The following is a 144,179-nucleotide window of genomic DNA, read 5'->3' as shown; positions in this document are numbered from 1 at the left end:
CTATCATTCCTATTTAACTTTCTTATTTTGCTATCTTATTTCATTAGAGACCCACAATCATGAGAATGCAGAGGGTTAAAGAATAAATTCCAAATAAATCCCTTGTAAGAAAACATCTGTACTTAGTTTAATGATCTTTTTTTTGATAATCCACAAAGACTAATTAAAAAAAACACAGTAATTCTTTTGAAGTTCACCATTTTCATTATGATGTTGAAACTTCTTCCTGCAGCAAACCTTTGTCTAATCTATCCTGAACACACTTATTTATTTTTCCAAATAGAAAAGGAAATTCAGACAGTTGAATGTTAGTGCTGCTTGTTAATTTCACAACATTAATATTGTCAGTAATTTATCAAACTAGAGGTATTTGGCGTACCAGTTAGAGTTAATGACTCAACAGCTCAAATATGTCCCTAAAGCAATGATCTAATATACAGGTTCTTTTATGTCCTAAGTTATTGGAGTCCGGTGCTTAATGACTTGGTTTTACCATCATCACGTTATAACTGTGAACATCTGCATTGGGATCTTTATTTAATAAAGTCTTAGCAGAGAAGTGAATGCAACGGCAGTGAGGCCCAACTTCTCTCTTACAGTAGGTACCTGACACTCAGCTTATGGACAAGATGTGTTAGCTGGGAAGGCAGCAATGTTTACCCCAAACTCCTCCTATGAAAAGGTAGTTGCAGCGCTGGAGTCCCATTCGCAAATAACTACCTTAGGGCACTTAAAGTGCTAGAAATATTGCCATATTAGTAGAGTTTTTGTGCATCAATAAATAATCCTACTATAAAAGGCTGCATTTAGATACTCAGAATGGCTTTTCCTATGGGCACTGTCCTTTTCCCTCTTCTTGTGAAGAATGCCTCCACCCTGTCTCCTCTCTGCCCTCATTGCCTCATCAGTTTTTGGAGGATGATGAAAAAGGAAAAAGTGCTGTGTCTGCAGACCACAACAATGGCTTCCTAAACATCTTTCTGCCCCTCAGGCATGCAGCACTCCTCCTCCACCTTCTCCTTGCTCAATAATTAGCAACTGGGTCCACCCCACACTGGAATTTCACACATCATCTTGGCAAATAAGGCATGTGTAAACATAGGAGTGCAAAACCCTAACCACTACTGAAGAAGGATGAGTGCATGAGGCGACAGAAGAGACATAATTAAGAAGATATGGAAAATGGGAATGGGAAATTCAGAAGGAAGATGCTGGAAAATGGTAGAAGTGTTGAATATGGATTGGTGGAAGAAGGCTAAGTGGATAAAACAAAGAGATGCTAACGAGGTAGAGACAGGACCACTTAATGGAGAGAAGAGAAATGGAAATACTGCTACAGAGTGAAAAAATGGCAAAAGAAGTCACCATAGTAAGAAGAGGAAAGAATGGAAGAAGGCAGAAGGAAGTACAGAAGGAAAAAAAAAAAAGAAAACTTGGAAAATATGAAATAAGCATCAAGTTTATTAAAAATAAAATTATTAGATCAAATGGAAATGGATGTGGAAAAGATGACACAAAAACTTGGAACTTGGAGTTCATACACTGCAAACAAATAATTTTGTAAATATTTTAACAATTGGAAATTGAAATGCACTTTTCAGAGCACTGGTTTTAGGTTTCATGCATGTTACGTAAGAATGTGTGTGAGAGAGAAAGCAAAATACTAAATATTCTAAGGATGAATAATATAAATAATTAAAAGCCATGGATTTACAATCATAACGTTATTCCTTAATTTCCCATCCCCCCCTTTTTTTTTTTAATATGAACTTGAATATAGACATCCATTAAGCTAAGCAGGAAAATGAAGATGAATTTGCTTTAGTCTACCTGGAATGTCTCCCAATGCTGGTTGGTTCTACAGTGAGTAGGATTTAATTCTGACATTTTGTAGAGTTTCCATAAATAAACAGTTCAGATTCACAAAAGTCTAAACACCCCAAACTGCTACTGGTGTCAGCAAGAACAGTCTCTATTAAGCTGCTCTCCAAATTTCATCCCTTTATCTTGTACGAAAAGAACTTCCTCTACCGTTAAAAACAATCTCCAAACAAATACTACCTCTTTTTTTCCCTGAGTTATAATGACTGAATTACCTTGTGTTATTGACATAAACATTTCAAAAGACATGAAGAATCATTATGATGTCTCCAGTGACAGTTATTAATGATACAGAATAAGCTATACTGTTCTTAATTTCTTTAGTCTCAGTAGGGAAGAAAAAAAGTTGTTTATCTGTTGTTTTTCTGGCAGTTGTTACTACTTAAGCTTCTTAAAGTACAACCAAAAGAATATAATAGTAACTCCAGACATCACCAACTTAGCTTTAGCATTGGATCTCAAGACAGGTTACTGATTTTAACCAGTACTTATGCTGTAATCAGCAGTGGAAATAATTTGAAACTGCTCTGCCTACACAAGCAGAGCTGATTCCCACTGAGGTCAAGGGAAAGGTTCCCACTGACTTCAACAGGCTTTGGATTAAGTTGTGAATAAGGAACTGTGCGGGGTAAATACTGGTGACAGAATCTGGGGGTCTGCCAGATAAACTCAGAAAGAGAAACAGGGAGTTTCAGAATGCTTAATTCCTGGAAGAGATGAGACTTTCTATACTTTGTTTTTTAGCTCTAATTATTTCCCATCCAAAAAAAGGTCAGGAGGAAAGAAACGGGATAAAAGACTAAATTTTTATTTTCCTCTCCAATCTTCCACAGTATGAGAGTACATACATGAGAAAACAACTGGTTTTAAATAGTCTGAACTAACAGTGGCAACAACCAAAATACTGGAGGGTATGGTTTAGGAAAACAGTCAACGGTGTTAGAACCCATGGATGACTCTTCCAAACAAGGTTTGGGGTTAAATGTCAGATTGTACATTGGAGAATTCCATTCCCCGTCAGCATCTATTTTGTGCTTGTTTGGAAACAGTCTGAGGATTAATACTGGGATATCCTTTTTCACAAAATATGTAACAGTACTTCCTTTTTATCGAATTTGGCAATACTGAGAGCCAAGAAATATCCCTTTTACTGAATGCTCTTTTTATTGAGATTATAGCAAAACATCCCTCTAGAAGTTGATTTTGTGTGGATACACACATATATTTTGTGTGGACTAGCAAAAATTCCAATTTATATTTAGTGATATTCCTTTTGATTTCCCATTGGTTTCTATGTTTCTAAATTAGTGAAGCATTAAATGCCTACAAGTTAAATGTTAATGCCTTCTGAATTACACCAGATCTAAAAATTATTTCAAAGTGGGGAATGGGAAATAATTTATATACAAAACCAGAATTTAATATATTGATATATTTTCATGGTATAGGCTGAACAGGTATTAAAATTGTTGTTATTAGTCACTGCAAGTGGTTAAACATTGTATTCTTCAGATCATCTATGGATTAATCACTGTTTTTGTTTTCAGTCACTTTTTGCTCAAGCAGATATAATATGTATTAAATTTATTGTGGCACACTAGTGTTTGTAAGAGATAACAAATAGATAATTTTTACCAGAAACCTAAGTTTGAACAAAGACTGGTTTAGGGAAGCAAGTTCATAAAGCCTGTGAGCTTGCAGTACAGGGGAAAGAATTCATCATTTTCTGAACCAGAAAGCACATTCATCGTTCCCAGAGTCAGCAGTGCAGATACGTGCAATTTACATATTAATGTCCAAGCTGCTGAAAAAATGTCACCCTTAAGGCTTCTTTTTTTTTTTTTTTTTTTTTTTTTTTGAGGGAATCACATAAAAGCAGCTGCAAAACACAACTAAAAAAATCGCTTGACTGTAACCCATTTGCCATACTCCGAAGCCCAAAATTAGCAGGGAGATAATACAGTGATGCACTAAGGTTGCCTTAACATGGCATGCCTAAAAAAGTCATCTTGACAATTAGATTGTTAAAACGTGAGGTCTAATTCAGTGCCATTTTAGTTAATGATGCAAAAGTTGTGGCAGGTAAGTTGAATGCAGTATTTTATAGTCTACTTTTGTTAGTTGATGAAACAGGTACAAAAATGAGCCTCGATGATGCAGGTCCCCTGACTTGAGTCTCTTTTAGCATGGAACAGGTTTTGGCTTTATAAGCACCATAGATCCAAATGCCTGAGGTTTTGGGTTTATTTTCCTTCGAGGTAACAGTTCCTTGGCAACTCACCATGCCTTTTCTGAACACTTTGCATAAGAAACAGCAGGACATCTGAGTACTTAGTACAATAGACTTCCCCTTCAGAGAAAATGTCATGTGTCACAATCAAGATATAGTAATGTATATCTTTTATACACACACATACATATGTTGACTAATTACTAGTTAATTTGTTGTCTGGCTGGGGGCTGAAAGAAAATGAGAATTCACAGAAGCACACTGAAAAAGAAGTGCTGTATTCAGAAAATAACATGGAAAACCATTCAGCTTGCTAATATGCACATCGCTCAAGTAAAATATTATCTTAATAAAGGAGCTAAGAACCCACTTGTGTCCCTCTAGATGTAAAAAAAATCTAGTTTATTATTTTAGCTCTAGTTTATGCTAGAATTACTCATTTAAATTACTGATGTAATAAAAACAACTCCTGCATAGCTCAGTGAGTAAAATCACAACAATAACAGTTAAGGTCTGGAATCTAAATGAGGGTAACACTGTCTAAACACTGTCTAAAGATCGATGTTCTTTCATCTAATGCTTTATCCATGTATTTCTGCTTAAACAATGGCAAATGCAGCCATTAGTCATTCCTCTCACAGCCATGATGCTCAAAATTTTCAAAATTGCCTTCTACTTGATGGATGCTGAACTGGCTCCCCACGGCGTTGACATCTTGACAATAGAAAGTAGGTGCCTGGGAAAATTTTTGTACCTATAGTATGGTCTTCCCTCCAACCCACATACTGTCCACCTCTTTACAAAAGCCCCTTCCTCTCTTGATCCTCAGTGTGACGTGGAGACCCCTGTCCCATAGCCTTCATCACATCCCAACTAACCTCAGCACTGTTCCCCATGGTGCTCAGGGCAATGTGAGGATACCTTGTTGAGCCTCATGAAGTTCCTCTTTGCCCAGGCTTGAGAATTTGGTATAGATGAACTTCATGAGGTTCGACATGAGCAGATGCAGAGTCTGGGAATGAACAACCTCATGCACCAGTACAGGCTGGGGGTTGACCTGCTGGAGAGCAGCTCTGCAGAGAGAGACCTGGGAGTCCTGGTTGGTAATAAACTAACCATGAGCCAGCAATGTGCCCTCGTGGCCAAGAAGGCCAATGGCATCCTGGGATGCATCAAGATGGGTGTGGCCAGCAGGTTAAGGGAGGTTCTCCTGCCCCTCTAATCTGCCCTGGTGAGGCCTCATCTGCAGTCCTGTGTCCAGTTCTGGGCTCCCCAGCTCAAGAGGGACAGAGAACTTTTGGAGAGAATCCAGCGTAGGGCCCCCAAGGTAATCAGGGGACTGGAAAGCTGCTAGACCTGGAGCTGTTTAGCATGGAGAAGAGAAGACTGAGGGTGGATCTTATCAACACTTATGAATATCCAAACAATGGATATCAAGAGAATGGGGTAACACTTTTTTCTGTAGTGTCCAGTGATAGGACTATGGGTAATAGGCACAAGCTGGAATACAGGAAATTCCACTTGAAGCTTCTCTCCTCTGAGGGTGAGGGAGCCCTGGCACAGGCTACCCAGGGAGAGTGTGGAGTCTCCTTCTCTGGAGGCTTACAAAACCCATATGGACACCTTCCTGTATGACCTGATCTAAGTGGACCTGCTTTAGCAGGGAGTTGGACTAGATGATCTCTAGAGCTCCCTTCCACCCCTTCCCATTCTGCTATTCTGTGATACCAGCCTTGAATCCTTTTCCCAGTCTGCTTTCCTCCCCATTTTGTTCATAAAGCAAATAATGTCCTGTACTGTCTTATTTTTTCAAACTACAGCCTTTTACCTACATACTTTTCCCTCCACATTCCCTCCACCCCAGCCTGCCCTCACTGCATCCTCAGACTCTGGAAGCAGACCTGTTAAATGAAAGGCAAGTTGGCATAAGGCAGAGGAAAGAAATGTAACTGGCAGAATTTAACTAATCTGTGGGCTGTTCTTAGAGAAGACTGAATTAATTAAGACTGAATTCAGCAGAAGTGGGAAAGATGTCTGAGCCATTATGGAAACATCCATGTGCTTAAATCTTTGAGAATACCTCTCTGGCTATTCTAAACAGAAACAGAAGAAAAACAAATAAGCTAAAAGCAAGAGAAAATGAAATTATTTTTAAAATTATCATTAAATGATAATTTTTCTCACAATGCTAATAGGTACTCGGTCTGTAGAAGCAATGTGGATTTAATATAACTGACAAGTGAAACACAGAATGGGATTCATTGGGCAGATGAAAACAAAGCTATCTAGAAGATAGCTGTAGAGTCTAATAGAGGTATATATGTTACCTCATTCAGTAGTGGAAAGAGATGTAGAAGAGCCATTTCATGTCTTTTTCACACCTATAATTCCATGCGAAAACTTGCTGATGACCACAGAAATGAAGACTGTGGATGCCTAACAAACTTGACTGATGTCAAATGAGGTGGATTCCATATGTCCTTCTCAAATCCGTCATGTTCTCCTTATCTCACCAACCCTTTATAATCATTTGGTCGACTATCATATCTTGTAACTTACAGCCTATTAATTATGATATTTCATAGGAGACATTGCCTGGGACGTGGCTGGAGACACACTCTTGGAAGGTGTTCAACAGTGAAGGACTTATGGCTTTCAGGGATTTCAGCTATGGATGACCCATGCCAGGGCAGAGACATCCCAGAGGGACTGTGATGTAATAGTGACACACGCTGAGGACAATGAGTAGAAAGTGAAGAGCAGTGTAAGAGAAAGGTAAGCAAAAAGTGTTAGAAAGTAACCATTTTCCACCAGCTCCAGTATATACAGTGCCTTGTTGGCACTAGGGAGAGTCTCAGTGTAACAGTTGATAAAAATAAGGGAAGCTGAGACCAGGAAGAGCAGACGAGAGACCTGTTTATCTGAAGCTGAGCCTCGGAAATGGGGAGGAAAGATGTTTCCCTTGGTGTTTGTTTGATTGTTTTTGTTTTCTTTTTCTGAAAAAATGATAGAAGTTTATGCTAACTAGCATTGAATAAAATAAATTTGTCACTGTTTCGGCTGCAACTATTTTTGAGACCCCTTCTGGTATTTATAAACCATTGCAAATAATTTCTCCCCACTTACCCTGGCTCTGCCTGTATTATCACCATTTCATAGCAGGCTGCAGCTACCTCTCACATGCAAGAATGCTCCTCATTTCAAAAGAAGTCTAACCATTTTTGAAAGAGTTTCAGGTACAGTTATGACCTTAACTGATACTATTAAACAGAAATTCCAGGTGAGGCTAACTCATTGCTGAGTTTGTTGACTCTGAAAATGTCATTGATAAACAAGTTGAGTTTCATACACTGAGACAACACTCCTCCTGCAAACTGATGCTATTTTCATGAAAAGCCAGTTACATTTATATATCCATGTATATAAACCACCAAAACCTCCAAATTCCAAGAAGTAATATCATATATATTGTCTGTTTCTCAAAATAATGTGAAGCACTTTTGACTGGCATAGCACTTGAAATATCAAATGATGAGACATGAAGTGAATCATTAAATTCAGTACCAAAGAATTTGATATATAACTTTTGACATATCCCATCATAAGCTTTAAGATAGTGAACTGCAATTTCCCAGTGCAAACACTTATTTTAAAGGCTTAATCTAACCAGAATGACTGTAACCCAACAATTCACAAGTTTTATGTGTACACACTTATTATAACTTACACACAACAATACTTAAGAAAAACTTACATACAATGTTACATATCTACAATGGGAGGCTGAGGTAACTCTAACAGTTTGTTCTTAGAGTCACAGAGTTCCTTTTAGTCCAGAAGAAACTATTCTAGAATGATTTCCCATTTTACATGTCAGGTTAGATGATAGTCAAAAGATTGCCAGCACTTCTTCAGAAGATCCTTTCAGTAGCCAAGGGCAGTTTATGCTGTGTACATAGAAATAAAGTGACTAGACTTTCCTCAAATGACCATCAAATGAGTGAAGGAAAATCTTTTTGTAGTGGTTGCTATGACCATTTATAATATTTGTTAGTTTGCCATCCACTTCTACTCTTTCCTTCACAGAATTACTGAAAAAGAGAATAGACCACAACTTAATTAAATTACATCAAGCAAAGGATGGAAACAGACCCCACACTATTGCTATATTTCCATTCTCTCCTAAGAATGATACTGGCATCTAAACAAAGAAAATCTGAAGAGAAGAAGGAATCTGGCTCTCATTTTTGGAAAGTGTAACAACAAGCCAACAATATGTTTATGGAGACAATCAATAACATACCCATCTCTGCAATGGCTTTGGCAGTCATCCTTTGGTCTCGATTTCCCATTACACAGTGTCAAAACTCAAGGTACAAATACTCTCTCCACCTGGTCCAATCTCACTTCCCCTCTGCGCTCCCAAAGCTTATTGCTTATAGTGAATGAAGTCTCAGACTTCAGGAAGGTTATTCCTTAAAAGAGGTAATGTATAGTCCTGTCTGGGCTATTCTGACTGTTCTGACCCACACTGCTCCTAGGAACCTGAATGGTTTCCTGAGCTGTCCTCTATAATGTCCACTTGTTTCAGCTTTAACACATCATCAGCTCATTAGATGCTAAGTGAGATTCCATCCCATCCTGCATGGGATTCCATCTGCCTCCTTGGGTAGCATCTGTGGCTGCAATGCCATCAGGGGCGGTGACAGGGCTTAACTCTTCACCTCATCTCTCCTTCTGATATGGAATCTGCGTTTCTCCTTCAGCTAGAACTCATTGCTTCATCATTCTCTCTACCAAGTGCATCCGTAGCACGTTGGTTGTAGGTTTTTAGCTGCATGTGGTAACTCTACCACATTTACTCAGAGCTGTAGAAGGCCTTTAAGATTTTGGCTGTTCTTTGATGGGATCTCAAGACAGGCCAAAGTTTTGTGGTGGATCTGCCTGTTCTTCCTCCTATAAGTGAGTGTTCTGAACATCCCAACAAGACCTTCTACCTATACTGGCATATTCAGATCACAAACTGGAACCAGGTGATTTGAAAGAGAGTGTTTATATCTGCTAGATAACTCAGACAAAAATCAAAGCATTTGAAAACATATTTTTTCTGTTGCCTGCTCTTGTCTTTGAATGTCCAGACCTAGTCTGGCAATTTTCATCAGCTCTCTGCACAAGACCGAGCACCCCACTGTTCCCCTTGAGTGTCTATGAAAACTGATTTCTCTTTATTATTTGCCCAGTCTCTGCTTTCCTCATAGTGAACCCAGTATCTCATTTGCATCTCACTCTTGTATTGTCAGCTTCTCCCTTGCTAAACTTGCTTGCTTTTAGCAGTGGTGCTATCTTCTCTTTCTTCCCCAGGGTTTTTTGGGCCAAGACAGTCATGACATGACAAGAAGGTAAGTTGCTTTCGTTTCTGCCTTCAGAATTACTGCTTCCAGCCGCAGTCTTCTCAAGAAAACACAGAAGTAAGCACTCTTGGGAAATCAGGACACCTTTCTATATGCACACATCTGTATGATCCAACAGTTTAGCATGATTTTTTTCGAAAGAGATCTGAAAACGTTAATGCGTTGCTGTCCAAAGGACTTCTCAGAGGTAATGAGATGACAGCCATGTGCAAGTAATCTTCCTCCATATGGTTTGAAGAGATTAGAGATATGGCTTTTGAAGAAAACTCTATATTATCCTTCCTTCTAGGCTAAACTTTTAGTCTTTTAATTTTCTTGGCTGTTGCTTTGAGCTACTTTATTGACAGAAGAGCTTCTAAAACCTTTGGATGTAGCAGCTTCCTTCTAAATTACTTTTTATTTTGTCAGAATGACAAATAAATTAGGACATGGCAACAGAAAATTTTATCCAACAGTGCCCTGGCACTGCAGGAAATTATGCTCCTATTTGCTCTGTTGCAAGATAAGATGCTGCCATCTATTTGGATGCTCACTGTGTGGTCCTGTGAGCAGGACCCAAAGTTCACAACACATCCCTTGCTTTGGTAGGAGACACAGAATACATCTGAGTGCCGTATTGACATGCCTTTCTATCTTATCATTAGCAGATGCATCAGCAAGAAATCTCCCACCAACATTTCTTTAACTGGAAAAAAATTAACAATGTATCTGAGAAATACCTCTCATTTTCATTATGCAAAGCAGGAGTTTATGAATTGTCAGGGATCCAGCTGAAGGACAAGCAAGGCTAACATGCAAACTCTTTGGAGATCACAAATGCATATTTGTGTTAACAAATGCATATTTGCATTTGATATTGCAAAAATCCTTGTTACTTAGATCATAGCTGTTGTTATCTGTGCCAGCTTGATTAAGCTTTCATGACTAGTTATACTAGCATGTGCTAAAGACACATCCTTACTTTGTTGAGAGTAATGAAATGACTGGAATATTGCAAGGACAAGGTATGGAGGCTTGTTTTTGTGGCCTTTTAGAGGACTACGATCTTCTAACACACAAATAGTTCTCTTGCAAGAAAGGTAATTAACACTGAAGTTAACAGATGCTGGGAGAATATGCCAGAATAAATGTGATTTTTTTTTTCTTGTTACAAACTGAATGTTAAACTTGTGAGAGTAAGTCAGGGTGAGAAACACTGACAGCAGGACTTGGCATTTATATCTGACATAGAACAGGAATCAATTAAGCTAAGATTTACATTTGTGAGCAGGGTAGCAAATGGTTGGTTGTCTGGCTCCATCACAGTCCACAGCTAGAAAAGGCCACCTTTCCAAAAATCTGTTGGGTTGGTGTTTTTACTCCTCTGTTCATAAACTTAAAAAAAAAAAAAAAAAAAAATTGCCAACACATCAGTGTTCAGAATTAGAACTTCAGTTTTTCATTCTCCCCTAAAATGGCCCTAGGTGATGGGCCATTTTTAATTTACAGTCATTAGAGAGCCATATGCAAAAATCTGTGAAATGCATTTCATCGCTCAAATAACAACTTCTTAAAGGTAACAGAATTTAATTTTTTGATAAATGCTATGTCAAATATAACTTTTGTCCTGTAAATAGCTACCATTCTCCTGTTCATGTTTGAATGTTCCCTTGACTTTTTTCTTCTAACCACTTCAAGTCAGTACTTCTGACATCTCTGCTCCTTTCTCCACTGTACATGAGAATTTCAAAGCTGAGGCTTTCTAATCTGAAAAAAAAAATACATATAATTTAGTAATTTGTGAAGTGCACTTTAAGATATGGGAAAGGAATGTAACCATTATCATTGCAGAAATAACCACAATTTTGACAGTAGAAGGAAAGAGGCGGGGAGAGCACGTGCAACATACCTTTTCATTAATTCACCTTGACTCATGCTGTCCTTCCTTTTGCTGAAACTCCTGTTAAGAATTGGAATTTTCTTTGTAGGTGGCTGTAGTGCACACTAGTTGGCTATACTACTTTAGACCTCATTTGTTTAATGAACCTGCTTGTCATTTTGCAAGTGATTTGCAGTTTTTTCCACTATTGAGAATGCCTGGTGAAGTCTATTTCCTATGGGTATGTACTACTTAGCTTCCATTAGAAAACTACTTTATAGAAGACAATACAATGCTTTAATTATTTTGCTGATTTCATTGCACTCCACTGGATGCACAGGCACCCCTGTGCAGAGCTTGTCTTGCATTTGCTTCTTTGCTTTGTTGTAAAAGACTTTTTTTGGGGGCTAGATGCAACTATCAATGTATTCCTGTTCATTAGTTTGACAGTTTCCAATTAAAAATGCTACACAGTATCATTAATTAAGATTGGATTAAAAAAACATTGACACATCAAACATAAGGATAATTCCAGACATAAAGAACACTTCCTAAAAGTGTACAGGTGTTCTTTGTACAGAGAGATTGTTGCACTTTATGGTCAGATTCAACTAGAACAATCATATCCAAGCACTGACCTGTTAATACTGAAATAATTTACATCCATCTGGAGGGAAGATAAAATTATGCTAATAAATAAGCATATTAGTGCTTCCAAAAGGCATTGTATTGATGTAACTCTCTAGTTCTGCCAAAACAGAAATCACACACATTCATCCCTAAGGTGTCACTGAAAGGTATTACCAAATACTATCTAAATATCCAATATTGACTACTAAATCAGATAGAGAATTACTGGGTTTGATGTAGCAACTGTTCAATAAAAAACAGAGCTAGGAAAACAGAAAAATACCGTTCCTGCAGATATTAAAGTCTGAGAAACTTTATATAAAGTGAAGACACTGATAGAGAAAATTTTACTATTGTCTGTCATTAACAAGACTGTAATTGTTATGGCCCTCAGCACCAAGTCTTTATTAAACAGATTCAAATAGGCAGTCCCACAGTAGGAAGAGACTTAAGAAGCTGCATGGAGTAAATTTTAAGGAAGGACTTATTTTTTCATATCTAATCCACTATTTCCAGTTATTGTTTACAGTTCTTTAATGTCAGAGCACTGCCATTAATGGAACCATCTGTGTTTACTGCTTTTTACAGGTCCCTTGAAAACTGATATCTTATTTGTCTTCTCTACAACTAATAATACTAATAGACTTGTTATAAAGAACAGGCTGCAGACCAGACCAAGTCAGTGAAATTAAACTTGAGTTCCAAGGACAGCAGATAAAGGCTGAGGAACTAAGAAAGTCAGGCTGCACTGGAACGCAAAGCACGAGACTACGTACCCTTTACAGGAGGTGAGCAAAGTACAGCTGAGAGGCTCAATGCCTAAGAACAATGTAGGAAATTCCTTCATTTTTTTTTGTGGTATGTCATCCATATTCCTCACTTCTTGAGGTAACACTGAAACTATAATTACAGTTCATCTTTCCTTACTGAAAAAAAAAAGTCTTTTGCACTAGAATCAACTACTTCCTACATTCAGATACTACTTGCAGACTGGATACAGCTTTAGCAAAGTTTCCAAATCAAGCTTAACTGCTGATGGGGAACATACTTCCTGGACCTGAAGATTAGAAATGTAGTTTTGGAAAGTTTGTCTCCTTTGGATAAAGTGAGCTTTGATGGATAACCTTGTCTACCTGTATATAGAGATGCAAACTAGAAGTCCATGCAAAAAACATATGTCAGCTTGTCATGGGGGTATGCTGCAAGAATTTTGCTACAGCAGCTCCCCTGTCTTCAGTGAACTTGAGTATAATTTCATCTACACCGTGTTTGAAAATTGCATAGCTGCAGAGTATATGATAAGGAAATTACCTTTATTATAATGACTCCTTTGGTGCAAGTTCTGCATTTGTATCAAAAAATGAAAAGTCATAAATAATCTTCTTCCCCCAAGACACTGTTCTTTTAAAAGCATGTTATCTGAAGTGTAGGCAATTCATGTGAAAAATTTGAAAGCACCTGTGAAAAGGGTACAGTTTTTTGAGTTTGGAAAATTAGCAATTGGACTAATTGAGTCCCTTCCAATTGAAATAGTCTGTTCTATTTCTGTGAAAGGGATACATATATCTGAAGCGTAGCCGATGCCAAATACCTCTCTACATCTGATTTGTTAGTAGGATTTTTGTATGTACCCTTTGAAAGGCAGAAATCATTTGTATAAATTGAATTGGATTTGGTATGGCTTCAAAAGTGTTTCAGTGCATATCAGTTTCAAAATGGAACAATCACTGTATAGCGGTGAAAAAGGTCTTCAAAGGCATTTTGATCTGAGGAAAAAAACAAACCCCAGAACAGAGCATGACAGTGGCTAAAGTTTCTACATTAGTAGAAAAGGCAGATTTAATGCATTAGAAGTCATATTCCTAAAGTAACCACCTGTCCAGTAAAAAGCATCACCAAATAGCTTATTTTGACAAAGAAGGGGCTAATTGAGGATACTGTCTCTTCACCGTTCAGAGGAGCCTGTTTAACAATTTAATTTCATGATTTAGGCATAACCTGAATACTTAAACAGTCTAATGTACAGAGACTAGTATTTTAATAAACCACTTGTTGCAACCATCCACACTAATGATGTCAGTGAAGCTTCCTGTCTCAGGCTTCGGCTGCCATACCAGCTCTCCTAACCTCCTGCCAACAGGGGCAACCGGCAATACTGAAATCCAAGCTGCCACAATTTTGCTGTTCTCAATATTTCTGAGAATTTTGATATGGTTACTTTTGCTGCAGTAACACTCTGCACTTGAAGCTGAATAGCCTTCCAAAATATGTCCTTGCTCTGCGCATGGAAACAAAGAGCTCCCTTTTGGCTTTATCAGTTGGTCTAAATATTCAGGATTTCAACAGCATGGGGAGTGGGAAAAGGATATTTACACTACCCAACTTTAAGCACTTCATGTACTTCCTTCCCCCTCCTTGTCTCCAGTGTCTGCCAGGTTTACATTTGCCACAGCTACAGCACTTCTCTCTTCTGGGAACAAAACACCAGAAACGGCGTATTGCCTCTAGCTTTCTGATAAGCAGCAAGGAAATAGAATTTAAATTCACATGACAAGTACTCAACTAATCATTTTTCATAAATGATAGCGCTATTATATGAGATATTAAACAGGGAAAATGTGTTTGCATCTACCAACAGAGCTATTAATCTACTTCAAGTCACTTTTCTACAGAGAAATACTTTAAGGATCACGTTCTCATTTTCTTTCTTGATCTTTTTGCCACAGAGACCCCTACACAAAATTATGATTTAAGAACATCAACAGTTCTGGTGAAACAATAACTGAAGAGAGATGTTGGAAAATACCATTTGGTGTTCAACTATGCTGCAAAGAATTTATCTAGAGAAAATTATCAGTGTCATCAAAACTATCACCGAGATGAGGAATATTAATATCAAACCAGGAGGCTACCTTAGAAATGCATAATTGGATTAGTAACAATCGGGCAGTTGGACCAGTAATTTGAAGACACCAGAGTTTATAAATGTATTGCTTTCTTCAAATTCCCTGCACTTACAATTATAGTTTTCATAGACCCCATATACCTGAAGCCTCCTCACTTTGTTCTGAGAACTGAAGGGGTTATACAGAAGCTGCTGCCTGGAACAGCTCTCTACATGGGCAGAAATTTAAAATTAAATAGAAATTTAAACTGAACTGGCATCTGTCTGATACTTGGAAAATAGATAAGTTTTAAATAACATGTATCAGTGGAATGCAAAGGTTTTGCATCTCTGTGGGAATTTTAGAATCATATCCCATTCTAAAGTTTTATTCTATATTGCATCATATTGTCATACACAGAACTATTAACCCACTTGGATATAAGAAGAGCTGGAAATAGGAATAGTGACAAAAATAAAATTTTAATTCTTGATTGGTGAAAACGTGCAGTAAATTCCACAGAGCCCCACATCACTACTTCAGCAGAATTCACACCATGTCCTTGCAGCTTATCCTTTTCCTGCCCATGCAGCAAGTTTAATACAGTCCTACTATGTCACATGTTACTTTGTATTTCACTAGAGCTACTTCACCCCAGTGAAGTCTTTAGTCATGAAAGAGAGAAACTAGATGACAATTAAAGCTCTTATTTGGTGTGTTTGAAAATAACTGTTATAGGACTTGTGGTCAATTTCAAATTAGGTTTCTGTGCATCTGTCAAGAAGTTGAATGTTAAAAAGATGTGATTTTAATATTGACATTCTGGAAATACTGACGTTGAAAAGATATATTCAGAAATTTCTTACTTGATTTGGAATATACGATTATTCCTCACTTATTTGTTTGCATCCTGTTTGTCTTGTTTTCCTTGTGGTAACTTCCACAGTGTATGTAAGCTTTAATTTATAACACTTTGTTAAGTTGTTCTCAGTCTAGAAGTTGTGATCATCAGACTGAAACAGCTAAAACTCAAACACTGGCTGAATTGGAGTATAAAATTGGAAGTATGAGCACTAGTGAAAATAAGGATTGGTTTAGACTTTCTACAATGACCACACTCGTTGAATTCCAGCCATGATTTATTTTCTTTTTCCAGCATTTGGATAACTTGTGTGCTGCATGGAACCAGCTGTGGGTCTCCTCTGTAGAATTTACTCACATATCCCCCCCTCAAATTACTTGGACAGAATACTTTTGTTTCCCAGTTTGTTTCCCCGTCATCACTGTCGTCATTTAAATCTGAATTATTCCATTAGCACACTTCAGGATCAAAGGTCCTGCATTTATACAAAATACATATTAGAACATAAATGTTTCCTCAACTTTGGCAGAACTACAGGGAAAAAGAACATAAAAACACTGGAAGAGGGGATTAAAACAGAGAAAGCAGATTAGATCATTCACTAATCTGCCATAGCACTGGATACCAGCTCCAGCCAGACATGTAAAACGGGTGCAGCTGCTGCCCTATTACATCCAGAAGTCTGGTTAGACACAGATGGAATGGTCTGAGGAAGTGCGTGACAGCCTTTGCCCCAACCACTGCTTCTCTCCTGTCTGCACCAATATCCCCACAGCAAGTACACCAGGAGGAAACCTAAAGAACACAGCTCTGAAGAAAAGAATTTGTGCTGAAAGTATGGTTTGCAGTAGCACATTCTCCCTGTGCCTTTCAGGATTGTTGTTTACTTTTATTGCCATCTCAGCAGAAAAGCTGAGAGACTAGTTGGGGAAGTCAGAACCCCTTCAAGGCTTATGTTCCTTTTGGCTGACTGAGTAACAGCCACAGCAGTGATCCCTCTCTTCTGGAGATGCATTAGTTTAATCTTTCTTACACCGATAGCAAGTTCCTTTTGGAACATAGTAAAATATATTAAAACTTCAACATTAATATATTTTATGATCAATAAATTGTATCAGGTGAAGTAAGAAGCAACAGACTATTGAACCTTCTAGGAGTATGGTTCCCCTCAATAGCAACTTTTCTTAAAACTTACAAGTTTTGTTGAGCTTGTATTATAAAAAATAGAACATATGCTCAATAGATGAAAGGCCACCAGTTGAATGAAACTCATAAGAATTTACTAGTAAAATAAAATTAAAAAATGAAAAAATAGACTCTAAACATTGTAACAGAAATCCATCACTGAATCAAAGTAAAGGTTAGATATTAAATTATTTTTTTCTTTGGTGCTAGTTTCATGTTAGGGAACGTTCATAAAGTGAGTAATTGAAGTTAAATACAAAAATGCACAGCTCTCCCTTTAGAAGTTTAGATCCATTAGGAAGGCAGGAAAGTCAATGCTCTGTCTGATCCTCTTCTCTGCAGTTTTGCCAAGGAAGCAGCTCACAATAACTGTTGACTCCAAATAGGCAAGAGTAGGAAGTCTAATTAGTCTGCAAAGAGATGGTTATTCCTTTGTAGTCCAATTGACACTGGACACACTTCAACACATAAATACACTCCTACTTCTAAAAGAAGGCGGGTGCTTACATCCTGTTTCTTTCATAAAGCATCATACTGTGGTCAGAAGTGCTGCTCTTGGATACCCATCAGGGCAGCTTCCAAAACAAAATACATACTTGAATCTTATTTTGTTTCCAAAATGGCATTTCTATTTGAAAGAAATAGCTAGAACTAAAGGAAAACAACCAGTACACCTGTTGAATAGATAAATTCCCCATCTAGAAAACTGGCAGCATTTATGCAGGGTAATGACAGCTGCAGTTATGCAAAGCTCAGGGATGCAGCCTGTTTTGGACTCTCCCTCCTTGGTTCACTGAGTTTGTGCCCTAAGGTTTTGTTATCCAGGAATCCTCCAAAAGACAAAGCGAAACTTGATCTAAAAAAGAGTGTGCACTGCAAAATACCGACTCTTGCCCTTTTCCCGCTAAACTAGTCTTGGTTGGCTGGACTGTCCTTTGGCAAATCTAATCAACTTTCACATCCAAAACCGTAATTTAGAGAAAATAAAGAAAGATGTAGCCTGTTAAATAATACACTCAAAATTATAATGGACCCTCCTTCAAACCTGAAAATCCAGTTTTGCCAGTGTGGAATAAAGCTATGTAAAAAAATTACGAAGTGATGTAATTTTCTTCCAGTTTAAAAACTGTCTTATATAAGGTGCTCAAGAAAAATACTGAAAGGAGAAAGAGAGAAAAAAAATAACCTTTATGAAGTCTGTTAACTTTCAGAAGCTGTCAAGATACAGAAATAAGTGAATCTCTCTCTCCAGAGCTAGGCTGTTTTGAACAAGAATGTGAATCTAGAACAGAAAGTGCTAAGTTGTGGAAACATGTAGCCCAGAAAAAAAACCCATAATGAAATTCTGTATCATGCCAATTATGTCATGGCATGGGCAGAAAATTGTACTCTCTAGGAGTGCCCGGATGGGACTATGCCATCTGTTAATTACAACTTCCATTCCCAAGCAGTCTCAGAAGTAGCAAATACTCTCCAGGCAGGAAGAAACATATCTGAACAAACGTGACACAGAAAAATCTTAATAATATACACATAGTTCTTTTTATACCATGTATTCTACAGATACCATATCCTAGTATTGCAAAGCAAATGGACAAAATAATTGACAGCCATTGGTGACATTGACTCTGTATAAACATATTTTAAAAAACTTTAGGAACACAGTTTAGTAGTTAAAATCTTTAAAAAACCTCAGACTATTAATTCCTAAAGCTCTGACTTAACTCTTATTTTTCCATCTTAATTATCTTTGCTTCTACTTAGAGTAATCTGGATGTATGTTCTCCAGCATCCTCAAATTATCCCTCTCCCTCTGCCAATCTGGAGTGGTTTTGCCTGGGCCAGGTGTTTGGTAATGGGGTCCAGATTACAGGGGTGGCTTCTTTAAACAATGATCTGCCAGACGCTTCCCCTGTAGCTGACAAGGTTAATGCCAACAAATTCTGAGATGGATCCCGCAGCTGACCCAGGCCTGGCCTGGGTCAAGTAACACCTCCTGGGGAAGAAGTTGCTGTGCAGTTGCTAAACTGCAGCAGCAACAGGGAGTGAGAATGTGAAAATACTTTCATAGACACCAAGATCAGTGGAGAAGAGAGGGGAGGAGGGTGCTTAGGCTCTGAGAGAAAGACTCTCCTGTGACCTGTGGTGAAGACCATGGTGAGGTAGCTGTGCCCCTGCAGTCCATGGAGGCCACTGGGGAGCAGAGATCCACTCACAGCCTGTGGAGGATCCCATACCGGAGTGGGTGGATGCCTGACAGAGGCTGTGACTTTGTGGGAAGCTCACTTTGGAGCAAATTCTTGGCATGAACTGGGAGCCCATGGGGAGACAGAAGCCCACACCAGAGCAGGTTTGCTGTCAAGACTTGTGATCCTGTGAGGGACTCAGGCTGGAGCAGTTGGTACCTGAAGGACTGTTCTCCTGGTGGATGACCCTCGTTGGGGCAGGGTGTGAGAAGCTGCCCCCATGGGAGGCTCCATGCAGGAGCAGTTGTGAGGAGCTGCAGTCCATGGGAAGGATTCATGTTGGAGAAGTTTGTTAAGGACTGTCTCCTGTGGGAGAGACCTCACACTGTAGCAGTGGGAAGTGTGATGAGGTCTCCCCTTGAGAAGAAGCTGCAGCAAAGTCCATGTGTAATGAACTGACCACTATCTCCATCCTCCATCCCCTGCACCACTGGAGGGGAAGGAAGGGGAGTCCTGGAGGAGAGATTGGTAAAAGGAGGTGTTTTAAGATTCAGTTTTATTTCTCATCTCCCTTTTCTGATGGTTCATTAGAAAATCAAATAATTTATCCCCAAGTTGAGTTTGTTTTGCCTGTGATACTAACTGCTGAGCGATCTCCCTGTCCTTATCTCAACTCGCAAACCTCTCGTTATATTACTCTCTCCCCTGTCGACTTTAGGAGGGGGAGTGATATTATGACTTGCTGGGAACCTGGCACCCAGCTAGGGCTAAACCACCACACATCCTCACTTCTCTCAATCACATATCACCAAAGAATATCTGTTTGTTCTCCAAGTACCCACCATTCCTGTGGCAAATACATGAATTCATGGTAATCATGCTTGCAGCAATGTATAAAAGAGTGCATGTGTGTATGCTCCATCTCAAGAGAACAAAGCAAGCCATTCACCAGCAACTCTGATTTTTACATCATAATGTTAATTTAAAAAAGCTACTGACATGTCTAAAGTACCTGCCTTTACTGTTGCCACACTGCAGGGGTGGGATTGAGTTTCTTTTAAGCTGTTTATATGATTTGTTCATGACTCATGGCAACTCCAGGAACCAACAAGTTGGCTGCATGCATGAAACAGTAATTGAAAGCAGTCAGAGAGAGGTAAGTAGGAAAAAAAAAAAAAGAGTAATTTTTCTCGCACATAAATATTAATACTGCATAATCTGTCTTGAGAATTGCACATACTTACTGAAAGTTCTGATTTTTGTCTCAGGAAAGTGCTAATTTCATCATCTTAGTGAAAGATCTCTATGGATCTAAATTCCTCCTCCCATAAGCATGAACCTTGACATCTAGACAGTAAATTAGATATGACAGAATGAGATGCTACTGAGCTGGAGACCAATGATCATATGCTGAATTTCATAGCTTTCTTTTCATGTAGAATCTTATCAGTTAATTTTCTTCTCTCCCTGTTTTGACAACACTAATCAAAAGCTATAGGGCCGGGGAAGGGAAGCACTGATAAAATCTTCATTCACATTGAACAGCTGAGAGCTTGCAATAGGTTCCAGGACTTGGTGTGACTATGAAGCTTGTCGGCTTGTTTGTGAATGGTATAGCTCAAGTTATGAACCTCCATTTGGTGGCAAGCATAGCATTTAAAGAAATATCAGATAAAAATGGATGTGCTATGCTATCTTTTAAAGCCATGCTTTCCAATTTGTATGAACTCTTCCCAAACTTTTTAAGTACAATAGTAGTTAGTTGAGTACTTCACCTTAGGAAAAATTCTGGATTAAAAAAAAAACCAATCTGCAAATCTTTCTCATTATGGACAATTGAAACAATCTGTGATGTAATCGACTAGCAAAAATACTTGAAGGACGAGAAGATTTTGCTGGGGAAGTTTCCTCCCCCACTTCTAGCCTCTCTTATTATTTTGAGACTTCAAATGCAGAAAATATCTGGTTTCAATTATAACTTGCCAGAAACAAATACTAATTACATTAAAAACTGTAATTTCTTTTACACTTCAGAATGAATCACACATTTATCTTATTACGATGCCCACTTAGAATAAAAATGGAAACTTACAGTACTGAAAAAAATAATTAACATAAATGGCTCCTCAAATGCCCACTGCAATAAAAATGCAGACATCTCAATTTTCAACATTTGTTTTTTTTAGAATCTGGGTTCATTTTCCTTTATTCCATCCACTTCTGTGGAAATTTTTGTGTGAGATGTGCTTTCCAAATGAAGTCCTTTTACTGGGCACTGCCCAGAGCATAGCTAGGATAAATATGAATGTCCACCATTTTCCATTATTTTATATTTTGCATGTTTATTATAATTTACATTGCATCTTCATCAGCAGTATTTGCTATGGTCATTTTAGTGATGAAATGTATCTTAAAAATTGTATGTAAGAGGTAAGTTACCTGTAACTAGTTACCTCAAAAAGATGTATTACCTACAGACACAGCAGTGTTAGCTACTGAATTTCTATTTTCAGCCATCTGCATCAACTCCTTTACAATGGCACCTTTCCAGCACCACCTGCACCAACATCAGAACCCTCTGTGGTTCTCCCTCTTCCCATATCACCTAGTTACACTCTACTGAGATGATCTCTGCACCAAAACTGCCCATTGTTTGTAGACACAGACAAGAACACAATCTGAATTAACTTTTATGTACAGAAAAAGACAAAGCCAACACACGATTCACCTAGCCTCAGCTATATGAATAGGCTTAAGAATGAGGAGAGCCAATGGCTTCAAGTAAAACTCTCATGCCCATCTTCAGAAAAAACTTATGGTAAATCCTCAATGTAACCTACTCCTCAAAAGGGTGTAAAACATCAGGTTTGTACACTAGAAACTGCCTCACTCTTCCTCTCCTGACCAGACAGCTAGCTAGTGAAAAAGAGTTGACAGGAGACAGTGTAGCCCTTGGTCAAAAGGCAGGTAAATATAAAAAATATAAAGACAAGATTCAGTTCCAGTAAGGATCCTGCCTTTCAATAAAAGAAGAAGCCATCACCAAGTGCTTCAAACCCTATGAAAGAATATTCAGAAACATGCAGCTACGACCAGCATTTGTACCTCACCTTCTGTATTCCATGCTTGAAGCATTTAATCCATTGACTGGCTCCCAGGAAAGTAAAGAGGACTCTTAATCTGGAATGGTCCTGATCAGGTCTGATTTCACTGAGAAATCTGAACCACTGAAGACGATATCTGTGATATTCTTCACTTCAACTAAAAATGTATTAATGTTTTTAAGGTTTAAGACTGGCACATGATACATTACTTTTTCATGACAGGAAATAATTTAAATTCCCTTTGCCCTAGGGTTAGTATGAGCCTGATTCTGTTGGCAAAACTAACAAAGTAATATGGGAGTCTTATGGGAGGAGACCTAGAAGAGAAACAAAAGAACAAGTTTTCACCAGCAAGTTTGTTAATGACACTGTGGTGCTACGGTCAACATGCTGGAAGGAAGTGATGCCATCCAGAGGGACCTTGACAGGCTTGAGAGGTGGGTCTCTGCAAACTTCATGAAGCTCAACAAGGCCAAGTGCAAGGTGCTGTAGATGGGTCGGGGCAATCCCAGGCACAAATACAGGCTGAGTGATGAGTGGATTGAGAGGACTTGGGGGTGTTGGCAGATGAAAAACTGCATATGACCAAACAATGTACACTTGCAGCCCAGAAAGAAAACTGTGTTCTCGGCTGCACCAAAAGGAACATGACCAACAGGTCAAGGGAGGTGATTCTCCCACTCTGTTCTTGCGAGACCCCACCTGGAGTCCTGCATCCAGCTCTTGGGCCACAACATAAGGACAGGGATTCATTGAGGCAAGTTCAAATAAGGGCCATGAGAACATGATCAGAGGGCTGGGCCCTCTGAGAGAGCTGGGGTTGTTCAGTCTGAAAAGAAGGCTCTGGAGAGACCTTAGGACAGCCTTCTAGGACCTAAAGAGGCCTACAAGAAAGCTGGGGAGGGACTTCTTAGAAGGGTACGTAGTGATAGGACAAGAGGAAACAGTTTTAACTGAAAGAGGGTAGATTTAGATATTAGGAAGTTCTTCCCTGTGAGGTTGCTGAGGCACTGGAAGAGGCTGCCCAGAAAGATCATGGATGCTCCACCCCTAAAGTGTTCAAGACCAGGTTAGATGGGGCTTGGAGCAACCAAGCCCAGAGGACCATGGCAGAACTAGAAGATCTTTAAGGTCCTCTCAAGCCCAAACTGTTCTATGATTCTGAATGTAGTGAAGAAAAATCTGTTTCATAACTTTGAGTGTGTGTGAGAATAGCAGCTGTCAAACAATGCAGATAAATGGCTCATAATTTTTTTTTCTCTGTGTAGAGAGATCAGTTAATAATAAAGTAAATCAGTTTTGGGCTCTCCAGCTCAAGAGGGACAAGGAACTTCTAGAGAGAGTCCAGTGCAGGGACACTAAGATAATCAGGGGACTGAGACATCTTTCTTATGAGGAAAGACTGCGGGAGCTGGAACTCTCCTCAGCCTGGAGGAGACTGAGGGGGGACCTCATTAAAACTTAGAAGTATTTAAAAGGTGTATGTCAAGAGGATGAGGCAGCACTTTTTTTCTGTTGTCTCAAGTGATAGGACAAGGGGTATTGAACAAAAGATGGAACATAAAATGTTCCACTTAAACATAAAGAAAAACTTTCCTGTGAGGGTGAGGGAGCCCTGGCAGAGGCTGTCCAGGCAGGGTGTGGAGTCTCCTTCTCTGGAGGTTTTCAAAACCTGCCTGGACACATTCCTGCATGACCTGATCTAGGTGGACCTACTTTAGCTGGGAGTTGGACTAGATGATCTCTAAAGGTCCCTTCCAACCCCTACCATTCTGTGATTTTGTGGTTCTGTAAGATGACATTAGGTCAAAGATACCAGTTATAGTACACAGAGGATGAACAATTTGGATTGCATTCCACAAAAAGGTTGTCAAGCAGTACCTTCACAGTGAGAATTTATATTAGCATTTGTATCTGTACCTCCATGGAGGTACAGATATGAAGTTTGCAAGAAGTTGGCTGTGTGGGATTTGTAAGACTGAGGGTAAGAGAACACAGCATATACAACAGATTTATTGATTTTTGGAGTGAAAGGAGGTCTCCAAGAGACAAAAAGTATCAAGCAGCTATCCTTATCAAAACCATAACTTCACTGCACAGGTGTTAATCATGGTTTCCCTCAAAGGATGATTTCTCATTGCAGGATAAATTTTCTTCAGTAAGTGCGACACAGTAGACATTAATGCATGTTCTCTGGTATACTCCTGGGAGGTCCACAGAGTTGTATAACAATAGCTTTGTGCTACTAATGCATCCAAATCCCACAATAAATAATTTAGTGAGTCTTCAAATGTCATCAAATTGTCAAGTGGTTGACAGTCTTCTACTATAAACAAAGCCACTTAGTTCTTGTTTGTTCACTCCTTTCAGAGACCACAGCAGACATGGCAGCTACTGTGCTTGGTGACTTGAAGAAAACAAGCCTCTTCTGCAGTCTCTTGTCAAAGTTCCTGGATACAAATATCTAGGATATATAATATACAGGAACATAATGTAAATATTTTGAACTTAGCCACCTTATGAGTGCCAGACAGAATGACCTTTGTTTTGAGTGATGATGGAGGAACCTACCAAGATATAGACTAGTTAAACGTATTAAACCTTGCAAAGTATTTTGGTTGTTTGCTTGTACAGAGCACAGATGTTTGTGGTGACATGTGTGTCTATAGTGACGGGACGGACTGATCACAGCAGTCAAAAGAGGCAAGATGATCTCTGAAAAGATGAACTCTGACAGAGAAAGAAGTTGTGGGATTAGGATTGAGACTTCAGTAGACAGCAATCTTGATAAGTACTTCCATTGCCAGAAACAGAAGAAATGGAGGTGCTACACATGTAGTAGCACGGTGTTTAGCATACTTTAGTGTGCTTAGGTTCAAAGATCTTGGTGATTTGACCAAATAGATGTGGACCTGTAAACCTTACACATACATGTAGAAAGATTTACAAATGGATTACTTCACAGAAAGCTGCCTGAACAGTACCAACAGATATTACCTAGTTACTACAAAAAGTGTCTGTAGAAATAAACTTTCACATTTTATGATGTCTTTATCTCACTTGAGCCTCAGCGGGGACAACTGCTAGGTACTCTGAAGAGTCTGTGGGAGAAATATATCATCTAAAGTTGTGTAGTAAGGGAAAGAAAGCTCCAACAGTGTTCACAATGCTCCCTTTGAAAGAGATATGAATGTTCTGATTCAGGCAGGTGGCTGAGAGTGTACAAGAATAGAAGATTTCATGATCACCTGCAGTATACACATCAGGACCTGTACTGTGGGGCTTTGTGCCTGTTCCTGCAGGTGTTGCTGAGAATAAAAATTTCCCAGCTAGTAGAAGCTGTGTTTAGATATATCTGTACCATAAAATATACTGATAGAGCTTTCAAAGGAGTACTGTCCTTTTCTGCATGTCTAGTGCAACTAGATTCAGTAAGATTTTTGTTGTTTTGTATAAAGCACAAATAAAAACTCATAATTTCCCAGCAGAAAACATAAATGGAAAAAAGGCAAGTCTTGTGTCTCAAAATCTGTCAATATAAAGACTATGAGATTAAAATGCCTACACTGGAGAACTAGCAGCATTCCACACTTGGATCCATTAAAGCCATTGCCATTATTCTAGCTATATTTTACTGAACAACAAGCAAAGCATTCTAACTGAACACTGCAAACACTTATGTATATGAGTACTCTTATTGCCTCAATAGGACCATTCACATGGGTGAAGTTCTTCAGGCAAGTAAGTGTAGAATAAAGGCCAGATGTGTAAAGCTTCTATTATCAAAGGAGTGCTGAGCTGAAGTGCAGTGGTCATGAGTACCTGCATGCCTATTTTATAAATACAGATTTAATATCTACACTGAATAAAGTATTTTTCCCAAGACTGTGCTGATACACTTGATTACCTTCAGCACAAAAGAAGTATTTACATTTTTTTTACAACAGCTTACAGGGATTTCAGTATGAGTTTGCTCCTGCAAAGATATGCCACATGAGAGATATGGCCTCTACTTTGAGCAGCGCCATATCTTGACAATATGCTCTGCATCTAAATCTTTGATAAGCTTTTAATATTGCAAGTTTAAAAAGTGTCTGCATTCAGAAACACACAGACTGTGGATATTCTTCCATAGCCACAAGCAAACATTGAATTCATACAATGCAAAAAAAATCTTTGTTCTGTCCCACATTCATTATTATTCACAAAATGCTTACAGTGCATCATAACAAACATTGGACCTAATAAAGACACTGGGAAAAATCAGGTTATTACAATGTCTCAGGTCCTGCAATACCCTTTTTTTTTTTTTTACAGTAACATTTCCAGGTATTTGGGGAAATGGACCATTACTCAAGATTAAGCAGAAGACAAAAACCAGTAGCTGACAAAAGCTGACTGAAATGTTAATTTTAGAACCGCTTAAATCTTGCCATCCAATCCATAAATTTACCAAGATGTCTTAAAATTAATGAATGTTTTGTCTCTAGTGCCTGAAGAAAGCCATTTCACTAAACCATCTTTTTTCAGTAGATAAGACTTTCATCATTTCAGCATGTCTTTGCATCTCTTACCAGTAAAATTTTTCATCAACAATGATCAGAATCAAACCCAGTATTGTGAGAGTGTACCTATTCTCTGTGCTGCAATGATCTCATCTCATGCATTCTAAATTCACCAAATTAGCCCACTGAAATAGGTGAAGCTGACCAGAATTACTTCAGCTTCCAGCATACCAATTTTATTTAAAAATACTCTCATTAAAACCCAAGTGAGTGACTTTGCGTTTTGTGCTTTCAGTTTCACTCGATTTTAGTCATTCAAAGTCACAGACTCTTTTCCAGTTCTCTGAAGTACTTGCAATACCTCCCAGCTTCACCTCATCCACGAACTACACGGGACTTAGGTGGTGACCTCCACTTAAGACTCACTGACAGATGAAACACAATCTGTCCCTAAGCTGATTTCTCTCTGTTTCCATCCCTGAAAATAATTTAGAATTTACTGCTGTCTTTTTTTTCCCAGTAGTTTTAATCCATCTTTCAATTCTCATGTTAATCTATTTCCACATAAGTATTTTTAGAGCTTTATGTCAAGCATTAACTCATTTTAAGTAAATGTAACTCATTGCATTATTAGTGTCCCAAACTACCTGGGGTGAGAGGCAGAGCAAAAGAGCTAGGAAAAAACCTACTATATGCTGTCACATCCATATGTGAACTGTTAAGTCTTTTGTTCATAATCTGAAGTAAACTTTTGCTTAATCTTGTGGTTAAACTAACTGTTCTAAGTTGACCACAACTTTTTTTTTTTTTTTTAAATGCATTTGCTTTATTTGCTGTTCTTGTGCTCTAAAATACTAACTAAACTTACAGATCCATTAGAAGTTCTTATTACTGGATTTATACTTATTTCAGTACTGTAGAATTGAGCTTTTGTTGGTCCTCTGATAAATCCAACATTTGAAATTTGCATCAGGTATTACTACTCTATATAAATTGTGGCCCATGAATTACAACTACAATGACTCTGTATATCAGATCTCCTCATTTCTGCCCATTGCTCCCTAAACTACTTCCATTACATATTAATGCGTTCTCTGCCTCTCCTAAAAACTCTCTTTATTTTGTTAACTTGTTACCATGATCAAGCCTTATCTTGTCATTACCTGTTAGGATTACGAAAATACTTATTATATTAAGAAGCCCATTCAACTGATTCATTGAGGCAAGAAAAAGTTGGCAATTTGACTAACTGCAGCTCTCCAAACTCCTAGAGATTAGTTCGTTGAGCTCTAAGTAAAGCTATTTTCTACATATTCTTCTTTAAATATTGTTGTCATACTGCTACCAAAGAGCCTCTGAAGCACAGGAGGGAAGTACAATTGCTACAGTTTTCTCCATAGCACATAGCAGGTAAAAGCAGGACCTGATAATCTTCTCAAATTACCCAAGAATGTCTAAGCCTGTGAGTGATCATTCATACCTAGCATTGTATTCAATCACAGTAACCTTCCCTCTAGGTATGGGAACAGGACAAAATACATACAGTGAAAAACAGGAGGCAGATGAAAACATGAAGAAAAGCACAGAATTGGGATATAGCATTTTAAAAACAAACATATTTCTCTAAAAAACAAACATATTTCTCTAATATTAATGTAATGAGTACAAAGGTTCTAAGGATGAGAAGGCCTGCTCTTCTCCACTTGCAGAATGCTGACTTGTATTATACTTTTCTTCCCTTTTAGAGCTAGACTTAATCTCTGCTATCATATCCTAAACTAGGTCAACCTTCTCCTGTACTGTAACTCACATTTTTCCCAGTTTGAGGTAAAAAAAGAGTGTTTTCTTTTGTCATTCTAGCATTCCTTCCCACCTCTCCCATCTTCCTGTACTTTCTTGCCTTAAGTCCAAGATTCTTTCTCATTTCTTACAAGATTCTAAAGGTATCAAACAACAGCTCTAAACTCATTCCAATCACTGCCCAGTTCCTATTCCATATGGGATTGTAAGCGTGTCTTCTATTCGCAATCATTTCTGTGCCTCCTCCCGTCCTGTGGAGAGTACAATTTTTTTTCTTCCCTGGCATAAGTCTCCACTCTCTTTCAAGTTTGCTTTCAATACTCTTATTTTTACAAAGTTCCTCTTCCAAGATCTTTTAGGGCATTATATTTAGAGTGATCTCTATGATCAGACTGTTCCAATATTCTAGCAAGCCAAACAGAGCTCTGCTGGCAACACAGCATTCTTTTCTTGTTGATCGTGAAATATGTAATGCAAATTCATGTTTCCTCAGTTCTCTTGTTACTACAGCTGTGCACTGAAAGGTGGCGATGCAGTAAGAATAAAGGATTGCTCGTTTTCCGAAGAAACTTGGATAACATTCCAAAATTTAAAAATAAGTATTCTTGAAGTGATTGTGAAGAATGGTTGCTGTCAGTATCAGGATGCACCGGTGGTTTAGAAACTTGGCATCAATCTTCAGGTTTTCCTAATCCAGATATCCAAGCTCAGGCTCTCATTCAATAAACATTTTAAAAGAAAGCCATAATTATACTTTATAAGCAAGGATGCTTTCCAATATCAATTCGAACATTACCACAAACTTTCCAAAAACAGGAATTATCTTTGATCTTTCATAAATCTAGCTTCCTCTAAATTTGTGTTCTCGTTCTTTTTGCAACAGGTTCTTATTTTACCGTTGACATGAAAAGGAGAAAATTAACGATCACTCATTTAGAATACAACACAATTAAAAGCTAACTTTTGCCACTAATCTAGTACGTTTAAAGTTCTGAATTAAGAACAACATTTGTCTGCAGTATCTATGTATTTTTACCTGGCATTTTCCCAATACTTGTAAACAAGGTACTAACTATGTTTTTCAGGCATTCCTACAGCTCACGATTGATTTTACTTGTGCTACGTTATAAATGCACAGTCACATGTCTGCACACACACTACCCCCAGCTCCTAATTCTACTTCAGACAGCAAGTTTTTCTGTTTTTAATTTATTGCAGGTAAGTATTACTTAGCATCAAATACTACATTCTGAAATACGGTCATACTTAAGTCTGTGCCAAGGACATCATTAAAAATTCCACCTGAAATGACTGCAACAAGTTGAAAAGAATACCTACAGTATTAGGAAATCCAGTTAGTGCAGATTTGAAAAAATCCCTATCATTTCATAAACAAAGACCTGTTGCTCAGGACACTTTTCAAAGACTTTTCTAGGTATCCTGTAGTATGCCACTTTTCTTGTAGAGAGGTGAAATTATAAGTAACTGCAAAAAACATGAATACCAAAAACCTTTAAAGTAAAAAACATTGAACAAATTTACTAAAATTCTAGCTTGCATAAGTAGCAAAGCTGAACATGGAACATTTGACAGAAGATGCTTCCTTCTCCTTTCTTAAGCAAGATTGAGAACCCACATACCAAAGGAGAAGGGCCAATAAGCACGTAGGTGGCAATCACACTGAAGAAGAGAGCTGTCGACTGTAGCACGCAGCAAAACCATCACTTTCCTTTTTTTAACACTGAATTCACCACGACTTGGGAATTGGTTTCAGAGGAGGTATGGGCTGATACTTTATCATTCAGGGTGACTGTAAAATCAACACTTAAAGCTCACACGATATTGAACAATGGGGTCATAAATTTCAGTGCCTACCAGAAATTCCCCTTTGGAATAACTACAGGCTACCTATCTACCTCCTGACATTTTCAAATATGTACACCTTTTGAACTGTTCTGCAATATTGGTTTGTACTTTTAGGCTATTTGCCACACTTAAAGCTGTCCCATAAGTTATTCTTGATGGAATGGAAACATCTTTCTATAATTTCCTTTAGGCATCAGTTTGGATGATAAACACTCAGAGTCTTTTGCATCAAATGTCAACAGCTTAAAGATGTGACTTTGAACATTGTTTGATGGGCTGTTACAAAACTTTTCCATTAAAAATAAAATATTGGAGCAAATTAATTTTACGCAAAATACAACTCAACATGCAAATTCAGGTACTGTGGTTTGAAGTTCACTATTGGGATATGTTTAGTTTTACAGAATTTATGAGAGTTTTATATGATAAATCTTTTAAACATTGATTTATGTTCAGAAAGAATGTCCTGAGAGCTTCTCTGAGAAATTCCTAAACCTCTATTAGCACTTTCATCTCCATTGCCCTCAGAGACACTTATTTTAATCTCTTTCTAGGCAGCAGGTTGAACATTTGTAAACGGTCACTCAAAAAAAAAAAAAAAGCTTTTCCGTTGCTTATCGACAATTTCATTGCAATCTTCTTACTTATGTACTTCCACTTCATATCAGTCACCAAAAAAATAATATCAATGTTAACTAAAAGCCTCAAATGAATACAATATCATATCACAGCTTATTTTTCCATGTAATACAAAAGGCTTGAAGTTATTTTAATTACTTTTTAAATAGAAACAGAAAAACTGGCTTTCCTCCAAGTGCTGGGCACTGAAGCTGGCATTAATAGTACGATCCCCAAATGAAAGCAACTTCTCATGTTTTTATAACAATGGAATATATATATATTTCTATACAGATCAATATCCTGTACCCTTCTTTCAGCTGAAAAGCAGCTTCTCCAATCACAGCATTAACACCAAAAGAATATACATGGAATAATTTACAGTAATTTGGTTTGATACTAAAATGAGGGTTCTATCTTGCATGAAGCACTGTACAAAACACATGCTATTAAATCTCAATTAAAATCCTTAAGCCTACATTTACAAGTTCCATACTCCACTTCTCGAACCTGCTGTCAAAGACTCTACACTCTTCAGAAGATATAACCAGTTAAATTTCGATGCATGTTTAAGTTTGATTTTCTTTTCCTCATCTTTTGCTTTGAATATCAGACTTGTTTTAGTCATTGTAAACCAGTGCAGCTATAAAGAATATGTGGATTTGATCTGGCAGCTTGGAAAGACAGACAGATCAAATAACATGTTATCAAAATTATTGCATAAATCAGACATGCTTTATGGTGTACTCAATTATTATGTCATACCAAGTTAAAAAGACTACTTATTCTTTCTTTTAACAATCAAGAGCTCTGTAATTGCAATGGCAGACCTTATAAAGACTCCAAATTCAGTTTCCAAGATATTTTAATTAAATCCCAAGTCCAAAAAGTCTCCACAACAAAGCAGACAGGAAGAACATTAGCTGGAAATACAAAGCTCTATGATACTAATACCAGAGATGAACCTATACAGCTTTAATGGCTGAAAACCAGGTCTTTTTTTTCAGCCTCTTAAAAAGATGGGAACAGCTATGAAATAAATCTTCTTAAAAGTTCATGTTTAGAATCTCTGCCTCCAGTTTCGGGATCACCTCTGACTCATATTAGTACTTTCTCTTAGTTAGCCATACATACACAAAATCTTAAGTGTTCACACAAAAGGAACAAGAATCAATAAGCAAGAATACATGTAGCAGTGTGTACAGTTGTGGGGGATTGGGTTAGAACACCATCAAAATGACTCTCTCTGGAGTATCAAGAGATGTTTTCTTCCAGCATGTTTTAAAATGAAATACAAATGTCCTCAGCTGTCCCTCAACTTTGGCTTCTGTCTCAGATAATACCCAAATAATTTATGCATATAAAAAAGTCCTTCCCATTGTGGATCTGTCATTTTTCTCATATGCTCTCATTTCAGTAGGAAAGTGTTAATCTTAGTTATCATTGTAAAGCTATTATTAAATAACTGTTTGATAATAAAATCAGAGCAAGAATTTTAACATAACATTCTTATGCTCAAGTTTTTTTACAGATTCAGTATTTTCCCATTCCAACAATCTAAATATTGCAAGACGAATTCTAACTCTTGAGCAGTGTTGGCAGTTCTTTCTTCAGTATTTTGCTTACATCAAGCCACTGCATTCATATGTTTCTAGCATCACTGTTTGTAAAATGAAAACAGATTCCTACCGTACCATTAGTTGCTGATCTGACACTGAAACAGTGATTTCATTGCCATGGGTGATGGGATTGAGAACTTCTGTATAACTCTACTCCCCCTAACAGGTACAGTAATAAGCTGTTAGTTCTTTAGGCAAAGATGTGAATCTGTTGAAAAAGGCTTCATTCTCTGCCCGTAATCAGTAACTTGAGGGCTTTCTGTAGATTCTGCACAGCAGTGCTCACATCTTCATATTGCAAAGCACTGCCAGCATATTTGCAATATTTTTGAGCTCTGGCAAAGTCCTCTGGAGTCAAATGGACTTCCCCTGCAAAAACATAAGCATTACAAAGTTACTATAAAGGAAATCTGACTGAGGCTTCCTTTCACACTATTTCTGTGTTTGTGGGAATACTATGAAAACCAGGCTAATATTCGTGGTAATGCTACAAAAACCAAGTTCAATCTGTTTGCTTTTCTTTCCATTCTTACAATGCTTAACTTCTTTGCTGCTGGCATTTGAGAAATATAAGAGAACCTTTCTAAACACCAGTATTTGTTTGACCCAGTGCCTTTCAAAAGTAAGTCAATACCTTTGAGAAAGGTCTGCTCTTCATCTAAGGAGTAAAGGAGAGCTTTTTAATGACAGTAAGTTAGCTGTAATCACATTACAGCCTGCAAGAAACCAGGACGGTGGTTTTTTTGTGTTTACAGTACAATTACTTTGCTTTCTTCTTTAGGAATAAGAAATAGATAGAAACTGTTCCTTTACAACTGGAGTAACTTTTAAAAATGTAGAAACATTTCTCACTGGCATGTTTTTGCAGATTTTATATTTCTGTTTTATCCAAGTAATGTTTATATTTCCAATTTTATGTAAGATTACTGAAAACAAGAGTGATCCCATTAAATGTGCTCATTTTTCTAATTCTGGAGAACAGTACTAAATATATTTTCATACTAGAATGTAAACCAATTTATTAATAAGAATATTTGCTTGACATAGGTTAGAACACTGGGAATTCTATCATGCTCAAACAAATGCACTCAGTCTTCTAGAAAGCATAGCAGGGACTTATGCCCTAGCTGGCATAAGATTTAAACATGTGAAGAGCATCACTGATCACAGAATCATAGAATGGTAGGGTACATAATCATAGAATGATGTGTACATAAAATAAAGCGGTTATGTTACTGTCCTTCTTTACATGCACAAATTCACTGGGATTTTTAAGGCTAATCTCATGACCCTATGATAAACTACAGGTTATAGTTTATCCAATAACCTATTGATAAACTATAAAACTTGTCATGCTTTTTCACAACATCTTGTAAAAGACTGATTTTTATGGACACAAGTAAATAATTATATGCAATAACAGAAATAAGTTTCTCACACAGTGTTTTAAAAGCAAGAACAGATTTCATGGACTAGGATTTTTTTTAAAAAAAGTAAAATGCACCATAGATTTTATACAAAAATTGGTTAAATAAAGATTTAATTCTCTAAGTACAACTTTCTAACTAAGCAAAGACATGAATATACTGAAATCCATTTTTATAGCAAAATTTCAGTTAGCTGTATCTCTTCAAGTTAAAGCCATTGTTGGGATTATTGTGAGAATGTTTACTAAAGAATCACAGGTCTTATCAGAAAAACATTTATTATATTTGCTTTTGCTTTACCCAGTCTTATTATTTAAGAACAGCTTTTGAACAAATAAAATGGAATACCTGGGAAAACTAAAAACTAGACTGGACTCTTTGGTTTTCAAAATAACTATCTCAATAAAAAAGCAGATGAGCGAGTAAGCGCTTTTAAGATTAATTTCATCAAATTTTAAAATATACTCTAGAAGTCTACTTATTTTCTCTTCAATAAATAAATATAACCTCAAAATAACTGTTGAATATTGAGGCAACTTGGTGGACTCATTATCACTGCAATGTATATTAGTTTACTGTTGAATAATTGAAACCATATTATCTTCAAATACATACCTATGCAAGTAAATACATGTAAGGGACTGCATAAATGTAGACTCACAGGTTATTTTGTAACTTAAAGTCATAGGCTAAAAGCAGCTGGGGTCAATCTGTGACCACATTACTGAACATCTTTAAGAAATTAAAAAGACCAAGTTCCCCTCAAAGTGGCTTTATGCTATGATGCCAAAAGAAACTACAAAATAATTCTTTAAAAATTGGCCAAGGCATCAGTCCAGTATTCAACTAATTTATTGGAAGGAAGCCTAAATTCACCATTCTAATCTTATTTTTACAGTATGAACTCTATTAATGTTTTGCTGGCATAAAGCCTTATTTATTATGAAATCTACTTCAGATGCTATTATGACATAACTTGAAGGGGAAAAAGTTAACAATTTCAAATTTATAAACTAAAGTTTACACAGTAAGGGTGTTGATTGTTTGATGTGCTCTGTGGCCTCAGCTCCTACTGAAGTCAGCACCTCACAAAAGGCATATGGCATAGAAATAAAACAGCTCTGTGTTCTTAAGTTTTCAAAATAATGTGAAACTTAACTATAATGCCTGTACTTACAGTAATGGTATAACCACTGAAGTTTGTAACTGACTTCAATTTACACATTCTAAGGATTAAGTAGCTTTGCAGAAAATGACTTGGGAATCCTGGTGAACAACAATTTGGCCCATGAGCTGATAATCTGCCCTTATGGCAAGAAGCACTAATGGCAACCTGGGCTACATTAGGAGGACTGCTGCCAACAGATGGAAGGAGATGATCCTTCGCCTTCTGTCAGTACTCCAGCCACATATGGAGTTCTGTGGCCAATTTTGGGTTCCTCAGTACAAGACACAGACTGATATCCTGGAGAAAATACAGTAAAGGGCCACAAAGCTGATGAAGGGAATGGAGCATCTCTCATATGAGGAGAGACGGAGAGAGCTGGGGCTCTTCAGTTTGGGGAGGAGAAGTCTCAGGGGGATCTCATTAGTGTGTATAAATACCTGAGGATGTGAACCTTTGCTCTTTGCAGTGGTGCCCAGTCATAGCACCAGAGCTGGTGGGCACAAACTGAAGCACAGGAGTTCCCTCTGAACATCAGGAAACACTTTTTACTGTGAGGGTGATCAAGTACTAACATGAGTTGCTCAAAGAGGTTGTGGACTCTCCATCCTTCAGTACTAAAAATTAAACCATGGGGAGAATGTGGGGGGTGGGGAAGACACAAAAGACACAGTCCTGAGCAACCTGTTTTATAGGACCCTTGCTTGAGAAGAGTTGGACCAGATGACCTCCTGAGGTCCCTTCCACTCTCAACCATCCTGTGATTCTGAGCTCTAAAAAGACCCAACAACATTAAGGTAGGAAAAATATATTGTATTCATCCTAAAACAAACCTGCTTCTATGTTAATCTGAAATTATTAGCATAGTGGTTATATTTATTACTAAAACATACCAGACATGTAGAATCTACCATAAAAAATATTTTTTTTTAATTTTGAGAGGAACACAAAATGAAAACCAAAAGGTGATTTGACTAGACACGCTGAAAGTCATCTCAGAGAAAAAATACCCCAAGTTTTAGAATGAAAATAACATGTATTGTACACGATGTATCTGCTTCTCTCTGATACTGTTTTCTATCCATCAGATGTTTTTCCTTTTTATCAAGTTCCCAAAATGCAAGGCAGCTGATTTAAGAACATTTTCAAAACCCACGTGGACAAGTTCTTGTGTGATCTACACTAGGTGGTCCTGCTCTGGCAGGGGTGTTGGACTAGGTGATCTTTCAAGGTCCTTTCTAACCCTTAAGATTCTGTGATTTTAATAATGAAATTTGGTGTATAAAAAGCAGTGATGGCAAAGGTAACTGAAATGACTTTTGAAAGATGATATTTTTTCCTGTTACAGCACGTCAAGGTATTTGAAATATAAATCCTCAATGATTTCTTCTTAATATAATGAAAATGTGTGAAGCGTCAAATTGTTATTTCTACCTTGTGTGTAGAAAATTGAACATTATCATACATACAACTAGAATGGACAAATGGTTTCTCTATATTATGCCACCTGTGGAAGGAAGTACATAGTAATGAAAGACTTTTTAAAAACTGACTGTAGCATAGCCATGAATGCATTTAGTGTTAGCAAAATCTGGAGGTAATAAATTTTTAAAGCAAACTACACCATGGGAGTACACGCACATATTCTACAAAGTTGCTGTGCAGATCTACATTCTGTTGTCAAAGACATTAACCAAGGCTTAATTGCATAGCTTTTACACTTTAAAAAACCAATGGTAAACTCTGAAACCTGTTCCCACAGGACAGGCCAATTATTGAAAGATTCACGCTGACTAAAATCAAAGGAACCCTATTACGTTAATTTTCTTTTGATAAAATATTCCACTCCACCAAAAGTTTCTCTCCCATCATAGCATTAATCAAATTGCTTCTCCCATGTTATGGTAAGGAAAGAAAATGTATGGCTTATTTTAAAAGCATACATTTGACCTTGCTACCAGAACGAGTCTTGCAGGAATATGTGGAATATCCTGTTTGGCTTATGCCTATACTAGTGCATTCAGCAGTGCCAGGGAACATGTCTAAGCACTCAAAGTTGACCGTCTACACTGTCAAACTTCTGGAACGGACTACAGTATGGTTTTGGCCCCATGTGAACTAGCACTTTCACAAACAATTCCTGGGCATCACTTGCGGTCAGAGCAGGCTAGAAACCATGCAATACTGGCAGCCTTCACAAACTACCTTGTTTAGAAGGTTTAAAAGTTTAATAGTATGGATATGAGTGGTTCCGTGCCAGCTGTTCTCAGCGTCAAATATTTACAGGAATGTTTAATTTATAGTATAAACACAGACATGATGTCTAAATTGTGGAGAAAGTGTACTTTGCACTGTACTAGCTCTGTGGACCTACTGGAGGGCAACACTGATCCCTTGCTTTGCATCCAAAGGAAACTTTGGTTTCATAGGAATGGAGCATGCCAAAGTCTAACCTCAGTAGGCAGCCAGGATCTAGCCTTAATAGGTATCTCAACTCAGGAACTACGGAAGGTTCCTGGGACCCACAGTTCAGCATGATTGTTTTAAGATATGGATATTTCTAAATCTACTTACAGGTCAGTGAACAAGGGCACAGTGGAACAGAATAGTGTTTGTATAAAAGTGACTCCTCAGCAGCTTGAGAAGAATGATACCTTCTGTTACACTTACATATAGCTGAAGGAAGGATGCTTTGGGCAATGACTAAGAATGCATGATGGACAAGGACAACCTTCTCACTGTGCTCAAGCAAGTTCTATGCAGTAACAAAACTGGTACTGTATCTCTGCTCATTGACAGAGCTCATATCCTTTACGCTCTCTCAAACTCCTGAATAACTGATAGAATATTTTCTAGTCAAGGACTTGCATGGGCTTTAGAACCTCTTTGGGTGCACTTTTGCAAAGCTCCCACATAACAGTATAATACTTCAAGCTGTTACAAGACTCAGTCTTGTAGTGACACTAGAGATCTGCAGAGAAGGAATGCAGGCAATGTAAATACCCACTGCATCACACAATCAGAGAATGGTAGGGGTTGCAAGGGACCTCTATAAAGAACATCTAGTCCAACCCACCTGCTAAAAAGCAGGTCCATCTGGATCAGGTCACACAGGAAAATGTCCAGGTGGGTTTTGAAAACCTCCAGGAGACTCCATGACATCCCTGGGCAGCCTGTGCCAGGGTTCCCTCACTCTCACAGGAATCAAGTTTTTCCTTAAGCGGATTTTTTTGTGTTCCAGCTTTTGTCCATTACCCCTAGTCCTATCACTGGACAGTAGAGGAAAAAAAGTGTAGCCCCATCCTCTTAACATACACCTTTCAAATTCTTCTAAGTATTAATGAAGTTCCCCGTCAGTATCCTCTTCTCCAGGCTGAACAGCCCCAGATCCAACAGCCTTTCCTCATAAGAAAGATGTTTCAGTCCCCTGATCATCTTGGTGGCCCTGCACTGGACTCTCTCCAGAAGTTCCCTGTCTCTCTTGAGCTGAGGAGCCCATAACTGGACACAGGATGAGGCCTCACCAGGGAAGAGTAGAGGACGAGGGGTCATGTTCCTATGTGACCTGATCTAGGTGAATCTGCTTCTGCAGGGGGGTTGGACTAGATGATCTCTAAAGGTCCCTTCCAACCCCTACCATTCTATGATTCTATGAACCTGCTGGACACACTCTCCTTGATGCATCCTAGAATGCCATTGGACTTCTGGGTCACGAGGGCATATTGCTTAGTTTACTATCAATTCGGACTCCCAGGTCTCTCTCTGCAGAGCTGCTCTCCAGTGGGTCAACATCTAGCTTGTACTGGTGCATGGTTGTTCCTCCCCAGGTGCAGGATTCTGCACCTGCCCTTGTTGAATCTCATGAGGTTCCTCTCTGCCCAGCTCTCAAGCTGGTCGAGATCTTGCTGAATGGCAGCACAGCCTTCTGGGGAATCAGCCAGTCCTCCCAGTTGGGTGCCTTCAGTGAACTTGCTTCATCCAATTAGCTGATGAAGATGTTGAACGAGACTGGCCCCAGAACTGATCCCCGTGGAACTCCACTGGCCACAGGCCTCCAACTCGATTCTGTGCCGTTGATCACCACCCTCTGGGCTCTGTCATTCAGTCAGTTTTTGATCCACCTCACCGTCTACTCATCAACCCCATCCTGTTTGAGCTTTCTGATGAGGATGTAACGGAAGACAGCGTCAAAAACCTTGCTGAAGTCAAGGTAGATGACATCTGCTGCTCTCCCCTCATCCAGTCAACCACTTATACTCTCACAGAAGGCTATCAGGTTGGTCAAGCAGGATTTCCCCTTGGTGAATCTATGCTGAATCAGGTTACACTGAGTTAGACTCATCACTGCGCTTAACAAGTCCAATCCTACCATTCTATGACAGTAGTTACTAAGAGTTCTCACAAATATTGGATATCTTATTTCACTCAGTTCATTTTTATGTATATTTATGTATTATTTGATCAGGCTATCATAGGTAAGTAGCTAGAGTAAGAAATCCACTGATACTATCCAGATATTGAATAATGGAACTTAACAAAGAATTGAAGTTTTAATCAAGATTATGACATTTTTGACAACTATAATTAAACTCTCAAACCAAGAAACAACAACCCTACAACAGTCCTCAAAACTCAAACACTTTCACCAAGTTTAAATGTTTCAGCTACAGGTTTGTGGTATTGTTTTCAATATAAGAAGTTGATTGCCACATAAGACATTACAGTAATATGCCAGACAAGCAATAGGATGTGCCTTTTGTTCTTTGAGAGAATATTAATGGTTAATGTGGGTCTATCAAAACACAAATTTTGTTAATTTTTAAGACATCTACAAAAATGGCTTCCTAATATATTAATATGGACATATCCTTAAGCATTCTTATGACAGTGGACTATTGTCAAGCTGAACACTGAATTCCTATTACAGCATTCCACTGAATCAAAATGCTATTTAGGTAAAGCTGGTATTTAACATAGACACTCTCTGCAACAACATAACAGACTAAAATATCTAACTAAATATTTGTAAGTTGTAATATAAAATAATATACCTATCTAAACTCAGTAGTTGTAACAGGCAACATTTAACTGTATCTACTACTGGCACTTAAAACAGGTCAGCTTTCCCTAGTGAGGATAAACTGTAGGGAAGAATGTGAATAGATTTCATACCAGGAATTCTGGACCTCCTCCTCAGTCCACATCCCTGTTATATTCCCAACAAAAATCTGGTTATTGCAAACAGATGCGACTTACTTTTTATTATCTCTATACCACTGACAGAAAAAAAATTCTAGAGAACTGTTAATAATTTCTCCAAATGGAACCACTGGAATGTCATGATTATTTACTGAGGTGAATAAATAGCTTAAATACTGATCCTGAGAAGACATTTTAAGTAATAGGATTGTGTATTGATAACCAAAAATACAATTTGGCAAGGCCATCAAGAATATAGTCTTTGCTAAGTATATCAGAATATCACCTGAGAAGCAACAACATAAATAATGAAAAGTCTAACACAATGCTGGCTCATTGGTCAGATAGACAACACTCATCACACACTGTAACAAAGCTTGTAGAAACTATTAAACTCTTCACAGCACAATGTTTAGATTATGTCCATTCTTTTAAAAATTTCTGAATTAATAGCATTCAGATACCAGTGACATTTTTTCTCAAGCTTCTTCCTTCAGTGTAGGGGAGACAGACAGGACAGGACATGTTCATTTACAGACAATATAAATGCATCACCTTACCTGCAGACTGAGCACTGCAAAGGGAAGGATCAACTAGAGGAATATTCTGAGGAGCAGGCTGAATGGTGTTACTTGTCACTCCTGGAAATCAATGCAAAGAATTTGACTTGGGATATTTTTATTTATAGACTTTCAAAGTAAGCAGATAAAAAACCAGAACAGATAAACCTAATGACTCAATGATTTTTAAATTAAGCAACTGATAGCTTTCCAATTCAGAAAGTCTGTAATAAATAACTCTGAAACCCTCATTTTGGATTATGAATGTCTTATAAAATAATATAGAAGAATTTACAGGCTGTCACTCATTTTATCAATATAGTATTTCACAGAAATTTAATTTCAAGTTTTAAAAAGGTAAGAAAATATTAGTCCAAAAGACACTGGTTATGAGTACTGTGGAAAGTCTGCTAAAGAAGAGTAGGAGTAAACTTTCATATTTTATGTTTAAATTCTGCCTTTTAATACCAGAGAGAGTCTCCATCACTGTACTTTTAAAGCCATAGCTTGCCATTTCACACTTGCAAACCCTCTGCTTCCTAATTCCTTCAAAAAGAATTGGTGAGAATAAAAAAGCTAGGTAGTTTTAAAAGGGAATTGGTGATGGTAGAGGAAGAAATAGCACTTTACTCTGTGAGGCATTCTTGTAACTGCATTCACATTTTAGACACACTTATTTGCACTGATCCAAAATTATATTTCTGCAGTATGTCCAGAACATACTTGACTAACACAGTTGTTTCTACATCTGCCATGTAGGAAGACAGTAAAATCCCTTTTCTAAAATATCTGTTATTTCACGGAATAAATGATGGGGTTAAAACTATGTAATGCAAAGAATCATTGTATTCTGATATGGTACATATTCCATAATTTTTAGATCTGGTAAAAATACAGAACTAAACATTTACCTAGGTTGAATGTAAAAAAAACCCACTCTCCTCCTCCCAGGCCCAAAAAAACCCCACCTATCTGAAGGATTTCCCTTTGATAAAGCTGAAAAAAAGAGCATCCTGAACTTTTCACAGGGTGAAGCATTTTTAAAATAAGAAAGTAAAAGAAAAGGAGGGGCTGTGTGACAAAAACAATTCTTAAGTGCTATAATATAAAAATGTATCTGAGAAAACAAATAATCATCAGGATTTAAATAAGGAGCTTTTACTTTTTTAGTTCTATTAAATATCATTAAAAGGTAATACGCAAGGTGGAAATACTGTTTCAAAAATGATTTAATGCAATTTTTATTGGCTTTTTCCCCCTCACTACAGTGACTGAGAAGAACTTTAGATTTTTAAGAACTTCGTGTTGTTCCAAAAATGACACAGAACAAGAAAGAGGATGTAAGAGCCAATATGTTTAGCAATAAGGACAAAATTTCCAATAATAATATTGTTTGAGGTCAATCACACAAAGGTACTTGCGTGGGAAAAGGAGCATAAACAAAAAAGAATTATGAATGGTACATCACGCAGGATTGTTGTAGTGTTTTCGTAACAAGTTCAACATTATGTTGGATACATTCCCACATAAAGAACAGTAGTCTATATGCACAGGGAAAGCTGAAGATGAGGTATATACATCTATCCAGTGAACGACTGAAAAAGTGCTTTAAAGTATTGATATTGCAATGTATGATTCTAGAGAAGAGAAAAAAAACATTCTGTTTGCAGGAACACACACTTTGCAACTCCACATTTCTCTTCCGGCACAGTGCTCCAAAATACGTTTATGTATTTTAAAAAACATAAAACCACAAAAAATATTTCCAGTTGCATTTTTACAATGATAATTTATGAAATTGCTTCTGTAACGGAATACCTACGGCAGTTTACTTTATATGTAATGGAGAGAGGCCTAGAATTTGCCTCAGCAAAGGCATGAATTTTTGAGGGGTGATTTGGACATACCTGTGTTATGAGGTACTTCAGCTGGAGTGTTGGCTGGTGCATGGGCACCTGGTGGTATATGTATGCCAGCGTAATTAGTAGTTGGTACGTTGTTAGCTTCATATGTAGATGATGATGATGTTGGTTGAGTTGTTCCACCGTGGACAGAAGATGACCCTGTCTCTTCCCTTTCAACATCTGCTAACAGACACAAAATAGGAATAACTGCAATTCTTCTGTACAAACACTTGAAAACTAAGTCTTTCTTTTAAAATCTCCTTTCAAATTTTTTTGGTAACAAAACTGTCACCACACTGTGACAAAATATTTATCAACTCAAATCATCTATAGTTGATTTGACAGTGTAAAATAGTAACATACCATAGGATAAAGATCTAGAAACTCAGACACTTTCAAAGATTTCTTCAGTTTAAATTGAAGGATAATCTCATTACTGGTCTGAATATAAGCAACCAGTCTCATTAATAGAATCCCTTATGCCTCCATGTCCTGCACCCACAGAAATTGAACAGGATATTGCAAAATATATAGTAGTCTGTATTTTAATGTATACATGTACCAGAATATGGAAAACTGTGTGCCTTACAAATAGAAAGACAATGTCAAACTTCACAATCCGTACCAATGAAACAAACCAGAAATAAATAACAAAGGGCAACTCTGGGAAAGTAGTATCAAACAAGTAAATGAAATGTAGCTTAACTGTGTCATCACTATCTAGAAGAGTTAAGAGTATATATAATACACTCTAAGAATAAGGAGGTTCAATATATTCCATAGTATGTACAAAGATCATAGATCTTATTTTTCAATCTAATCACATTCTTAAGGTTCTGGTCTAGACTATTCAATGTTGTTTTGAAGGATAATGGTCCAATTTTATTATGTTAATGACCCAGTTAATTTAGAATGTTTGATTTCTGCTCCTTAATTTATTTCAGTTCAACTTAAAAAAGCTGATTTTCTTTTACAGTGTATGTGTTCATCTGTACTAATAAAGACAGGTGGAACAAGTCCAGTTTTGGGAAAGGCTTAGTTAAGAACAAGCTCTTGGTAACAGGCAAACATATATGGAAGCTCAAAACTTGTATGTGTCTAGAGGTGACAAAAGAGATATTCTTTATCAAGTCCATGTTATTGCTACAAATATCAGAATTTTTTCCCATGTAAGGCCCTCTTGCACCTAGAAAAAGTTCAGGTACTACCTTTATTAAAAATGACTAAACACCTTCTAACTCACTATACTACTTATTACAACAAAAGACAATAACGTGGAGTAAAATCAACAGTATTGTCATTAGAATATTTTTACTGGGAAAAAGACCCCTTTGTATTATAATGGAAAGTCTTAGCAGTTTACTTTCTTTCAGAAAATTCAAGTACTAATAAAAAAATTCACTTTTTAAAATTTACTTTTTAATCAGGTCCATGTTATCGAAAGATCAAGCTCAATTGTTTGATTTGCTCATTATGCAATTGGCAAATGGTAAACTGTAATTAAGTATCTTTGTTTAAATTCACTTCTCAGGTGTTTAAAATGCCTTCATGTCATCAAAGCACTGTAACTACTCTTTCTGCAAAGTAAATATTTGAAATATTCTTTATCAAAGACTGAAGTATTAGAACCATTTTGAGATATGTGCTTGCAGTATTTGTGAAGAGTTTTAACAGCAGTGCAAAATAAAAGGACTTCAGGCTGCTGGAAAAGAACATTTAAATCAACAAACTGTTCTTAAGTTCAGTGGTTAGAACATCCGTTAACTTCATTGAAAAACAAATCTTTGCCAGAGAATGAACGTTAGAAAAATTTATTTCTCATAAAGCAGCAATAACCTAGAATTTCAAGTTCCTTGCAATTTGCTTAAGGATGCTGAAATACTCGGCTTTCAAACAGTGTCACAATTGTTTCACGTTGAGTTTTGGTTCCAGTTGAGTTCCTTGTCTTGGAACCTCATCAGCTTTTGTGCTTGGATGCCAGCATAATGAATCCATATGGTCCTCAGATTTTCCTCAGAGCTACAGTAAACCCACTTTTAAATATATTATTTATTTATTGAAGACAAGACTTTGTGGAGTTAGGCCAATACCCTTGGCCCCATAACCAACTGTCAAAAGACACTTTCATATTAAAAAAAAAAAAAAGGATTCTCAAGGCTTAATGGCATTCCCTTGTTTAGTGTAAGGAAGCCCCCATTATGACTTAAATTTAGTGCTCTAGACTACTGAAGTTAAAACCAGCCAAATTTTATTAAGAAGTTTAGACTACTCCAATTCTCTGGACTCCTATTTTTAAGGAGTCCAGTATTTTACCATGGCCACACCATCACCATTTAGGAAATTTTTATATTTGAAATTACATTTTAGATTTTTTTTTTCCATAAGTATAAAATCTTGTTGGATGACCTAGGGCTACCGCTAAGTGACCTTTATATGTACTCTAGGACTTGTATTCCAACTGCATTAATAAATCAAGCATGTCATTTTAAGGTTTCCATGGTGGCATCCTGACAAAAGCATCCATAAATACAACATCAGAACTGTATAAAGCATGCCTATGTTACTGTAAAAACATCTCCAAGAGTTACAGTATGGTTTTCAAGAATCACAAAGAAAATAACGCTTTGGGGAAAAAGGGTAATTTTTCAAGCTACAGAGCCCTAGTTTCACTCTGTTTAAACAGACTTTTTCCACTTGCAAGGGTAGGAAGAAAATGAGCAAGCAGAAAGGAATGGGGAAGGTCCAGTCATATTTTCAAACAATGCTGCTTTTCTTATAATGCACAAAGCAAGAATTGACACTCTTTTTTACCTGATTCTAATAAAAATTCTTTTGCACAAAATTTTTGTCTTGGTTGTGTAAAGCAGTATGGACACCTAGAGTACAGACTTAATTTACAGAAACAAATGTCAAAAAGTACTTTTAATTTCACTGCTCAGAAAACAGCAGTGTGAGAAGTTCTCTTGCTACATGAAATACAATCAAGAAATAAAAAGATATTGACAAATTATAGATATGGTAGGATCCCTATCAGATTTTGTCTCACTCAGCATTTGTGTGCTTTTTACATTGCCTGAGGGCATAACTTGGTAGTGAAAGCAACAGTCTTCACCAGTTCACAGGACCACCCACAATGAACAGCAAGGATCTAAATGAAGCCTGAATTCCACTTTCTCTCCTACACTAGTTTCTTTTGCAGCCTTCAGTACATCAGTTATCTTTGCCTCCCCATTAATAAAATGAAGAGAAGAGACTATTTGCTGCTACTGAGGAACAGTTATTGTTTCTACACAAGCTGCATAACCAGATTTTTAGCAGAAGCTCTCCTTTGCTTGAAATTCTATTTTTGCAATTATTTAGAACTCATCCTTCATTTCACACCATCAGGCGAGCTTTGTAAACATTACTACACTATGAGCCAGATCCATAAAGAGCACTCATTTAAAGTGAGAAGTATTTAACTGGGCTATTCATTACATTACTAGAACAAAAGATTTTTTTCCCATGTTAACTTCTCCATTAAATTATCAACTAGTGTAATTTGACTTACAAAGATGTAGTGATATTTGCAGCTGTAGTTGCACCATAAGTCTCTCTCTCTATAGCTGCGCCAGCAGTTACAAAAACTGCTGTGGAAAAGACTATGTTGGTGAAGAAATTAGTTTAGTAATGCTTCAAATATAGCTGTGCCTAGACTGGTCAGTATTTCAGTGGATAAGATGGCCATTACAGTGTTTAATTCTGTAGGGCATCTTTAGGTAAGGAAAACACAGTATCAAGAATAAATCAATAACTTGGAAATGAAATTGCACCAAACTCATTATTTGTTCACAAACACTTGAATTTACTTACGTTGTAGTGTTTCTAGATTATTAACAGTATTTTATCCCAGAAACTGCAATGAAATTGTAATTGGCATCCAGGCTTTTAGACACTTTTGTTTACTTTTAACAAAATAAATGCTAACAATCAACGGGGATATAGATGTTTGGAACACATTCTCATTTAAAAATGGTACTGATGTATTTGATAAATTTTTCATTTTTCTTTCTAAATGTAATAGTGGCCAGGACATAAAAATGAGAAGAGACACTGTGGAGAGACTTTTCAGACTTTTTTTGCTAAATCTGAACCTTAGCAGCACTCTTATCTGTTCCTGTCCCCTTTCCACCCTGTGGTTTTCCTCTCTATATACAACTGAATGATTTCTTTCAGGAATCATAAAAAGGCTGAAGGATCTTTTACAGGTTACTTGGTCCAATTTCTCACTCACAGTAGTGCTAAAACAGATCATGCCATTCTGGGTACAGAATCGCTGAGGTTGGAAGGGACCTCTAGAGATTATTTAGTCCAATCCCCCATTCAAGCATCATCAGCTACAGCCAGTTGTCCAGGAGTGCATCCAGTCAGGTTTTGAATATTTCCAGGGATGGAGATTCTATGTCCTTTATTGGGCTCTCTCAATATCTGACCACATGCACAATGAAAATAATTTTCCTAATAATTAATTCACACTCTCCTCATTACAAACTATGTCTAATGCCTGTTGTCCTATCACTATGTACATCCATGAAGAGGGTGGTTTAGATCTCTACACTTTCCTGTTAGGTATAGTTTAAGATAGCAATAAGAACACTCCTTAGGAATCCTTAACTTCACCTACTATGTCACATTCTTCAGTTTACATTTGGAAGACAACAGAGAAAACTCATACTTCAAGCAATGTACTACTTTCTAACAAAGCTGATCTTGGAAGGAGTTAAGACTGCACATCTTGTATTTCTTTCTACTTTGCTCACTGCTTTATAAAGGTAGTGAGCTAATGCTACTTGTTCCCTTTTTATCTTCTCCTGGCCATTTGTTGTCTGCTAAAGAATCAGCCAGTGACTGACTGCCAACTGGAACAGGATGCTATACTTCACTGGAAGGACCACCATTTTAATCTTTCTATACAAGCCTATTCATAATATATTTGAATTTAAAATCCACTGAAAACCCAGGTACAGATACCAACCACAAATTAATGAAAACAAACTAACGTTCGTGTCCATGTATATATATCTCTGTGTGTGCACACGTGTAAATATATGAATCATACATGTTACTATATATGTTCAAAAACTTTATGTAGCCACATCTATTAGACAGCTCTACAACTTACATACAACTCACACTCTACTGCTTAGATTTATCTCTTTTGCATTGTAGATTTGTTTACTGACTCTTTTTATTAGAAAAATTTGTAATACTAAAGATTAAGTTAAGAGATAAATTGAGCATCTACTTAAGTGGTGCTCAATATTTATTCAAGCCACAAAGTCTCATATGCTGCCTCAGAGGAAAATTTCAAATCATTTAATATTCTTGGTTGATTCATTGGATACGTGAAGCTTCTGCGCTGACTGGGGAGGAAAATGAAGAGACATCTTATTATTGAAACTGATCGCTATAAAAAGTAATTAGTGAAATGCAAGAAAGAATTAAACATTCATAAAGCTTGAAGTATACAAAAACTGCAATCAATCGAAAAGGTGACAATGCCTTCTCGGAAAAAGCTATATTCAAATAACTTCTACTACAGAGGAAAGAAAAAAAAAAAGTCAATCAAATAATAAGGTTCAATCAAAATAACAGTTGGAGAAGCAGAAAAAGTTGCCCATGGTGAACGGAACATTAAACAGAGAAGCTGCATTTCTTGTGGGGTACTCCTTGGAGAACTGTGTATACCACCACCAAGAGTAGTGGTATACACACTGTGTATACTCTACCAAGAGTAGAGGGCTGAGCCCTCTACTCTTTTAAAAAGAAAGAAGGAAACACATACCAAAGCTCTCTCCTTCCATTCCAATAGGCCCAGGCTGAGGAGTCTCTCCATTCTTCAAGCAGTTATGAATGTATGCTGCCTTCCACCTGGCATACTTTCTGTGCTGGGCATTCTGGGGAAGGGAAAGGGCCAGTCATGTTAACCACTCCCTTCTGCAAATTAACATGTTCAAAATGGAAATATAAGCAGGTTTTCTACCTTGAGAAGAGATTACAAAACTGCTTTCTCTGCTATCCTCTGATACTCTTTTAAAGATACACATGTGAAATGAATTGGTGAATAAAAAAAGCATAAAATGATAGCTTTAACAGGAGCTCAGCATGAAAAGGAAAATGAGATCTTCAATTAGTGCAGCATATCAGGAAAAGGAAATAAATTATAACATGACCATCTAGTGTGAAAGAGAGTATCGTGTAGTAACTATTATATGGGAAAAAATAAAGAAAATGTCCTACACCCAAAACCTTAGATATCTAATAACTTCAGATTTAAACATCCAAAACTTGTAATGCTACTCCTTCTGATCAATAATATAAAAATATTTTTAAATACATGATTTAAAATTCTTAAAATGTATTTAAAAGCATGAATACAAAAAAGCTGCTGTAGTTGCAGATTAATGTGTGCTCAGGGGAATGTTCTAGGACATCAGTAATACAGAAACTACCTTCAGAGGAAGAGGCTATATGAATATCATCTTTAAAAGAACTGTTAATGACAAGTTGAATAATTCAGTTATTAGAAAGAGTAATACTTTAAAAAAATAATTACTATATTGACAGTCAATGTAACTGCCAACTGTCATCTGAAATGGAAGTGAGAATCTCCTTCTCGCCTTTGTATTTCCATTCCCATGGTTAACAGTTTCAAATTGATAAAATGTGGCAGTAACTACAGTATTTAAAGAAAATTAACATGATTTCTTAGAATTTTCAGTTTCTGGGATAAAGGAATGGAGAAAAAGTGTTTCACCTGGGTTTTTATAAATACTTCTTTTCAGAAAACATCAGTGAAATAAATGTTTGAATCCCAACTTATTTTGAGATTTTCCATTTCATTTTTTTAAATAACCTTTACTGTTCTTAACTACTTTAGTATGTCAAAACACAAAATGTAGATTTGCCACTTTGTATCTCCTGGGACTGCAACAAGTCTTTAATCCATGAAGAATTCTCAATTGTTACAGGAAATCTTAAACTGATTATGCAAATCAACTACTTTTGAGAAAGTTGCAAAAGGAATAAGGTAATACATTTAAACCAACAAAGCTGAGAAATCACAGAATCACAGAATCTCAAGGGCTGACAGGGATTTTGAAAGATCATCCAGTCCAATCCCCCCGCCAGAGCTGAACCACCTAGAGTAGGTCACACAGGAACTCATCCAGGTGGGTTTTGAATGTCTCCAGAGAAGGAGACTGAATGACCCATCCAGGCCACTTGTTCCACTGCTCTGTTAACCTCACAGTGAAGAAAGTCTTCCTTGTATTACTTTGGAACCTCTTATGTTCCAGCTTGTACCCATTGCCCTTTGTCCTACCACTGGCCATCACTGAGAACAGCCTGGCTCCATCCTCCTGACACCCACCCTTTACATATTTCTAAACATTAATGTGGTCATCCCTCAGTCTCCTCTTCTCCAAGCTAAAGATCCCCAGTTCCCTCAGCCTTTCATCATGAGAGATGCTCCACTTCCTTCATCATCTTGGTGGCTCTGGATTGAACTCTCTCCAGTAGCTCCCTCTCCTTCTTGAACTGAGGGGCCCAGAACTGAACACAATATTCCAGATGCAGTCTCATGAGGGCAGAGTAGAGGAGAGCGAGAACCTCTCTCGACCTACTGCCCACACCCCTTCTAACACACCCCAGGATGCCATTGGTCTTCTTGGCCACGATGGTACATTGCTGTCTCATGCTCATCCTGCTGTCCACCAGGACCCCCAGATCCCTTTCCCCTACACTACTCTCTAACCGTTCATTCCCTAGCCTGTACTGGTACATGGGGTTATTCTTTCCCGGATGCAAGACTCTACACTTGCCTGTGTTGAATTTCATTAGATTTCTCTCTGCCCAACTCTCCAGCCTGTCCAGGTCTTGTTGAATGGCAGCACAGCCTTCTGATGTCAGCCACTGTCCCCAGTTTAGTATCTCATTTGTAATACTTGCAAATATCAAATTACTAGCTTGATGCTGCATAAATGTGAGAGTCTTGAATGAACATATATTTGAGATGACATATAACTTATCTCCATAGGGAAAAAATAATAGAAACATGGAATGGTAGGGGTTGGAAGGGACCTTTAGAGATCATCTAGTCCATCTAGGTAGACAGAATAATCTCTCTTTAAAGTCCTGACTGACATTATATCCAATGTTTTTGAGAATTAATAACATGAAATTCAAATGTACTTCACAAAGTCTATTGTACTGTCATCTAGAACAGTAACAGCATAATGGGTATCTTCAGCAAGCTCCCTTGCTTACACTTAATATGTTGTTATCCACTGGGATGTTCACACAGCTCAGGAGAAAGATATGCTCTCCATTTTCACAAATAAAATGTCCTTCAAAAAATGCTTAATCTGATGACAGATTTATTAACATGCATTCATTACAACTTAGAAAGGAAAAGTACAATTGAAAAACATGGGTTTCTGTTGAATGCTTTCATTTAATAATCATTCCTAGCCAGGTTGTGTTACTGATTAAATTACTACATCAATACACTAGAAGACACAAAATGCACAAATATCCATCCAGATTTAGCAGCCCTGATATCCTCCCCCTCAGAATCACAGAAAATTGTTTAGGTTGGAAAAAACTTTAAAGGTCTTGAGTCCAACCATTAACCTACATCTGCCACTAAACCATGTCTCTAAGCACCACATCCACACATCTTTTAAATACTTTAAGGGATGATGTCCCTCCCTGGGCAGCCTGTTCCAGTGTTTAACAACCCTTTCTGAGAAAAAAACATCCTAACACCTAATCTAAACCTCTCCTGGCACAACCTGAGGTTGTTTCCTCTTATTCTGTCACTTGTAGCTTAGGAGAAGAGGCCAAGACTACAATCTCCTTTCAGGCATTGTAAAGGGTGATAAGATTTGCCCAGTCTCCCCCAGGCTAAACAACTCCAGTTCCCTAAGCTGCTCCTCTTCAGACTTGTTCTCCAGACCCTTCATCAGCTTTGTTGCCAGTCTCTGGACACACTCCAGCACCTCAATGGCCTTCTTGTACTCAAAGGTGTGGCCTCACCAGCACTGAGTATAGGGGGACAATCTCTTCCCTGATTCTGCTGGTCACACTATTTCTGATATGAGCCAAGATGCCATTGGTCTTCTTGGCCACCTGGGCACACTGCTGGCTCATGTTCAGTCAGTTGTCGATTAACACCTCCCAGCTCCTTTTCCACTGGGCAGCTTTCCACCCACTCATCTCCATGCTTTTAATGCTGCATGTGGTTGTTGGGGTCCAAGTGCAGGACCTGGCACTTGGCCTTGTTAAACCTTATACAACCTCCTCCTTCTAGCACTTCTTGTAGCTGGGCTTCTCTTTTGCTACCTGGAGTTAGCCAGGACTGCTGATAAATGATGCAAAGTGGCTTGGTAAGAACTTCCACTAGCTCCCTCAGTATCCCAGGGTAGATCCCATCCATCCCCATGGGACGTCTAAGTGGTGTCGCAGGTCACTAACTATTTCCCCTTGGACTATGGTGGCTTCATTCTGCTCATCATCCCTGTCATCTAGTTCTGAGGGCTGTGTACCTGGAGAACAAGTGGTCTTACCGTTAAAGACGGAGGCAAAGAAGGCATTAAGTACTCAGTCTTCTTCTCATCCTATTTGATTATGTTTTTCCCCGCATTCAAGAAGAGATGGAGAATCTCCTTAGCTCTCCTTTCGTTGTTGATGTATTTATTTAAATATTTTTTTTATTCTTTTATGGCTGTAGCTAGATTAAGTTCTGTTTGAGTTTTAGCCTGTCTAATTTTCTTCCCATATGACACTTACCTCTTCTGAGAGCTCCCCAAATACTGTTAGAACATCTATCAGAAGACTTGCAGTATAAAAGGACTTTATCATGTTTCTATAAAAAAGAAAACATTTCACTCACTTGGTAATCACATTTTAGAAGCCGGCATTTTAGATCACACTGACTTATTTCAAGCTAATCATTACTAATTTATTTTCTTTCATCTAATGTTACAGAAATTACTTCACAGTGTTCAAATATAGTAATATATTGGCTAGTCCCCTGACTGCTATGCAGACAGTTTTTAGTATATTTTCAAGATGGTCACGTGTTCTGCACTTAGTTTCTAGTTTGAAATGCCCAACACAGGACTTCCTATATTATCTTACAAAAAAACATCAGCATGCTGTAGTAATTGCTGTAAATCAAACCACATAATGTATCATCACAACAATTTTAATATTACTAGATAGAAGAAACTACAACATGTGTGATGACAAACTGTGATTTCAGAAGGCTTGCCTGTAGGTAGGTGAGCAATATCTTAAAAAATGCAGAAAGACATCAGTTACTGCTGGTATGTTAGAAACATACAAGTATTAACAAATTGAGTTTTCTGAAAATAAATGCATGCATTAAAGTCTGGTTCTTGTTTCAAGTCAAATTAAAGATAATTTGGATATTCAAATTTCCTGGCCAGTATCTTGATCCAGATAACAAACCCGAAGATTTTCACCTACTTATGAAACTGTCCAGCTCTGTCTTCATTGTCTGCATACAAAAACATTTTCAAAGCATAATTCTCCACATGAGCAGAACCAACAATTTCCTGAGTAATTGCTTCGTTATCACCAAATTGCTTTTTCATCTGAAAAAAGTTGAATAAAATACATTAATTACCTTATTAGACTCTAGAAATTATACAATCTAATTCAGACACAAGAAGCTGCTGGTTTAAACAAAGTACAAGGCAAAAATGAAGCAATATACACTTTAATTATTTTTACAAACTCTGGTTTCTAACAGAACAAACGCTAAAAGCAATATGCTAAAGAGAAAGCACATTATTTTGGAGGGAGAAATATTACGAATAAGGTGCTCTGAATACTATCTTCCATCTCAACACACTTAAAAACACATACAACTACAATATTGTAAGGGAATGGCTACAGATATTTTCCCCTTACTAGCTGAAAGACTAAGCACTCAGAAGCCTCTGTCAGAATTCAACACCGTTCAATTGATGAATTAACACATACTTTACAAAGACACTATAGGTCAGAGTGATCGTGTATCTTCCTATAAGGTTATTTCATTGCAGTTCATTACACCTTTCAAAGTGGTGAGCCCCACCTTGACCGGTTTAGTGACCTATGGATTTACTGGAATTTTCAGTGTAAGCACTATACTGCAATTCAAAGGCTTCTTTTCAAAGAGTACAAGAATCCTCAGCTTTCCTAATAAAAACCAGTAAAGCAAATAACCCTCTAACAGTTACAACAGGTGGATTTACAGCTTCTGAATAGGCTTACTGTTCACATGTAAGGAAATCTGAAGTTATCCTTAGAGAACAAAAACAGGAACACTGCATGATACTAACTTGCAGCCTTTATTTTGCCACAAGACTTAAAAACATTCCCTCAGTGGCAGTTATTTTTTTCACTGTGCATGTAGAGACAATTTAATCATGCTGCATTTCCTTACTTTTTAGATTGCTGACAATACATAGAATGTTGTTGCAAATTTACTCTATTTCAGTAGAGAAATATCAACTTTCTAAACAGAACTTCAAATTTGAAGACTTTCAAACACATACTCTGTGTAGCTTTCAAAAAGTGTACAAAGTGTAATTGTTTTGCTTGTAAGTGTACCACTAAGTTGCACGATGTATAACTGAAATGAAACACTGAAGCTAGAGGAAGAAAATTATTTGTTTCTATTTCACTAGCCTTTACATATCCCTTACACTCAGAAAATAGTTTCTTACTATACTTGTTCAGATGTTCAATGGAGATGATTTCAAATGCACAAATGACCGAGTTACATGTGCTTCTAAAAATATCAAAGTTAACCAAGTTGTTTACTTTTGAAATTAGCCTTCACATAATCTGTGATTCAGTACAGCAGTGCTGATGTTTTAAATGATGATTCATAATTTGTAACTAAATCAAGAAAATCTGGTTTAATTTTACTAAAACCATATAATTAAACAGCTACCTATTGGAAAAGTAAAAACACCACAATCATATGTAAAAATATTTGATAGAAATGTGTCTTTTGAATATAAAAAAATTGGTGTACTTAATTCACATAGTTGGAATATTACTTGCAAAGAACATATCTAGTAAATTCCAGATACACAGATTTATTCTTTGCTACAATAAAGCTTAGGATTGTTTGTAAGCTTCTACCTTAACCTGAAAAATAATCAATTGTAGCAACACACAGAAAGCTGTGAGAAACATTTTGCACACACCTGTGGCACACCTTTGTGTCCTGTGCTGGTTAAGGAAAGACTAAAAATGGCTACTATTATGTTACTGCAGAGGTCCAACTTGCCTTTATGGCCAAGCTTCCGAGCACCAGAATGCTGTATTAAATCTGCTTAGAAATGCTCTCAACTATCCTTCCACTACTCAGCTACAAAGAAAAAAGTTTGGTATCTGAGCACCAGCTGCCATATATACAATATTATCAGCAACTCAAAGACAAAACCATAGGCTTTTTTGCTTTTCTAGCCTTTCCAAATTTGAAACAAAAGGGGTAACTGAACTGGGCAGATTAGATGATGCAGTCTCACAAGGTATTGAACAAATTTTAACGATCTGTAGGAAATGAAGAGCAAAATCTTTCAGAGTTTTAATCTCACCTCTCCTGCCACCTCTCTTCCCTTTTGAATATGAAGACTAGATTCATTAAAAATGTCAAAATTTGATGAACACATCAAGAAGTGACTGTACACAGGATTTTCCATTGCTAGAAATCAGGCATAAAATACAGCAAGAAGCTCAAGGTATTAAAAAAAGACAAATCATTCATGTTTCACTTTTTTTTCTGAAGAATTTAAGGCTGTTGCAATCGTTTCACACAAACTATGCATTGCTATGGCTAGATTTTGGATGGAATCATTAATATTGAACACAAAAACTCATTTTTTCAACATTATCTTCTGCTTATGAATGAGCACTTAAACCTTAAAATCCACATATTACTTCTTTCTAGACTATTGAAAAAATAGAGCATATGAACAGAAACAGCTCTAGAACTTAAACTCACCATCTGTATAATGACTTTACTCTTCTTTATTTAACTTTATTTGTGTTTGCTTTTTAATATTACACGTCCACTCAAAAGAGCACAGCATTGCTATCTCTTATCCACAGAGATAAGATTGTGTTTACAAAAATTGATAGTGTAAGATCCACAATCTCTAAAAGAGGATACAATCAAAAATATATTTGTCTTTTAAAGATTCTTTTAAAAAAATTCCCTGGGCACAACAGCTTAGATGAAAAATTTCAAAAGCACTGAAGGACTAGGTTAGCCAGTCCTATAGCAGTTAAAAAACCTGTCACAGATTTCAAGGAATCAAAGACAAACGAATAAGAAAAGTCTTCTAGAATTCCTGTATTCATTTCATAATGAATTATGATTTCTCATGAGAGCATCTATTAAGTACTTTAATTCTTGTGGTCTAAATAAAACCTTGAATGAAATGTCTGCTGTATAAAATTTCAGCTATGTTTGTTCATGTCTGCATAAACAAATATAAACACACATACAATTTATCTCCTTTCTATTCAGTCAATTTAGTACATACCACTTAAATTTATACAATATGCCTGCACACAGAATAGTTGCATCAATGACTGATCACAGTGTAAAAGACAGTATTTGCAGAAGTTTAAAGAAAACTTAGAAGTTACATTATGAATCATTTTAGAGGAGATAATAAATTCTACTTACAGCTTCCAGTTGATCCATAAGTTTGGATAAAAATTTACGGCATTCTGGGGTTTTACTATCAATCTTCATCCCTGTTTGCATTGCATACAGACGACCTTTAAAGGAGAAAACACAAAAAACTGGAAGTGATTATCTACAGCAAAATCCATAAGCAAACAAAGCAATGCCATCCCCAGCACATCTGAAAGACCAACTTCTATTACGATTTAACAATGCAATACTAGCAAGCAATGAACGCAAAAACTAGGTATGTTCAGTCTTCCAGAGATACTAGGAGATAAGTGTTCTAAGACTTATGCATTATTTTTGTCATTGAATATTCACGCTGATTTCAAATTGATGCTTGTATCACTATTATGCAGTAGTAATTGCTTTTGTAAATGATCACCATCTTCATTTGCAACTCTCTCAAATGGGACTTCAAGTTTCTTTCTATCCCTAATTGTACATAAATAACTTTCATGTGACTTAAAACAACTGAGTTAGGCATCTATAATCTCCGTGTATATGCATACATAGCTTCAAAAGACACAAGATCGAAATTTGATCTGTAAATCAAACAAGATAGACTTTATTATTCCCTGCAAGTTGCCAGTTTGAAATATGATCTTGAAAATGAACTATTAATATACTCCGATTAAAAATGAGCTTTAAACTACCAAAAAACTAGGAATTTTAGATATGCACACAGCAGAACTTTACAAGCTTCAGGATATTATTTATCAATTATTAGGAAAATTTACTAGAATTACAATACAGAGGGACAACGGACAGAAACATTCAGTAACAAAATGCAGAACACTTTCCACAAAAAAGCTGTTCCACAAACTCTCTAAAACTCTCTCTCACCTAAAGGGAGTTCTATGAAACACTCTGAAAAGCAGAGCTTAAGAACTTAAAACCTGTAACTTCAATAAATACTACTATAAGCTAGTTATTAAGGCATAGCCCAGTATCCTTCTTCCTGCAGGACACAGAATTCTGTGATTCTTACTTGCTTCATAGCTTTGCCATCTCCTCATACACTACAGATAGCCTTTTCCTTTCAAGTTACCTCAGTAAACAGCAATAAAACAGTTCTTTTCAGACACATTCTTCTGCTGCAGAAGAAAGCATTATATACTCAAAAACTTCTCTCCCTTTTCCATCTATTATCAGTTTGTCTAAAAATATTAGATCTTTTTCTACAAAAACTACCTAGCTTCTGCTAGGATTTTAAATTCTGCTAGGATTTTCTGGATTTTAAAAGCAGTATTTTACATTACATTTACAACTGATTATTCAAACCAGACTAAGTGTACATTCCTTATTTTGGACTGCAAATCTGAAAAATTTTTGAATGTTGAGTTGCCCAAAAATTTAAAGGGCAACCAAAATAATGAAGTATTTGTGCCCTCCAATATCTCTCCTTCTACTACATTCAGCATTTATAAAACAACCTAGGACCTTTGTGTTCAAGTTTTCAGTAATTAACAACCAAATAAAAGTCTCCTGAGCAAAATTTCAGGAATGAATAAAGGCTGTGAACAACTACAACAATTGACCATGAGAAACAGAAGACAGCAATTTAAACAATTGCTATGTAGGTTCTATACTATGTAGGTTTCATCAACAACACTACTGTTAAGCTAATTACTTGTATATACTCTTTAGCCCATCTTATTTATATTCTGGATGCTGACATATTAATATTAGAAATTATAAAATCCACACATGTAAATTACATTTCAAAGAAATCTAAATACGGAAAGATAGAGATGTGTATCTAAAGCCCTCAAATGAATTTAAGTCTGCTGCCATTTAAAATACCATAGTCATATGATGAAGAGTTAATGTTTACAGTCTTCAATTACTGTTTTTTAAGTACATATTTGATTTTAAGTTTCATAGAATGGCAGGATTGGAAGGGATCTTTAGAGATCACCTAGTCCAACCCCCTTGAAGAAGCAGGTCAACCTAAATTAGGTCACACAGGAACACGTCCAGGCGGGTCTTGAAGACCTCCAAGTAGGGAGACTCCACAACATTTTTCATGGTACGATTTAATAATGTAGAACTTAGGAATTAACATAATAGATACTAGACCTACCCGCAATCTAGAGCAGTTATTTCTGATGCAAATATGAGGTATTTTCAGAAGAAAGTAAACTAATTTTATACTGATATAAACTAGAGTGACAAATTCAGAATAGCCTCCATCATCGCTGGATATAATTTTATCTTACTTGCTTAAGTATGTAGCTTCCTATCTCTTCCATAATTCATTTACACAAAAGAACTCTGTTTCCATATAAACATAAATCTTGTAAATACCTTGTAACGATTGAATTGATCCTCAAGACAAAAGATCTGCTTGTTACACTTCCCTTACATATATGTGGCTTTTTTTCACATTCATTGCAAATATATTCAGTTAAATAGTGAACGTCAGATAATTTTTTTTCCTCAATAATATCCAAAGGGGTGAATTTACAGGACTGTGCCCCCCATATGCTTTGTAGGTAGCCCTAAAAAGCCAGCTCTTTCCCCTCTTAAGATATCAGAGACTGTGAAAAACTCAGACTCCTTCAGGCTCTCCAATGAACAAATGCAGGATAGTCTTGAACATACAGCAAACACAGGTCAAAGAACAATAGTTAAAGATAAGAAACATGTTTTTCCTGTCTGTATATAAATTTACACTGTGAATGACACCACATAATGTTCCGTATATGTCCGTATATAAATTTACACTGCGAGTGACATCAAGCAACATTCCATAGCAACCTCACTTTCCTGCTAACACAAAAGACTGGGGCTAAAGTGCCCAAGAGCTCTCAGGTCATTGAAAATCAAATGACTATTAATGTGACTTGAGCTAAGATTAAATATGCTCCACCTGTCATAGCAATTACACACCTACCACACAACTTAACTACACACAGTTGCCACATCTAGCCATCAAATTCCAATTTCTATCAACACCTATATAAATTGGAAAGATTTCCTGCACGATCTTAGTACCCGGTAAAAGGGCAAAGCACTCTTAAGTTACCCTAACAATAATGTATATGGCAATCTTTAAGAACTTTCAAAGTTCAGAACTTTTGCAGAATCACTTCTTCACATACAGCAGTATGTTCAAATGAGCACTGCATAACAAAATCTGTCCAGAGACTGGCCTCCAATGAGGCAAATGCTGATGTATGAGCAAAAGCTTTTCCTTGTTTCTCAAGTAAGCGGTGATCAAGAAAGAGCACAATGTTTGTGAAAACTACTGTTGACAGAGCATCACTACCTTGTAGCATTCAGCAGGGAGTCTTGACCCAAATACCATTGATAAAACAACCTGATTGTAATGAAGTATGAGGCAACTTGCAGGTCAGAAAATGCTAACTGTACCCTACCAGTCAAAATCTGGAAAATTGGTTTCAATTGATGAACTGAAGATACAGAAGGAAAGTATACTCTCTACAGTTTCATACTCTTCTTTAACAGAGAAAATGTTGTAAAGTATGTTTAGGCACACTTACTGCTTTAATCTTTACTAAGATTATCACACAAATATTACTTATTAAGGATAAAAGATAGCAGCTGAAAGATGTGTTTTGATCTAGTGAAAGAAAGTTACTATGTTGTTTTCATTCCTAACGTGCAGTGAATGGGCAAATTCACTTCATTACTGATTTTTCAGCAGCACTGAACAAAATATAATTTTCCTGTTAATATCATCAGTGCAATTTTAAACTGGCAATTAATGGTCAAAAGACTGCCCTCCATGTTTATGTTGACAGGTAGCAGACAACTCATAAGCAAGAGGCAAAAAGTTTACCACCTCCAACAGCTCTGCTGAGAATGGCAAATAACATGAGTTTAGTTCTCCCCATCAGATCTGAAAGAAAATAGAGTAATTATTTACATTTCTTTAAATACAGCTGTCCTGGTTTCTATAATACTGTAAAACAGTGGAATGTATTATTACTGTGCTTGCTAAGTCACAAAAATTTTGCTTTAATGCAAGTGGTTCAATCTCTAATAACTAGAAGTTAATCTCCTGAATGGTATGGACACCATAGAAAGAAATCCTCTTACTGTTCTCTATTACCAATTGGATTATTTCACCTTTTAAAAATACTGCACTTGAGATGCCATTTTACACCAACGTTATTTCAGAGTTCTCTCTTCTCTACTTCTCTTCACACATTAAAAAATGTTTAAAGTGTACATCTCTAAAGACCAGAGTAATATACTGTAAAACTAAACCAATAAACTTATGTAAGCCATTTGCTTGGTAAATTTTGATAAAAAATTTCTTCTGAGAAAATTCAAGTTGCTGAAAATTCAGATACAAAAAGACAACTAAAGACATACATCATAGCTGCAAAAGTTCAAGTTTTAAAGCCTAAAGGAAGTATTTTAATAATGTAGACAATATTGGAAATAACTAATCTATAGTTCTCATAGCTCTTCACTTATTTGTAATGAAGATGTGGATCACATGGAAACAAATAAATGATTCAAAAAAATATTAATAGTTAATTTTAAGCTTGTTTTATGCAATTAGCTTTGTAGTAGATACGATCTGTATTTTTTGCTCCCTTTACTAAATCAAGAATCAACATAGATTTTTTTGTCGCCATAAAGTAAAGCAGTAAGGAGGTAAAGGAGACTACATAGAGCTAATGTCTAAATATTAATAAGTAGAGCTAAAGTCACTTGTAATCTCTTATGCACAAAGACAGAAATATTTTGCCAATTATTAACTACAAGAAAGTTTGCTCTCAGCTTGCAGACAGAACATTTATCTTCAGATTCATAAGGGCTTGGCAAGTAATCATTCTCAGAAAAATGCTTTGCCAAGACTACAAAATTTATGTCTTGATTTGTAGCCCTTAATCTTTGTTCAGCAAATACTAAGTGTGGGTATGCTGGATGGAATTATACAGTGAGCTTTACAGAAACTTCTCTGCTTTTATTTATGTCACGTAATACGACGTTATTTTTCCTTTGCTAATACACAGCACAATTTCAGAGCAAGTATTTTGTCTTTAGTACGTGCCAGGCATTCATTCCTAATACACAGTAAGTTATTCCAGATTTATGTTTGGATAAAAAGTAAAACTCCCCTCACTCCCATTTTAAACTAACTTTATGCCAAGTAAAAATACTGGAGAACAAAAGTTCCAGACAGTAAGCATGCACAATAGGTTGATTCTGTCTTCTAAATTCTGTCCTACTATTCATCTTCCTTTTTCCTGGTGTAACAGGACCAAAAGTTACAGTTCTTTTTGCCTATGCATATTTAATTCTTTAATAATGAAAAAAAAAGTATTAGAAACTGCAATATTTTTTGACACATTTGATAGTAACAAATTGACACTCAATAGTAACAAAACACATTGCCATAAACCGTAGCCATATTTTGCTTCCGATTTAGATATGAAAATTTTTTCAGGCTGCAATTTATTACTCATTCATATTCTACACTTTCCTCTTTCCCTTGTCAAGCCTCTGACAGAAAAATGTTAAGTGGTTGGTACAGGAAGACAACAGCTGGAATACAAACGTGGGAAACAGGGACACAAAATCTATAAACTGGATAATATTCAAACTACTGCAAACATGTTTTCAAAGAGAACATATCTGAAAAAAAAATCAAAATGTATTATTCTTGTTTTCATGAACATTAATGTATCATATTTCATTCCTGTAATCTCTGCATGCAGATCATAAAGTATTTCTATATGGCTAAGTCCAAGTTCTCAAATTCAAAGACTTAAAGATAGATTTAATAGCACTGACAAACTTCCAAAGGCCTTATACCTCCTATTCATTATATGATGCTGAAGGATGCTGGGAAGATACGAGGTAACTATTAGGCCAGCAGCATCAATTCAAAATTTGAAACATTCCAAAGAAATATTTTAAATTAATTTGTTTCATCTTCAAGTAAAATTAGTTTAAGAAGAAATGCAAGAAAAAAGAAATCTGATGTCAACCTAGGGGAAAGTAGATTACATAACAAATTTAATTAAGAAACTCAAAACCAACAAAAAAGGATAGTACGATGACTCCCTCTTGCCCTCAATACAATATATTTCAAGGTTACGTTACATGCTAGACAAATTTTGTCAAGTCAAAACTACTTGAAGTTAATGTTTCTTACTTAAAATTACTGCAAGTTAACAGTGAATTCTAACATCATTTACTGTACTTGAAGAATAGCAGCTTGTAAACAAACTAAATGTTTGCAACTACAAACAACTTATTGGTGTAATTATGGAGGTTACAAGACAAAGCAACTAACCTAATGAATATCTATTATGAATCTACATTGCCATTCTTCAGTGTGGTTTAAAGACCAATTTTTGTCTCGTAGAATTTGAGTAAGAGATCTGTATGTAGAATTCGTAAGTTTCTAAGCTTCTGCACAATATTTAAATTATCAGTAGTTTTCAAAGATTGTCCATAATCTGATGTAGCAAAGCAAATATTTCTCATGAGAAGAGGAAAAACTACTTTAACTCTAGGATTTATAGTAAATGAGATCTCAAGAAGACAGAAGGAAGAAAAGGCCTGGATATACCTGGAATACCCTGGATTAGTTATAGTCAAGTCACGTGGATAAAACAGCTTAGAGTGATTAGAGCACAAATCTGAAGCACTCCTGTGGAACACCCTCCAGTTTAGCTTAAATTGGATGAAACCTCTTTCACGCTCTCAAATTACTCTGTGAGGTGAGTCAAAGCACCTTAGATGGTTGTGACCACGAGATGAATTTCCAAAGCTCAATCCTGACCTTAACTGCTAATGGCAGCCAGGGCTCCACTAGAAGCAGCACTGCCAGAAGGCTGAAGGAGGTAAATCATTACCTTGTACTCAGCACTGGGACACTGTTGGAGTACTGGATCCAGTTCTGGGTTCTCAGTATGAGAGACATGAGAAGGGCCATGAAACTGATAAAGGGCCAGGAACACTTGCCATACCAGTAGAGGAAGAGAGTTGGGACTGGTTAGCCTTGTAAAGAAAGGCTCAAAGGGTCTTAAGTGTGCATAAATACATGATGCAAGGAGAAGAGCAGTGGGGAGTGAAGACAAAGCCAGACCCTTCTCAGTGGTGCTCAGTGACGGGTTAAGAGGCAATGGGAAATTAAATGGGATTTCTCATATTTCTTTTGATTTCCCATACAAAAAAATATACTAGCAATTATGCTTTAAACATGGGATTAGACTGACATCCAAGCTTCCCTTCAACCTCAGTGATTCTGTGATTCTGCAAATCAGAATGCTGATATTCATGCATCCCTTCTTTAGAAGCAGAAGCAAGCCTTAGGCAGGAAAAGTCAGTTCTTAATTCTACTTCCAGAAGGTCCAAGTTGAATAAAGATCCACCAAAAACTGTGAATTATACAGTGGAAAAATCATAAAATCATAGAATGGTAAGGGTTGGAAGGGACCTTTAGAGATCATCTAGTCCACCATACCCTGCAGAAGCAGGTCCACCTACATCAGGTCACACAGAAATGGGTCTAGGCGGGTCTTGAAGACCTACAAAGAAGGAGACTCCACAACCTGTTCCAGTGCTCCCTCACCCTCACAGTGAAATAGTTTTTTCTTCTGTTTAAATGGAAATTTTTGTGTTCCAGCTTCATTCCATTACCCCTTGTCTTGTTTCTAGATACCATAGAAAAAAGGGATGCCTCAAACTCCTGACATCCACCATTTAGATATTTGTAAATATTAATGAGATGTTAGTTAAGGTATGTTAGTATCTTTATATCATACTGTTAAATTTCATAGAGTTTTATAGAAACCAGATATCTCTGAAATAAAGTTTCAGTCTCTGAAGTATGCTTGTTCTACTTTACATTCTCATTCCTATCTCTGTCAGAGCAGATTATTTTAAAATATTACCTATGTAATCAAACCAAATGCCAAAAATACTACACAATAATTAATATCATCATTAATTCTTGTTCTACCCACAGTTTCCTTTGAAGACTGTGGGGTTCATGTATTTACCTTGGTTATTCCAATCATTTCTGGATTACTGTCTCCATAGACAAAACAGTTTTAAAATCACAGTTTTCTCACTTTGAAATGAATCGGTGTAAACAAGCTAAGACTGAAGAGAGAAAAAACCCAGAAAGCGTGGAGAAAAAAAAATTAAACTGAGAAATATTTTTAGTTTGTACTCATAGCACAACCCAAACAGAGTACACTAAGAAGTGGATATCTACTTCTTAAATATTTCACCATTTCAATTAGCTTCCCCTGAGTAAAGAACAGATATTTAAAAGACGCACAGAAGACATCCTGAGGGACGTGGTTTAGTGATGGGTTTGGCAGTGTAAGGTTAGTGGTTGGACTTGATGATCCTTAAAGGTTTTTCTCTACCAAAATGATTCTATGATTTTATTCTTCAGTATATAACCTCTAATAATAGGCTTTAAATAATTAGTACCACACAAAACAATTTTCTGCCTTATGAGAATATGGAAAAATATACTTTTATAAATGGATTATATAAAACTAGTAATAAAAGAAGAATATTTAAACTGGGAAACTCAGGAATTTGATCTTGTTTCATAAGGAATGTTATATGAACACTATTTTATACGTTTCACTTCTACAATGTCTCAGTTAAATGAAGTCCATAAGTACATGTAGAACCTCTGTAGTGAAACACAGCAAGCACCAGCTACTTTTATTTCCATTAATACCTCTGAATTGCAAACATCTTCTACATTAGACATTCAAAATGCATTAAGATAGAATAAAAAGACAGGTCAAAAAATTAAAACATTTGTCTAATATTAGTCTTCAGCTTTTATCAGTATAAAATTAATAGTATTCCAGTTGTAAAATTACACACGGATTGTATTTCAAAAGTTCTGAGTCAGGCCATGAACTTCATTTTTTTGCCTTTTCTTTTTAAAATAATAAGAGTCTTAATGATTCGTATGCAGTAAGAAGCTTTTTCACATGTCTGTCTGAACTTGAAAGTAAAAAGCCAGTCACATTTAGCAGATATGTATTTCCATTAAAAGCTGAAATACTTTTGATCCAAGAGGTTGCCAACTAGTTGTGGGGAAAAACAATTGCCTCTCTTGCTTTTCTCTCCCGCTTGATCCCATAAGAATAGAAACATTAACAAAACAATAAGATCCTTCAGAAGGATTTTTCTGGTGTTTTTCTATCTCAAAAATCTGAAAATTGTATTAGACCTATTCGTACTTTTTTAAACGGATCAAGTCTACTGATCTCATATGAATTTTTCTCATGTTTAGCAGACTCTACGGCAAAAACCATCACAGCCCTGCTTTTCAGAAGTTACTGGAATCACATTCTGTCACGCTGCTTTCACTGGATATCCAAACATCATTGTGTGACAGGATGTTATATATCATGAAACATCAATGCTTTTCTGGCAATTCATTGGCATTCTCTCATTGAATTATAACATCAATGGCCAGTAAGTACAGAAGTATAAAATTAACTGCCAACAGTCTTTTAAAAGAGCTTAACATTACTGAAATAATGAAACAACAGCTACTTAAGGAAAATTTTGCTTTTAACACTAAATCAGAAGTTTTCAGTAGACAGAACTACATCTCAAACCTTGCATTTTTTAAAAAAACACACTTCTGAGTCAAAACACCTATGGCACAATTTATTTAGTTATTACATAGGCCAGAGATTTTTCTTTAATCAAAGCCTGCCTCCTTGTGTTTGCAGAATAACAGTTCAAAGTACTCAAGAGAGTCAAGTTTTTAAAACTTGTGGAAGTTTTTAACCTAAGTTGTTTTTTGTCTTAAGTACCAATCACTTAATTTCCTTTTGCTAGGCAATCAATGTAGCATCTTTTGCTGCTATTCCTTCATACCTATTGAATCAGCTGACCTTTACTGAACCTGAAATAGCTACATGCTTAATGACAATGATTAACAAAATAGTTTGAAATGCGGGAAAGAGTATCCCATGGAGAGGTAAGCTTCTTAAAAGAACATAGTAAACTACCCCAGAGCCGAATACTTACATTAACCATGAAGTGTCTAATCTCCTTAAAAGGGAATTTTGAGAGCTCGTGTCCTGTACAACTTGAAAAAAAAAAAAACCCTAACAACTTGGTTTGTTTCTAGTATCTACATCTTAAGTAGAATAAATTTCACAATCAAGTAAATTCATACCTTTTTACTGCTTTAATTAATTATGTCCATCTCCTAACGGTGGCCAGGAGTAAAAATAGCAACAATTTACACACAACATAGCAAGCTACTCATCATATACTGCTCTGAATCTGAATACCTAAATATTAAGTTAAGCATAAAGGCTTTTTAAGGAATACACAGGACTATCAGAAATAAAACCATTTTTGAACTTTTGCAGTGTTTCAAGCAAATACTACAACAAAAAGTATCTGAGATCTGTTATGGTACACAAAAGCATCAATGCTGTTCGTCAATGTTCTACTTTTCACGTGGAAAATGATGTGACAGCTGGAAGCCACAAATCATCTCTGCTGTAGCTACCCGTACTGTGTAAAGCCGAGATTAATGTTCATCAAATTACGGTTTCTTTAAATCAACATATGCCAGCAATATCAAAAAAGAAAGAGTCCTGTCTTTGCCCCAAGCCACTGTCTTCTTGTCTTTGTTTCTGTGGGAGCACAGATGTTTAAGCAGTAGTGAATTGGCCTGCCAGAAAAATAGCGTATTGTTGGTTTTAATCAAACAATTATATCAATGTCACTTCTGAAGCACATCAGGCTTGGGAATAAGATGCCAGAAAAGGCACTATTTTCTTTAGATGGCAGTGATGGTTGATGCTAGTTTAATGCTTCAAATGAACTACACTTAAGAAGCACGAGAAAAAAAAACATAAAATGGTGGTGTATGCAAACAAAATGTGTAACTGTCATTCAAATTCCTGGCTTTGAGTGCACTTCTCTAGCACCAGTGGATGCTGAGAGAAAAAAAACCAAATCACACTGACATGAGCAATAACTCACTCCTTATTCCTGACAATTTCATTGCTCAGCTATAAAAAGTAATATTTTAGGTTGCAAACACACCTTACCAGAGTTCACTTGCTTCTGATACTCCAGTTAGTTTTTGTCACAGCTCTTATTATTAGAAACATACAAGTGGAACTGAACTGAAATGCATATAAATCAAAATCTAGCAAATGTATGGTCATACTGAAAACTACTGGAAAAATTAACATTAGGACCAAAGCTTTTTTTCTAGAGATTAACCACTTCTGACAACATTCGAAAGCTATAAACACCTCACTCTTCTTCAGACTAATGGATCCATCACATGATCAAAATCCAGATGCTCCCCGTCACGCAGTGACAGAACACACACCTCAGTCTCATCACATCACCTGTGCCTTTCAGCACAGGGTCCTCTTGGCTGTTTGCTGCTCCACATCACCCACATGGTCCCACAACACCCAGACAGGGGAGCATCAGGCCAGAGAACACATATGTGTGCTCCAGTACATGTTAAGCTTTCCTCACATTACTCCTTTTATACAACACATTACATAAAACACAGAGAGCTCCTCTAATACACATTTTAAAGCCTCAACAGATTTTTTTTTTTTTAGTGAAGCATCTAATGAAAAGGGTATAAAAAAAATCTGTGTTGCTTTCAAAACATTATCTAAAAAGTATCCTGATTTTTTTGTATCCCCAGATATACTTTAAAAAAACCCTACCTTTTATTATTCATAGCATCTAGAAGTATATATTTTTTTTACAGTAGCAATTCTAATAATTAATACTTTGGGAGTCCTTATAACTGTTCAAAACCCCAACATTAAAAAATAATGCTTTGCAATGACATTTTTGCTTCAAAGTTAGAATGAAAACAGCAACAATATCCTATGAAATGGGAATTATGCATTTTAGTCAATCCAGATAAACTCATTTATCATGTGAGGAAGTGTTATCAGAGGAAAACTGGTGAAAAAATTTTTATTATCCTCAATATATTTAAAAGAACAGAAGATTCAAGCAAAAAGATTTTGAAAAAGAAGCAACAGTACTTTTAACTTAGGGTAATAATGTAAGGAGAAAGAGATCTCTAGAATATAGTCTTCACTATCCTCACTTAATTAATCAGATGTGCTGAATGATTCAAACACAAAAATAGGGCACACAACTTTTTAGGCCACTTAAGGCAGAGGCTGCAAAGGCCTTTACAGGAAATGCAAATTATTTCACACAAGTGTGGATTTTTTTTCTTGTACACTAGAACTTACATTAAGTTTTAGAATGGAAAAGACACTAAAAAAATAGAGATCAGCCACCAAAACATTTCTGGTTTAAAATAAAAACAGAATTTTTTTTGTTACCTACACTAAATGCTACTGTTTTTATCATATAGTTAGACAAGGTTTTACATTTGATTAAAAAAAAAAAACAAACAAACAAAACAAAGAAGAAAAACAAAAAAAAAACGAGTGCAATTCAACCTAGCTGTTGCTTCCTGCCACACAAAAAAAATGATTTGTCCTTTGTTTTTCAGTAAAAAGGAGACAGTACTATTGAGAACATCCAGTGTTCTAATATTGGGCTATTTCACTTCTCCGGTGGCATTTCTCCGTGTTAGCACAGTATTCCTGCATAACATACAAATCATAGAATCACAGAATGGTAGGGGTTGGAAGGGACCTTTAGAGATACTGATTTTTTTCAGAGCTTTCTGAAGCCTGAATTTTCTGAGTTCATCCTTCTAAATGTAAGACTGTCTTACAAATTAAACATCCAGTTCTACCTCTATTTTTTAACTCTTTTCTGAGGACAAGCTCTTGTCCAGCAACCCCCCCAAAATGACCTCCTCACATCTCAATAAAGAAACACAACATAAACATACATTTCTGCTGACCTGCTAGCATTTCTTACTTAACTACAGAAAGCCTTTTAGAAAGGCTGACAAATTACCTTGATGACCATTGGCTTAGAAATCACAAGTTAGCATTTTACATATTAACGTGAAAGATTTACGGTAAGATTTTTGCAGCACTTAAGGAAACAAACAAACAAGAGCCACCCAGTCTCACACTTAGAAAACCCCGAAGAAGTGACAATGTTTGATGGAAAACAAAATGAACACTCCCCAAAGGATTAAAAATTCTCAAACCCAAATTACGTATACAACTACAGGGCATAGAGGAGGTCTTTTTAGCATGACAAAAGCTCTGAAAAGACTCTCAAATGTTATGGTTTTGCGGTACCTATTAGGGTTATCCCGATACAGACAGAAGGCTTGATTCTACACACGTGCGCACACGTATGCATTTAGTATTTAGACTGCTGGCATATCCACTACGACTGCAAAGAGGCTTAACTCTGCAAACACACAGCACGTGAAAGATGGACTGCTACTCGGAGCTCCAACGGCAGCTGTAACAAGGGAGGCCGTGAACATCCCGTACCACCCCAATAGGTGGGGCTTCCCCACCGCTCTCACTTCTCTGTACACCCGACGAGCACTCCGCGCAACGCAACAAGCCAGGCGGCCGGAAGGAGGCGGGGAGAGATGAGCTGCGATTGGCGGCTGGGGGTCGGTGCGGCCCCAGCCGTGGGGAACGGGGGCAGGACAGGACAGGACAGGGGAGGGCAGGGCAGGATGAGATGGGCCGGGCCGGGCCCGGGAACCGGCGGGGCGGAGAGGCGCTGAGGCCGCCTCACTCACAGTAGTACGCCACCACCGGCTCGCGCTTGTCTAGCTCCTGCGCAGTTCGCAGATGGTGCTGGATGCTCTTGAACTGCGGCGGCAGCGGGGGAAGCGCCGCGGCCGCCATCGCGCGGGTAGCGACGGGCAGCAGTAACAACAGCTGACGGACGGACGGATGACCACAGCGCTGAGTCCCGGGGCTGGCGCCGGCCGCTTCCGCTTCCGGCACGGGGCGCCTGCGCGGTGAGGGGGCTGCCGCCCGTGGCGGTGCTCCTGGGAAGAGCGCCCCCTGCTGATTGGGAGGAGGCGGGCGGCGGGGCGAGATCCGTGGGCCTTGCCCGGCCGGTCCTCGCGCCTGTATCAGGAGCCGCTGCTGTCCGGCCGGAGAGGTCCTCGGGGCGGTCTGGACCCTGCGCTCCAGGACAGAACAACTGCAGCCTCCACAGCCCTTCTCTGTCCCGTCCTTTGGCACATCTGCCCAAAAAGCCACGTGGACCTTCCCTGGGGAAGTCCAACCCCCCATCTAGTCCAACTCCCGTGTAGAAGCAGGTCCACCTAGATCAAGTCACACAGGAATGTGTCCAGGCGGGTTTTGAAAACCTCCAGAGAAGGAGACTCCACACCCTGCCTGGGCAGCTCATGCCAGGGCTCCCTCACCCTCACAGCGAAGTTTTCCCTTGTCTTTAAGTGGAACTTGTGTTCCAGCTTATGTCCATTATCCCTAATCCTGTCAGTGGACACCACAGAAAAAACTGTTGCCCCATCCTCCTGACATACACTGTTTAGGTACTTTGGATGAGAGCCTCTTTCAGTCTTCAGGCTGAACAGTCCCAGATCCCACAGATTTTCCTTGTAAGGAAGATGCTCCAGTCATCTTGGTGGCCCTGTGCTGGACTCTCTCCAGAAGGTCCCCATCCCTCTTGAGTTGGGGAGCCCAGAGCTGGACACAGGACTCCAGATGAAGCCTCACCAGGGCAGAGTAGAGGAGGAGGAGAACCACCCTTGATGTCCTGGCCATTGGCCTTAGTGGCCACGAGGACACATTGCTGGCTCATGGTTAGTTTGCTGTCCACCAGAACTCCCAGGTCTCTCTGTACAGAGCTCATCTGTAGCAACTCAACTGCCGACCTGTACTGGTGCATGGAGTTGCGCCTCCTGAGATATGGGATTCTGCACTTGTCGTTGCCGAACCTCATGAAATTCCTCTCTGCCCAGCTCTCAAGCTGGTCAGGGTCTTGCTAAAAAACCCATCTCAGACTGAAAAGGCCTCCTCCATGTCTTATCAGAGGTCTAGGAGGCCCTCAAGCACTGAACTACAGTACCATTCCTGGGCTTCTTCTCTTTGTCCTCTTGCTGCTCACTGCGGAAGCCTTGTGCTGCCATAGCCTGGCTAATAGTGTTTCACCAGACTGGCCTGCTTCTCTGCAGCTGTCAGCAGGTCCAATAGCCCTGGAAAGAATATCTCATAGGATCACCACTTTCCAGATAGCTGCTTCTTGGAGGAACCTCTAGGGATTTATCTTTTTGCTGAGTGGATAAGAACAGCAAAATAAATGGGAAACATTGAAGAAAAATGGTTTCAAATGGATCACAAATTGCAATAGAAATTACTCTGGTGTCTGTCATCTTCTCATTTTAACAGCATAGTTAAATGATTTTTAAATGGCCCTGTTGCTGAACTTTCTCCTGGTCTCAAAATGTCTGTGTGCAAGGCAAGAGAATGTCAGTGCTTCAGGGCATAAAGAAAGATGGTGTTGCAAGGAGGCATGGGTGGGGAAGGTGGCTACATTTTCTCATTGCTGTTGTGGGAGAGTTGGGAGAGTGCTGAAAAGAATACAGAAGGGAAATGGGAAATGGTAGCTGAATAGAAGAAAAGAAGACAAGAAAGGAACAGAAGGAATGGTTGGATGGCTGGTATGTTGTGGTGTATTAGAAGTTGGCTGGCCCACAGCAACCATACCTTTGATGTAAAAGCAATTGTGTTACTGCATGTATTTAGTTTGTTTCAGTGAAGATGTTGAAGAGACAATGTTCTGAAGATGTTGAATTACGACTCTGTTAAGGGACAACTAAAATGGGCACAGTGTCCAGCTAGAGACAAAACCGACTGCAAATACATGAGCTGGGGATTGCTTTGAATGCTATCTGTGATAATGAGGCAGCTAGGGTATGGGGGAAAACAATGAAAAAGTCAAAGAAGCACTTATGTCACCCTGATGTAAGCAAATAAAATACTTCCTACTGTGTTCTGGGAAACAGAACTTCATGTTCAATGTGTAAAGAAGTAGAACTGAATCAAAGAATCCCAAGTGTATTATATAATTCTTTTCATAATGGCAAAAAAAAAGCCTTCAGGATCATCTCAAATGTTTGGTAAGCATTTGATCTAAAATCAGTGCACAGAAATGTATGCAGGCATGTTATAAATCTCAGAGGGTAGAAGAAAGCTGATAGATAGCAATGTAAATGACTATAAAACTGGTATAAGTTTGTAAGACTAGGACAAAGAAAAGTTTAGAGGCACTTGAGAATACAGTGAGTGCCAGGAAAACAAATGGCAAATATAGAAAAGAGAAGTGTTGACAACCATGGGGAAATGTTTTTTTTTTTTTTTTACATGGACGTAATATCTGCATCAGTACGTTCCAAAAACTAATGACAGAATCAGTCACAGAAAAACATACTGCCTTTTATAGGCAATAATGTACATTTTGTTTTTAAATGAAAAACTGAAGGTATTTGACAATTTTAATTTTACAGGAAATGCAGGAAAAAAAATCTGCACTGTGTCTCATTTTAATGAAAACATTTTAATATGTTCCACATTTTGACCACCAAGGGGAAGGACATGGTCAAAGGTAATCCAGCTCCTAGAGCCTCCCCAGGGGTCCTTGGGCAGTCTTATGACAGTCCTGAATCTGCAAGGCTCTTGATGGAAACAGAGAACCCCCTTGAGGAGACAAGGGTTTTGGCACTCTATTCACCTTTGTAAAGTATTTTGAAATATACAAAAGAAGAACACTAAGCATTGAAAATATTAAGCACCAGTGAAAAAACTGACAAGGATGTAATTAAGCTGTTTTTACAAATGTTTGATTGTGATTTGAATACAGTTGGTCACAATCGTACCTGGCACATGAGAGTAAATTCTTCTTTTTAGTAGTAATATGTATCTATTGCATTCCATTTCTAAATATTTTTTTTTAACTTGAGATTACAAGTTTAAACTGCAAATAATAATTCCAGATGGATATTGATGCATACAACAAAAAATAAATATGTGTTGACCAAAGCACATAGTATATTATGCAAACAAGAAGTTAGCACAGTGATTCTTATCACAGAATCTCAGGGTCTGGAAGGGACCTTGAAAGATCACAGCCCTGCCAGAGCCGAACCACCTAGAGTAGGTCACACAGGAACTCATCCAGGTGGGTTTTGAATGTCCTCAGAGAAGCAGACTCCACAACCCATCTGGGGAGCCCATTCCAGTGTTCTATCAACCTCAGAGTGAATAAATTCCTCCTTATATATCTTTGGAACCTCTTATGTTCCAGCTTGTACCCATTGCCCTTTGTCCTATCATTGGACATCACTGAGAACAGCCTGACTTCATCCTCCTGACACCCACTCTTTACGTATTTGTAAATATTAATGAGGTCACCCCTCAGTCTCCTCTTCTCCAAGCTAAAGATCCCCAGCTCCCTCAGCCTTTCACCATGAGAGATGCTCCACTTCCTTCATCATCTTGGTGGCTCTGGATTGAACTCTCTCCAGTAGCTCCCTGTCCTTCTTGAACTGAGAGGCCCAGAACTGGACACAATATTCCAGATGCAGTCTCACAAAGGCAGAGTAGAGGAGAGCGAGAATTTAATTAGATTTCTCTCTGCCCAACTCTCCAGCCTGTCCAAGTCTTGTTGAATGGCAGCACAGCCTTCTGATGTCAGCCATTGTCCCCAGTTTAGTATCCCATTTCTAATACTTGCAGATATCAAATTACTAGTTTCATGCTGCATAAATATGAGAGTCTTGAATGAACATATATTTAAGATGACATATAACTTATCTCCATAGGGAAAAAATAATAGAATCATAGAATGGTAGGGGTTGGAAGGGACCTTTAGAGATCATCTAGTCCAACCCTCCTGAAGAAGCAGGTCAACCTAGATCAGGTCGCATAGGAACATGTCCAGGCGGGTCTTGAAGACCTCCAAGGAAGGAGATTCCACAACCCCTCTGGGCAGCCTGTGCCAGGGCTCCCTCACCTGAACAGTGAAATAGTTTGTTCTTATATTTAAATTGAACTTTTTGTGTTCCAACTTCATCCTATTACCCCTTGTCCTGTTGCTAGGTACCATAGAAAAAGGGGATGCCCCAACCTCTTGACACCCACCCTTTAGATATTTGTAAATATTAATAAGATCCCTCCTCAGTCTTCTCTTTTCTAGACTTTTCAGCCCCAGTTCCCCCAGTTTTATCATAACTTATAGCAGTATCCTAATGTGTGTTGTCTTTGCCAGATTGGATATAGGCACTTATGTCAGCAGATCAGAAGTAGTGGCAGCATCCTGAACTTAAGAGGTACTGAGGAGGCGAGGGACCATGTTTTCTCCACTGGCTGGGGACAGCATTTTCTCCAAATAAATCTAATCAAATCTAGCATAGGATGTTAGCAGTTTGGAATCAGTAACATTGATGAAAAGTCTCCATTATATTCCAGTACATATTTGATCTGGTATAGAATGTCTTCTCAGTTACCCCTTCTTTCACAGGTAATGTTCAAATTCCATTTTAATAATTAAAGCCTTTCCTACTTTTTACTCCCTATTGCCACAGGACTGTATAGAACACTTGTTTATGCTAAGGATCATATTTAGAAATATTTAGAGTTCTTTCCAGAGTGCCTGCATGAATTAGGCTAATAGAGGTTGCCTCAGGTTCCTCAGTGTAATTAACACTTTTTGTTCATATGGAAACTCTGCATAGCAAATTACATGTATGTGATACATTTAATAACTGCCTACAGCTTAATAAAATTTGAATGATCATTACCTACAAACTGAAACCGTAATGAAGTATTCTTTGTATACAGTTGGTTGATTACTTCATATGACAGAAGACCCTCTCATCATCACTAGTGCTTTCAGTGTGACAAATCTGGAGTCTAGTACTGAGATTATTTGGGTTTGGGATTTTTTTTTTTTTTTTTTGTTTACAAATGCAATATGTAATTTCACAGAATCCCAGAATGGTAGGGTTGGAAAGGACCTCTAAAGATCATCTAGTCCAACCCCCCCGCTAAAGCAGATTCACCTTAATCAGGTCACTCAGGACCATGTCCAGGTGGGTTTTGAAAACCTCCAGAGAAGGAGCCTCCACATCTTGCCTGGGCAGGCTGTGCCAGGGCTCCCTCGCCCTCATAGGAAAAAAAGTTTTCCGTTAATTTTAAATGAAACTTTTTATGTTCCAGATTTTGTCCATGACCCCTTGTCCTATCACTGGACACTACCGAAAAAAGTGTTGCCCCATCCTCTTGACATACACTTTTTAAGTATTTGTAAGTGTTAATGAGATCTCCTCTCAGTCTTCTCCAGACAGAACAGTCCCAGATCCTGCAGCCTTTCCTCATATGAAAGATGCTCCAGTTCCTTGATCATCTTGGTGGCCCTGCGCTGGACTCTCTCCAGAAGTTCCCTGTCCCTCTTGAGCTGAGGAGCCCGGAACTGGACACAGGACTCCAGATGAGGCCTCACCAGGGCAGAGTAGAGGGGGAGCAGAACCTCCCTCGACCTGCTGGAAACATTCTTCTTGATGCATCTCAGAGTACCATTGGCCTTCTTGGACATGAGGGATGGCTCATGGTTAGTTTGTTATCAACCAAGTTTCCCAAGTCTCTACAGAGCTATTCTCCAGCAGATAATCCTCAGCCTGTACTGGTGCATGGGGTTGTTCCTTGACTGAGGTGCAGAACTCTGCACTTGCCCTTGTTGAACCTCATGAGGTTCCTCTGCCAAACTCTCAAGCCGGTCGAGATCCCGCTGAATGGCAGCACAGCCTTCTGGGGAATCAGCCAGTCCTCCCAGTTTGGTGTCATCAGCCAACTTGCTGAGGGTACACTCTGTCCCCTCATCCAGGTCGGTGATGAAGATGTTCAACAAGACTGGCCCTTGAACCGATCCCTGTGGAACTCCACTGGCCACAGGCCTCCAACTCTATTCTGTGCAATGGATCTCCACCCTCTGGGCTCTGTCATTCAGCCAGCTCTTGATCCACCTCACTGTCCACTCATCCAAACCACACTGCTTGAGTTTTCTGATGAGGATGTTACGGGAGACAGTGTCAAAAGCCTTGCTGAAGTCAAGGTAAATGACATCTGCTGCTCTCCCCTCATCTAGCCAGCCAGTTAGGCACTCATAGAAGGCTATCAGGTTAGTCAAACAGGATTTCCCCTTGGTGAAGCCATGTTGACTCCCCCTGATAACCATCTTCTCCTTCATATGTTTAGTGATGACACTCGGGATGAGTTGTTCATCACCTTTCCAGGGATGGAGGTGAGGCTGACCAGCCTGTAGTTTCCTGAGTTGTCCTTCCTGCCCTTTTTGAAGACTGGAGTGACATTGGCCTTTCTCCAGTCCTCAGGCACCTCGCCTGTCCTCCATGATTGTTCAAAAATGATGGAGAGAGGCTTAGCAATCACATCAGCCAGCTCCCTCAGCACTCTAGGATGCATCCCATCAGGACCCACGGACTTATGAGCCTTAAGCTTGGCCAACAAGTCTTTAACCTCTTCCTCTTCCACCCAGGGCAAGTCCTCTGCTGTCCTGGCCATCCTGTTACCCTTGCTGGACTGGACTTCCCGAGGGCTGGCCTTGGCTATAAAGACTGAAGCAAAGAAGGCATTCAGTAGTTCAGCCTTCTCTACATCCTCAGACACCAGGGCACCCTCAGTGTTTAGAAGCATGTTTAGTATTCTCCCTCGTCTTTCTTCTGCTACTGACGTACTTGAAAAATGCCTTATTACTGTCCTTAACATCCCTGGCTAACTACAATTCTAGAAGGCCTCTAGCCTTCCTAGTTGCACCTCTGCATGCCCTGGCAATGTTCCTATACTCTTCCCAAGAAGTCAGCCCCTGTTTCCACCTCTCATAGATGGCTGCTTTCTGCCTGGGTTGACCCAGCAGATCCTTGCTCATCTATGGAGCATTAATCTTTTAAATGGTGAATGTATTGAAATTTATCATCTTGTTCTTGATCAGCATATTAAAAAAATAATCACACATCCAGTTGTGATCCACTTTCATTTAAATGTCCTGGAATGAATCAAGAAACCTAAATCATGCAGTTCCATTTATGTAATGAGGTCTGCTTTTGTGGGTAAGGGTTACAAGGCTTTTATCACCCAGCCTTGTTTGGGGCCGCTTAATTAACAGTTGATGATAAAACATTTTGTAGAACTTTTTCCCAGAGTTTTCCAAATATTCCTGAAAGAACCAAAATACAGTCATTGGATCTTATTTTTCTATGCTTTTATGCTGATGTTTTTTCACATAAATTACACTTCATTCAAGAAGCAAAGGCGTTCTTCAGTGTTACAGGCTTCAAACTTTGTCCAAGGATGCTGATGGATTCCTTTTGACTTTGTTGATTCCAGGATCACTGTTAAGTAGTGACGAGTCTGAGTCTCTTGTTTCACTGAGATTCAGAACAAAAATTGTTCAATTTCATAGCCATAGAAAATTATAAAAGAGAAGGAAGAAATCTTCCTTCCCTCCCCCCACCTAAAAATTGAGAGCATTTGAAAAACAAATGGAAAACAGCTAAGTGTTATGATTGGTGTTTTCATCTATTTTATTCAGGAAACTACCTCCTCCTCTTTCCAGTCCAGAAATCCATTTTGGCTTTCTTTCCATTACCTCACTTAGCACAAGGAACAAAAACACTTCTAGGTTTAAGATATCTGTTAGTCCATAAGAATAAACTGCCACACACAAAAACATCTGATGCCTGTATAAAATTCAAGACCTAACCTATCCAAATACACTTGTTGCATGGACTAATTTTAGTGTACAGACTTCTTTTCTGCTATTATTCTAGCAACTTTAGTCAGAGCAATAAGAAATTAGGTATGACACACAAAGCAAAAAATTCTGTGGACCTAATTCTGCAGTCTCACACAAGCAAAACTCTCTCTGATATCACGGCATGACTGGATCTAGCAAAAGACTTTTAACTGAGATTTTCTTTTGACACTTTTAAGCCTCTCATGCAAAGCTAAGTCATAAAGCCCTTTACCCCTTCAAACTGTGATCATACAAAATTGGTAAAGATCCTCTGCATTCTAAGCCAAAATACAATGTGGTTAAGGCATTCCAGTCAGCATAGAAAATACTGTGCTAGTCTTTCACTTTTTAAAGGAAATTCACAGCTAGCAGACCACAGACTGCTGCAGAATAAACTGATATCAATTGAGTATGTTGTCACCACAGCCTTACCAGGAGTCTCTGCCCCTGGGCAGTCTGAGAGGCAGGTTGTGACAGTTGCACTGCTTGAGAAAATGTACTCAAATATTATCTGCCATTATTGCTTAATCCTCAAGTGATAAGAGCCTTTAAGAAATTTGGAATAGTGTTTCCTGGAAGGTCAATAACCTTATTAGCTCCAATTGTATGTGTTCAGAGAAGCTGTGGATAAAAATACCTTTATAAATAATGTCCTCCTTACACATGGACACTCCTCTGGAGACAAAACTATGGTATGTGGTAGGTCATGAAAACATGTAACTCTTATAAGTCTTATTGTCTTTGGTCTTGACATGGAAAAAAAGATTATTCATATAATGTGGTAGTTTTTAGATGAGGAGTAAGTGTCAGGAGTCTACTTTGCAGCAGTAATCATGAGTGTGGTTCTCTTCTGCAACACTGCATAGAGGACAGGAAGGGGTGTTTTGTTTGTTTTGTTACAACTTTAAATCAATGTTATAAAAACCACAGGTGGACAGGGTGGTAGATGACTAGGAGTCATTGACACCACTGAGTTTTAAAGAAACCCTTTCTGCACGACACCTCAAAAATTTCAGCAACACACAAGATCACTGTAATCACAGTAAACATGTCCATTGCAATAAGAAAAATTGTCTTTTCAAAGTACTCTGGCACCATGCATTGGGTAATGTTAAACGTTTTTTCAGTGCACCCACATCACACATGTAAATTGTGTTTACTTTGAAATCAAAGCTAAATCTGAAGCCAAAAATCCCCACAGTTTCAAGTATAAGCCTTAAGAAAACAGAGAAGACATAAAACCAGTGTCGTATAGAACAATTTTTGAAGGTTATCTTCCTGAATGATGCTTTTACACACAGCATAAAGGTGAAAAAAAGCTCCAGGTACTGATACGATCACCAGCTGTCATGCCCAGAATTCCCAAAATGTTGCAGAAGCACCGTTGTCAGATCATTTACAACTGCATTGGAGAAGCTAAAACGTGTACATATTGAAGCATTTTTCAAGTCTGTTTTAATATATGTCAAACATCTAAACACTTAGATTACAATTCAGTTAAAAATTACCGTTATGTTTGATTTTTAAAAGTTCAGTTCTGAAATGTGAGGGTTGTTGCTATGAAGGATGGAGAGCACAACACTATACTTAGTCACAGATGAATGTTTATTAAGGACATAATTAATGAAAAATTTAAGTAATAATTACCTCATCAGTAACTTCTTCTTATATGGAACAGTTATGTTTAATTTTTGCAGTTTATTTTCTTAACATTGAATTTCTTCAATTAAAAAAACCCCAAAAGCCTGAGGAGCTATGGGCCTGAACTGGTTGTAACAGAAAAGACTAATCCTTCTTCTCTGAGTGTCAGATGAAATGCAAGGCCTCATTTCTATAAACAGAAAAGCCCAAATGCCAGGGAAAAACATGTGAACAGAGAAAAAGAGTGTGGAATTGGCCATTTATCATAGAATCATAGAATCATGGAATGGTAGGGGTTGGAAGGGACCTTTAGAGATCAGACCATCAATTGCTATTGTTGGCCTGAGTTGCAAATCACAGGATTATTCAACATGAAAATAAAAATGATGAGCATTATTGTTGGAGGCTTACTTGCTCTTTTTCATTTCAAAATGAAACATTTAAATTAAAAATATTTATTTTGTTATGAAAGGCAAGTTTGTCCGTGAAGGCTGCAGGAGCTTTCTAACAAAATAATACCTTAGAACACTTTATTGTTCCTACTAATTTTATATAAAAATTCATTTGTCCAGCACTTTGAAGTTAATTTGTTACACTGCCTTTATCTGTGTTCTGCTGTTGCAGAGAGCACTAGATGGGGCAAAAGGCTTCAACAGACAGTCCATTTATTTTGCTGTTGTATCGATTTTTGTCATGTCAGATGATGTCAAAACAAGGACCGCCGTCCTATCAGCAAACCTAATGACGTTTATTCTTGCATATTAAATTTCACCTTCCCCAGAGGGGCATTTCTAGCACGCAGGCAGATGTCTCGCGGTACGTGGGTACCATGTCCTCTCCGGGGACATATGTGAGACCGTATGCTCGGGGTATGGGGGACGCGGCGCGACTCTCCCGCGGTTCGGAGACGGACCCCTCGCTCCCGGTTCCGGCCTCGGTTCTTCCCTTGCGTATTGACACAACCCTCCGAGAAGCCCTGCGTGTACCTGGGGAACGTGCCTGCGGGCAGGGAGCGAGCGCAAGGACCGCCAGGCCCTAAGCCGCGGCCAGCACCCTCAGCAGCCGCTCTGCTGGCGCGTGCCCCCCTGCTCCTGCCCCGCTGCCATACATTGGCTCTTCAGCCCCGCAGCACCCACCGTCACCCCATCCCGGCCCCAATATCGGGCCATTCCGGCGCCGCCTCCCTCCCGCCCCGGCCTCGGTTGCGGTCCCGCCCTCGCTCTAGGTTCCGGCCGGGAGCGATGGGGTAGCCTCAGCCCCGGCGCGGCCCTCTCGGGGCTGCCGCCGGCCGGAGGAGTCGGGACCCTGAGAGCCGGGACGCAGTGGCAGCCTCCTGGGCTGCTGACAGGTTCAATTTACGCCATCCGGAGTTTAATTGCTTGGTTTTAACCAAATTATAACAAAACAAAGACAAAAACCACCCAGAACAGTAAGGATGCAACCGAACTTGGAACATGTAGGTCCAAGGTTCTGATTTCGAAGAAATAACAGCAATTGAATGAAACTAAATAATATTAACCATTCCAATATTCCTACAAATAACTTCATGATGATAATTGCTGTTAGCAATTTGCCAGGGTGCTCCACACGAACAGCTGAAAGAACTCCAGAAGAGCTGTGCGTGCGAGCTCATGCATGCACCAGACACTCCTGCTGGTAAACAGCTGCAGAGATGTTATCTCGCCACGTTTGTGTCAACCTTGTGGGAGTTCTATGGGAAGGTAGAGAGAGAAAAGATGGAGATGGGAGACTAGAGGGAAAAAGGTAGCTCACCGTTCAGTCTCTGGTGCTCAGTAGCTTATTCTGGATTGAAAGAATGCACAGGAAAGTGAATTCCACCTACCAAATTATTCTTTCTTTTGCCTCTAAACTCATGAGAGTCTCCTTTGGAACTGATTGCACCATGACTTCAAGCTAGCATAACAAAAGGTGTTATCCCCCTCTGTGATGTATGCTCAATAGGCACAGAAACATAGGCAGGAAGAGGGAAGAGATGGGAATCACGATTCATTTTGTGTGGGAATTTGTCTGCTGTGGTTCTTAATGGCACGGTTAGAATAACTGTTGTAAAATATCGGAACACCTGTTGTGAACCTTCCCTGTATCTACTGAAGTAGCTAGGTAATAAAGAAGGTGAAAAGTGCTTCAATAAACCTGTTATTTACTACAGCTCCTTTTTTTCAGGCAGTTAATTAAAAATCTGTTTATCTCCTGCAGGACTGTAAAAGGTGCTGTATTAGCAGCACTGAGACCAAGTTTCTAAACTTTTATTAATGTAATCTGCTATTCCACTACATAGAGAGAATGCTGAGGCTTGCATAAAGCTAATGAACTAAAAGCAACAATATCTCACAGTGGTACATGATCTGCAATAAAATACTGTGGTTCTCAGGATGTGTGACCAGCCTTCCTAAAAATGCAATCATTTTGATTACAGTCAACTGTTTTTCTTCTACTCATAATACATACGAAGCTTAATTATAATCCAAAAGCAATTTTTAATGTTTCCTCAATACTATAAAATTACTAAATTACCTCAGCATGCTTGACAGATGTTGAATGTAAATAATATTTTGATAATTTAATTATTTTTAAAAAGTGAATTATTATTGAAAAACTACTGTTAAATGTATTAGTGTTTTTTACTATCTGTTTAAACAGAAATGTTTGAAAAAGCCATCATGAGAAAACTTAAAAGTTCCTTGTTTCTAACCTGAGGTAGCTCTTTCAATGCTTTTTGTTGTGCTTGGTATAGTAGCCATTATTTTCACATTAATTACTAAACATGAACCCACAATAATCACAAAGTTTGGTCAGGAAGCATTTGATTTTGCTACACTGAGTGGTCTAACCTAAGGCAAACAAATAATTCTCTGTATGACCTCAGCAATAGTATAGAAACTTGAACTTCTGTACTGTGATAAAGATTCTAAAAGAAGAGTTAGATGACACTGCTCTGCATTAGTTTTGGGAATACATAAATAATATAGCTGCATTGAAAAACAAAAAAAGAATTCAGGAGAAGTTGTAATATAAACCCAATACAACCCCCTGGGTGTCTGCGCTCAAACCCCACTGAACACAATGAATGGTCCCACAATAAAGCTGTCAGTTTCTTTGAAGTGGTTCAATATGATCTGAAGCATGGGGAGCTTTGGACTAGGATGAACTGATAACAATGTTTTTCTTTTGTTGTGTATTCAATAATGTGCTTCATAACACCACATTAGGAGGATAACTTGAAATGGGAGCTGGCATTGTGCAGTCCTTTTTGAATGCAGCCAGTTAAAGGAACTCAACACCTTCCTTAGGACTTTCTTGACAGAAAATCATTGTTTTGAATCTGCAGGAATCGCATTCTGTTGGTTGTCTAGTATGCACAAATGGGATGAAAGATATTGATATCACACTTATTTCAAAGTGAGTACTAAGCTTGGCTTTCAGCTCAAGGTTGAAACTCAGTAATGTGGACTGTCTCCTGTGGGAAGGACTCCACATTGTAGCAGGGGAAGTGTGAGGAGGCCTCCCCCTGAGAAGAAGCAGCAGCAAGGTCCATCTGTAATGAACTGACTGCAACCCCATCCGCTGTGACTGGGAGTCCCAGGAAGAAGGAGGGGTGGGGGAGGTGTTATAAGATTTGATTTCATTTCTCATCTCACTGTTCTGATTTTTCATTAATAGATCAAACCTTTTCTCCCCACGCTGAGTCTGTTTTTCGACTCACAGACCTCTCATTATATTTTTTCTCTAGTCTAGTTTAGGAGGGGGAGTGATATTACGACTTGGTGGGCATCTGGCACCCAGCCAGGGCTAAACCACCACAGATCTTTAACCTTTTGCATTGGTTTTGGCTAGTTTTCTTCACAGTAGCTAGTATGAGCTATGTTTTAGATTTGTGCTGAAAACAATGTTGATAATATACAGATATTTTAGTTACTGCTGAGCAGTGCTTGCACAGTGTCAAGGCCCTTTCTGTTCCTCTCACTACCTCACCAGTGAATGGGCTGGGGGTGCACAAGAAGCTCGGAGAAGACAGAGCCAGGACAGCTGACCACAGTTGACTAAAGGGATATGCCAGACCATATAATGTTATGCTCAGCTTATAAAGTTGGGGGAAGAAGAAAGGGAGGACATTTGAAGTGATGGCATTTGTCTTTCCAAGTTATGCCTACACATGATGAAACCCTGCTTTCCTGGGGATGGCTGAATATCTGCCTTTTGATGCGAAACAATAAATGAATTCCTTGTTTTGCTTTGCTTGTGTGCAAAGCTTTTACTTTACCTGTTAAATTGTCTTTACCTCAATTCATGTTTTTTCTCACTTTTACCCTTCTGATTCTCTCCCCCATCCCATTAGTGAATGGCTGTGTAGTGTTTAGTTTCTGGCTGGGGTTAAACCACAACACCTTTTAATGCATTGAAATCCTACTGAATAACCACAGTTAAATGGAAAGTAAATGCATACATAAAGCCACAGTTGTGCTTAGAGGAGTGAACTGTATATTTAATGTTAAACATCTAGTTCATTGCTTTATTAGTGTGGTTAAATGGAACGATATCTATTATCCTTCTGCCATGAAATAGTGGCACCATTAAAATGGCACAAAATGAAATGTCACAAAAAATGAACTTGTGTCAGTAATGTAAGGTTTCACCTGACAAAAGAGCTTGCATGCCTAAATCTTGGAGAACAGCCTCTTCCACCAGCTTGCTAGCTTTGCCGAGTGCTGGAAGCATCTGAGTTTCCATTTTGGTTTGCAGAGTTCCCCACATTGAAGCTTAGGCCCTGTGGAGGCCTTTAGTAGCTGAAGACTGGTGCCTCCACTGCAATTTGGACCCGAGATAGAGAATCCTTCCCCTTCAGCTAGGGCAGTAGGCTTAGGAGGCAGTTGGCTTCCTCAGATCTTCCTGACTGTACACTGGTTTATGCTTAGCACAAGAGTAGCAGGTAGGATGCAAAGTCTGAGACTTGAGAAGGATGGACTAAAAAACATTTTAATTTGTTGCACAAGGGTCTAGGATCAGCTGTAGTGCTCAGTCTGGAGAGATGTGTGTTCTTAATCACTTTGTGAAAAAATTATACGAAATCTGTTTAATCTAGAAAAGCATATTTTGAAAAATTAAGAAATAGACATGATGAATCACTGTAACTTTCTTTCTAAAGTCACTATGTCCAGCCAAGTAGATTTAATAAAGAGGAATTTCCATGTTGATGTTTAGTGCAGCTTTTCTGGGCCTGGGAGATCACAAACTCCTGCTTGCAACCAGTGCTCCAAGGACATAGTATTGCTATTGGACATAGTTTGACTCTGAATGTCTAGAGAAGAGGAAACTGCAGGGGGATCTCATTAATATTTACAAATATCTAAATGGTGGATGTCAGGAGGATAGAGCACCATTTTTTTCTATTGTGTCTAGTGACAGGACAAGGGGTAATGGGAAGAAGCTAGGACATAAAAAGTTCCACTTAAATACAAGAAAAAAATTATTTTACTGTGAGGGTGAGAGAGCCCTTGCACAGGCTGCCCAGGGAGGGTGTGGAGTCTCCTTCTCTAGAGGTCTAATGCGTGATACTACAAAAATTTATGTAAGATTTGGTTCAGTGTTTAAAACCAAATACTATTTATTCCTTGTTGGTTGCCTTGTTTCTTTTTAATGCATGACTGATGATCATGTCTTCAAACATGATCGCTTCCAGGGTTGCATTTGAACATAGTTCTCGTTTAGTTTTGCAAACATATGTACTTAATAAAGAATTTACTGCAGTTAGTTTTGGTGTCAGATATGCTTGGCTCTTCATGGGAGTACACAAACTTTGTTGTGATGTGCAAATCTAGAATTAGCCCTGGAATTAACAAGTACCTTAAGCTGGACAAACATGTGAAAGGTGCCTTCCTCTCCCTTAAAAACTTCTCGGCAGAGGGCGTTTGTGAGATGCATGGAGTTCCTCATTCCCACACGGACTGATTTTGCATCCCTACATTTGGGAGTTATTGATGAGGCATATTTACCTCCTATGTTTTCACGTTGTTGCAGTTCCTGCCCTGGGGTGTTGAATTCCCAGATAGGATCTGTCTGTGCTGTCTGATGTCAGCCTATGCACAATCTCTTTCCCAGTAAAGAGACATAGCAGTGTCACTCTTTTGCTGTTGTGCTAACTACTGTGTCACAGCTGCACGAAAAGACTGTCTGTAAACTGTACTGTGAAATAACATTCAAAGAGGTGAATGGGATGGATTCTTTTGTTTGAAAAGAGAATGATGAACACTTTGTATGTGGGGATCTGAACTCTGTCTATTGTCTTTCAGGGTCTGTGGATCTTTTGCTCCTCCTCTTCAGGAAATTATGTTCATGCTGTTTGAATCTACTCTTGTCTTTACACAGGTACTCATTGAATGATGTTAGAAGTGTAATCTAACTTTTTGTTTCCTTCAAGATGGAGACACTCACAGCCTTCAAAGCTTGTTTTCTTTCTCTTTAGAGTTCTGAAAATATTGAGTAGACAGTATCAGGTGCAGGTAAAAATAAGGAATATAAATTCCCACCAATTATGTTCCAAACTGCTCAACCTTCTGAATTCCATCCTGTGGACTAAAGGATAAGTATTGTTCACCTATAAATCAATTTTTCAAATCAATTAGTGAAAGGACCATATTCTGGGGTCACAATATTTAAGACACATATTGGATCCAACAAATGAGAACCAAAAAGACTGATTGAACCGTTTGCAGAAACATAACTATCAATGGTCTTAGAAAAATTCAGGTACTCAGTAAAGTAGAAGGTTACAGAAACTGTGATAAGTATCCAAGCCAACAGTAAGACTGCTTCAGAGGGAGTGTACTTGAAATTACACTGTGTGGAGGAAACTTAATCAATAACAATAATGACTTCCAGAGAAACTCTGTCTCAATTTTGATGAGCTGTCTAGTGGTGAAGGTGAAGTCTCCAGCCTGACAGTATCTGAGGACTAGTATTGGCTGGATTTTTGAATACACTAATTAGCATTATATGAAACAATAATTTACATAGCTGTAAAACATAAATTTAGGTGAGAAGAGTTGCAAAAGTCACAGAATCACAGAATCTTAAGGGTTGGAAGGGACCTCAAAAGTAAATCAATAGAAGCAGAGAGGTGTAATAAAGCAAAAATATTTTTTGTTTTATAATCTTATTAAAAAGTTATTTAAGTAAATTACTGTTGTCTTTTAAATTTAATTCCTAAAGTGGATAGACTTTGTATTAATGCACACATGACTTACTTCACTTCTGGTATTTCAGTGGTCAAACTCTTTCTCCTGCTTCAGCAAGTTCTCTGTGCATTCATTTAGTTTCTCCATAGACCTGTCATAAACCCAAAGAGCTTCAAGAGAACTGTTTTAATAATATGAACAAGCAAATTCACTGCAAGCTCATATATCCTTTCTTTTGAGAAGAGGATGGGAAAGAATTGGTCTGCAGAGCATGTTACCTGGAAATGCTATTATTCCTCTGCTATAGATCTTTATCTTGAAAACTTCAGTTCCGTAGATTTGTCTCTCTCAGCATATTTGCACTGCTACCTGAATTCATGACTTTTGGAAAGCCTATGTATGTGCAGACACGAGGAAATACAAGATATTATTTCATTGAAAAGCAAGAAACACTAGGGGAAAATTCTACACTTAGAAGAGTGAACATTTATTCTCCACTGTATTATGACATAGTAAGTCATGGATAAAACACATCACCTATCCCATTTCCGTATTCGAGACAATGTGAAATGTAACTTTGTGAATCAAACCTTTAAAGGTAGCTGGATGACACGAGTAAACCCTCTTCATCTCCAAGTCCCTCGCTTCCTGTCACTCTGCATTTCAAAACGCGGCAGTGCTTTCACGCTGGTAAGATGCTGGAAGACGAGTTTCCCAGAGGCGATCCCGCCTTACACCCGACGTGGCGGACAGCTCTGCAGTTTGCCGGGCAGTGCCTCTCGGGGGCTGTTTGCAGAAGGCAGAGAAGGGAGATAGGCCCCCTAGCCCCCTCCCCTCTCTCCTTTCAGCCGTCTCCACTGCGCCCGGGGCCTGAGATCCCGTAGGACGGCAGCGGCTCCGAGATCCGCGTCTCTCCTCCGCGCAGGATCCACCTCGGGGCCGGGGCGAGGGCAGAGACGCTGGCAGGAGGAGAGGCGGGGCGGTTCCTCCCAGCACCAGGTACATATAAATCAGGACTGTGGACTGAGAAGCGGGTTGGGGCTGCGCCTTGCCCCCGCTCCGGCTCCGGCTCCGGCTCCGGCTCCGGCTCCGGCTCCGGCTCCGGCTCCGGCGGCTGTGGGGCGAGCAGCACCGGCACCACTGGACAGCGCCGGCGGCCCCGTACTGGCGGCGCCGGTACCGTTGGGAGCGGCCGGACCGCGGCAGCGCGTCGGCGGCGCCTCGGGCGCGCTCCCCGGGGAGAGACTAGGCTGATGGCGGTGGCTTCCCCCGAGACTCAGGATCTCGTCCATCGTGCCCACCCAGGAGGGCGCTTGCCCAAAGATCTGAAAAGGGGTCTCATAGGATTTTTTATCCCACGTCCCCCACCCCCGGCACTGCGCCGGCGGATAGTGCTTCCTCTGCGTTTCTAAGGGGGGAAAGCTCGGCAGAGAAAAAGAAGGAGGAAGAAGTGAAGAAGGGAAGTGGGAGAAAGTTGGTTGACTTGCAGAGAGGTGAAGCTTTCCAGTGACTCCCACTATACTTAGCACTGCAGACCTTCAGTCTGCCCGAAGGTGAAGGATGGAGGCAGAGCTGCTGCCCAAGCTGACAGCGATGCCACTCGAGGGGAATGAGAGTGTCCAGCTGGTGCCAGACACAGCCCTGCTGCCCTCGGGGCGGGCCACAGCCATGTTCACCATCCGCTGTGTGATCCCTTCACTTTACCTGCTCATCATCACTGTGGGCTTACTGGGCAACGTCACCCTCATGAAGATCTTCATCTCCAACAGCACTATGAGGAGTGTGCCCAACATTTTCATCTCCAGTCTTGCTGCTGGTGATCTGCTCCTGCTAGTGACCTGTGTGCCTGTGGATGCCTCCCGGTATTTCTCTGAGGAATGGCTCTTTGGAGAGGTGGGCTGCAAGCTCATTCCTGCCATCCAGCTCACCTCCGTTGGTGTCTCTGTCTTCACCCTCACTGCCCTCAGTGCTGACAGGTAGGAAAGCTGGGATGACCTCAGCTCTCTGCAGCTTGGGCTAACTCTAGCCAGAGCTGCCATGAAAGGTAAAGCATCTCTCATAAGGTATCCCTGGTCTGCAATTCCCTCATTCCAACTAGTGTCCCAAGCTTCTCCTTTTCCTCACTGACTGATGGCAATTCTGGTTCTAATGTAACTTAAAAGGTCTCTGGAAATGGGCCTCCAGCTTCCAGGGTGCCATCTGCAAGAATTTGGTTTAGTCCTGTTGTCCATACTTCTGGGATTGTCCTGTAATGGCACATGTATTGAAATCTTATTCATTAGTGGATGATTTTAGATGCTAAGTATGACCCATACCAAGTCCCAGTGGTATGTCAATAGACAGTGAGTGAACATCTTAAAGTGAATCAAGCACAGAGGTATTTTTAATTTGTTTCTTTCTACTGAGAAAATGTGTATATGTTTGTATGTGCAGCCCAGTAGATGAACAGGTTACCAGAGATGACTGTCAGAACTTGTATAGCCTCTGGAAATTTGGAGGCACCAAACTGTACTGTTGCAACTGTCAGTCTTAAACTTGTGTTCAAATTCTTCATTTTATCTTCTTCTGAACTTACAGAAAAGGAAAAAGAAAAAGAAAATCCTCCCAGTCAGACTGGAAAGTAACTCTTCCATCTCTGGTACTTGTCAAAGTAGGAAGAAACAAAAAGCTGGACCTCATTTTTCCTCCCAATTACTGTAAATGGGTGCTTAAGGGATTTATAGCAACTAGGTGGCTATTGGACTGTGGTTCAGACTCTGAAAGACAAAACCTTGCAATGTAATTGGCAGCCTTAAATTAAGTGAAAGTATATTTCTTCCCTTATCTAAGCAATATTTTTTCAGAAATGAAAATATTTAATTCCTTTTCCATAGGAATTATACCATTGTCTTTTGTTGGATTTTAAGATGAACCAATGCATTACATTGCTGCATGATGTCAAAGCTGGAGTTAAGTAATTTATCTTCATGCTTAGAGCAATGTTTCTTTGAAGCTTTTAATTTTATTTTTTTTAAATAGAGTTATACTCTATCTAATTTATTTTCTTCTTTTAGCAAATTCAGTAAATTGTTTGATTTCACCTAGAGGTAGTCTCCAGTGGCCATCAGTTTCAATGGTGTTTGATTCAGTACCTAAAATATTTGTGTATAAAGGCTTTGTTACTTCAGAAAAGAAAAAGAGCTTTCAAAACATTCCTTGAAGTAAATGACTGTAACTCTCTGATTACCACAGTTAAACAATATGTCAAAACCTTTCCTTGGAGAGCTAAGCAAACATTGCAGCTTTCTTTCTGCTCTGTTTCCACTATTTAAAAGTATGATTGTGGTGTTGTATTTGAAAAGAGAAGTTATTTGCAGAGGAGATCATCTCTCTAGTGAAATATAATGTGAGGGAATGCTGATGGTTTAATATTTAAGGATTCCTTCGTTTACTTTTTATACAGCTTTGGAGCATTCAATGTTTGCTTTTTTTTTTCCCAAATGATTTTATATCGTTTTAATACTGGTAAAGATTCAAGAAGTAATAATACTGACTCAGTTTACACTGAATGCATTTAGAATTACACATAGAATCACCAATACATCTTAGAAAAAAGCTACAGATGGTATGCTGTGGCCATATAAGCTCATAATAAATACATTCCTCCATCATTTTGGAGTATGAATTATATACAAATATCAGAAATCGTTATCCTAAGAATTTAACAGCTCTGTTTCTTTAACCTCTGCTGTTACATTTTCAGCTACTGAGGACAAAAAACCATTTATTTTTCAGTCAGAAGAGCAGTCACTGACTTCAAAGACCAGTATTTTGTCTCCTAGGGGCCCAAGTCATCTCTGAATGAAACTGCCTGGACTCTCAATAGAGTTTGGGATGGACTCGGGTCTACTTTTTTGTGCAACACGTGAGTTGAACAAAAGGAGAGGCACTGATGTAGAGAGAGTTTTGTCTTGTAGCCATATCCTTATGTGTGTTGTCTTGCCAAGATTGGTTATGGGTACTTATATCAGCAGATCAGAAATAGTGGCAGCACCCAGAACCTCCCTTGACCTGCTGACCACACTCTTCTTGATGCATCCCAGGATGCCATTGGCCTTCTTGGCCATGAGGACACATTGATGGCTCATGTTTAGTTTATTATCAACCAGCACTCCCAGGTCTCTCTCTGCAGAGCTGCTCTCCAGCAGGTCAACCTCCAGCCTGTACTGGTGCATGGAGTGTTCCTTCCCAGGTGTAGGACTCTGCACTTGTCCTTGTTGAACCTTTTTGAACCGAAGATTTTTCCTTATGTTCAAGTGGAGTTCCAGCTTGTGCCTGTTACTCCTTGTCCTGTCATTGGGCACTACAGAAAAAAGACTTGTCCTGTCCTCTCAACACCTGCCCTTTAGGGCATTGATAAGGTCCCCTCTCAGTCTTTTTTCCAGACTAAACAACCCCAGGTCGCACAGCGTTTCCTCATAAGAGAGATGTTTCGGTCACCAGATCATCTTCAGAGCCCTGTACTGGACTCTCTTCAGAAGCTCCCTATCTCTCTTGAACTGGGGAGCCCAGAACTGGACGCACTCCAGATGTGACTTTACCAGGGCAGAATAGAGGGGGAGGAGACTGTCCCTCGACCTCCTGGCTGCACCCTTCTTACTGCATCCCAGGATGCCATTGGGCTTCTTGACCAGAAGTGCACATTGCTGGCTCATATTTGGTTTGTTATCAATCAGGACTCCCAGGTCTCTCTCTGCAGAGCTGTTCTCCAGCAGGTCAATCCCCAGCCTGTACTGGTGCGTGGGGTTATTCCTCCTCAAGTGCAGGACTGCACTTGTCCTTATTGAATCTCATGAGGTTCCTCTCTGCCCAAGTCTCAAACCAGTCGAGATCCCTCTGAATGGCAGTACAGCCTTCTGGTGAATCAGCCAGTTCTCCCAGTTTGATGTCATCAGGGAACTTGCTGAGGGTACACTCTGTCCCCTCATCCAGGTTGTTGATGAAGATGTTGAACAAGACTGGCCTCAGAACTGACCCTTGTGTAAGCCCACTGGCCACAGGCCTCCAACTTGACTTGACTCCATTAATCACCAACCTCTTAGCTCAACCACTTCTTGATCCACCTCACTGTTCACTCATTCAACCCACACTGACTACATTTCTTGATAAGGATATCAAAATGGGAGATGATGTCAAAGGCCTTGCTGAAGTCAAGGCAGATGACATCCACTGCTATCCCCTCCTCTAGCCAGACAGTTATACTCTTTTAGAAGGCTATATGACATGACACAATGGTGGCACTGATGGTGCGATGTGTTTGATTCAGAGAAGGATGTGATCTCCCCCTCCTCTGTGGTGCAGAGGCAGCACAGAAGCATAGCTGCTGAGCCAGATGTCACCTTTTAATGCCACGCAAGAGATATACAGGGGCAGCACTCTTGTATTCATGCTTACTGAGGCCACTGCTCTTACTGGCTTCCCAGTATTATGGAGAAACCAGAGTACCTCTAGAAATCTTAAGGTTTTTCTGTTTTTAAAAAGAGGAGAAAAAAAGCAGAGGGTGGATTATAGTAAGAGAAAACCTGGATGACAAATTGAAAAAGGAAGGGATCTGAGGGACAAAAGTGTAACACCCTCCCCCCTACTCCAAACAAAAAAATCACAGAGCCGGTGTTTGATGGCCAGGAATGGACTTCCTAAAAGTATGGTGGGACAAGGAACTAAAAATGAGTGTGTCAAGCTGGCTTCTTCAGGGGCCATGGATGGTATTTTTCTGCTAGGGCTAGTGGATGTTGATGAGAAAGTCCTAAAACTTGATGTGGTCTTGGAAAAGGAAAGTAAAAGTAAAGAAGTGAGAGCAGAAGTCTTGCCAGAGGGACTGAAGCATGTTACATATGAAGAAAAAGTGTACCAGTGTCTCCTCACTGCAAAAAGGACAGAGGCCAAGGATGAACCTGACTTGAATTATGCCTGACTTGTACCATGCCATATACTTATTTACTCCTCTAGGGAGTGTTTTTCCAACTTACATCCATGGCAGAACATGCAGTTCTCAGAATGGAAGTTGGACCCATGAGGATCCTCACCCGGTTCTCAAGATGAGAGATCTCACCATTTTGTGCCTAGTATGCAACCTAGAGTAAAGAAGTGAAGTACAAGTATGGAAAGGTGTTTCCAAGGTGCTTTTTAGAGCTAGAATTCTGAATGATACATCAACCTTAGTGTTGTGAGGTGACTGGAAAAGTTTAGGGGGAAGTAGATTAAGAATGGGTGCTGTAGCATGCACCTGTATCGCCGTGTTATTATGTATGGTGATGGAAAGCAAGTGTGCCCCCAAAATACCAAGAGATCTAGTGTGAATAGACCTGAAGGAATTAATGGCAGCCCCTTAAAATCACTGTAGATTTGTCTTATATAGTCTTACCTTTTCTCTTTGTCTATCATTTATGCGTCACTTTTTATACATTTAATTCTGCTACTTTTTTTCTAAATTGAATTTTCTTTCTAATGAAGAGTTTAAATGTGTTAGCTCAAATAAAGTCCTATTGCATGCTAATGGAGATGACGAAGCTGAACAATGGAGCAACTCATTGCAGTTGAAATAGCATCTTCTTTGTATTCATCCTAAAAACTGTGACAGAAGGACACCTTTGATGAGAAAAATGGTTGATTAACCACATAATAGTTATTTTTCATTAGTGCCATGATTCCTTTCCTGTATGTTAATAACAAAGGAGTTTAAAAATTTAAACTCATACTTAAATAATTGAATTTAATGCCTGACTGAGATGCTTAAAATGTATACTATAGGTCTGCATAGCTAAACTACTTAATCCTTTTTTTGTTTGTTTTATTTCTTTGCTCTACATTTGGCAGATTGCAATCTGTATTTTTAAAAGTATAAAAAGATTAAAAAACATTTTGTGCAAGTGTGAAAAGGTGCCCTAGTAACAGCTTCAGGATTTTCATTAGTAAAATCACCCTTCATTAAAGTTTCTTTTTCCTATATTCAGAAATTATTGAAAGTTTCTTCTTTTTTTATGTCAGGTGTTGATTCAGGATGAAATCTAGTGATTGAAGACCTCTAAAATTCTATTTCTTATTATGTGTAGTGGACCAAGGACAATAGGAAAGTGGGCATGGTTTCCTTTTGACTTCTAATAGCTGATATTTGAGGACTAAAGAGCCTCTACTAAGAAGGAAATATTAAACAACATCTTTAAAATTGCTTATAGTTGACCAAAGAATAAGGAAAAAATAATCAAAGATGATTCTATGAATCTATGATTATCTGTATAAGAGAAGACGAATGCCTTGACTGTATCTAGTAAACAGGAAAACAAAATTATATGGATCCAGTAGAACTAGAAGTCTGTAAATAACTCTTTTAGAAACCCTACAACTTAAGGTACAGGTATTGAATGACTTACTGAGGCACATTAAAAGACATGTTTCTCTCATTGTAGGCTGTAGTGGTATGATTATGCAATAACAGGCAAAGCAAAATAAATTTAAGGGGTTGGGTAAGCTTTATCTCTCACAATTTTTGCTCAGTCTTTAGTTTATATGTGCAAATTTGACACACAAAATATAGCTTACCAGAACAACTTTGATGAAACTCTGCCACATGTTGTCAAATAATGTAGCCTGTCCTCATCTGTCCCCACCACTAAATGTTCTAGTTTGTATCCATTCCATACAACTAAAAGGAATATGATGAAAAATATTCCAAAAAGATAAAAGGGATGGCAAACCAACCCTCACCATGCCCCACCTGCAACAATGCATAAGAAATTTTATGTCTGGAGTAAATTAAAGAGTTACTTATTCTAGGGTTAGTTTGTCGTGGTTTGTCCAATCCAGGCAATTCAAATCAACTGTTGGAGAAGTTGCTGTTGTGAGCATCTTCATGCAGCTGAAAATGCCTTCTAAGCAAATAACATTTTCCTCCCAAGTTAGGCAATTTTTTCTAAAACTTCATGCAGAGACATGCATCTTTTGAACTGCCTTTGTGTGTGTGTCCTCTGGTGTGCTTTTCAAGTCATATGAAAACAGCTTAATCCTAAGGATGGCAAAGTGAAAAATGCCTGTGGTGTTTATCCCTGTCAGTGATCAATGCAATGCCTCTGTTGCACTGGCAGTAGCCAATTTTGCTTCGATTAATGCAAATGTCAGTATCTGATAAGCTTTCATAGACTGCAGCCTAAAACCTGAGAAACCATTACAAAACTGTTCCTCCTGTTTCTTATTTCTTTGATCACTTCATTTAAAGCCTATGCCTGCGACAGACAAAATAACTGCTGAACAACAGATCCAACTGAATTCTTATCAAGCAGGCCTGAATGCAAAACTCCATAAATTTATTTGTTTTCCTCTCCACATAACATGGTAAACAATTCTCTTATACATTAGAATTGTGATGGGTTTGTCCAAAGTGAACTGTTAGAATTCTCAAGCCTGCATTTAGCAGCTTCTCAGAAACGATGTCAAAGATCAAATACACTCTACCAATGCTTTCTCTAGAAGAAAGGTTTTGCAAATTTTCCATGATGATAAATTTATTAGTGAATAAGTGATAAAAATATTTATGTACTTGTGGAGTGAAGAAAAATATCCTTCCCAAAAGGACATAAAGGAAGGATAAAAGGAAGTATATTTGTCAGTGTAGCCTCCTAGATGATAATGCTGGAGCAAATAAATGAAGTTGCAGCTTTTTGAATTTAGAAGTTAGACATTTGGAGTCTAGATTCTCAAATGGTAAAATCTAAGTCTCTTCCAGATATTTTAGTAGAGGTTTGCTTATGTCATTATTCTTGTCTTTTTCTGAAAATCATCTGACTGTGTAGTATTTTCCTCAATAGTTACGTTATCTGCCATGGCATGGACTGTTACTCAATTCACCAAGGAAATGGGAGGAAATGTTTTTGTAAAGAGAGACTGGTGTTCAGAATATTTTACACTCAGGATTTCTGCTTCCAGACACTTTAGTTTCTGTAGCTGATTTTTTTTTATTGACCTTTTGCACTGGCAGTGATGATTTACCGAGATATTCTTCATACAAGTATGTATGGATACCATTGCTGGAAGACATGCAGTAAACATATGATGGATATCCCCGTCTCATCAGTCTAAAGGCAGATTGTCCTGGTTTGGGCTGAGAGTTAATTTTCTTCCTCGTGGCTGGTACAGGGCTATGTTTTGGATTTGTGCTGAAAACAGTGTTGACAACACAGGAATGTTTGGATTATTGCTGAGAAGCGAGCAGTGCTTGCACAATGTTTAGGGTTTTTTTTCTGCTTCTCACCCCACCACACTAGCGACTAGGCTGGTAATGCAGAAGAAGCTGTCAGGATGCATGGCCAGGACAGCTGACCCTAACTAGCCAAAGGGCTATTCCATACTATAGAATATCATACCTAGTATATAAACTCGGGGGAGTTGGCAGGGAGGGGCGGATGACTGCTTGGGCTTCGGTCAGTAGGTGCTTAGCAACTGCATTGGGCATCATGTAGGTTTTTTCCTTTGGGTTTTATTTATCTCTGAAAAAAAAATTCCTTTTCAATATTATTATGATATATTCTATTATAATGATTATCATTATAATAGAATATATTTTATTTAATTTCATTTTAATTAGTAAACTATTCTTATCTGAATCCACAAGTTTTACTTTTTTCTCCTGATTCTCCTCCCAGTCCCACTGGGAGAGGGATGTGTGAGAGTGGCTGCATGGTGCTTAGTTGCCAGCTGGAGGTAAACCACAGCATGGATATATCAAAGACAGGAGTAGAGCTTTCCATTCTAATTGGGAGCTAAGGAATAGTTTTATAAAGGCCTTTGAGAAGAATGATAAGGAGACGTAGATAAGCTATACTGGAGTTCAGATGGCAGCAATGTGTTATAACTGGAGGAGGAATATATTCTTGTTTTTGGAGTTGTGTAGAAGGGAGGAGATTGCCTTATATTGAAAAAATACTGTACAAACAAAATATCTGCAGAATGAACAAGTTTGTACTTGAGTCCATTGGCAGAAACCAATGAAAGGAAATTTATGACAGTATTTCCTGAGTTGAGGTGCTTTTGTCAGCAATGATAATGATAGAGGATGTAGGAATAGAGGATTTGTATGGAGGCTTTTAATTTAAGCCAAATGCATATTTATAATTATTTCCTCAACTCAGTGACAACCTATAATTGTATTTTTTCATCAGTGAAGTAAAGGAAAAGATGGATTTTACTTATTCATTTGATTAAACAATTTTCTCTCTTACTCTAATTTACTGGTGTTGTTTTAGTGTAGAAAGTATGCACTTTGTAATTTGAATAGTTGGTGGTATGTTTTAGCCTTACACAGGTTTTATACAAAGGAAGAGTTGGGTGTTAATTTTGGGAACATTTCTAATTTCACTCAGCTTATATTTGATTTTATCTGTAACTCATCTCTTTCTACTCTTATATTTTTCAGAGATATAAACACGATGTCAGATTTTGTAAAGTACTTGGTGCATTTTCCTTCCTATTTACACTAAGGGCTGAGTCCTAGGAAGAGGAATGTCACCTTGTAGTCAGCTGAAGTAGCAAGAAGAATTTTGATAGGATTAAAGAAGAATTTTTTTGGACTGAATCCAACTGTTTTTGTGAAAAAGAACACTTCTAACTTGGAGTCAGTTGTAGCTCAGGGGAAAGCATGCTATTTACTGAAACAGTAATATATGCCAAAGCACAAATATATGCTAGTGTAACGGCTTCTGAAAAGGTCTCCCATTTAGATATTAACCTGCTAAGATTCTACTAAAACAGTTCATTGTGATGTGGTCAGTCTCTTGTGTCATAGGGCTGTGGTCAAAAACATTTGAAGCACTGCAAGGGGAAAAGAGAGGGGGGAAAAAAAGTCAATTCAATATTCACCCTTGCCTGTAAAAGTCCCCAAACCACCTGTTTCCAAGCAATGTAAAGTTTTAAAGAAATGAGCAGATGTAAGGGCTTGACGTCATCTCAATTGAATGAAATTAAATAGAAGATCTGTCTTTATGTAATGAAATCAAAGTAGATAGCAATAGGAAGCAAATTATTAACTAATAAGGTCACAGGTTGTGCTGGGGAGCATTTATGCTTTGTACAGAAGCTTCTATGGCAGTTTAAAGAATTTCTTTACACCTTGGTGTCCAGGGATTTTCTATTGTGCATTAGAAGAAATGATAACCATAAATCAATAGAGAAACTTTACTGAGTTTTATTTTTTTACTTCACAATATAGGTGAAGATACAGAAAAATCCTCTCATAAATAGCTGTTATTTTTTAGTATTTAGTGATAAGACAATTTATCACAGTCTTGAGAAAGAGGACCTCAAGGCACAATTTCACTTAAATATTCTCTGTAGAAAAAGTTTGCTAGAGTGCTGTCATGGTTTTCCCAGCCAGCAATGAAGCACCACGACAGTGTCTTTCTCGGTGCCCCCCATTCACCCCCACCCTTGTTAGGACAATGGAGGCCACAGCAAAATGGGAGTAAAAAAACCCCATGGGGGGGTTGGGTGGATAGGGAATGGAGTATGTACTGAGTCTCTCACAGATGGGATCTACAGCTTCTCTCTTCTCAGATGAGGACAACTCCTTGCATTCTTCCCCTGATCCAATACCGGGTCACTTCCCTGGGACCCAATCCTTAACAAACTTCTCTGGCATGGGTTCTTCCCAACAGCTACAGCTTCTGTGAATATGGGGTCCCTCATATGGCACACAGCCTCCTCTTGGCCATAGTCACTGCCCCTGGCACGAGGTCTTTAACAAGTGAGTCACTGTCTGATGCAGTCTTTAATGAAGTGAGTCACTACCCCTGGTGCAGGGGGTCTTTAACAAAATGCAAACAAATCACTACTTCACCAGTCCTGTCCACAGGATGCAGAGGAGTCTCTGATCTTGGGGTTCACATGGTTGCTTCTCTCTCTCTCTCAGCTCCTTGCACCACCACCAGCCAGAAAAGAAGGAAGGACAGAACAAGAAGAATTCTCTTCTTCCAGCTTCTTCTTCTTAAAAAGTGTTCATGGAGGCGCCTAATTGTCTCAGCCCCAGAAATGGGTCTGATTCAAGGGAGGGGAGAGTTTTGAGCAACTTCTTACAGGAGCCATCTTTACAGCCCCTTCTTCATTACCAGAAATGGCTCCATGTCAAACCATGACAGGTACCAAGACATTGCTCTGCTTCAAATATTTTCATGGCATAGCCAATTGCACTATTATTTTCTAACAAACTCTCCTTTTGCTGCATGGAGGTATAACCTTTATCTACAATTCCTCAAACATCTGTTGAAGGTGCTAAGCAGCTATGCAGTCGGGACCTGCAAATCATCCATAATTCACTTCAGCAGCTATGTTATATTTAAATGTAATCTAACTCTTGGTATGTACACTTGTTCATGCCAAAATATATTTGTATTTGTATATGCATGTATATGTACCTATATGCATAAATAAGTTTTATCACCACGTAGAGACATCTAAGTTACAGCTCTCACTCTAAGCTCATTGTATAGCTAACGGAGAAAATTGAGCACCTTAGAGTGTGATTTAATGCATCTCAAATCTGAACGACTCTTTGAAAGTACAGGTCCACTGACTAGAAAGATCTTAAGATGAATGAAGTTATGTGCCTGGAGTATGACCCTCTCCTGACTCCCTTCTTCCTGTTGAACTCTTCTTTAGATATTCAAGAAAAATATTTTTTCCATTTCTCAAAGCTTCTGTAATTTTAGAAAATAAATCACCCATGCAAAATCAAATCAAAGTTAGAAACAAAAAATTAAATAAGCAAAAAAAGAGCAAATTTCCAAGTTATCACTGATTAGACAAACTGATTTTTTTTTTTAAATATTCAGTCTGAAATACAAACATGAAATAAAATTTACTTATATTTCAGAAAAAAAATCCAAATTAAATTATAAATCTAACCAAATTGTAGGATATACTTGTAATATTTTTCTCAAAGTGTATTTGGCCATTTAAAACTGTGGAAATTTGGGAATAGCTTTACTTTCTATCATCTTTTTTAATAAAATGATTTCTGACCAGATTCTACTTCGGTTCATTTATTTTGCTTTGCTGCAGTGTGATATTTCCATTCTCTGCAACTCTTCCTGTCTTCATTACAATCGTTATGAAATTCTCATTTCTTCAAAGTTTTATATGTAATCATATATTATGAGAGATTCTCCCAAAATTGGTATAGAGCAACAGCCTCAAACTATCGATGTGGACATGTTTACTTTATTTAAGAGTTTAATACTTCTGCACAGGCCTTTAGGAGTATCATGGTTTGACATGACAGCCGTTTCTGGTAATGCAGAAGGGGCTGTAAAGATGGCTCCTGTTAGAAGTTGCTCGAAACTCTCCCCTGCCTTGAATCAGACCCATTTCTGGGGCTGAGACAATTAGGCGCCTCCATGAACACTTTTTAAGAAGAAGAAGCTGGAAGAAGAGGGTTCTTCCTGTTCCTTCTTGTTCTGTCCTTTCTTCTTTTCATTGCTGTCTGGGCCAAACCATGACAGGGTGTCATTCCTTGCTGGCTTCGTGAAGATGAGTATACTCCAAGCATTATAGTCAGGACAATATATCTGTGTGTAGAAAGGTTCTGGGGTGCAAAAGTAAGACCAGCAGAGGTTGTTGCAGGTTTGGCAAGAGGTGGTTAATATTGATTATTGCCATGTGCTCGTCCCAAGTGTGCTGATGGAGTCTGGGAATGGGAAAGCCATAGTGGTGAGCAGGAGTGAGTTCTGGGCTGTCTGGCACGCATGTGCTGTTATGAGAGTGAGAAGTATGAAGGTAGGATGGGCATTTGAGGATTTGCTGAGGATTTGAAGAAAGAAAGTGTAGAGTCATGTTTGCTACTGTGCTTTCGTTAAACAGGCACAGAAAGGGCATCTACAGCCACAGATTGTGTCCAGGGCTTGTTTTGCCACGTCTCAGGGGTATATATATGATAAAGATAGTGATTTAGAGAATGCAAATGTAAGTAAGATTACAAAGCCCTTGACATTTCAAATAAGAACGAAATATTACATTATTCCAATCAAAGCTATGAAGTGGCCTTATGCATCACAGGTTGAATTTTAATTTTCATTTGCATTTTGATCTATTTCAGGTACAAAGCAATTGTAAATCCCATGGACATCCAGACCTCCAGTGCAGTGCTATGGACATGTCTTAAAGCCATTGCCATTTGGGTAATCTCCATGCTCCTAGCAGTACCTGAAGCAGTGTTTTCTGAACTGGCCCACATCAATGATCCAGATAACAACACTTTCACAGCGTGCATACCATACCCCATGACGGATGACATGCACCCAAAGATACATTCTGTGCTGATTTTCCTTGTGTATTTCCTTATTCCCCTTACCATTATTAGTATCTACTACTATCATATAGCAAAGAGTTTAATAAAAAGTGCTCACAACATCCCTGGAGAATACAGTGAGCATTGCAAAAGACAGGTAAGTAATTTGCTTTTTACATCCTGATGAAATATTTGTGTGCTGTATACACTTATAAATGAAAGTACAGGAACTGTAGCATCCAAATTGTCGGATTTTGCAGAGGATTAGTTCAGTTTCCACTTGCATGAACTGAGCCAAGGATTATCTGAAAAATCTCTTTGTTTTCACAAAGAAACAGTATTACTCAGTATTACTCAGTATTAAGCCCAGTTTGTAAATGAATACAGCAAGGAAAAAATGTAAATTTAGTGCCATGAACGCATATTCATAGAAAGAAATGGGACTGGTATATGTATTTGTATGTGTTGTTACTATAACCATTACTTGTGTTCTTACTGAGGAACAATGTTTTTGTAGTTAATGCTAGTGGCTTCACTTGTCTCTATAGGCAACTCTTTTGGGAACAAATCTTACATGAACTTTTTGAGAATTCTCCATATTTTATTTGTGCTTGGAAATGAAGACTTAAAGGGAAAGATGGGGAAAATTTTTCTTAGGGAATGTAAGATTCTCCTCAGACCAAGGAGTGCTGAAAGTATGAACAGAGAGCATGACCTGTTTCATTTTTGGCTTTCTTAGCAGATCTTTCTTGGATACAGTCCTGAACTCACACTTTTCTAATTTTCTATTATAGATGTTATAAAATTTTTGTTAAAGATTCTGTATACTTTTGAGTATACAAAACAGAGACAAAGCATTTTTAAAATGCTGGCAAAGCCAGCTTCCCTGTAAAATGAAGGAATCAATGAGATAGCAACTGGCTATTCATTAGCAGGAATATTTATGTATACAAACAACAGCTTTTGCAATGAAAGTGGCTCAAGCACTTTACAAAACGTTTAGTATTGATAGAGAAAAGGTAGTTATACCTATTAAAACAATTTCGAAGAGTTTTATTTGCCAATATTTTAGAAAATACTTTTATACTCACTGAAATTTCCTTGCATATATAGCATGTACATGTTCTTTTAAAGACCACATTCCTTCATGTCCATTTTGCTCAGCATTCATTTCTACTTTAGCCTGTCTCTTGTCAAAAATGCATACATATTAGTACCTCATGTATTGTTTTATTTTCCTGTCAAATATGGAGAGGCTTTTGGCTGAACTGTTAGAATAGAAACAATGTTTAATTTATATCCCATTTATGAACTCACATGTACTTTCCAAGTAAAAACATATTTTTTTCATTCTACTGAGGTTTTGTTTTGTTTTGTATAGTCTGAGCCTCCGAAGAACAGAAAAATCCAGTCTACTTATATATCTCCCAGCAAGAGGAAGTAAATTTAAGTTATTGCTATCAAGCTATTGCTCATATTTCTTTAGGCCATAGCAGAAAGGTGTAATATTCACGTTATAACTCTGGACCTATTAATCTGCCTTTGCAATTTGTCTGAGTGCAAATCCTACCAAATTGGAATGTTAGTTTCCCCATCTTTTGTGAATTCTCCACCGATTCTGGTTTAGATAAAGCCAAGAAAACAACTTACATATTTATTTCACAGATTTTGAAACCTTGTTGGAATAAATTAACTTGATTTTTTTCAGAAAATTGAGCAAAATCAGAAAATATTGCAGCCATTGCAAAACATTGGTACCTGACATACAGAATAAATCTTTTGGGAGAAACACGTAGAAAGTTTTTTCCTCCCTTTGGTGCCTTCTACCTGGCCAGTTTCTGTCCCTCTCTGTTTGGAACCACTGTGTAGGCTTATTTCCTGTCTCATTTCCTCTCAACCAGTCTTGGTATCTACATTGTAATCCATTTTATTTTAGTACTGCAATTAAGGTACATTTCTTTCATATAATTTCTGCAGATTAACTGAACTTTTCATCTTACCTTCAAATTAAGATGCTTTAGACTATGCAATGCAGTTTTGGTGTTTTGTCTAGGATAGAGGAGCAAGCTGAGGCATTTTTGGGCAAAATAATGGGATTTAAGTATCATTATATAGCTAACACCCTAGCAATCTCTCTACAATTCACTCACAATGTCTCTAGATTTCAAAGCCAATGGTTTCTAAATAGCTTTCTAACTAAAGCTAAGTTTCAAGCCAAACGTTGAGACCTCATCAGAAAAGGTTATGTTTCATGACATCCTTTGGTGCTTGCTTTCAGGTAAAAGCCAATGTTTAGTTGGGTCACAAATCACTGTGTATATCATATAGAAAGAGTAACCTTCTGTAATGCAAACAGTTTACTGAAAGTAAACTCAAAGTGGAAAAGGAAAGTAAAAGAGATAGGAAAAGAATTCATTCCCTAAAGGATGCATTTTTACTGGCCTTACTTATGATAGATGTTAAAGCTAATATAAAGAAAAACACTACATGTTTTGATTAAGTCTGTTATGTGGAGTAGTCCTATTCATTTTTGTTCATTTGTATTCTCTTCATCTTTTTTAGATGGAAACTCGGAAACGTCTGGCAAAAATTGTTCTAGTTTTTGTTGGCTTCTTTGCAATCTGCTGGTTTCCTAATCATGTGCTGTACATGTACCGATCTTTTAACTACAATGAGATTGATCCATCGACAGGTCATATGGTTGTTACTTTAGTGGCCCGAGTGCTAAGCTTCTGCAACTCTTGTGTCAACCCATTTGCACTGTACTTTCTCAGTGAGAGTTTTAGAAGACATTTCAACAACCAGCTTTGCTGTAGGAGGAAAGCTCAGCAAGAGAGATCTGCCAGCTCCTTGCACAACTCTTCTGCCATTCAAATGACTTCTCTGAAAAGCAATACCAGGAACACAGTGACTAGCATGACACAACTGAATGGGCACCACTTGAAACAAGAAGTATCATTATGATTTAATAGGTGTGATTTTTGACTGTGGAAAAAAGTTGAACTTTTTCTTTGCAGTTTATAACTGACTTTTGGCTCTCCTATGCTTAGACCGTCTGAGTCCTCAGAACAGGGGATCTGTTAAAGTCTGTCCAACCTGAATTTTTTTCCACACCTAATCTTACTTTTAGATAGAAATGGAGGGTATGTTTTATTGAGAAAACAAACCTAACTGACTTCATATTGTATTTTGAAGGCGATATTAATATATGTTTAACATTTAAGAAAGCAAAATAATGTTGTATTAGTGTAACTGATTGAGCATTGCTTTAAAAAGTATAGATTTTTTAATCTGAAAAATATGTATTTTTAACTGAATATTGATGCAGGCTTATGTCTAATAGCTTTTGCATGTTTTATCTGTGCTGTGTGTACAGACATTGCTTATTAAGAGTGGTAGACATTTTTGGATACAATTAAAGAGCCTTTGGAATGCACAGACTTTAGCTTCAGATGAAAAAAATATTCACTTGTTGAGTGCCAGGTCTTTGACCTGTTTAAAATTGCCTTGTTTTTTCACTTTGGCAGACATACATGATGAAAATTTATTTTTGCGTGTTCTGTTTGCTGTTGGGGTCAGTTTATCTGCTAAAATTAATTTGATTATTAGCAACAAGAAAATTGATGTGCACAATGTGCAGATTTTCTAGAACTCAGTGTCTGAAAGGTCATTTCTCTGATTGTTAAGTCCGTGACATCAGTGGTTTAGAGTGGCTACATGCTTTGTATTTGCTATTACTAGCTAATCTTGCCAATATCAGTATACAACTAAGAAGGATGATAAGTGCAAAGGGTGGGCTGAACATTCAAAGAGGTACAATTTTGTGCGGCTTTTTCAGAGAGTTTCATATGTCTCAGAGCAGTCTCAGAGGGCATAATCCAGATTACTACCAGACAAAACCAAGTTGAAAGATGCCCTGCAGGAACTACCCCAATTCTTAAAGCAGCCAGAAGTGATACTGATGTAATCTGTAAATGATTTTAGCAAATTATCTGAAAAAAATTCCCATTAGCACTCAACTGCTAAGTAACAGATTGAAGGTCTGAAGGTCAACCAGCGTGATCCAGCTGGTGAGACCTACAGTATGTCATGCGATTAAAGTTGTGTGCAGCATACAAATGAGAAACCTAACAAAGTTCAGTGTAGACCAGCTCCATACTGCCTGCCCTACCTGATTACAGTGGCCCTGGGGTTTCTGTAGCTCCTTGGAAGACTTGAAGAAGTTTGTCATGAACTTGTAAATCTACCTGTAATAGTTTAAGAAGTAGTCATCAACAGCTGCCAAACACTACCTCATCCTCCTTTTTCTCCATTTCACCTCCTCTCTCTCTCCATGCCTTAATTCTGTGTGAGACCACATGTTCTCAGAACTCTTCTTTAATTTGATGCCACTAATTCTTCTTGGATAGTAGTCAGAGTTTTGAACTCTTCTGATCAGTCTTGAATAATTATTATTCATAGATATTTTACACAACAAAGTCTTAAAGTCTTCCTTTCTCTATTCTTGATGGTGATCATTGACTGTGATCAAGTTTCTCTCTCTTTTTTTTTTTTTTCCTCTTTCCTCACTTCTCATTGTGTCTGGCAATCGCTCTACACAGCTAACATTTCATAGGACTTCTAAATCCATTGTGTTTATTTCTTGAGGACATTTTTCTGATGTGGATGTGACCAGATGATGCAGATGCCTTATAGGAAAAAATAACAATCTAATTCATAGCAGTTTTGATGGTTATGTTTGATTCATACTTTTTGCTCAGTGTCTTAAACTGTTATGTACAGTATGGATAGCATAAGTCTGCCTTCTGGAAGAACTGCAAGCTACAACCTGTTCTTTTTCATTGTACATGGAAGGTATTCCTGGGTAGGTTATAACTCTTGTCACAAATCAGCACAATTTTATTCATTATTTCCCAGGCTTAATACTCAAAGCTCTTTTTAAGTAAGTAACAGAAATTGTATATGCCTCTTCTTAAATTCTAGTAGCATGGTGTGGGGCAATTAGTCTGTCTGTCTGGAGATTGACTAGGTGTATTGCTAACCCAATATGCACATTTCAAAAGTGTCTGTCTGTTATAGTGTTTTGGGAAATCAGCTTGACGTCAGGTGAATACCTTTGAAAGGGTAGCTGTGCTTGATGTTCCTGACTGTGGTCTCTGTGAACTACTGAAAAAAAGGTCATACATACTTTAGACAAAAAAGATGAGTGTCTGAGAGCCTCTTATGTCTTCTCTCTGTCAGTCTTTTGTGACTGTCACTCATCTCACTGTAAACTTCAGAATTTACATGATACCTATAAGCACATCCCAAGATTTATCTCCTGCTACTGAAACTGTTTGCAGCACCTGCCCTGAACAACTAGTTGTTGCCTAAGTGCCATGACTATTGTTGTCAGAGCATCCTTATTCCCAGTTGCAGGTACTATCTCTTGGACTTTTTGTGGTGGTCTGCACAGCACTTTGCCCAGACTGAGCTGGGGAGTGCATTCCAACTTTAAGTTGTATAGCCTTGGACTGTATATATTTTAGGAGATGTGAAAGTCTAGAGTTTATACTTAAAGCTGATGGTGGAGGATCTCAAGACAATGAAATAGAATCAATACTATCTAAAAGCTGCACTGCCAGTTCTAAAATGACAAAGTACCCTTAAGTTCGAGCATCTCAGTATCTGAAATTAAATACTTCCAAGCCCCCATCAGCTTTGCTAGTCTAAGAGCAGACTTAATATCTGTAGGAGTGCACACATTTCAGAAAAGCACAAGATATCTTTGGGTGGGCTCATGAGTCTACAACAGCTTCTCTGATCTGGTCCTGTAGCTGCAGAGAATGGAGCTGTCAGCAGCAGGTGAAGTATACATAAAAGAGAATGCCAGCAATGGCAACTATAGCTCTTAACCATAGTTTTTACTGTGAACCAGCCTCAGTGAAATCTTTCTCCCGTGTCTTGACACTGTTTGCTTTCATTTTCTCTCCAAGCAAAGATAGATGTATTGGCCATGTTTCATCATTACCACTTTTCAACAGATTCAGTGAACAAAACCCAAGGACCGTGTCACTGCTCAGGGAAGGGTTCTAAAGCACCTTTGTACCTGCAGGAACTGTATGAATCCTGTGCCTCAGTTTAACATTATATCTGTGGTTGCGCTACTAATCTGGCTCAGCTGCTAGACCTGAGCACTGACAAAGAAGTAAAAGCTAAAATCTCTGGTGGATCTCACTTGTCTTTTGAGTGAGACATCATTAAGGTTGTTGCTACTGCTAGGATCACAAACTCTTCCACTCCCACAAGAGTTCTCTTTCATCAGTGCACAGGGCAGCAGCTAGAGGTAGTAAGGGTCACTGTAAATCCAGCATTTCCTAATTTTGGAGATTTTTGCTTTGCTACCTAAATAATGACCTTTTACTATGATGTTCTTGAATGTTCTGTATGATGTTTATAGAGTGAGAGCATCTTAGCGGGTTTATCCTTTATTGAAACAAAGTGTCTGGGTCACCCTGCCAGCTCTTATGACAAGAAGTCAGGTTGCATTTTCCAGCATACTGGTCGATGCTAACAAGAGGCTCAAGAACACATTTCCATTAAACATCAAAGCTTCAAATCAGCTTATACCTGGACAGAGTTTAGCAGCACCTAACCACAGAAGCAACTAATAAAGACATATTTATGAATAACATTATTAAACCTGAGCAGATGCTGTCATGGATTTGTGTGGATCCACTTTTTTCTTTGTAACAGGGAGAGGGGGCTGCAGTGCCGCTTCCATAAGCAGTTGTCAAAATATCATCCAGCTCTGAGGTGGGCCCACCTCCAGCCTGGCTGGGCCAATCTGTTGCCGCTGCCATCACTATTTAAGAAGAGTAGATGAAGGGGTGGTACAAGATGGAGGAGGGAGGTGACTATGTGGCCTCCACAGTCAGAGAAGGAGGAAGAAAGGAACACCTGTGCAGAGAACCCTTTGCAACCCACAGCAAGAATGCAGGCTGTTTCCCTGAAACCCATGGGATGCAATGGCAGAGACACAGCAGTTCTGGGTGAGTGAGGCAAGAGACTGTGTGAGGAGATGACCGTGGTGTAGGCTGTGCTGGAGAGCCTGTGGGCCCCAGAGACCCACACAGGAGGCAGAGAGGAGCTCCAGCCCTTGGGTCCTCCACTGGCCAGATTGCTAGAGCAGAGAAGACTGGAGAGGAACCTGCCTGCCCTGGGACAAGACAAGCATCAGGAAGAGGATTGTCTGAAACCCCCATTCCCTGACTCCCTCTGGTACTCAGGGAAGGAGGAGATAAAGACACTGGGATCAGAGCTCTAAGCCTGGGAAAAAGGGAAGGGGTAGGGGGAAGGTAGTCTTAAAGTGCTGGTTGTGCTCTTCATCATCATGTCACTCTGTACTATTTTCTATTACTTACGGTTTTGGCTGTTGGTGGATTAAATTAATTTTTGTTTTCTTCTGCAAGTTGAGTAGTCTTGTCTGTTCTGCCCAGGACCATAAATGGCAAGTGAGCTCTTCCTATCCGTAGTGGGTTCCAAAGACTCTTTGTACTTACAGCTGGTCGGGGTCCTTTGTTCCTGGATGGGTCTAAACCATGTAAATTCATGGTTTGTCTCTTTTGCCCATAAGTGCAATGGAGAACAGAGACTACACAGGGAGGAGACAGAATGATCCTTTTACACAATATATGTTGGAGGATCAGTGTGCTGGTGATCACACTGAGATTCCCAAAATGGTAAGCATGTGCTCACTGTTTTTTGAAGATGTGGAGATGCTTTATGATAATTTTTAAATGACAGTAATGGCCTTAATTGGGTGAAAGAAAGAGCACATTACTATAGTTTTCTACCTTTCAGCAGTGTGTAATCAAGCACTGAATGCCACAAGTCAGTGACTGTTTGCCTAAGAGGTCATGGAGACCTGCCTTCTCATTAGGAACACTGCTTAACTTTCTGTGACAGCGCTTGGATTGTGGAAACAAGTGTGATCTGAAAAGTTACATAGTGATGTATGGTACCAGCAGCCAGTGACATTTAGCTGCCAACAGATCTATTGCCAATTCCTATAGTGTTGTCAGATCTGCAATCAGAATGTGTAATTGGAGAAAATAGATACAACAAGATTATGTTTAAGCCTCTTGTATGTGAAAAAACATGAGAGGAAGGGAGAGAAGCTTTCTGTTCCAAAAAAGAAAATGTTTTTTTTTTTTTTAGATCTTCACAAAACACTTATTTAATGCACCAGCTTTATAATTTACTGCCATTTGACTAACCTGCAGAGCTCATCATCATGCTGATCATAGAGAAAATTGTTTTTTAAAAGGTAGATGTCTATCTTATAGAAACCATTTAGAAAATACGAAATGATCTCTGGAGAAAGTAGCTTGAGCCTACAAGATAATTTGTAGGAAATGCAAATTATGTAAGCAACTAATAACATTTCATTAACATTTCCTGTTAGACATTAAAATATAAGCAATTGCATCTATTTCTGACTTGAAATTTGACCAAAATTGTTTAGACCATGAGTCGAAAAGGGACATTTCTACAGATAACTATTTCTTCATTCTTTTTTCACCCTGATGATTCTCTATGGTCTTGCACCTTATGTTGTCCCTTATGAAGAGAGAGCATGAAGATGCTTTGTGCTCTAAGTTCTGGTCATTAATTAACTATTAATCTCAGACACAACCCCTTAAAAATGTCAGGAATTTCCCGAGAGAAAAATGACAGAAGGTAAGAAAATACTCTTGCAAAAGATCTCTGTGTGTTTTGTTTATTTATTTATTTATTTATTTATTTATTTATTTATTTTAAAATTTGTGTTATGGACCAACATGCAGCTAGGCTTTCTTTTAAGTCTAAAATCCATGAGCTTGGTAAAATTCGGCCTCACATCCACCCAAGTGGTTGCAAAATCTTACTCTATATTTTCTAAGAAGAGTTTTCTGTACTAAAGAATTAAAGTGATACTGATGTTTCTAAAAAATACATTTTTAGAATTCACTTTCTGACAGAAACTTTGAAGCCTTGAAATTTAATATTTAAAAAGCATGCTTATTTTTGGCAGTGAAAAGCATATATGATAAAATAGAGGTTCTTACATGACTTAAAAAATTTTCTTCAACATATATGCAAAGCAGTCATACAATTCTTATTGATATTAATAGGAAAATGCATACAAATACAGAGACGAGAATAAGGTAGTTCTTCAAAGTGCTTGTGAGTTATGAATCAAATCACATAGGAGCAACTATTCATTGCACTACCTCAGCAGTCATTTCCATTTCAGGATAATTGGATTCTAATTAAATTTTACTTTCGGAGAAAGGCTGTTAAAAAATTAAATCTTAAGAGCTTTATTTTTCAAGCTGAGAACATGTTGGCAAGTGTTCATTGGAATAAGCCTGTTAAAAATCCATTTATTCATCTCGTATAACCTCCAAGTCCCACCGAAAGACAGAACCAATGAAGAACAATAGAAAACCAAATTCAGGTGTTCTGAATGAAAATTTTCACTAGGATTGTCTGAAAATGGAAATTCATCACAAGAAAAGAAATGATACAAAAAGTCTTGTTTTTTTTCTTGAAAATGTCACATATTATGTCAAAAAAAGGTAATTTGAAATCTATTAAGAAAAATTACAATCTTGTTTTCATTTAGGCCAAAATAAGAGAAAAATCAGTTTTTCCTTGACATTAGTTTTAGATCTAGGAATCTGTTTGACAGTTCCCATGCAGAAATAACATGAATGAAAAGTCAAGATTTAAAGGATCTGTCCTGTGTACAGAAAATTTTTGCAGGAGAATTCGCTTTATATTTAGTTAAAACATATGACTTTTATTTCATGTGAAATATATTGACATGAGCAAACACAATATAGTAACTTCACTAAAAGACAGAAAGTAAAAGTGTTTATTCCATCAGTCTAGTGGGTGAAAAGAAAGATATTTTCTGAAAAATCTTGCATCAGACACTGCACAACTGAAGCCCTGACACATTAGAACCCTTCAACACGTACCCAGAGCTTGCACAATGGTAGAATCAAGAGAAGGTTTTAATGCAAAAGCAATTTCTGTTCTTACTGAAGCAAAAATTTAAACAGCAGATATAGCTCTTGGGCACATCCTTGAGACATGTCAGATGAGTTAAAATCTTTCTTTTATTTAAATCGTCTTTCATGAAATGTTGTTGGATCAATGACTGTGCAGAATGCTCATAAAGAACAAGAGAAAATGTCAGGTCTGGTACATTTTAATTCTCCTGTGTTTTCAAAAATAGGGTAAAATGTGACAAGTGAGCAGAAGATACTATGAGCGGTGTAAACAACAAGAGAATACTGATTTTCCAGAGCATCCATTTTGCACTTTGTTTACTAAAAAGCAAATTAGTTTAGAAAGATACAAAACCCTCACAAGTAATAAATAAATATTCAGAGAACCAGAATAATTCATATCAGTGATACTGCTGAGTAGACACTCCCACAGGTCTTCTCAGGGCTTCTCTATGCTTCAGAGAGTGTGTGGCCTTATAACATCGGTCAGAAGTGGGGACAGCTAACAACATAGGACTCATCAGGAAAACAGACTTGACAAGATCTCACAAAACCAGACTACTATCAGTCTTTAGATAGTTCAATGAAGATAGTAAATATTAATTTAATGTTAATAAAGTTAATGTAAATATTAACAGTGCACTACATCTGGCTGTAAGCAGCCTTCTAAATATAGGCTAGACACATCTTTCAGAATTGGTACTCATTTTAATTGCAATTCACTCCTCCTAGCATAGATGTGTAATCCAACTTCTACAGAGTGTGTTGCACTGTAGATATCTATGCCCTCATCCAAAGTAATGCACAGTCTGGGTGCCTAGATGTTTATACAGTCCTGCAAGTAAAAGAAGGTACTTGCTGAGCAGTCACAAATGAGCAGACTGCTCTCTGTCCATGGTCTTTCTTTCTCACCATAACTATCATAACTGTTAAAATAAAAAAGGTGTAAATCTTTCCTGCTTTCAAGACTCAATAACATAAGAAACTCATAGTCTACAAATCGTGTTCTACCAGGAGAGAAAGATAGCACTTCTGTAAGATCAGTGCTGAAAATAGGAGTGGTTGAGTATCTGAGAGAACACTTTACCGTGCTTTGCTGGCTGCTCTAAACAATATCTCCTTTCCATATGTGGAAAAGACAACTTGATCAGTCCTGCAGACTTTCCTGCAGAATTCAAGAGGTACAACAAGTGATGCATTATATGGATGCTACAGTGGCATATGCACTCAGAAGGAGGAGTTTCTCTGACATGGAATGGGAAAATAACAAGGAAGAAGACAATAGGAAGATACCAGAGAAGAAGCTCCTAAGGTTTCTCAGAACAGGAGACATTACTCTGGAAATTTGACTTGGTTTCATTCTGGGACTTATAGTTGAGGGGGAAGTAGCCATGTACTTCAAGGACCTCATTGTATTTGATCAGGCTCTGGAGGATTAGAAGAGGTCAATGACACGTATGTATTAATACATCTTCATGGTAAGGAAGCGCTTTCTATAGGAAGATTCATGGGTACAGAGTGGCACAAAGAAAGAGGAGGAATCAGGCAAAACAACCCACATCAGGGATTTTGTACAGGGAAGGAGCTTCTCTTGCTTCCTTTTGGTGGGCACTTCTAATTGTGTGTTACAGTGTCATACACATACAAGAATTTTTAATTCTATCAGGTATTCTGATGATTTACACCATGAGAAACATCTGGAAAATTTTGTAAGCTACAATTGTGCTATAACTGTTAAGATATTATTTCTCTTCCCATTTAAATTCAGTGAGTTTTTCAGCTCCATAAGAGTAAGAAAAAAACCCCAAAGCCAGAAATTAATCTTTCATGTAGTAATATGATAGAAATGCCTTCAAAGAAAAAAGAAAATATGCTATTCTCAGTTGTTTTTTACACCCTCAGGCTATGGTGATAAATAACGTTTTGCTTCTTCTCCATACCTGTAGTAGTGTTAGAGTTGTTTCTTCTGGAAAAACTCCATGGTACAAATAACAAGATAAACTCACTTTTTCCATTATGGGAGTTGAAGATGGAACATTAGTTTGAAAAATCAACGGTCGTCATAAGATTACAGTACTATGGAGTGGGAAAAGGAGACGTCTGAGACTAGCCTTTAACTCTTAAAGGCAATAAATGAGACTTCACAGACTATGCAGTACTAACTTACAAAAAGTTTATGTTGCTTCAGAAGGTAAATTACTTAAGCTGTCTACATACTACTGAAATATGATGGGGAATGTGGCATGTACCAGAGTCTTCTGATGTGAAGCTGGGAGTAGGCATGGCATTCACCCAGAACTGAAAGTTGGAAAGCAGTAATACAGACATATCCTTACAACACTAGTATGCCTGTCAGGAAGAAAGAATATACCATCATTGAGGCTGGCCTCTAAAACAATTACTACAACGTGGAGTTGTAGTAAAAGGAAACTTTTTTTGTGATTACCTTAAAAAGGAATGGAAGGCTTTTGTGGTAGGATCCTTATTGTGATTTGCATTTTATTGGTAGAGCAGAGAGAGAGGAAAATACTGAGGAAGGTAGGTAAAAGGACCATAAAATACTATTACTTATTTTTAAAAGTAAAACCCAGTATCCTGTATCAACAGAAGAGATCTTATATTTGTTTTATAAGCCTTACTGAAACAGGACAGTCTTACCTCATCCTGAGCAGATAAACGAAATTTCAAGGGTGGGTCACGTCTGGAGTAATTCTCCAACTATTGAAGAGAGCAAAAGCTACCTCCATATCTTCTTTCTAGTCTTTACATTTAAAATCTGATCAGTACCAAGGCCCCACATAAGGCTAAGAAGCATCAGGATCCTGGTGCATGAATGCATCTTTTGTTGCTGGAGCAAGCCTGACTGTGATCCAAAAAACCCCAGCCTTGGCAGCATTGGTAACCACAGTACACTACCCGTTGTGGCTACTAGCTGAGCACTCTGCTATGAGGAGCAGCTTGTGCTCAGGACACTCAGACACACAAGGTGTGAGGGCAGCAACATGAAGGTTCTCTGGGCTATGTGGACAGGCTGAGTAGACTTTGCACTCCCTATATCTTTTATATCTTGTCTTATGCACAGATTGGAAACTTGATGGATATTCTACAGCTCCCTTAGCTCCCTTATGTACATACATACAATTGACAATCACAAGCTTCCTTTCCTATCTCTAGGTACAGTGCAGGAAAACAGAACTGTGGCTGGTGACAGGAGTTCAAACACATCCTTCACACACACATGTGCATGCACAAGTAGTGTTAAGAATCAATATTAAATAGAGTGTCCTGGTGAAAATGATGATCAACAGTAAATCTAATAAGACATGTTATTGAAAAATATGTTTGTGCTGGCTCTATGTGCTTGTATAACTACACTCTCCTAGTTATGTATCCAGTGTCAGACAATTTTAGGTGTGTTATAGGGCAGGTTACTGCTAAGATGTTCCACTAGTCCAGCACGATGAACACAGTCGTGACAATTACAGTGGTGCAGTCTTTTCCTGGCCATGATGTGTTTTAAGATAAGAGGTCCTCCATTTAATTTCCTCTTCTTTCACTGACTTATCTATTTATCCTATAAATATGTATGTATGCAGTATCTGTGAAGGTGCTCACCCTTTATTGGCGTTTTAAGCATTACCATAACAAAACCAATGCTAATAAAAATAATGTTGTGTTATCTGTTTCTGCAGTTTGGTGTAATGTTAGACAAATGTTTGCTTTACATCCTGCTCAAAATATCTATTTCATAACTCCTAGTCTTCTCTGTAAATGCTGATATATAAAATGTTTGCTTTTCTGTGTTCTCGGTGACCCTCAGTGGTTTACCATTCAGGATAATAACATGGTAAGGTTTGAGAGCCTGAGTTTTAGTGGTCTTATAATTTATTTCTAAAAGAAAATTTTATAAATGTAGACTTACTGTCTCCTGTACTGAGCAGACAAGTAAATGTATCATTAAATTATATAAACATTATTTCTCTTCTCTGGTATGAAATATTTTCTTTTTTTTTTTTTCTTTTCCTTAACTTGGCATAATAAATACAATCTCAGTTATAACAAAATATGTTAGTCTGAACTATATATCTTAGCTTGCATTTGTAAGTATTTTTGATAAAAATTACAAAAATTATGTTTCTTGATCCTCATTCTAAATCTCTTTCATCCAGCTGTTAAAAAGTGTAAGAACAATACACATCAAGGTGGTTATTATGGGAAAAGGATGAGGAAAAATCAGAAGCTTAATCACTAATTTGCATATATTAGTCTTAGATCAGTACTATGTTTGTTCCCTAATGACAATATTCAATTTCTAGAACATATAAGAAATAATTTGTCTCAGGTGGACAACTGTCTAACAACTGTCAGCAGTTGCTTGTTCCCAGACTTCATGTTCATTCAGCTGTTGGTGTATTTGAAATGACTGCCAAGAAGAGGGTTGATTAGTATATACTGTGGTAGATTTTATAATTAAGGCTTTTCTCTCCAAGGGTATGAATATCGCCTTTTGATAATAAATCACAATGGTTTAGACTCTTAGTTGATACAGTTGAATGGAATCTGATGTTACTTAATTCCCTAACAACTGGCCTCTTAAACTATTGCCAGTTCACTTCCCTGGAACAGTATTTCATAATACGAAACCTCAAACCTCATTTTTGAAAGAAGTTTTCAGTATAGTATTTTTAAGCAGAGTTTTTTATTCTGTACTAGTTCTTGGCAGATATTCTATCTTTGAAAAAAAAAAAAAATAGAATCTGTTTTCATGCAGGATTTCCAAAGGATTGGAAAGTCAGAACTGGCCAAATAGTTTTCCAAACAGATATATTTCTCTCAAGTAATTAATTCTATATCTGTTTACTTAGAGCCAACTTTTTTTTTGTTATGCTGATGATTTTTCATCAACGTAAATGCAGGAAAGACTTAAGCTACTTGGAAGGATAAAATTAAACTAAAGAGTCAACCGTGCAAAGAGAGAAAAATTCTCTTCCTTGGGCAAAAGAACACTCTTTTAGTGTCTATAATTTGACAGACTGTAAGTAGCGATAACTTAGATCATCACTCATGAAATGAAATGTCTGCAACTCTCAAAGCCACACACAAAAGAAAGGTCATATTTGAGAGGAATTATTTCTTCAGTGCCATCTTTGGGGTTTTAAAAGTCAGAATGGATACTCATGAGGTAAATAGACAAAGAGTTGAAACCTAATAGGTGAGTTTCAACTTCTGAGACTTATTCACTATTATACCCTATCAACCAACCACTTTCTCTGGGGATTAACAATGAGTTTAAGTTTTCTAATCTTCCAGTTAGGCTTCTGATTAACATGCCTGGGATGTACTGCCATCCTACCTTCCATCTGAGTCCCATTTGGTTTACTTTTTCTAAGGTATGTGTTCCACTAAGCCTGCCAGGTAAATTAGTAATCCCAGTAGAGTGTGGACCAGCAGCAGTTTCCAGGCACTGTACTGAATGTTGGGTTTTAAACCTGAAAAAAATATTATTTCCTGCAACAAAGGTGACAATCTGCTCATGACCATCTTGGCCTTTGAGCAAATGATGAGAGAGAATGGGAGGGAAAAGAGAGGGAGAAAGTGATTAATTTGCTGTCCAGCATTACCTAGAGTAGAGTAAATGTTAGAAGATAGATTGGAAGTAGAGAGTAGTGAGATGCCAAGAATCTGTCACGGGGTAGGGGGGATGTGAGAAGACACACAGGAAAGGCTGGGGTAGGCAAACAAGATCAAGCAGTGACTCAGGATCAGCTAGTTGGAGGAAAAGCACTACAGGGGAAGAGGCATCAGGGAACTTGAAGGCAGGAAATTGGGTCAGGGGAAGCTGAAGCTACTCTATATGTGTGTCAGTAGACTACTGTCACACGTGGCTTTTGGCCATGCAAAATCTCTCATAGCTTTAAGGAAGACAGCTGCACTAAGAGGTGATGACTCAGTGATAAAACTGTACAGCACCTGTGGGACTTCTTCTGGCAGCTACTGCAGCAGCTTGACTTGTTTTCAATTTACTATACATTGTTTTCTCTGAAAAATGTCTAGCTGGGAAACAAGGAGGAAAGTTGCTTATATCTAGATGATGCTGTCTGTCTCCTGCAGTACTTCCTCTCCTGAAAGCAACTGGATGATGTTAGGAAATAAAATCTTCTGCATACCCAAATGGGTCAGGCAAACAGCCTGCAGTTAGAAAGTTACTCCAGGAAACAATGGTAAAAAGCAGATACATTCACCTTCACACAGAAATTTATGGGACCAGAGGGAACTGTGGAAATTGCTGGAGAAAAGAACTTGTCCATTTAGGAAAGACTGGTAAGGGAGGAAACCTGCAGGTTGCGCACAAATTAGGTGATATCTTAGTCACTACTCTCTAACAATTTGTTCCCCAACCTGTACTGGTACATGGGGTTACTCTTTCCCAGATGCAAGACTCTACGCTTGCTCTTGTTGGATGGAGGTGAGGCTGACAGATCTGTAGTTACCCAGCTCCTCCTTCTTGCCATATTTGAAGGTGAGTGACATTCGCTTTCTTCCAGTTCTCAGGCACCTCTCCTGTTCTCAGCAACTTACTGAAGATGATGGAGAGTGGTTTGGCAATGACTTCCACCAGCTCCCTCAGCACCTGTGAGTGCATCCCATTGGAGCCCATGGATTTATGCACATCCAGATTGCTCAATTGATCCTTAACCCAATTCTCACCAATCAAACAAAATTCCTCCTGACTTCCTCTGGAGTCTGGGGCTCCTGAGGACAGTCTCCAGCAGTATAGACAGAGGCAAAGAAGACATTCATTAACATTGCCCTTCTCTGCATCCTCTGTCACCAGGGCGTCCGCCTCATTACCTTAAGATAATTCAGAATGTTGATTTTAGCATGGGGGATATATGCTTCTCTCGGTATATGTCCAATGAAAGCCAGATAGCCCACATCCTGTAGGATCCATCCTCCATGGAACGTCCAGATATTTTCTGCAACAGCTTCCATGGTGCAGAAAGAGAAAAGTATGCTTCAGAATATCTCTTGGTGAGACAGGTTCACATACTGAATGGGACTGAAGCCTTTTGCGCCTTTGCTGAAAACTCCAGATCCTGGCTCATTGGCAGCTACTCACTGTCACTGCAAGTTGCGAAGTCATACTTACTTTGATATAACAAATTGGTTGGCCTTGTACATGTATCTGCCTGAAAAACATCTGCCAGGCAGCTGGCTAATTGCTAGCTAATCATCTTTAGACTGTGTTGCAGGGTCTCTTTTCTATTTCATCTCATTTTTTTTTATGCAATACAAATTAGCAAAAAGTTCCTTCAAATGAAAAAAAATAATTTAAATCTGCTCTAGGTATCATCCCTTTTACTGCCAGTTGCAGTGAAAGAAGGATCTGTCACAGGAAGGCAATGTAGTGGTATCCTCCCAGTGCTTACCTGGTATAGCCTTAACGCTGGCTGAGATCAGTTTACAGAAACAGAAAGCCATAAATGATACCTTATAGTTTCTAGTCAAAGTTCCTAAAAAATACTTTGATGTGCAAGAGGAAAAACTTGTGTTAAATGTGTCAGGGAAAGATTATTACTAAAATACATAGTACATGCTAGCAACAACCCATCAAAAGTTGCTTCCTGTTGCTCAAGATAAGTGTGATATAGAACTATTTCTAAGGTTCTGCAAAATTCAATTGACTAGTTTAATATCAGATTACACAAATAATGATATAAATACTGTGATCATGACATTTTTTGCCTGCCAAGTTTCTAAGTGTTGATAGAAGATTGTTTTCTGTGTATGCATTGTGCTGAAATCATGCACTCAAAAGCTGATGATGGCATCTATGATCTTGATAATCTCATAAAATAAGTGGGTACAAAATGCTAAAAAGTTACTTTTTATTCCAATGTATTGACACTGATATCTCAGACTTCATTATATCAGTTTTGAAATATTACAACTTCAGATGAAGGTCCAAATGTAAAAGAAATCGTGATATCAAATCTTAGAGTACCAATCTGAAGAGCAGGTAGGTAGCCAGTTGACAGAACTAAGGCCATTTCATTGCTTATTCCAGAGGTGTATCATGATTTTGCAAGTAAGACTTTTTGCCTTCATGGGAAATGAACTTCTTGTAGTAACAGAGACAATACATTTTCTGACTCTATGTCACTTTAGCTATTCTATTCTATTCTATTCTATTCTATTCTATTCTATTCTATTCTATTCTATTCTATTCTATTCTATTCTATTCTATTCTATTCTATTTATTTATTTATTTACTATGGTGGTCACTTAGTTGTGACCTAAGGTAAAACCTCTAGTTCTTAATGCTGGCCATTGAAAAGCAAGGTAACAGGTGCTATGTATTTCTCACCAGGATGTCAGCTCAGAGTATACGCTTCTGTATCACTCTTCACTGCAGTCTGCTAACTCCTATGACAGCTACAGGACCACTTTTCTTTCATTAGTATTAGTTGCTGTATTTCAGCTGCCACACTGTGAAAATGCCTTTTCAAGGCCCAAGGAACCAGGAACTCAAGTAAGAGAGTTTAGGCATTCCTTCCTCACCAAATTACTTGCAAATGATGATCAAAAGATGGGCAAACTCATTTTCAGTAATGTGATAAGAAAGAGCTAACTTAATGTATATGCAATTAAATAAAATAGGGGTTGATTATAAATGAGATATCTTTCATTTAGATCTGAATATGCAGATCCACTTTGATGACTTAACAAAATGTATTTCCTTTTCAGCACAATATTCGTTCTTAATAGTATTAAAGGCATTTGATTTCTTTGACTGGGAAGAAAGCCAATTCTAATCACAGGCACCATAAACATTGGTCTAATCCTTTTCTCTGTTTTATCTTCCACATATTAGTACAAGAACATTTTTGCTTGTTTAGTCATTTACATGCCTTGATAATACAGCAAAATCTTCTAAAAGATACATTATTTTACTCTCCAAATACTAAAAATCTGTTGCTGCAATGACTTTCTTAATCATCTTATTCATGTGGTTTTTGAAAGAGTTTGAATTACTATTACCACAATTATTGTAGTCAAGAGTGAACAGAAAGAAAGGGGAAGAACAGCAGGAAAAGGAGAGAGAATATAGAATAGAGCATCATCATACTGAAAGGAAAACAAAATCCATTTAAAAAATCTATTTTATCTATTCATCATAACTCCTTTACTGGTAATAGACTTGTGTCATTTTATGGGAATTCAGGCATGAGATTAAATCACAAGGAAGAATGATTTTCTTAAATACATTTAATGAAGTTCACTAATTTCCAAAATGATTCATATCATCAGGAAATCTCAAATTCAGACATTTCCCAGGCTGAAATAATACTGTTTCTCTCTTGGAGTGGAAGGAGAGATGTACAGGACAAGCCTGAAATATCACGAGTTGAGAAGAACTTTAAACGCTTGCTCAGTCAGTTCTCTATAACAGCAAGTTTGACCACTGATATTTGATCTCTGATAAAGAGATATGAAATCTAGCTTGAAACAAAAGGATAATCCCCGTCATTGTGTTTCCATAATCTGCCTTGCCTATGAATACTGATTGTTGATGCACTGACATTATAGAACTTTCCTTCTGATATTTAACCTATTTCCTCCATATATTAAGAGAACAGTAACTTATTTTCTTCTCTGAAATAACTAGAATAGCTGGTTCTTGTCCTAAAGTGCTGATTTACATGCACTTTGACAGAATTGTCTCCCATTCCTCTTTAATAAAGCTTTAAAGAACTGTCACTGTAAAAACACCTTCTGATCCCTTTGTCACTCCTTAGGAAATTATAGTTAGCCTTCTGAATTACACTCATTAAAGTATTGGCTTAGACTCCTATGTTCTTGAATTTAATTGAAAAAAAAGAAGGCAGTTCAGAGGAAATTAGAAAACCAATCTGATCACGATGTAGTTTGATTTTCATCCTAGAAGATCTCAAATTGGTTTTCATTTTGATTTCCTAGAAGTCACTCTTGTGAGTACCTGAATGTGAGGAACTCATGGAGACAGTGGATGTCTCAAACATTGTGCTGACATAAGGTATTTCTATGCCCATGCACAAAGTTGCCATGCTGTGTTTCTTCACTTAAGATTTCTACTGTCTTTCTAGGAAGACCACTCAAGACCCTTACTGAGCAATTGTACAATTGCACCTGTAAGACTCCATCTGTCCCTGCCTCACAGGTAAAACAGACACCACTCACTCACCTGCTATGGTAATTAATTAATGGGGCCAGAATTGTCAATGGAAAAAGGATTCTCCTGCACATGGTCCAGGGGAACCTCCACTACTGACACATCCAGAGTGAACTTTGGACCAATGGGATGCTACTGGATTCATGGGTGGTGAATTCTTTCATGTTCTTTCTCTCTCTCTGCCCCATCTCTCCTGCCACTCCCCAACCCCCCCCCCCCCCCCCACCCCAATCTCTTGCATCACACAATTTGACCTCATTTGTGTCTTAAACTGACCTAAGGGGTGGATAAACTGATTAACATTTTCTGCCTTCAGAACATGACATTAAGTAGATAAGTTTAACAAACTTTACCGTGTTGAAAACATGACCTTAAATGTTGCTGTGTTCAGAGGTGACATTGTATTAATGTTCACAGACAGGATCCTTTGGCACTCAGAGTGGCATAATACAAAAGAACTTAGTAGATCCTTAAAATTATGACCACTATGAGTTGTTACAGAGAATAGGTTCGCAGATTCTTATAAAGGTGATCACTTTGAGTAATCAAATAGGATGGCTTCCATGGGTAACCAATCTGATAACTGCCTGCCCCTCAGCCTTTTGGAGAAATTGAAAATTGACCCTTGACATCCATGGTGACCACTCTGAGTGGTCAAATAGGATGGCATGGGCTCAGAAACATTGGTGTAGTGCTTGAGCAGCAGTCGATTGGATAGGAGTCCTAAGAACTTAGCAAACATTGAGATCCAGATAAGGAAAATCTGTAGATTGGACTGTTTTAGGCATGTCCTTAAAAGCAGCAATGAGGAACAGACAAATAAGAATGAAAAGAACTAAATAATACAGTCACTACAGGACCTAGTAAGGTCACTGCAGGAAAAACTGGCAGACGAATTGCTTCACTCAGAGAGATTGTGAGAAGCTCTTCATCAAACTTTTCAAAAGGAGGAAGTCTCCTCTTCCCCATTTAATGAGGAAAAATGAAAATATCCATATCCTATGAGGGAACTGGAAGATGTGGGAGCCAAACAATGAGCCTTAGAGGAAGTTAAACTGTGGAGGCTCGTTAAAATGAAAAATCAGTATAAATGGGAAGAAAATTTTGAACCCAATGTTATTCATAAGGGAGTGCCTTAGACTGCTACCTAGTTGGCTCAATTACAGAAAGAATATAGTTGGACTTCCAGGGAGACCAAATTAGAGTATGTCTGGAAGGTTTCCCTTATGGAGAGAAATCAGATTTGACCGAGTGAGGCTGGGATATTGAAAATGAGGATTTTTCTTGACTAACTAAGATGGCTGTGTTCCCTGGGGGCTGCCTATTGGGCAGTGGGATTAAGCCTCCTAGAGAGGGGAAACCCAGTAACTGTCCCTGCTGCCCTGCATCAATTAACTGAAAGTGTACAAAATACAACGTGAGTACAGTCAATGTATGACAGAAAATTGGTTCCTACACAACCCTCCCTCATGTTGCTGCTGATTGATCCCAACCAGATAACCTCTTTGATATGGGGTCTCCCAGATTCTTTAAAAGTACTGAGGATATACTTGCAGGACCAAATGTGATCTCTCAGGGACAAATCCTTGTCATTGATCACACCAAATGAGGAGGCACAAGAGTGGACTTGGAGGAGGTAGCAGGGGAACTTGTAAATTATGGTTGGCATTTCAGTCTACTGGCAAGAGAAAGGGCATAACCAATCATCTGGCAAGTTGAAGGAAGACCTAACAATGTCAAAGGATGAAAACTTTGGTCTTCCAGGCCCTTCTGCACTGCAGCCCTCCCTGCACTGTACCCTCCAAATAAAAAACTGAATAAGAAGTATACCTTGTGGGAAGAAGGGATCAAAAGGGAATCTCTAAAAACATCACAGACAGTCTATCAAACAGAGATTTGGTTTCCCTGGTAAAAATCTGAAAGTGCTGATAGGAACACAGTTTAAGCTGTGAAACATTTTTACATGCCACAAAGTGTGTCATCCCATGCTACCACCTCATACAGCTCTCTCAGAGGAGAGACTGAAACCTTTAAACTGAAACACCTCACTGTACCGACAAAGGAGCATCCTGTTAAATGTCCTTCTGCTCTCCAGGGGTTTTTTTTCACTGTAAGTGTCAGTACATCCTGTAAAACCTTATATACCCTCGTATAAATCTGCTACTGGCTATTTGCATAATGAATACAAGATCATGAAGTGGGATTCTAAGGAGCTACATATTCAGAAAAGAATACTAAGGTACAGAAAGTTATCTGAAATGATCATAATTTTCTGTCTCTTCGACAGTAAAAGGGAAGTCATCGTGAACTTAATATACATTTGTTGTCTCACATTAAACCTAAACAGCATCTGTGAGGATCCAAACAGTAACTGCACAGGGAAGCACTGCATCCCATGGTGTTCATGACCTAAGTCAGCCAGTTTCCAGTTGTTTCCATGATGGTACACATCTAATCCCCCCTAAATGAGGTGGGAAAAGAAAATAAATTAAAATTTTTCCTACCCGCTTACCATAGGAAAGAGGGAAAATGATTTGATATGTTTTTTAAGGGATATGGCTTATCTTCTCCTGTTCTCAAGTTTTACTATCTTTTAAAGAGCAAGCTTTATTCATATGACCATGTTAAATATGAAGACAGAACAAGTAATTTAGGTGCTCTTTCTGCTCTACTCTTGAAGCTAATGACTGAGACACATGCTAGATTATGGCAGACAGCAAAGAAAACAGAATAGTCCATAGCTTTCCTTACTTCAGTACATTCAGCATTTGTGTTTGTCTCAAATGAAAACAGTAATAGTTTTTGTCTCACTAGGAGCCAGTACCTCCAGCACCAAAATACTTTCTAATGTCTTTTAGAGAATGTGTATGTCTGGAGCTTCAGGAACAGAGCAAGTGGAGCTTCTTACAAAATGAAACTGTGAATAATATCTAATGCCAACTGAGACTGCAAGTCTGAATGCTGGATTACACATAATTACTTTAATCAGTGCAGTTCTATTACTTTTCTCCACTAATGACAAAATCTTATCTGTTTGAATAATTACTGGCTGTGATCAGACACCTGACTGAGCTTTTGAAGAAGAATGTCCTTTTACATAAAGTTAAAGTGGATGTTTGCTCTTATTGATGCTTGTGTAAAGTTCAGCTTATGAGCATGTGCTCTCTGATTTGTTTTCTGAGAAAGGAGTCTTAGGTACAAACACTCTAGCAATGCTTTCCATTACTGTAGGACTTGCAGGTGTTATGAGTAAGTCTGGCATTGGAAATTAGTTTCAATATCTCACATGGCCGACTTAGTTATCAGCTTTTCTCATTATGAGTCTCAAGATAGAACTATCTTTTGATGGCTAGGCCTAGAATAATAAGCAGTTTCACAAGCTATTAGGTAAATATTATAAAGAATTATTTAAAACATTTTGAACATTTTGGAATTCACTATTATCTCCCAAATTATGTTTAGTTTTGGTTCATTTCTCCCTATTGTTAAAAGGAACCGTTTAGTTATATTGCCCTTCCTTTTCCGGACATCCCCATCCTGTCTAGTTTCTTCTACCAATGAGAAATAATTTTTATCTCCACTTCAGACAAAAGTTGCAGCTCCACTTGCTAGCATTCTGACCTGTTAACACTAGGAACAGTGCTAACATTTTACCTTGTGACTTCCTGGTCTTTTCTTTACTCGCCCTAGGGAAGAAAGGAGCAGTGCAGTGGAAGTGGATTCCTGTCACCCCAAAGCCCATGTTTCATTATGGAAGGGAGTATAAACTCTTCTTTTCTGCTTTGAAAAGCAAAAGGAATTGGTTATCTCAAGTTTTCTTTCCTTTACTGTTAGCCTCACCACTTTTAGGAGCAATATATGTACGTGCCAGTGTACTTCAGTATTTAAAGCATGAATAGAAAAATTGTGGCTTGAAATCTGTAGTTATAGAAATATTCCTAATTCTGGGCTAATACAGTAGTGGAGCTGTATATGTATGAAACATACAAACATAATTTTCCCTATTGTAACGTTTTTAACAAATATAATTCATTCTCTGAAAGTAACACTGCAAACTAAACCTAATATTTGCTGGAATGCATGTATTGTAATTTACACAGTCAAAATATGATTCACAGAATCACAGAATGGTAGGGATTGGAAGGGATCTTTAGAGATCATCTAGTTCAACCCCCCTGCTAAAGCAGATCTATCTAGATCAGGCCGCACAGGAACACGTCCAGGCAGGTTTTGAAGACCTCCAGAGAAGGAGACTCCACACCCTCCCTGGGCAGCCTGTGCCAGGGCTCCCTCACCTGAACAGTGAAATAGTTTTTTCTTATGTTTAAATGAAACTTTTTGTGTTCCAGCTTTTGTCCATGACTTCTTGTCCTGTCACTGGATACAACAGAAAAAAGTGATGCCCCAATCTCCTGACATCCACCATTTATATACTTATAAATATTAATGAAATCCTGCCTCAGTCTCCTCTTTTCCAGACTAAACAGCCCCAGTTCCTGCAGCCTTTCCTCATAAGGAAGATGTTCCGGTCCCCTGATCATCTTGGTGGCTCTGTGCTGGACTTAATTAGTCAGTCAATTTACTTCCATGTCTGAATAGCTATACACCTGTATCTACCTATTGTCTTAGATGGCATAAATAAGAGAAGCTGTCCTTATATACAATGTGCGCAAATGGCCACAGCTATTTCACATTTATGACTAAATAATAAGAACACATAATAAGGGCCCCTGAAGTGAAAAAAGAACCACATAATTGTTACTGCAAGTAAATAAGAATAGACCTGTTAATTAGCTAAAATGAAGCCATAAAAATCTGAAGCTCAGCTTTGTTCCAGCTCAAAGACAGAGCTTTACTCTCATTTGTCTACTATTACTATAATTACTAGCATGTCAGGCTGATATTTGCCATGGATTTGTGTCTGCAAATTGCCTTCAGTTATATCAGTAGCAGCACTCTAATATGTGTGGATGTATTAATAGAAATCACTGAGTGTCCTGTGAGTCCCAGTTCCAAATTTGGTATCTCTCTGCCTGCTGAGGAGAGGCATAAAAGATATATGTCCCCAACAAATATAGATGCCTTTGGATCCTCACCAGAATACTAACAAGGAGCATGATTTAGACTGCTGAGGTGCAGCCTTTTCACTCTAGGTTGACATATTTCTGTGTAGCAAAGTTTTATCCCTGTATTTTCGATAGTGCCATGAAGCAGAACCTCTTTTTTTGCAATTATGGTATTTGTTCTGCTTTTTTTTTCTATAACTGCAATCAGTTCATCAGATGCAGACATTTTGAAAGTGTTATTCCCTAATCCATGAATTAAGAGCTTTAGTTATATCAGATTTAAGTACATTAGATAGTAATACAAAGTATTGCCTTACAAAATTTATATAGAAACAATAGGCTATTTTTACCTTTTTCCTCAATTTTGTGTTGAAGACTTAAAATATTTTAAGATTTTCTTTGATATCTGACTGATTTTTTCCAATAGTGAAATATGAATCTGAAAACAATTTAAAAGTTTCTATATTTCACTCCAGTACCTTAATTCTTTTATTCTTGTTTCTAAGAAAAGAAAAAAAAAAAGTTTGAGGTGTTCTTTAATGCACCTTTACAATAAAGAATTACTAAGTACATTGGTTTGATTCTTCTTGTTTTTTATTAACTTTATGAAATAATCTTTGTTACATTTCAACACAGCATTCTGATATAGTATTTGTTTTAAGAAAACTTCCATGTATTTTTTGTTATAATTATCTCATATAAACCCACAAATCTCTGATATTTTAGGACAACATTTTCAGCAATAGACTGAAATATCACAAAGAATAATCTCCTGGCAAGAAGAAGTAAAACCAGACTTCTCTCAGCTAAACAAAAAATTCTTTTCATGGGGTTTTGCTTGGCATAACAAAGAGAACCATAGCAACATAAATATGCATATACATTCAAGAGCTTTAATTGACTGAGGGCTGAGACAGATTAGGCAACAAAATCACTAGTGGTCAGAGTTTACAAACAAAGATGCAATGACATTTCAAGTTTTGTGGTTTTGATTCAGAGTTCATATAAATTCAGGAATAAAGGTCACAAATAGATAAGTAAATTTGAAATCTCTGGTTTGCATTTCTGATAAATAACAAATTTTAGTAACTAGAAGGATGCATTATGAAATGTAAGGCTTTGAGCAGTGTACAGGATGTTGGTAGCAACTTTCCCAGCTCTTGCAGGTTTGGTGAATTAGAAAGATAATCTACCATTCTGGCTATTTTTGCTTACATTGCACTGATCAACAGTCCTGACCTTTTTCTGTAGACAGCCTGTCATGACATCTACATCAACAGCATTTTTACTCCTCCTGCAGACCAGACATTATTTTCCTTGAAGAGCCACAGACTACTTGGGAATAATAACAGAAAAAATAAGACTGGATTCAATCCATAAAGAAGTGATGGGGGGGAATATTATTAATGTTAGCCAACACAGCTTCCTGGGATGGGGAGAAAAAACCAACAACAAAACCCCCAAAAGCTGAACCTCCTACCCTCAGAGTATATATGTTTTACAATACATAACATAATTTTGATTTTAGATAATGAGATTGGTTGATAAAAGCTCTGTAAAGCACGGAGCCTTTGGTAAGGAGTTTGATTTGTACTTTATGACCTTCAGATCGAAAACTGGCATTTATACACACAGTAATTAAATGACAGCTGACCTGGAGTGCTCAAACTTTGTCATTAACAAGAAATTACATGTGAATGGAGTTTCTAGTGCTGGAGTTTCCATTCAAGATTTTCAAGAGGTAATTTTCAGTATAGCATGACTCAACATACCCATCAGTAATCAAAAATCAATTAGAAAAAAATAATACCAATGTATACATTACAGAAAGATGACACTGAGTGGCAAATAATGAAGGCCAGATTGCCATACTTAGAAGTTCTGTTAGATAATTTTCAAAGATGTATATCCATTACAAGACCCCCCAAAAAAGTTGCTGCTAAACTTCTGTGATGGCAAAATAAATTTTCCAAATAAATGAGTAACTAAGAATAAAATCACAATGTTAAGTTGTAGTAAAAAGTATAGCATTATGCTTTTTTTTATAGAGGGAGAGATTAACAAATAGAAACATGGCTTTACCTCTATATATGGCTTTTTGCTTACAGCAGGAACACACTGAATATCACGACTATCCACATTTTTAGAAGGATGATGAAAAATTGCACATAGGGTTGTGTAAAGACTAGAAGTGTTGAAGGGCCTGTAGCACATGTCTTTCTTTTAAAGAAAAGAAGAGTTCATTTTGTTTAGTATTTCAAAAGGAGGAGTGAGTGGTGATGTATTTTGATTGTAAAAGTATCTTCAGGAGGAGAAAATGCAAGGTTCATTAAAAATTTGTTCATATTACTGAAAAATAAAATATGGCAAAAGTCAATGATCTGGAATGAAAGTTGAATAATTTAGGTCAGAAATCAAGTCTGTTTTTACAAAAGCTATAATTACTCAATTATACAAACTGCCAAGATAAGCAGTAAATATTAACAAGAAGAGCATTTTTATTATCACAGTTATTATTAAGGTCTTCAAATGAAGTTTGAATTATTTCTGGGAAAATACATTACACAAAGTCAAATTACTGAGGTTAATATGAGAATAATTAAGAGAAACTCAAGACACACTAGTGTTGTGGTTCAGCACCAAGCAGCCTCTTTCTCTTGCCCCTGCCCCTCTCCATGGAGGAGAAAAGGTAGCCAAGGGCCTTGTAGATCGAGACAAGGATGGTGAGAGCTCACTGTCAATTACAGTTCTGGGCAAAACAGACTCCACTACTTGACTTGGGAAGAAAAGAAGATCAGTTTAATCCACCACCACCGAGAAATAGATCAGATAGAATACAAAACCAGAGCAGGATGATGAGAAAAATACAACCATTACTTTAAGATCTCCTTCCCCCGTCCCTTCCCTCTTCCCATGCACAGCTCACTGTTACCAATGTTTCTACCTTCTCCACTCCCAATGGCTAGAGGAGGTTGGGAATGGGGGATGTGATCAGTCCCTCACAGATGGTCTTTGCCCCTTCTTCTTTCTCAGAGGAAGACTCCTTGCATTCTTCTCCCACTCGAACTTGGGATCTCTCCCATGAGGTACAGTCCTTAACAAACCTCTCCAGCATGAGTCCTTCCCAAGGGCTACAATGTCTTTTCACAAACTCCTCTAATGTGAATGCGGGGCACCTTCTGCTGCCATGAATTCATGGCCTCCTCCAGGCAAATTCACCACTCCTGGATGTGGTCCTCCAAAAGCTGCTGGTAGATCTAAGCTTGACCACTCCTCTCTGTGGATTGTAGGGGGACAGCTGCAATCTCATCATGGGATGCAGGGGAGTCTCTGCTCCAGTACACCTCCTCTTCTGTTCCTTCATTAACCTTGGGGTCTGCATGGTCACTTCTTCTTCATCCAACTCCTACCATTTCCCAGAAAAAAAAGAACTCTCTTCTTCAAGCTTCTTCTGCTTAAAAAGAGACAATTAGGCTCAGCCCCAGAGTTGGGACTGATTCAGAGCTGGGAAAAGTTTCAATCAACTTCTTATAGAAGTCATCTTTACAACCCCTTTCTTGTTACCAGAAATGGCTGCCCACCAATCTGTGACAACTAGCAGTCAAAGAAATTGCTAGTTCTTCCCATCCTTCATGTTTTTCATCAGCATTTCCAGGTTTGTCTTCTAAATCTGTGCAATGTGCATACAGTAGCAATGTGTGGAAAAGAATAGCTGCATATGGGAAGGAGTAGCGGTGGAAAGGGGAAATCAATTTCTCAATTTCAAAGTCTCCTGTTTCGTTTTCCTTCCTCTCTCAAAACCTCTCAGGATTGTTTCCTTACAGTAATCTTGCATAGATAAATATTTATCTCAGAAAAATAAGAAAGCTCCATAGAGATAATACTTTAAAAAATGCTTTTATGTCTGAACTACCAGTAGCACTTGCCAGTTCAACTGATACATTCATAAAGAGTGTTGGAGGAGACAGGGGAGATTGATTCACATATCTGTTAAAAAACAGCTGTGATTTCTAATATAATCTGGAGAGTGGTAATAAACTCCACTGTTCCTAATTTATGCTCTGATATTCAGTATAATGTAATTTTTAGAACTGAAAACACAGATGGACAGTAAGAACAACACTGTAGCTGACATCAGGACCTTGCTTAAAGCACTATGATTCTGGGACTGTGACTTGCTAATCAAAATATTTGCAATGCAGTTAATCGTTTTGTTTTGTTTTGTTTTGTTTTCCCCACCAGAATTGCATCATTGTAAGGTGCTGATTTTCAAAACACCAGCCTAAGATTAGAAAGCAATCCTAGTTAAACAAATATTAGAAGATTATCTATTTCCTTTAGTTTCTCATGTTTTTTTACATAGAGAAGAGCAATCATTTGCAATGGGCAAGTCTTAGGAGATTAGGAGCAGCCAGGAATACCTGACATGTTTTGTGATAGTAATGAAATCTACTGATTAACATTGTTAGAAGGAGTAGATACCATGGAACATTAATGCTCAGGATGCCTGTGACCGTGCTTGCAATACAAATGGAGACCGATGCAGAGAGTCTCTATTTAGCAAATTTGTACAATCTGTCAAGAGTGCCTTACAGATGTAGCAAATCAGATCCACTGTCAGGAGGTACTGTCTCTAGGCAGGTCATTTTAGATTAGATGTGAACACAGCTTCCAAGACTAGCTTATGTGTAATAAGTAATGGTAGCAATAATCTGAGGTTATGTTGACACAAAAGTGTTCTGGAAAATTTTGCCTCATCAGTGTTTTATATTGAAGAATTAGCTTTGATAACAAACCACCTACAATATTGATAATTATGCTGAAATTTCCCTCTTAAATGCCTGTGCACATAAAATGGATTGTTTATGATGCAGTTTTACATTAGAATGCCTTGTCTTTATCACATGCTGTGTAATGTCTTTTTTTTTTTTTCTTTTTAGATGAGTACTAACATTATTTTTGTAAGCTAATGTTTATTGCTCACCTCATTTTTCCTTCCTGTTTATCCATAACAGAGCCAATTTCAAGCTGTTTGAAGTCAGCAGAAAGACTTCTATAGACTTCAAAGGAACCTGAATGTGTTTTCAAGAGCATTTCAGAATGAGCTTTCTCCTGTGCTGAAGGATCATTTAACCAAGGGCATATGAAGTGCAAGCAGAGACAGCACCAGGCTCTGTCATATCCCATAGAAAATAATAGTTTGTCCAAGCAAAGCAACTCATTTCTGCACATTATTTCTTATGTTTGGGGGTGTATGTTTAGGATGGTATTAAGTAGTCTAAGGGACAAAAAACACATTTCCATTTGTGACTGGTAACAAGGCAAGAACAGCTTATAAAATTAAAAATCTCCTGGTTGAAATGGCTATACATCTTGTTCCTAAAACATCTTTGCACTGAAAATGTATCCTGAATGAAATCTGATTTGATTTGATTTCAGTGAATCTGCTAGTGTTAATTTGCCTATTCCAGAGTCCCATGCTTCCCTTCATACAGCCTCATTGATTTTAAAGCACTCATAATACATTTATTTTTAACACCGACCAATTATGTAAACCAACTAGACTTAGTCACAATGTCTTAAACAATATGAACTTTTTACTGAGCAGAAGTCCAATTGCCATGTCTGAAATGGAAGGAATCATTGCCAAATCAGGTTTACTTTATTTTTTTAATTTAGCATATGAAGAATGATGGCTATGTATGTCTGTTTGCTTTATGTTTTGCTAGAGTATCTAGCTATGTCTGCTGTTTTTTTTTTCTTGTGCTAGGGAAAATGCTCTATTTGTCTCCTCTGCAAAACACATCTAGATTAATCCTCCCTGCAAGGCTGAAATTCATGAATTTAGTGGCTTTGGTTGATCGTAAACAAAATCAACTAAATGTATCCGCATTTCTCTGTGTTTATTGTCCTATCAATTATGACTGATATAATTAGCTTTTCACTTTTTGCTTTGCAACAGCCCTATCACTTGCCATTTATCCTGTCTTATGTGATACAATGTATTTGTTACCTAGATTTACAAATGGTTTATAAAGCAAAATCCCTTTCAATCTGTGTGCATAATTGTTTCTTCTTTCACTCTTATCATGCCTCAGTCTCATGATAAAAGGGCTCAGACATTGTTGAGGGAATGACTCTGTTGCAATTTCAGATACCTGAAAATAAATAGAAACTTTATATCCACATGGTGGTAACTTTCTTTTTTAAAGCATGTGTAACAACTTCTAAGGAATGGATAGTTTAGGACAAGTTCTGTGAACAGAGTTAGGATCTGAATGATACATACAGAAGCAGAACAATTTGCTTGAGCAATTAGCCTGAGGCTAATGTGCTTCCCTGAGTGACAATCTGACTCCTTGAGCTCTGTGTCTTAAATAATATTATATATATAATTAGTATAGATTGAGGAGACATTCAGAATTATAATGAATATGGTAACTCTTGAGTTAAACAGATAATGATATCAGGAGGAAAGAATTAGCCAAATTGTAGTGGGTTTTTGCAGACTCTAACATTGGATAACTGGATTCAGTTTCATTTTGTCGCCACTTGATACAGGCAATGCAGTCGCCATAGATGAGCAGATATACAGAGTTCACTTTGTCACCTGGTTCACTGTCTTCTCAGGTATGTGTTCTCTCTATGACATGCTGCTACTGGAAGAATTTTGACATGGAGACTTCAGAGTGAAGAATATACACTTCTATCTGAACACATAGAAAGCTTTTGAATAATTCCAATATTTTAAAAAGTGTCTTCTTTCCCTCTCTTACTTTATGTGCATTTTAATTAATCAAACATCTATGAAGACAAAGCATTAAGGCTCAGTGGAAGCTCATTATTCTGAATTCAGCTACTATAATTTAGCCTCTTGGTAACAACTAAATTTACTGTAAGTGCTCTTAATTTGGAAATCTTTTGATATGAGTAGTCTGCCTAGTGTTTCTCACTTTGGTCTTGTCAGTTTTAAAGTGCATACCCATTTAGTCCTTCCTTGTGTGCCAAGTAGCTAAAGATTATCACAGGTGATAATGTTAATCAAAGTTAATCTTTAAAACGACACCAAAAAAATTCCTAATTTAAAAAAAAAAAATGTGCATACATGTTATGAGACTATGAAGGTCTCTCACAACATTATAAAATCCCCAGAAACAGAGATTCTATACAGACAAGTCTTTTACAAAGAAAAGTGTTTGATCAAAATTTCATAGACACTCAAACCAAAATCATAGAATCATAGAATGGTAGGGTTGGAAGGGACCTTTAGAGATCATCTAGTGCAACCCCCCTGCAGAAGAAGATTCACCTAGATTACAAACACAGGATGTACACATATGTCTCCTCTTGCCTCCTTGCCCTATCCTTTCCATCTCCATTATACTTATTTTTTGTTTGTTATATATCATGTAATATAAGCAAATTAGATGCATATAATTGTATAAACATGCATGTTTATTTAGGCTATATGTGTACACTCTATGTATGGAAATGTAATATCTATAATACATCTATATCTATATAATATATGGTGAATTAAAGGATGACTTTCAAGTGCTGATTTTCCTGTAAGCACATCTATATTTTTCTTGTAATGACTCACAACTTCCTCATTCTGGATAATTACTTTCTTTGTGGATTCATAGTTCTCACTTCAGGAGTGTCTAACCAAAATGTATAGAGATACAGTGACTAAAAACAACAATGAAAAAATTGGTTTTGTGTGTGCAGAGTCCTTCATCCTTAGCAATAGTTGTTAGTTACCTTGTAATTAACAGAGAAGTCAAACGTGAGTTGCTCTTGTGGCATCCTCTATTGAACTTGATTGAGTTTCTATCAGAATGGTGATATTGCTATTGACATTCTCCTATTTGCATTCCAAAGGAGAAACAAGGTGAACCCTACTGTTCCTTAAAGAGTTTTCTTCTTAATAAACTTACACAAAGAGAAAAAAAGATAGTTTTCAGTGTTTTTTTGTACTCAAAGGGCTTTAGGAGTTATTATTCAGGACACTAAATACAGTTTCATTAAAGTTTTTTTACCAACTAAAATTACTTAATTGGGTTATCAAAACTTTCTGTATTTAATACTGTTCTGATGTCTCTGCTGTTTTTTAACTGTAGCATTGCAGGAAAGGGAGAGTCACGATTTAATCCATCATGTAAACCAGAGTTCTCTCTGGAGAGTACTATAGGGCTCTTAACGCTACTGCATAAGTTGTGTCTTAGAGTTTTATACTCTGACCCTTCAGACAATCTGCGGGTCCAAGTAACAAGAGGTTGAAATTTACTTTTTAAATATAAAGCACCTGTGTATAAATTAATGCTCACAAATTATAATTTAGTAGTTAGGTATTTTCTGCAAGATGAGTGTGGATGATACTATGAACACATATACTGGGCACTTAAATTTTATTTTCTGTTTTATTATGTGGGTAAGATATTATAAGATATTAATCTCATAAATCAGATTTATAAGAATATTTTTTCAAATTTGTTGGACAACATGCTTTTGTTTGTTCCTTACTGATCATCAGAGGCTGTTTTGCATCACAAACTTTAAAGTGAAGTCTTGTAAATTATACTTCAATTTCTTATGACTAATTTTTCCATTAATTAAAAAAAGTATCACTTTTTTTTTTTTACAGTAACCATATAGTCAATATAAAGATGTAGGTGTCATGTCCAGACTGAATATCTTTTATGAAAATTTGTACAGCAGTTGTATATCTTCACATTTAACCTGCTTAGATAATGTAAGAGATCCATTTTTATTTATAGACAACAATCTTCAATAAGTAACAGTTATAATTTTTTTCTGAACTAAAGCCAAGTGCACATCTGAAGTTTCATGTCTGATATTCAGCTAAAAATTAACAGGACAGAAATTATTAAAAAAAAATTATTGAATTGACTACAATTCTTTGGGAATTCCATGCATTGTGAGAACAGCTTAACTACACAGATAAAGTGAGTTTCCATTGTCAGTAGATTATAATGGAGAGTGAATATGAGTAAAAATCTTGTTTTTAGTGAATCTCTATCTATTAAAAAAATATGAACCTTAATCAAAATGTAGGAGTACTGAGTGCATACACACTTGCCAAGATATTGTTTTTTGCAGTCTTTACAAACATATTTGGCATGAAAAGAGGGAGAAAAAGATGATTTCTGACAAAAATCACTGAGATAATATCTTTATAGGACTGAAAACTTGTTTGTTTCTAAAACTTTTTCAAATTTAAAAATGGAATATCTGAAAGATATGCATTTAAAACTAAAGGGAAGAATGGGACTGAACATTGTGATTCAAGTTTGCCCAGGGAGGGTGGGGAGTGTCCTTCCTTGGAGGACCTGATTTAGATTGACCTGCTTCTGCAGTGGGGTTGGACTAGATGACCTCTAAAGGTCCCTTCCAACCCCTACTATTCTATGATTCTATGATTCTAAGCTCTCACTCCTCTGAAAATATTTGATTTGACCCACTGGAGAGATCAGATTTGCAACGCTCATTTTTATGACTGTGTTTTATGTTCCTAAACCTGAACACATTTGGATCAAAGGCTAGTTCTAGTCTCCTCCAGTATCTCAAGGCATGTTGAGGTCCAGTACACTAACTTCCTTTTGACTTTCCTCCTGGATGGCACTAATTGTTACTTCAACTAGGGAAGTTGGAGAATTCAAACAATTGCATATATTTTGTAGTTTGGTATCCAAATCCATTTAACTTTCATACTGTCACTCAATCTAAAACCATTACAGCCATGAAAATTTACTACTGGTTTTAATGACCTTTGAATCAAACCTCTGGAGTTCTACTGGGTATGAATTTGAATAACTAAGACTGTTTCAGAGCATTTTCAGCAAAAAAATAAAATTAAACCCCTAAACACAAAGGAAAATCCCAGTAAGATTCTCCCTTAAGAGATAAAATTTATATATAGTTTACCAGTTTATCTCTTCCATGACTCATGGAATGATGTGCATGATAAGTTTATAACATTAAACTTGTAGTAAAGAGGCCAAATGCAACATTTAATTAGTAAGCCAAGTGATTGTAACCCCTCCACATTGTTCTGTTTGTGAAAAGTATTTATGTCGTCTTTCCATTATGTAATTATGCTGAATAAAACTATTAGCTTAATGAACCTCCCCAACTGTCTCATACATTTTCAATGGCTTTCACCACTTATGATGTTCAAATACCCTCAGAGCTGGCAGTTGAATCAACAATTCAAAAACTTTGAGACTTTTTCAATAGCATCAGTAAAAACCTTTAGTGGTTAAGGTATTCTGCAGAAAAATACTAATGCTTGAACTCCTTGTCTTGTTATTTTAACAAAACAAACTAATACAGGTGGTGCAACTGAGTGGTGGTCTATTTTAAAGTCCACAATGTTCTTTGAGACAGATTGTTTGATTCTATCATGAATTTGTGTTATATGTATGTTAAGACAAACATGAGTTTAGAGACAATACATTCTTTTAAGGCAAGGGTTCAGTGTAATTACAGTATGAGTGTAAGGGATAGATATTATCCCTTAAATCCCAAGCAAACAGAAAATTGTCATCTATATGTTTTTTATTCTTCTTAAAGATAAACTATTTTCAATTCCTTTTTAAAAAAAGAAAAGGTACAATAGACAAAAATTCAATATTATATCAGTCCATGGTTTGAAATTATGTAGAAAACTTTCAGCCCTTACCCTTCCCTTTTCTTACATACGCGCTGCAAATCACATCATATCCTTCCCTCATTTTCATGGCAAAACAGTAGGGGAAATGAAGCAGAAGAAACTCATCATCTCTTGCTTGTAAAGCATGACTAGTAGGAGGTTCTATAGTCTATGAATTTTCTACCATTGTGCTCTGGCCAGGAAATTAATTTGTAAGTGCTTTAAAAATTTTTAGTGTTCATCAAAAGAAATTAACATTCAGTGGTACTGAAGAACAATGAAATAGAAAAGGCAATCCTACACTTCCTATCTTCTTATGTAGTAGCTGTAGTCTTATCTCAGAGACAGTACTAGCAAGAAGGAAAAATACTGAAATGTGGAAATACTTGGAATGCTTGGCTCTTGAATATCAAGCTTGAAGCATCTTTTGTCAGTTTTGCAGTGGTGCTGGAGAGTCAAAATCTGAAACCTGAACAAACTGTATGCCTTGAGCTTCTCTCCCACTGATCAGAGTCTCTGTCCATTACACTGAAATCAAAGCCAAAAACTGTTAAGACATACTTTTCATGGGTTCTACAGAGCATGACTGGAAGTCCCTTTTGGGCACCAAGGCAGTCACTGGTATCAGACTCATTAGCCTATGCTTAGCACAGCTGTTCCCAAATCTGAGAATCTTCACTCTTGGCAATCTTTAGACACAATCACTGCTGATTGTATGACTTTGCCATGGAGTGGGAGTTGCTTTGGAATGCTTTGTGGTCTTGCAAGCTGCAGGAGACTGAAAAGCCATGGATCAGTTATCTTGCACCATATCACTCCATTGCGCTAAATCAACTTTAATTGATGACTGTTAATGGGAGTATTTCATTCCAAAACCTCAATGTGTAAGTCAATGTGACTGGTATGAATAGAGCTGTAGCAATGTATGTTGCTTATGCTGCTCCTCAGAGTGTGTTTTTTTCTACATTAGATTTTAAGGACTCTCACTCTTGAAAAGTGTTGCAATACTCTACATTAGCAAAAACATGTTTTATTCATGTTTTAATAATGTCCAAGATAATTTAATACAATGTATCTTTAACTTGTTATTTAACACAAATAATGTGATTATTATAAAGAAGCGCATGTAGTTTTATGCAAAGAGCATTTTAGATGTCTATTCTTAGTATACACATGAAAAGCTGTTACTATGATATATCTTCTGGGCTAAATGTTATTATACATTTCAGAGTCACTTAATTGTATAAAAAAAGAACACAGGAATATGTTTGCTAGATTTAGCCCAATCACAAAACTTTTTCTTTCAGAACATACAGAAAATGTGGGCTTTTTGGTATTTCAAGAAGAAAATAATAGTCTCTAGAAACTCTTCCTACCTTTGTTGTTTTAATTTGTAAACCTAGTGTGTATCTTGAAAACATTGATCTGGTTGTATGGGAAATTATTAATTTCCTCTGTCTGCTTCCATTTTTCACATGCTTGGTCTGTGATTTTCAGGCTCTGTTGCTTCCTTTTTGTTGCTCTACCATTTGCAGGGAGAAGGGGGAAAAAGGCTACGTCTTTTTATTATATATTTCTTATCCATTATTTCTGCCTTGTTATATTTGTGCGACTCCTTTCTCACCTGTTTCACGCAATTTTCTCTCAGAATTTAATTGATATGCTTTTTAAGAGAGTCGATTTTTTTTTTCTTAAAACAGGCTTATTGCATTGTAGTAATTTTACTAGTAAAGTAAGAGATTTAACAAACAAGATCTGTTCTTCAAACATATTTTCTTATTAAAAGGTTAGACTGAGGGCAACATCCTTTGGGGAAAGCCATAACAGTGATCTGCATTTCACTACCAATACTGTTACAACAGAATGGGAAGGAGAAGGATATTTTAATGTATTTACACTTACCCATTCCCAGTTTCTGCTACAGAGGTGACCTGGTGCTGATCTTCAGAAAAGTGATGGGAATAGGGGATAAATTAAGTCAGGAATCCCAAATGGAGGCATTAGTATAGAATGCTAGGTGAAACTGAGCAGACATGGAAAGGCCTTGTACCAGGCCTCTGGCTGCATTTTATATGCCTACATGTGGTAAAATGTGTCAAGCCATGAAGGATGAGCTCAGAGTATCTGGTTGCAGATCAACTTTGTCAACAGTGTTTGATAATGCTGACAGTTCTATGTAGCTGTGAGTAGTTTGTGTATTGTTCTATATTGCAGTTATGTGAACTACAACTATTCATTTACTGAGAAACCTTTTCAAGAAGCAGAAGGAAATTATATCTACTGAATTTGATTGGTAAGGCAAATGTTTCATTTTGTATTTGTTAGCAGAAGAAAAATTTCTGAGTACACATGGGAATTTCTTCTTTGTTCAGTATTGCAAGGCAAAAAGCATATTAGGGATACTGATTTCTTTCTGAAAGATCTACATCTCAAGGAAAATTGAGAATCAATTGTCACTTCAGAGAATCAATTGTCACTTCACATCAATTCAAAAGACATTTAAATATAGAAAATTAGAAAAAGTATGTTGGCACTGACCTTATGTAGAGGAGTAAGTAAATAATAAATAAGTAACTTTTGGAGATTTTATACACATCTTTTCAGGAAATAAAAACTCAAAACCTGTTCCAGCTCTAATTTCAAAGGTCAGAAATCACAAAAGAAAAGTAATTCTAGTGTTTTCTTAATGTGATGAGTGATGTTTCACTTTGGTGTGTGGGTAATGTCAGAGATCTGGCTCTTTATTTAAGAGGTTCACCACAACAGATTGATATATATAGCTTGGTCACATCTTTCTGAATGCTTCCCTTCTGGCCCTGCCAGTCCTTAGCCAGCCAATTATATTTTTAAAGAGGGTCTAGTACTGAGATTATTTCTTACCATGCCTGGACTGTCTTGTCAATGACATTTATATTCATCAAAGACATCATAAAATTCAGTGAGAATGATGAAAATTTCATAGCTACAGGAAAGAGTCAGTAATGTAAACTTTCAGAAGATACAAAGGGTCCAAGCTAGCCAAAAATTAATCCTTCAGCAAAAGTTGGAGTTTAGTTCTTGTAATGACTCTTCTAATACATCTTTTAGTTTGAGGTGCGTGTTTGTTTGGTTTGCTGTTTTTAATATGTCCTCTGTTTTACCATTCCCTGTTTGTAATAGACCTGAAAGAATGTCTGCTCTATTTCCCTCCCCCCGCCTCCCTTTACCTGCAGGACATATTGTTCCGCTACGATGAGATACAGATATCCTCATCTGTAATGATAATAGCTTATATTTTAAGGTTGTAATTTCAAGATCAAAGCTGGTCAAAGTTACCCAAACCATCACAACTGTATCTGTTTCCTTTAAAATAATCTCTTGGAAAAAAAAAATGGGGCAGAAATTAGATGGCAGAGCAAAACAAAAAAGTCAGGAAGTTTCACTTTACAGCTACTTAAAGAACAACTTTAACAGTCAGTCTTAAGGAGGAGAGAGGTATTTCTGAATGTATTGTATTGTATTTTTTAGAGTCAGTAGCAAATAGTGGTACTTCACATCATCATATTCCTATCACAACACTTTCCCACAACAGCAGTCAGTACTCCAACAGGTGCAGATATTGAGTTGTCTTAATATTTCCTAACATGTTTCCAGAACTGTCATCGGTCTAGTCAACCCAATGTGTATGATTGCTTTCTTCCAGTGGCTCCTCAGTCAGCTCTTGTCACACCTGTGCTTACATGACACCAGAAAACTGCAAGTATCAGGAGTGAGATACTTCCATCTTCTTATGTCAAGGATGAAAATTTCTTACCCTGTCCTTTGTATGTGGAACTGGAAGATACAATGACTTTACAGATCTCCCTGTGTTCTCATCAAAATACACTGTTGTACAACTTGTACTAAGATTAATAAGTGTCTGACTATGAGGAACAGTCAAGATTTGTACTATATATAAGCTGTCATCACACTTTACTTTCTAAATCTATTTGTAAATCACACATTTATCTTGGCTTGCTTGTAATCACCATGAAACAGTTTCAAATCATTATTTACCTGCTGTGTTACAATTAGTATGTTCCTAATAGCTTCCAAATGGAAAACTGAAGCTGAACATCTGAGCCTAATTATCAGTTCATGTCACACATTACAGGAATTGATACTTGTTGCTTTTGGCAGAGTTCAGAGCCAGTGGAACAGCATGCATAATGGTCATATTGTGGTGCCAAGCTTTAAAATATAATTAGTAAAAAATGAACATAATTTGATTTCTGGAAAGACTGCTATCTGAGAAAGAGGGGAATGTTGCATTATGTTTGGGAGACTGATGTGAAGGCGATACAATGAACTTCACAGTGCAAATTGCAAGCCAGTAGAAACCTGTTTCATTTTAATCAGCATTATTAAATGTAAGGATCACATAGAGGTATATCAATAGAGTATGAAAAATCTATTATTTGTATTTCTGCAGCTGTAATCTCCCATGGTTCCTCATTATTTGCATAAGGAAAGATGGGATGGATGTCCCTGCAAAAAGTACTTTCATAATAGCAGGTGAGTTCCAGTTAGCATTGTCAGTCAGGTATGAAAATCTTGATTCTCACTTCTCTCAGGACTTCCTTAAAATGTTAGTTAAACAATATCACTGAAGATCATCTGAACCTGCCTGGTAATTTTCAGCTTTGTTTTAATTAAATAGAAGCCTTTGAGAGTGTTTGTCTTGAAAGTTATTACAAAGAGTGAATCCTTCACTCCTTTTTTAGAAATAGATATTCTTTCCCTTGGCAGAAAACCTTCCTGGACTTCCTCTGGTAAAAGATCTGTGATTTTTCACATAAATCTTCCTACCTGACATTGGTATAAACATTCAATCTTGATCTTTCAGTTCTTCTTCCAGTACGCATTTTTAAACTGTTTTCTATTATTTTAAGCTTTCCCGGTGGTATCCTTGGATTTGTGTCACTACCTGCATCACTGACTTTTTTTTTTGAGAGGTGAAGGGGGTAAGTGGCTAACTAGCATTTTCTTTTTTACCTTACTACGACATTTTTGTCCTTTATCATTCTTATGAAAAAAAATCATTCAAGCTTTCTATTTCAATAGATACAGGGTGACTGTCCCAGACAGAGATTCAGGTGAACTTCAAAAATATTCTCTTATTTCTAAAGGCAGACAATGAAAGTACTAAAGAATGATCAGATAGTTTAAGTATCAAGAATATGAGGGAGATTTTGGTGTTTATAATTATGGTATGCTCATAGTAGGAATTACCCTAGGCAGATGAACACTGTGAATGCTGGAGCAAGAGCCTTTCAGATCTGACATGATTATAGGGGAGTTTTACTAGAGCAAGAAATCATGTTGATAACTGAGAAGCGGAAAATCAGGTCTGCTAGAAACAGTAAGGCATGAAAGAGTAACAAACAGCAGGAAAACAGACTGGAAAAAGTGCAAATCTTTATGAGAGTAATAAAAAAATGCATAATATCTATGTAACTTTTCCCATGGGCATTAAAAAAGGGATAATAATAATAATAATAAACACAGCTATAATGCTTCTAAAATTACTTTATCAAAATAAAAAATTGAATTAGAGTACTCTGAAATATTGCTGTAAAATATCATTACTAGATATTCTGGACCTTGCAAAGCCACAAATCTACATGTCACTGAAGACAGCTGACAATTTGTATGTACTAATCAATGCATTTATGTTGTAAAATTGTGTTGTGGTTTTGCCCAGCCAGCAAAGAAGTACCACAATAGTCTCTTGCTCACTGCCCCCCATTTACCCCCACCTTCCTTAGGACATTGGAGGCCCCAGTGAGATGGGAGGAAAAAAGATAAAAAGATAACCAAGGATGTTGTGGATCAAGACAAGGGCAGGGAGGACTCACTGCCAATTACGGTTCCGGGCAAAGCAGACTCTGGTCATTGACTTAGAGAGGAAAGCAAGGAAAGTTTATTCTACTACCTACAAGAAACAGAAGAAAGCACAAAAAAGCAAAAAGAGAGCAGGATTATGAGAAAAATACAAACAGCACTTTAAGATGTCCCTCCCCCATTCCTCCTTTCTTCCCAGTGCTCACTGCTCCTGATGTCTCTACCTCCTCCCTGCTCTATGGCTTAGGGGGGTATGGAATGGGGGATGTGGTCAGTCTCTCACAGATGATGTCTGCTGCTTCTCTCTTCTCAGATGAGGACAACTCCTGGCATTCTTCCTCTGCTCCAATATGAGGTCACTCTCACGAGACATAATCCTTAACGAACTTCTCTGGCATGGGTTCTTTCCAACAGCTGCAGCTTCTGCAAATACAGAGTCCCTTCCATGGGACATGGCCTCCTCTGGGCATAGTCACTGCCCCTGGCATGGGGTCTTTTACAAAGTGCAAACAAATCTCAGCTTCACCAGTTCTCTCCACAGGACGCAGGGGAGTCTCTGCTCCAGCACATCTTCTCCTCTCTTCCCTCACTGACCTTGGGGTCTACATGGTTGCTTCTATCTCTCTTCATCAACTCCTTGCACCACCACTAGCTGGAAAAGAAGGAAGAACAGGAAGCACCCTCTTCTTTCAGCTTCTTCTTCCTCAAACGTGATTGTGGAGGCACCTAATTGGCTCAGCACCAGAAGTGGGTCTGATTCAGAGCTGGGGAGAGTTTCAAGCAACTTCTTACAGGAGCCAC

At 37.9% G+C, this 144,179-nt stretch overlaps 3 protein-coding genes across 7 annotated transcripts; 1 reads left to right on the top strand and 2 right to left on the bottom strand.

Moving 5' to 3' along the window:
• Positions 1 to 31,868: 31,868 nt before the first annotated feature.
• VTA1 (vesicle trafficking 1) lies at positions 31,869 to 70,524 on the bottom strand. 5 transcript variants are annotated; one of them, XM_061990814.1, is made up of 9 exons: positions 70,339 to 70,524; positions 60,469 to 60,525; positions 56,655 to 56,749; positions 53,429 to 53,556; positions 52,727 to 52,802; positions 48,720 to 48,831; positions 42,899 to 43,078; positions 40,992 to 41,072; positions 31,869 to 33,009 (listed from the first exon to the last, which is right to left on the bottom strand). In XM_061990814.1, exons 1-9 carry the CDS (start codon positions 70,445 to 70,447, stop codon positions 32,864 to 32,866), a joined length of 984 nt encoding a protein of 327 aa, XP_061846798.1. In that variant the 5' UTR covers positions 70,448 to 70,524; the 3' UTR covers positions 31,869 to 32,863. The 5 variants fall into 5 exon arrangements, with proteins under 5 accessions (XP_061846798.1, XP_061846799.1, XP_061846800.1 ...); XM_061990815.1 differs by having other exon boundaries at positions 42,899 to 43,075; XM_061990816.1 differs by lacking the exon at positions 70,339 to 70,524 and adding an exon at positions 69,878 to 70,132.
• An 8,813-nt stretch (positions 70,525 to 79,337) lies between these two features.
• On the bottom strand, positions 79,338 to 80,288 carry GJE1 (gap junction protein epsilon 1). Its single transcript, XM_061989618.1, is given in 5 exon segments — positions 79,338 to 79,490; positions 79,493 to 79,621; positions 79,623 to 79,743; positions 80,124 to 80,189; positions 80,191 to 80,288. Coding segments are annotated over 5 exon segments (567 nt in total).
• An 8,486-nt stretch (positions 80,289 to 88,774) lies between these two features.
• Positions 88,775 to 104,486, top strand: NMBR (neuromedin B receptor). Its single transcript, XM_061990414.1, has 3 exons — positions 88,775 to 89,190; positions 101,331 to 101,679; positions 104,085 to 104,486. The coding sequence occupies exons 1-3, from the start codon at positions 88,775 to 88,777 to the stop codon at positions 104,484 to 104,486; spliced, it is 1,167 nt and encodes a 388-aa protein (XP_061846398.1).
• Positions 104,487 to 144,179: the final 39,693 nt, after the last annotated feature.

This window comes from Colius striatus, chromosome 2 (assembly GCF_028858725.1).
Source record: "Colius striatus isolate bColStr4 chromosome 2, bColStr4.1.hap1, whole genome shotgun sequence".
Taxonomy (NCBI): Eukaryota; Metazoa; Chordata; class Aves; order Coliiformes; family Coliidae; genus Colius; species Colius striatus.
The sequence above is the reverse complement of the archived record's forward strand: the minus strand, read 5'-3'. Positions and strand labels throughout refer to the sequence as shown.

What these genes read in the sequence shown, in the direction of transcription:
- NMBR (XM_061990414.1), top strand. Translation starts at nt 88,775, where the DNA reads ATGGAGGCAGAGCTGCTGCCCAAGCTGACAGCGATGCCACTCGAGGGG. An exon ending in ACTGCCCTCAGTGCTGACAG is followed by an intron (nt 89,191 to 101,330) that starts GTAGGAAAGCTG and finishes GATCTATTTCAG; the next exon opens with GTACAAAGCAATTGTAAATC. An exon ending in GTGAGCATTGCAAAAGACAG is followed by an intron (nt 101,680 to 104,084) that starts GTAAGTAATTTG and finishes CATCTTTTTTAG; the next exon opens with ATGGAAACTCGGAAACGTCT.
- VTA1 (XM_061990814.1), bottom strand. Translation starts at nt 70,447, where the DNA reads ATGGCGGCCGCGGCGCTTCCCCCGCTGCCGCCGCAGTTCAAGAGCATC. An exon ending in TCTCAGCAGAGCTGTTGGAG is followed by an intron (nt 56,750 to 60,468) that starts GTGGTAAACTTT and finishes TCTCCTTTAAAG; the next exon opens with GTCGTCTGTATGCAATGCAA. An exon ending in AGAGCTGGACAGTTTCATAA is followed by an intron (nt 52,803 to 53,428) that starts GTAGGTGAAAAT and finishes TCTTTTTTATAG; the next exon opens with AAACATGATAAAGTCCTTTT.